The sequence below is a fragment of the Eumetopias jubatus genome, unplaced genomic scaffold, assembly GCF_037043125.1.
Source record: "Eumetopias jubatus isolate StellerSeaLion01/CBP00866 unplaced genomic scaffold, mEumJub1_p1.0 scaffold_2, whole genome shotgun sequence".
Taxonomy (NCBI): Eukaryota; Metazoa; Chordata; class Mammalia; order Carnivora; family Otariidae; genus Eumetopias; species Eumetopias jubatus.
The window spans coordinates 175,996,297-176,140,475 of record NW_028274808.1 but is presented as its reverse complement, the minus strand read 5'-3'; the positions used below and the strand labels follow the sequence as shown (position 1 = coordinate 176,140,475).

Sequence of the window (144,179 nt, the reverse complement as noted above, 5' to 3'; positions counted from 1 at the left end):
TGAAACAAGCCACAACATTCCCAAGCCAAAGCCCAATCCAGAGGAAGGCCCTGATTTTCTTCAATTCTATGAAGGATGAGAGAGATAAGGAAGCTGCAGAAGAAAAGTCTGAAGCCAGCAGAGGTTGGCTAATGAGGTTTAAGGAAAGGAGCTATCTCACATAAAAGTGCAAGGTGAAGCAACAGGTTATCCGGAAGATCTAGCTAAGATAATTAATGAAGGTGGCTACACTAAACAACAGATTTTCAATGCAGATAAAACAGCCTTGTACTGGAAGAAGATGCCATCTAAGATTTTCATAGCTACAGAAAAAAGAAGTTAATGCTAGGCTTCGAAGCTTCAAAAAAACAGGCTGCCTCTTGCTAGGGGCTAATGCAGCTGGTGACTTTCAGTTGAAGTCAATGCTCATTTACCATTCCAAAAATCTCAGGGTCCTTAAAAATGATGCTAAATCTACTCTGCCCGTGATGTTTAAGTAGAACAACAAAGCTTGGATGATAGCACATCTGTTTACAATGTAATTTACTGAATATTTTAAGCCAACTGTTGGGACCTACTGCTCAGGAAAAAAAAAAAAATCCCTTTCAAAATATGACTGCTCATTGACAATGCACCTGGTCACCTAAGAGCTCTGATAGAGGTGGACAACAGGATTAATAACAGGAATTTGGAAGAAGTTGATTCCAACCCACATGGATGACTTTAAGGGATTCAAGATTTTGGTAACTGCAGATGTGGTGGAAATAGCAAGAGAACTAGAGCCAGAAAATGGGACTGAATTGTTGCAATTTCATGATAAAACTTGAACGGATGAGGGTTGCTTTTTATGGATGAGCAAAGAAAGTGGTTTCTTGAGATGGAATCTACTCCTGGTGAAGATGCTGTGCAGACTGTTGAAATATCAACAAAGCATTTAGAATATTACATAAACTTAGGTGATAAAGCAGTGGCAGGATTTGAGAAAATTAACTCAGGTTTTGAAAGATGTTCTACTGTGGGTAAAATGCTATCAAACACATCACATACTACAGAAAAATCATTTGCAAAAGGAAGACTCAATCAATGAGACAAACTTCATTGTTTTCTTCTTTTGAGAAATAGCCCTAACCACCCCAGCCTTTAGCAACCACCACCCTAATCACTTAGCAACCATCAATGCAGAGGCAAGACCCTCCACTAACAAAAAATTGAGCCACTGAAAGCTCAGATGACAGCATTTTTTTAGCAAAAAAAAAAGTATTTTTTAATTAACATAGCTACATTTTTTAGACATAATATTATTTCACACTTAGTAGACTACTGTAGAGTGTAAATATAACTTTTATATGCACTGGAAAATTAAAAAAAAAATTGACTCACTTTTTTGTGATATTTCCTTTATTGCGGTGGTTTGAAACCAAACCTGCAATATCTCTGAGTGATGCTTGTAGGTGGAATCAGGAAAGAAGGAAGGAAGGAAGGAAGGAAGGAAGGAAGGAAGGAAGGAAGGAAGGAAGGAAGGAAGGAAGGAAGGAAACGAAGCCCAAGCTGTAGATAGAACAGATTGGTAGTTGTCAGGGGAGGAGAATAAAATAAAATAGAACCCAACTATAACTGAAAAGAAAAAAGAAAAGGGGAATTAAGGTCACCATTTGAATCAAGGTTACTAAACAAACAATTTTGAAATAAAGAGATCATTTGGCTTATCTGAATGGGCCTAAACCTGGGAAGAGAGGAGCTGAAGAGTGGGTAACAGAGCTGGCATCATAAGACCCCCACCGACCTTTGCTGGCTTCAAGTTTCAGGGAAGAGGCCACAAGCCCAGGGATGCTTTCTAGAGCTGGAAAAGATAAGAAAATGGATTTTCCCTTACAGGTTTCACAAATAAATGTAGCTGGTGATGCACTATGGCTTCTGATCTTCAGAACTGTAAGATAATAAATGTATGTTGTTTTAAGCCTTTAAGTTTGTGTTAACTTGCTACAGAGCTAATATGAAACCTTTAAAATATTTTATTGTCCTCAGCAAAATTATCTAAAATTATTCTAAAAATCAACTACACCGGGCGCCTGGGTGGCTCAGTTGGTTAAGCGACTGCCTTCGGCTCAGGTCATGGTCCTGGAGTCCCAGGGCTCCCTGCTCGGCGGGGAGTCTGCTTCTCCCTCTGACCCTCTTCCCTCTCGTGCTCTCTATCTCTCATTCTCTCTCTCTCAAATAAATAAATAAAATCTTTAAAAAAAAAAAAAAATAAAAAAAATAAAAAAAAATAAAAATAAAAATCAACTACACCGATGATTCAATTGCACTTTAATTTTCCAAATACAATTTGATATATTTTGTCAGTATATTATACATTTAGAAAGAAACTAATATTTTAAAATTCAAAAAGAAGCTACATAAACAACACTTCAGAAAGGTCAATGGTTAAATGTGTGAGGAGAGAGATACTTTATTAGTTAATTTATTCATTTTTTACTGGATGTGAATTTATTATATTTGATGCTCAAACACAGACTACAAGCATTCTGATTTAGTTTATTATGACATCTAAGTTAAAGGATTTATTTGTAAAATATGTACTAAATTTTGATATCATATAGCTTCCTAGCAACTTCTATTTTCCTGTTAAGATATATGTGATTTTATTCTCTTTGATGTTGAAGAAAATCTATAGTGAGAGCCAGTTTTCTTTAAAAAAATTTTTTTTAGAGATATAGCTTATTATTCATGGACTCTGGGCTTGAAACAAATTCAAATATGTTCAGCATTCAGATCAAATGCAGCATATTTATTTTTAGGTGATAACATTTTATTAAAAGTTTTCTGAAAGAGCCTTGAAAAAAATAGCACTTGAAGGATAAAACCAACCCATATGAATTAATAAAAAGAAAACCTAAAGTTGATAGGATATTTTTGTGACATGGAAATGGTTCATTTTTGGATATGCTTCTGAATTAATTCACTGTTCTTATGCTTGTTATTTAATCTTAATATATGTCAATATTTTTCCTGATGTCAGCATAAATTAAACAAATTATGTATTAATCACTGGTAGAAGTTGCATGTTTTTTCCAACTTATAAAACATGTTATTCTTCTGTCTTATTAAATACATACATTTACTTAATAATAAATCAATTTAGTCATTGACAGAACTTCCCTTTAAAGAACTAAAACGATGGTGTAGTGATGTCTAACAGGGTCTAGATTTGATCTTCTGGCTTCAATAATATTTTCAGCAGTTTTTACACTGAACACCCCATCAATTTCACTTTTTAAAAGTTCTGTTAGGAGAGAAAATGTATGTTTTATTTTTTTTGTTTGTTTCTTTGTTTATTACAGTTATAGCTCTGCTACCAGTAAGTTGCAATCTTTAAACATTGACTGATCAGAATGAAAAATCCAGGAACGAGGACATCATGTACAGAGGCTTAGTGAAGACACCCTTGAAGCAATTACAGTTGACCTTCGGACAATTTGGATATGAATGGGTCCTCTTACAGGTGGATTTTTTTAATAAATACAGTACTGCAAATGTATTTTTTCTTATGATTTATTAATAATATTTTTCTAGCTTATTTTATTATAAGAATACCATATATAACACATATAGAAAATATGCATTAATCCACTATGTTATTGGCAAAGCTTCTGGTCAGCAGTAGGCTATTAGTAGTAAAGTTTTGGTGGGAGTTAAAGCTGTACACAAATTTTCAACTGTATGGTGTATGGGCTCCTTTAACCCCCACATTGTTCAAGCATCAACTGTTTTTATATCTGGAAATTTAAATAACTTAGAAGTTTTAAGACGTGATGTATATGTCAGCACCAAAAGCACTGTGTCTTGGCTCTTGGTACCCACACAATAAAGAATTACAGGTCAGTGCTCAAAGTGAAAGCAGAAGACAACAGCACAGTCTCTAAGGGAGAACAAGAAGGTGTTCCATGAGTTGGAGCTGGCCCTTAGTTTGTTTTGGGATTGGATATTTCTTTGGTCTTTCTGGGCTGGGAGGAGCTTTGACATGCAGTGGGGTGGTCTCTAAAGGAGGCTGTTTCCAATCATTTGAGGGACTCCTCCCACAGGTTGGGAGGAGGAGTTTTTGACCTTAAAAGTTTGCACTGGAACCATCATGGCAGACTTCCCCCATGTGGGTGGGGCTATAAGAGTAATGCAAAAGCATAATGATGAATCCAGGAGTTACTCTGGGGCAGAGGTGGAAGAGGAGAGTACATGCTCAGTACCTGTGTCTCTTGGTTTGTTAGACCCAGGATCTTGGAAGCCACAAAGTCAAGATGTTGTGCCCTCAGGCTTTTAATGTGTAACCTATTTTTCACCATCCTTGCCTCTAGCTCATGTCTAACTGCCCACTCATTCATTTGTAGGAAAATATTTATCAAAAAAATATTAATTTCCAAATAATAGTAGTTGGAGAATAAGAAAAATGCAGACACCTGACATATAATATTATATAAATAAAATATGGTTTTATAAGTGCTATTGGAAGTAAATTCCTCTAATACTTCGATCACGCAGAATGACAGAATCCTAGATATGTTTTTTCTTATATTTACTTAGAAAATGATCATAGTTCAAGTATATTAAAATGGAATAGGGAAAATTAAAACTTTTCTTAAGTTGATTTGCACACGTGTGTGTGCGTGTGTGTATGTGTGTGTGTGTGGGGGAAGGCGAGAGAGGTTGTAGCAGTGAATTGATGAGTTGCAGGACAGATTTTAAAGTTTTGTCTCTTGCTTTTTACATTTCTTTTTCCTTAGGTTCAAGAGAACAATCAGTAATATCTCAGATGCCTGCTGGTAACATAAGCAGAAAGATTTAGAGGTCCCCAGAAAAGTAAAGATGAGACATAACTTTCATGACACAAGAAAAGTCATTTTTTGCCCCCAGCTATTTTCCATGATCTATGCCCCAGTGTACTTGCCCAAGCACAATTCTTGCAGAACTTCCTAGGAGGTTCTTACAAGGAAATGCAAAAACTTCAGTAGTTGAGGATTTTGAGGGAACAAGGGAATGCAAAAACTAACAGTCACTGCCAGGCCAGGAAATAACCTAACATATCAGAGACAATAAATCAGTGGTAAAACTCCTAATACTATTTCAAAAGTAAGCAAGTCCTTGCATTCCCTATCCCAGAAAAATGAGCTCAAGACCCCATCCAGTTTATACTGGCTCTGGAAGTGTGCAGCGTCCCTTTCCTTTGTCCAACAGTTACCTTTGCCTCTTTCTAATGTTAAAGTTTCTGCCCTAGGCGGAGCACAAGCTTCATTCGCAAAACATACGATGCATATATGGTCATGTGTACCTGAACAACCTTATGCCCACATTCACATGGGATGATAAAACTCTCCCTTCTGAGTATTCATCTTAAAACCTAAATCAAAAACTCACCCCTGTTCAGAGAGTCAGGGCTTTGGAAGTTATTCCCTGTGATCTCCTTATATGCTGCAAATAAAGATTCTTTTGTGGGACAACTCCACCTGTTTCTATCTGTGACTCATCAAGGAGCAACCTGACATTAGTTCAGTTACAGTAATGGCCTTCCCTACTCTAATTCTGCTTCTGCAAGTCTCCAGATTTGACTTGTTTTTTTCTCCCAATTCCACATCTCCCAAGCTTTAAAGTACAACCCTGAAGAAAGGATTTGCCTGATTTAAAAAAAAAAAAAAAAAATCAAGAAAAAGGGAGTAGTAGTGGATCTTGTTACTTGAAGTTTCCTGCCCTCGGGGCTCTCCCCTGCTGAACTCACTGGACTAATAAGGACTGAAATCTGGCAATACATCACTCTCCAATCCAGATTACTGACAGAGTAATTTATACCCTTAGAAAAATACTAGCTGAAAAGATCAAACAATTAAATACTTAAATATGTAGTGTGCTATTGTGGTTTGTAAAAAATATATTTTGGTCATCTGAATATTTGGTTGTCATCCATGGTTCCTGGATCACAGCTCCTAAGACTCTTGGAATTTCCTGTGATAAGGGTGATAGAGGTGTCTTTTGTTATGTTAATGACGGGACTTGGGGCTTCCACTCTTGGGCAAGGGCTGTTTGCCTGAAGGACTAGTCAGAAGATTTTGGCCCACTTCCCTAACCCCCTACCCAGGCATATCTGGGGAGGGAAGAAGAGCTGGAGGTTTAATCATCCAGTGACAATGATTTAGTCAATCATGATTATATAATGAAGCCTCGATAGAAAACCCAAAATGACTGGGTTCAGAGAGCTTCTAGGTTGGTGAATGTGTGAAAATTCAGGGGGAGTGGCAGTCTTGGAGAAGGCATAGAAGCTCTGTGCCCATTCTCTCTATACCTTGCCCTATGTATCTCTTTATCTAGCTGTTGATTTAAATCCTCTATTATATCATTTAATAAACTGATAAATATAAGTTAAGTATTTCTCTGAGTTTTTGTGAGTCCCTATAGCAAATTAAAAGTGATGAGGGAACAGAAGACAAGCTGAGGACAAAGCAGAAGCTGACAACCCACAACCCTCCACCCCCCATGGGATATATGTGACATTTCTCAGGCACTCCTGGCTGCCCTAAAGCTAAGGAAAGGAAAAACAGTTAACTTACAGAGGTCGCAATCCTGCAAGACATGAGTCTCCCTCAGTTTAAAAATGTCTTAGCAATCTACAAGAACAAAGCATTTCTATCAATAACCTAGCTTCCAGAATGAGATGTAGATACATTTATAACCCTATAACCTGAAGCCCATTGACAGATACTTGAAGTGGGCAGAGTATAATGTGCCTCCAGGAGGCTTTCAACTATCTTAATGTTAATGCCTTGCTAGAGGGAAAAACAACCTTACCTTGATGATGGCAAATCCTCCAGCATCCTGTGAGTCTTCTTTAACATAGGAAAATCCTTTTGAAACCTCCCTTTTCCTTACCTCTCCCCATCTCCCAAGTATATAATCAGCCACCCCTCACAACCCCGGTGCAGCAGCTCTTTCTGCCCATGGGTCCATTCCCCGTGCTTTAATAAACCACCATTTTGCACCAAGGGCATCTCAAGAATTCTTTCTTGGTCATCAGCTCCAGACCTCACCCACCAAACCTCACCTATATTCCAAAACCACATCAAAATGAACATACAGGACTTAACCTATAAAATTCGATGCTATGTCCAGGTAGATAGTGTCAGAATTGAGTTGAATTGTTGGACACCCTGCTGATGTCTGAAAATTATTTGGCATTGTATGTGTGATGTCCTGAAACCAAAAAAGATATAGCTACCTCAAAATATGAGTAAGGTTGACAGTTTATATATAAAAAGTACCAGGGATTTAAAATACACCCAATAAATATTCTAAGGAGATAAAGAAAGATATTGAAATAAAAACAAGAATAAGAACCTAGTGGTATTAATAGATTAAATATATGTAATCTAGCTGAATTAAGAGTACAGTGGATAGAATAAGTAATGAGGTCAATATAGGTAAGGAGTAACTTAAGGATATAGCCATCTGGATGACAGCAAAGCATTAAAGTTATCAATATAAAAGAGGTGTAAGATATATGCGATGTGGGAAGCAAAGGCAAAAATAAAAACTAGATTTCTTTAGTACTTACAGCCCATTGACAATTCCTTGAATTTCCTCTAGGAACTCAGCTGTTTTGATGTGGACATTTTGCTAAGGGCCAAAGGCAACCTTAGCCCAACCCCCCAGGATCCTGTAAAGCCTACTTTAACATACAAAAATTCCTTTGTAAACTTCATTTATCTCTATCCCCCAAGATATATGTTGGCCATCATCTCCCAAACATATGACCCACTGATATACATCTGGAGAGTTTCATGACGGAGTTTTTAATAAAGAGTAATAAATGACCTTTTCCTAACAATACTTAGCCCCCTCAAGGTCCTGGAAACCTTGTTTACAGAATACCCTGGAGGTTTGTGCTGTCCCTAATCCCCTCTCAACTTGAAAGTATATAGTCAGCCACCTTCCATGACACCAGTGCAGCTCCTCCTGCCCATTGGTCCTGTCCCCATGCACTTGCTCAAGTGGGAGTCTTCTTCTCCCTCTCCCTCTGACCCTCCCCCCATTCATGTTCTCTCTCTCTCTCCCCTAACAAACAAAAATTAAAAAAAATAAAATAAAAAACAAAATCAAAAATAAAAATTAAGGAAGAAAAAAGGGAGGAGATGTTTGAAAATTAATGCGCATCTATTTCTCAAATGTAAAATAAATTGCCAAGAGGTTGGACTAAAAATTGCATAGAAGAAAGAAAACATTCATGACTATAATGGACTCAATGATTACCAAACTAGGGCATAACAAAGACAAAAAAAAAAGATTATGATGTTAGAGAGAAAAAATAATTTGTTTACCCCAGAGGGTAAAAATATTTATTAAACTTGATTAATTAGTTTATATTAAAATTAAAGATTTCCTTGCAATTAAGTACAGTGTGGAAAAAAGTTAATAGACAACTGACATAGGAATGAATAATACTTAAAATATCTAAAACTGATGAGAGATCATTAAATTTAGACTCCATGATGATTCCTGGATATGTGTATATTAAACACCTTAAAATACTCCTTGGGAATGTGCTGCAGGAAATTAAACAGACAGGGAGATAAAAGGGGAAAAAGAAGTCAACTTTATATGACTAGTTAGTTGCCAGGCCCTGTTCCAGTGTGTTTAACTTACATTTTCCACCACTTTTCTGGTCAATGAAATTATTTTACACATATCTATTAACATCTTGTAGGAGATGTTGTATTATAGTCATTATTAATAAAGTTGAGAATAAGAATATGATATCCGGTTTCATCATTATTTTTCAAAGTGATCCCTGAAGCTGGTAAATGCAGGAAGCAAGAAACAGAAATAATAATTAGCACCTGTGCAAAAGCTTGTCCACCTGGAACACCTAAGAAAATCCAATTAGATTCTGAAAGTATTAGTGAGTTGAGGAAGCTGGACAGGTATATAGATTTCCAGTTGCTTTTTCCTTATAATGGCAATAGCAAGGTAGAAAATATTATGGAAGAAATACATTAATCAACAGTAGCAAAATTATTAAAAAATTATAAACCATAAGCCAATGAACTTGAAGAAACTTATGAAGAATCTTCATAAACATAAAAAAATAATTTGTATTTCCCAAGGCACATTCACATGTTTTTTTAAAGATTTTATTTATTTATTTGACAGAGAAAAAGAGAGAGAGCGAGAGAGGGAACACAAGCAGGGGGAGTGGGAGAGGGAGAAGCAGGCTTCCCGCCGAGCAGCGAGCCCGATGTGGGGCTTGATCCCAGGACCCTGGGATCATGACCTGAGCCGAAGGCAGATGCTTAATGACTGAGCCACCCAGGCACCCCAACACATTCACATTTTTAAAAATAAGTGAAAAGGTGAATGCTATGCCATAAAGCAAATATCAATGTTTTGCATAGTTAGAAGTTTAGTGTAAACAATAAACATTTCTAATAACTTATTTGGAAATTGAAATCATATATCTGAAAACTTGGAAGAAGAAATGTGTAACCATGACTAAACAAATGTAGGAGAAAAATGATTTACAATAATAGATACAGTAGAAGTTACCATTCAAAAATGCAGTGAATATTGGCCAAGGTTTAGAAAAATTGATGAAATATAAATGTAAAATGAATTCAAAAAGGACAAATAGAATCCCATTAAATCTTATTTGGGAAGAACTAATAATTTTTTGCCTGAATCTGCTCTGCTCTCATTGGGTCAGATACTGACCAAGCCCACTCAGCAACTCTGCCATATCCAGTAATAATGAAGTCAGGGACATTGATTACTTCTGGGATGAATTTTAAACACTGTGGATATGATTCAGGAGTCAGTGGGTTAAACAGATTGTTTCAGGAAAAAAATTTCTGAGATGTGTTCTGTACAGTAGGCTTGATGCTCAGTTGTCCCCAGTGATAATGAGCTCAATATGAACTCTTAGATGTGTTTCTCCTGAACCACTTAACTCTTCTCATTCTTTCCTCTTCCATGTGATCAAATCCCAATATAATTATTCAGGCTGTGTATGCAAGTGCTGATTTTGAAGGGAAACTCAGTTACAGAAAGAGATGAAAATAAATCAGAAAAAATGGGGCACCTGGGTGACTCTCAATTGGTTAAGCATCTGACTCTTAATTTCGGCTCAGGTCACTCTCTCAGGGTGGTGAGATCGAACGCCTCTATAGGCTCTGTGCTTGGCATGGAGGCTGCTTAAGATTCTCTCTCTCTTCCTGTCCCTCTGCTCCTGCCCCTCACCTCTTGCACTCTCTCTTTCTCTTAAATAATAAGCACTGCTAAACTATCTTAGGTTCTGCACCTTCTCTCCAGCCATGAACTTATCACTGACTGTCTTTAACTCTTGTAAACCCATTAGACAAATTAATGTGGAGAAGGAGGCAATGTGAGAAAGCCTATTAATCTTATGAGCATGGTACTGAACAGATCCTATTGATACTTTCCCTTTGACCTTAGCCTCTCAAGACCTACAGTGAGTCATATACACTTGAGATTATTGTTTTTTTGTATACTTCATATATTCATTGATTTTTGACTCTTCATCACTTTGTCAAAGTGCTAAAACTATGGTAATAAGCAAAATTTAATTAAGTTTTCCTCCACTGCCACAAATATATCTTGCACTTGAACATTAGCTAATTTTATGTTCTAAAATTGCCAAAACAAAATGATCAAGATTTCTAGAATTTTTACTATATTTTCTATTATATAATATTGTTCTGCCTCTTCTGTATAAAGAAAATGAATGCTTGATAGCCGAATGAAGAGATGCTTCATGAACAAATAAATTAAATATGGCAATAGCATTTTATTTTATCAGGCTTTATATATTAAACTATAATATTACATCACTGGTCTGCAAATTACCTATTCTGAAACCATCATACTCACATAGTCATTTGGGAGCTTTCAGCAAAAAGATTGTTCCTCCGGATTTTAGCATATAAGCCACAGAAATGTAAAAAAGACTCCTAGGAAAAAAAGTCAAATCCAATAATCCACAATGCCTTGAGTAGGGCATGTCCTATATATGTCCTGGGATGCACTAATGACTGTTATATATGATAGACTTATATTTTATACATATATAGTTTTATTTACTTCACAAATGAGATATGAATTTGAGAATAAAGGATTTGATAAGTCTATAAAGTCTGTTACTATTTGTAAACAATATGGTAGATTTAAGATGTTAATGTGAAAAGACTTTTCATTGAACACATGCACATATTCATAGTGTTTATATATGTATATAAAACAGCATTATTTATTTAAATAAATAAATACATTAAGTCAATTAGTAAAATCCCTTTACCTATCAATCATAGGGGTAATTTTAAGTACTAAGAACAGGAAATATGTGAAAAGAACGTAAGTGTTTAAGAGCGCAGTTTGTGGTAATTAATACAATATGATAGGCTTATAAAAAGATGTATTTCTTGAAATTCAAAGTTCCCATAATTAAGTGATGGCCACTTGAAATTTGTAATTAGCCTTGCTGCAGTTTTTCTTGCACTCACTGCCCTTCCTTAGAAGATCATTAAGAATTTCTGTGAAAGTCTTTATGTTCAATGTCATTCATGGATTCCACTGCTGCTCACAAAATAAAGCCAAAAAGAGAAGTGCAACTGTATGTGGAACTCCTTCCATAAACAGTACATTCATAAATAATTAAAAAGTCCTCTACTTCACGTGTTACCCTTTCAGCTGATAATTTAAATGAGTAACTGAGGTCATTTTATCTGCACTTTTAACAGAATGCAACTCAGAAACTTCACAGTGTTGGTATTTAAGAAGAAATGCTCCTGTGTTACTGTTTTTATTTTTTAAACCAACAAAATAAATTTCAAATCTTAAAAGCAAATGTTTCATTTGCCTCAAAGTTTCCTTGCTATGTTAAAATTATTTAAAAAATACACTACAACCATATTTTGAGTACTGGATAATAATAAATGTTTTGAAAATGTTTGTAGGTTGAGTGTCTGGGTTAACTTGTATAAATATCTGAACTCAATGTATTTATAATTCATTAGATTATTTTAAAATTCATGTTTAAATAAAGGTTTTACATTCTTTTTTTATTTTATTTTATTCATTTATTTGAGATAGAGAGAGCACTAGCAGGGGGAGCAACACAACAACGTAAGGCCATTGCCACCAAGTTTCCTCTAACAGCATTTACAAATTAGACAATCAAATAATGTAGTTCGTTACATGTTGCTACTGTATTTTGAAGTTTAAACACTTTCTGTGACACATTTTCTAACAATTAAAAAAATAATATTGAAACCTTATCCCTAAATGGAAATGTTTCTATTCTCTTTATAAGTTAATTTTTCCATTCTCTCTCTATAAGTAAAATAACAACAAAAGAAAGTAGCTATTATTTTAGAGGCAGCAACAATTTTCCTTCTCCTCATTTGTTACTATTCTAAAAATTCCTATTCTATTTTTTTTCTCTAGTCTCCCATGATAATTTCCTAAATCTCCTACCTTATTCTTCAATTTTTCCTTTTAGTGGAAATCTCTATTTCATATTTACTTTCTCTTCCTCTACTCCTTCTCTTATCATTCGATGTATTCTTAGATTTTCTGTTTTTTTTTTTCAGCCAGATATATCTTTTTTTTTTTTTAAGAATAATTTGATTTGCTGGTATTTTACATCAGTAGGTGCTTTCTTAGGGATGTTAGAAATGTCTGTGGAACTACTGGAAGTATAAACATTTTTACCTTTAAGAAGTTTACAGTCTAGGGTGCCTGGGTGGCTCAGTCAGTTCAATGTCTGCTTTCAGCTCAGATCATAATCCCAGCATCCTGGGATGGAATTCTGCATCAGCTCCCTGCTCAGCCAGGAGTCTGCTTCTCCCTCTTCCTCTGCCCCTCCTCCAGTCTCTCTCAAATAAATAAATAAAATCTTTAAAAAAAAACTTACTTAAATCTGAGACTGAATTATCAGATTCTAACAAAGTGACTTAACTCAGTTTTAATACATGACAACTAAACAAAGCAATGATCACAACTGGAAAATTTAGTCAGCCTATGGTGTAACCTTTTTGGTTGATGAAGGACATCTTTCAGTAACAACTTTCCCTAAATGTCAATTTCTATTTAAGGCAAAAATCTTTGACAAGAAATTCAGATCCTTCTCATCATTTTCACATCAATTTAATGTGATATCCTCAGAGTATGTAATCAAAGATGTGATTATTTCATTTGTATTATTTGTTGCCTTGTATATTGCCTGGATTTTTAAAGTATCTGATATATACAGGATTCTTAATAAGTGTTTGCAGAACATATGTATTTCAGAAGCCTTAAACATGCTTTGGTGATACTAGTATCCATATCAAACATTTTGTAGGTTTCAGTCATATAGATAACTACATTTCTCAGAGACAGAGAAACTGTACAAATGATCTGGGTCCAGTAGGATAATGCTAGCATGTGTTATAAATTCTCTTATATGACCTCATTCTTGCAAGAATCGGTTATGCAGCAGAAAAAGAGATCACTGTCTTATACTTTATTATTTAAAGAGATTTATGGAAGTTGTTAATTTCTTCTACTACTCCTTCCTCTCGGTGGGCCCAATTTCTGTGGTAATAGTGAGAGGACAGTGGGCAATTTAAGCAGCAGCCAAAATCTCCTACAAGGCACTAGAAAATAAGACTTTTTATAGATCATGGGTCTGTCCAAAGGGGAATGTTAAGGGGCAGGATGGATGATGGACATGTTGCGGATTTATAACTACAAGATTCATACACCAAGTCAGTAGGGAATGTCCCAGTCTGGTGATAAACAGAAGTGATGTAACTTGTACTGCACTTTTTTTTTTAACACAGAAGTTGTATTTTTCCCTGTCATGACATCATGCTTTATCTTCAGTTCTGTCTATTGTCTCTTAAAACTAATTAAACAAACTCAACAATTTTTTTAAAGATTTTATTTATTTATTTGAGAGCAAGAGCCAGAGAGAGAAAGAGAGGGAGAGAGAGAGAGAGAGAGAGAGAGCATGAGCAGGGGGGAGGGGCAGAGGGAGAAGCAGACTGCCTGCTGAGCAGGGAGCCCAATGTGGGGCTCAATCCCAGAAGCCCGAAATCATGACCTGAGCCGAAGGCAGACACTTAACTGACTGAGCCACCCAGGCGCTGCCCAAACTCAACAATTTTATAAAAGTTTTATTTGTTGGGGGGCCTGGTTGGCTCAGTCATAGACCATGTGACTCTTGATCTTGGGTTTTAAGTTCAAACCCCACGTTGGATGTAGAAGTTACTTAAAAATAAAATCTTTAGGGGCGCCTGGGTGGCTCAGTCATTAAGCATCTGCCTTCGGCTCAGGCCATGATCCTAGGGTCCTGGGATCGAGCCCCGCATCAGGCTCCCTGCTCAGCGGGAAGTCTGCTTCTCCATCTCCCACTCCCCCAGCTTGTGTTCCCTCTCTCCTTATGTCTCTCTCTGTCAAATAAAATCTTTAAAACTATTGTTTTATTTGTTGATTTAAGCCATTGTATGGAAGTGTTGAATCACTATATTGTACACCTGAAACTAATACTACACTGTATTTTAACTGGAATTTAAATAAAAACTTAAAAAATATTTAAAAATAATAAAAATAAAAAGGGGAAAATTTTATTTGGCAGGCAATTTTCCTCATTACATTATTATTATCATACTGTGCGGGGCGGGGGGAGTGGCTGGTGTTACAGTGAGTTCCATATCTGTATTGAGTCTTATAAAGACCTTTATTTCTTTTCCTATTCTGCTTTGGATACTCCTACATTAGAGGTTAAAATGTTGTAAAACTCTCCTGTCTCATCTGTTTTCTCTCTTTGCTTTCAGGATTTCTCGTGCTCTCCCTGCCAACCCCACGTGCCTTACAATCTCTGGATAATGACTAATTTCTCCTGAACTTGCTACCTGAGCTCCTTTATTCTACTCTGTCTGGCTGCCCTTTCCTCCTTCTGTACTCTGACTTCTATCCTCTGAATCTGTGCTTTAACAATACCTAACACTCAATCTTTGCTATTATTTTAGTATGTGTTACCCAGTTTTTTGTTGTTTACTTCCTTTTAAGAGGGAGTTCATTAGTGATTTTTTTTTCTCAACTAAAATAGACAATACCCATTATTTTGAAAACTTTTTGATCACCTTTAAGTCAGTGTATGAACCTTTTAGTTAGGCCCACAATGCCTTATCTATCCTTCCCCTTAACATGGCCAAATAGAAAAGCCCATTATCTGGGAAAGGATCATTCTCCTGCTGCTTTGTATAAGATTTTGGCTTCACCTTAGATTATCCTCTCTGTCCCTACTTTAAAAATTAGTTGTAAAATATCAGTAGCCCCAGTTTCTCTTCTAAATGATGACTGTTTCTTTACCAGGTCCAAAAACAACCCCTTTTGACCGTAATAAACAGCTTGGACCTACTTTTTGTCTCGCTGTTCAAGTGTTGTCATGTTCACTCCATTTCCAAATTTATTTGTAATTGGTAGGCCATCTCTTCTAAATTGAAGTATTGTCACCATTAAACTACCACCAGACTCCCTACAGTAAGAGAAGTAAATTCTTTATATTTACTATATGTGAAGTCATCATATAATATCAAAATAAAATTATGATGATGTGAAGAGTCTGTAATGTTAACAAGACAATTTTGAAATTATTGCTTGTCTAAACAAAATTTCCCATTTTATAATCTTATGTAAGCTTCCCTTTGCCGTATTTCCTATTTTAAATCTGTTAGGAGGCATTCTTATTTTCCCTCAAGTGGGAAGTCAAATGTGGAACAAATTCATCCTAAAGGAACTGATTCTGTATTCCACTGAAGACCAGGTGGCTTCAATGTGGCATTTTGCCTCTTGCGTATTGTTCCTCTCCTACAATAAATGGAGGTATGCTATTTATTTATTTATATTTTAAAGATTTTATTTATTTATTTGAGAGAGAGAGAATGAGAGATAGAGAGCACGAGAGGGAAGAGGGTCAGAGGGAGGAGCAGACTCCCTGCCGAGCAGGGAGCCTGATGTGGGACTCGATCCCGGGACTCCGGGATCATGACCTGAGCCGAAGGCAGTTGCTTAACCAACTGAGCCACCCAGGTGCCCTGGAGGCATGCTATTTAGTAGACTACTCCAACTCAATTAGAGACATACCCTTCAGGGGATAACCCCACAGAGAATAGAATCAGAATCATACATCTTGGATACTTAAGCTCAGGTTTTGATGGCTTCTTTCCTCAATCTTATATAACCTACCTGAATTTTACCAGATCCCAGAACTTCTTAAAAATATTTGGTCCCTTATAATCCTTAACCAGTCAGTATTCAATGCACCTGATCCATGTGATACCCTACAATGTTTTTGTCAAATGAGGAGTCTCAAAGTGTGTTTATCGGGAGACACTTTTCAATTGGTCTCATATTCCTGTACTTATTATTTGTTTTAGACTATCCTTTGAAGGATGGTTGTATATCGAATAGACTTGGAAGACAGAGGATAGTATCAGAGACAGAGATAGTATCTTCCTACAGTGCAAAGTGCAAGCATGGCTCCTTTTTTTTAACATAACCTGTTGTATTTGCAAATATTATCTGCCTCTCTTGCATCTTCATGTGGGAATTGAGGCTCAGAACTGATATATAACGCTCCCCCCCACACACAAATACTGTTAATATTCTGGACACAAGTAAAGTTGGAGCTTTTATGATAGAGAGCTTCTGTGGAAGGACTGTGTTTTCACTAGTGAACAAAAGTAGTTTCATCTATTTTTTTTTTCCCCTCCTGGACTCCATTTCCTATCTCACACTGTTGCTCATATTGGACGGAGACTAGGTCCTTATCATTCAGGAAACTTTGGTTAATGACTCAAAATAAAATAGGGAGTGTCTAAAGGGATAAAGACAATTCTAGACAAAAGGTATAAGATCATGCCAGAAAGGATGGATAATTTTATCCAGTATCTATCCATTCACTCATCTATTTGTTCATTAATTAATCCCAAAATTCCTGACTGAATCCCTTTTATGAGCCAGAATCTGGGCTAAAAACTGGGTATTTTTTAAAAGTTTTCATTTGAAATCCAGTTAGTTAACATTCACTGTTATATTAGTTTCATGTGTACAATATAGTGATTCAACACTTCCATAAAACACCCAGTGCTCATCGTGACAAGTGCCCTCCTTAATCCCCATTGTCTATTTAATCCATCACTCCTCTCAACTCCCCTCTGGTAACCATCAGTCTGTTCTCCATAATGAAATGTCTGTTTCTTGCTTTGTCTCTCTTTCTCTGTCTTATATTTTCCCCTTTGCTTGTTTGTTTCGCTTCTTATATTCCACACATGAGTGAAGTCATATGGTATTTGTCTTTCTTTGACTGACTTATTTCACTTAGCATTATACTGTCTAGTTCCATCCATGTCATTGCAAATGGGAAGATTTCAGTCTTTTTTTATGGCTAACATTGCATTATATATATATATATATATATATATATATATATATATATACCACTTCTTCATTCATTCATCAATTGATGGACACATGGGCTGCTTCCATATCTGGGCTATTGTAAATAAGCTGTTATAAACATAAGGGTACAGGTATCCCTTTGAATTAGTGTTCTTATATTCGTTGGGTAAATACCCAGTAATGGGATTGCTGTGTCATAAGGTACTTCTATTTTTAACTTTTTGTGGAAACTCCATACTGGTTGCCAGTGTGGCTGTATCAGTTTGCATTACCACCAACAGTTCACAAGTGTTCGTTTTTCTCCACAACCTCTCCAACACCTGTTGTTTCTTGTATTGTTGATTTTAGCCATTCTGACAGGTGTGAGGTGATATCTCATTGTAGTTTTGCTTTGCAATTCCCTGATGATAAGTGATGATGAGCATCTTTTCATGTGTCTGTTGGAATTCTGTATGTCTTCTTTGGAGAAATCTCTTTTCATGTCTTCTGCCCATGTTTTAATTGGATTATTTGTTTTTTGGGTGTTGAGTAAAAACTGGATATTAAGTAACAAACAAGACAGGTTTCCTTGAGTTTAAATTTTATTTGCATGGGTATCATTAACAGGAAAAAATATGCATATGTGCACATACAAGTGTGTATATGTATACATCTACCTATCTATCATCTATCATCTATCTATGAATTGTGATAAGTCCTGTGGGGGAGAAAATGGTACATTCTGAAGAAATATGTTGCTGGATATATTGGGTAAGCAAATTTAGTTGGGCTCAGATGCATTGGATATTAATGAATCACTCAGATGAATTATTTAAGATTATATAGAAGCAAATTAAGTTGCAATCTTTACATAATTGAAAATAATAGGTAGTTAAAGGAATTTTGGTGGTTGTTGCTTCGGTGTCTTATTCTGTTTATATATGCTATGGTGTGAATGTTTGTGTCTCCCCAAATCCATATTATGAAATCTAACTCTGGAAGTGATGGTATTAAAGCATAAGGGTCTTTGGGAGGTGATGAGGTCATGAGTGGGATTAGAGTCCTTTTAAAAGAGACCCTAGAGAATTCTTTCTTCTTTCCCCATATGAGTTACAGTGAAGAGACAGCCATCTATGAAGAAGTGGGCTCTCACTGGATCTGCCCATCCCTTGATCTTGGACTTCTCAGCTCCAGAACTGTGAGCAATATATTTCTGTTTTTTACAAACCACTCAGTCTATAGCATGTCTGTCATAGCACCTGCATGCAATAAGAAAGTATGATTGAAAATGAAAACAATAAGTTTTAAGTTTCGGTAAAGTCAGTTGGAAAAATGTTTTCTCTTAGAGAGGACATGCTGCTTCATCTCTTAAACCTTGTTGTTTATATGTTTCTTGAATGGCCACATCTTACTCCTCCTATGTTTTCCACAAAGTCCAGGATGATGCCTTACATAGAGATGGTACTTTATAAATACTGTAGGAAATATATACTTCTCTCGAATCTTATTTTACCTAAAAATTACTTGAATCCACTTTGGGCCTTGTGTAGAATATTTGAAATATATTAAGAACAGAATGTTCTCTCTAAATAACATTTAGAATCATCATTGTCTATGACTCCTGACTCATTTGTTTATGAAGTGGGACTTACTGTGAGAACACTAAAGCTAGTAATATAAATTTTGAATTAATCACCAAACTAATTTATTATAACTTATGAAAAAATAATTTTTTACGTTGGTTTAATGCTGCTCTTAGGTTATGGCCATGACATTTTCATTAAATAAAACAAAGCAGAAAATAAAACTCTTGTGAAATGTTAAACTTTTCTTCCTTATTTTGTTTTGGTCTTCCTCTACCATGCTGGCAAAGCTGTATTTTATAGGTAAATACAATTTCCTAGTTGCTAGGCTTTTAACTTTTGCTAAAATATTAAAAAATATAAGAAGTTGAATAGTGGCTGGCTGTTTACTAAACTCCCAATCTACACATGTAAAGATAAAATAATGACTGTGACCTTTGTATTTCTAAAATTGTATTCTGTTTTGCCATATTATGTTTGTAATGTAATTAGTAAAGATTCTGCATATATTAACACCCAACCACTTCTACCTCATCTGTATGTCCATCACAGACCCTGTATGATTTCTATTCGTTGCTATATTGTGACCAAAAATTGCCTGATATAGTCCTATATTTATTCAGGTAGATGCTTAAACTACAGTTGTCTTGTTTATTTGCTTGCTCATGATCAGTATGTCTGAAAGATGGTAACTATCGCATCAGATATGACTATTAAAAATATTATTAGTGCCTGATACACTGTGATGAAATAGCTAAATCAATTCATAATTGTTAATTAAATTAGAAAAGAAGAAATTCCTTTGGATTTGTCCTTTATTAGTTTTTAAAAAATAATTCCTTGGGATTGTTTTTGTGTAATATCTATCACATTCCTCAACTTTTAAATTTGGATGTAGAAAAGAATTATCAGAATGGGGTTAGAAAAAATTGTTACGAAATGTTTTTAGTCCTGTTATATTATGTTAACTTGAGAAATATGGGTTATTTTTATTAGCATTTCCCACTTTCTACATGCCTTACTGATGTCATGTTTTTCCCACTCTTTTTATAGTGGTTGTTATATCCTTCATGATCAATAATAATCAATGAAATTCATAATGTTAATTTTCTTTGGGAAAACAATATTTTAGAAAGAATCCATGATCAAAAATTTTAGCTATTGTTCATTAGTAGGTGAGAATATCAATGTTCCTGAAATTTCAAGAAATAGAGTTTATTAATTGTGTTAGATAATGTTGATTGTCTCTGAACTTAGAGGTGTATACTTCAATTTAAAATGTATTTTGAATTGAAAACAAGATTTTACTGAAGTCATCATCCCACTTTATATTAGGCCTCCAGTGCATTCTAATTTATTTATAGAAAATATCATAAACTTGAATGTCACTTTGCCTACTGCATTTATACTGAAACCTCAACTACTCAAAGGTGTCAGATCTGAAAAGCACTACCATTCTATAATTTCTGTTTCCTAGGAGGAATGGATATACCATTTTAGCATAATTATCCAACAGTATTAAAAACCATTGTGAATTTCAAAACACAGTTATTACACCCTAAAAATCAAGTATTAAAATGTACAACAACAAAATCTTTGTCAAGTTGTAAATGAAATGCACCCACATAGAAAGGTTTTAAAACTTTCTAAGTTGGGCGCTTGTGTGGCTCAGTTGGTTAGGCGACTACCTGCGGCTCAGGTCATGATACTGGAGTCCCGGGATCGAGTTGCTCAGCGGGGAGTCTCCTTCTCCCTCTGACCCTCTTCCCTCTCATGCTCTCTATCTCTCATTCTCTCTCTCAAATAAATAAATAAAATTAAAAAAAAACTTTCTAACTTAAGGAATTTCATAGCACAGCCTCAGGGTAGTAGATTCAGCGCCTACAATATACTTTGCGGGAGACCGTAAGGTGGGCTCTGTCATTTTTGCCGAGGGCTGACCTAATACTGCTTCCAGCATTGTTTGTTTGTTTTTGAAAATACTTCACTGGGCCTTATTCGGAAAGTGCAGTTTGTAAATCTATATAAATTAAGAATGATCTTTTTCTATGTTTGTCTTTTACTACATCAAATTAACATAGTTGGACAGAGTTTCACTGAATTAAGCATTGTTAGGAAACATGTAAATTAGTGCTGCTCAAAGTAGTTGCTCTTTGAACTATGTGTATTGGTCCAGGATTAGATAAGGAGCTTGAAAGAAAACTTCTTTGAGAGAGTCTTGGCATTTTTTTTTTTTTTTTTTTGTATAGCTGAAATAAACAACGTGTTTAGTCACAAAGTGATTTGCCTTTTTGCACAAACTCCCTATCTCTTTGTGAATTATAACAAATATTTCATGAACTTTCATTGATCTTCACCTTCTGTTACACTGCTATAAAGTACATTCAGAGTTGCCAGTTAAAAGTGCTACAGTAAAGATGAAATGTCATGTATTTACTTTGCAACCAGTTAGAATGAACATAGTAATTTCTTAAGACACAATGAAGAAAAAAATTTTTGACAATGAGTCCCAGTTTTTAAAAATCACATGCCATTCAATCCAAATTGTAGACTTTGATCAGTGACTGAACACTTCTTACGTGGGTAACTTGATGTAATGCACCCAGGGTAATTTTTTCTTATCAATGCTTGATTATTCTGCCTAGCAATGCAGAGAAAGCTAACTAATTTAAAATAAACTCATGTTAATTTTGGTTGTTACAAACTTAAAATTGATTAATTTCCATAGTTATATACATATATTTATATTTTGACTGTTTAAAATGTTCACAATTTACATTAAATATATTTACATTAAATATATATTCTGTGTATACCTTGGAAAAATTATACTGAAAATTAAAATGAAAATGACATTGTATATATCTGTTGGAAGCAGCCTGTCCCATTTCCCCTTACTATACAAGCTGTGTCAAGTAATTTATAAAGTCCCTACTGCATAATAAATCTATTCTTTGTTGGAATAGGTAGTAATGTTCTTATTTCTAAATAAGGGCTGGTCTATGAGTGCACTTGCAGCTATATTTTTTCTAAGTGGCTTCATCGCCTTGAACTGAAGAAGCTCAGAACATTACACATCAAAATAATATATTTTGACATAATTAGCCATCAGGGAAATGCAATTAAAACTACAATGAGACATCACTACACACTTATCAGAATGGCTAAAATAAAATATAATGACAAGACCAAAATATTGTGAGGATAGAGAAAAAAATATTCTGTTTGATGATACACTATAGCAAGTTGTACCATAACTTAACCAAAGGGTATTTGCAAACCCATCTCAGATGGGTGCAGCATCAAATTTGTTTTTCTAAGCAACGTTTGGGTCACTTAATCACTTTTCAAGGATATAAAGTGCTATCATCTTACTTAAAACTGTGAAATTTGGTCAGATTTAAATTTCAATTTGTGTTAAAACACATTCTGCAAACTGTTAAACTTTGACATTTGTTCCTTCTGTTCAGTGAATAAAACTATATTTTATTCTGAAAAATACAATTATTTTCATTCTGAAAAAATATCCCTTTTTCCTTTTATGATAGTTACTAATGTGAACTAATAGTAGAATTTGATATGGTTTCACATGGCCATACTTTACTGTATATAATCAAATTAAATAATAAATATAATGTATTTCTTTGTACAACTTTTAAAGACCTGTCTATTCTTTAAAAAAAAAAAACAGAGATACACTGCTTTTGTATATTGTGTATAACCTCAGACAAATTTTGACAAATCATAATTTATTAAAATTACGTCTACTTAAAAATCACATTTTTGATGTAAAACCATCAAAAATAAAAATTAACACAAACACACATACACACACAAAACCCATGTGTTGACAAATTACAATGGCTATAACAATAGGTTAGGCATTCCACAGTTAAGTGCTATCAAAATTTCCATTAGTGACAAAAACATTAACATCAAAATGGCCTGATATTCCAGAATCCAAGAAAAAGCCACTTAGGATTTATTTAAAGATAAAGATTTCAACAAATACTCCTTAAATTTAGGAAATTCAGAACATAAGGATTAAGGAAATATTTGCAGTGCTTATTATATTCAATCCTTCCTCCAAAATACGCCTTTGAAGATTCTGTTTTCTCTATTTAAATTGAGTTGTTCTCCAAAAAAGTTTTCTTAAATGTATTGCTCTGTGTGATAAATGTCCCAAGATCTAACATGCTTCATTGGATTTTTATTATGCTCTCAAATTTAATCAATAGTTTGGCTTGATGTATAATATCTAGTTTCAAATATCTTTTCCATCTATACATAAAAAAGCACACACACACACACTGCTGTCTTTTTTATATGCTCTTACTTTTGAGAATTCTGCTGTCAGTATTATTCTTGTACACTTTAGGTGATCTGTTCTTTCTCCGGGGCATCATTTATACGCTTCTCTGTCTTTGATATTCTTAAAATTCACCATAATATATACGAGTGTTTTTTTCTGATCTCTCATGTTTGACTTTCTTTCAGTCTGTTATCTTTCATCTTTCTTTAATTCTCCAAAATTTATCTCGGGACTTATTTAGATATTTTCTTCTTTATTTTGTTTTTCCTCATCTGCTACATTTTGGCAGAGGTCATTTATCTATTTGTTTGTTTGTTTGTTTTTCAACTCATTTATTCATTTTACAGCTATAGTCATCTTACTCTCCTTTTATTGCATTCTTTATTTCAATAATTTTCACCTAATTTATATTCACAGTATAGTATCTTTCTTTTCTCCCTGTATGTATAGCCTTGTTTTATCATATTACTTATAAGCTATTTTTCTGTCTGTTCCAGCAACACTTCAATTGGCATATAGAGTCCACCATATCATCTTTTTTAGGTAAGTGATTGTACTTTTCATGTGCATAGTTATTTTGGCCCATGAGTTCAGCTTCTCTTAGAATCATCAAGCCTCTGTAAAGTCAGAGTATGCTAGGATTTTCTAAGCAACAACAAAAAGCAATGAAACCTGGTAGCTTAATTATGTTTTCTTTCTCATTCACTCAAAATATTACATACTGAACAGCTTCCTTCTATCTTGTAGCTATAGTGTTTTGACAAACTTGACTTCTGATATCACTGTGATATGGTGAATTAGTCAGGGTTTTCCAGAGAATCAGGAAGAGAAAAAATGGAAGATATTCTCCAGGGCCAACTCTGAAAGTGGCTATTAAAACATCTGTCCAAATCCCATTGAACAAAACTCAACAATGTACCCCCAATGAAATACAAAGAAGACTGTATATTTCCAGGCACGCACATCTCACTTGATCTAATGATGTGCACCAATGAAAGACTGAAGGCCAATCACCACTCTATGGAAGAACTGGAGAATTTAACAATAAATTTACTAATGAAACCAAGAATTCAGAATCATAAATACTTTGGAACTAATAATGACCACCTTTAATTGATGCTACTCTATAAGGCAATTCCTATGATTAGGTTTCAATTTTAAATTCTTTCCATTTTAAATCCTTAAATCCTTATGAAGAAGCACCATTTGGAGGAAGCAGTTTTCATAATTTATCACCCATCAGCCCTAAGTGTTTAGAGGAAAAAGTATGGAGGAATAATGCCTTAGGAAGCTAGTCTCTCCGAAGAATTTTCAAGCCTTTACCCCTTCAAGGCTTTTGCAGTTTTGATAGCCTCTTAACATTCCAGCTGATTTCTGCAATGAAGGGTCTGTTAAAAACTGTCCCAAAACCAGGAAGAGAACTTGAAACATATCAGTCAAGAACAACTTTGTGTCTTTTCAGGAATTTATCATGATTTCTTTGTTTTTTGTTATATCTGAAGTAGTTCTATGTTGCACTTGCATGGTTTCTCCAGAACTGACTTTGGAGGACATATCCAGTTCCAGCTAATTCCATATTTTGGTGAGAACTATAATTCCAAAAAAAAACTTATTGTTATACCAGTTATCCATGTCTATTAACTGACATATCACAACACAAATAATACAAACAATTGCTCTTTATTAATACCTTTATTAATACAAAAATATATGTCATATTTTCTCTTATTTTTTCCAAAAATGTTATATTATGTGAATGGGTCAGATATGTATGAAATTACATTTAAAGTTTTTAAAATATCAGCAAATACTTTCATTTAAATGCAATTTTGAAAGAAATCTACTTTTCCAAACACCACTTTTTATCCTTTTTTTTTTAATTTTTAGCTAGATTATAAATGTTAGATCAAAAAATGATTAATAGATGTAGGTTCAAATTATTATGTTCCATTAAAAATGATTCAGTCTTTGATGAACATCTGTTTGGTAACATGTTGTATCCAGATATAGTAAATTAATGACATATATAAAATTATAGGGAAATGACACCTTCCGTTCCATTATGAGTAGAGCTTTTAAAATATTATTTGTCACAACCTGTCATCTTGTCATTATGTAGTATTATGTAGCATTTAAAAATGTACACCTTTCACTTTGAAGTCCTTTAGAAGTCTGAAATATGACTTTCTATGGTTTGTGGTTCCATATTCCTCTATTGCAAATATGAACAACTCCATATGCTTTGATTCAAAAGTAATAAACTCCTCTTATTTGGAAAAATGATGTTTATTTTTGTTCTCTCACCCTTAGCAGGTGGTTTCATTTTAGTACACTTCAGAGTTATAATTTCATGCTTATTAAAAACATTATGATCTACATAGATGAATGAAACTTTTATTAAATTATTTACCAAAAAAATCTGTTATTTTTAAAAATGTGTTTCCTTTGAGGCGTTATTTTAGAGTGTTCAGAGAATATCTAGGAGTGTGGTATTATGCAGTTTTTAAATAGGTACGAATTGGTTACTTACATGATTGTTTTTTTAAGCCTCATATATATTGTCCATTATATGCTATAAAATATTTCGAAAGTAAACTTAAGGTATGCTTTACATAGTTTATTTTTTGAAGAAATTTTTTTGTCAAAATGATTTATGAAATTCAGTATTCTTTCAACACTAATTTATTCCAAAGTTTACCAAATGTCTATTAAACCTATTATATGGCAGATATTACTTTAGGCTACACTGGTAAATGAAACGCTTAGCTTTGTAGAACTTTTATTTTAATGGGGGAGACAAACAAAAGCCACAAACCTTAATAAAAAAATTACATAGTGTATTCAAAATGGGGAAAAAGAAAAATTAGATCAGGGTGAGAAAAATCAAGATTGCGAGGCAGGGATGGGGAGTTAAAATTCTTAATAGGAATATCAGGGTAGTTACAATGACGATGACAATTGAACAAAGGTATGAAAAGGTGACAGATTTGCCCAGAACTATCAGCAATAAGGTCACTCCTGACAAAGGGATTGGCTATCTTAAAGGCCATAAGGTTAGATCATGCTTGGTATATCTGAGACATAGCAAGGAGACCACTGTGAGTGACTGAAGAGTAGCAGGGAAAGAGGTCACGGAGGTTAAATGAGTGGCTAGATTATGTAAAAGCTTAGATGTCATTGTAAAACTCTGGCTTTTATATTTGAAAACTTACTGTGTGATAGAATTTCTGCTAATAACTAAGAGTTCAAATGTCCATAATACTTCAAGGATACTTATTCCAGTAAGATAGAATAAGAAAGAGTTCATATTTCCACATGGTGTAACAAATGCTAGGAGATCCAAGTGTAGGAAGTTCTGGGAGCACAAAAGAAGGCAGCAAAATCAGACTAATATATTTGGTGGCTCTCTGTCACTGTACATCAGTTTGTATTTTCTAGATTTTTATAGTAATGGAATCACACAGTATATACTATTTATTGCCCGGCTTTTCTTTTCTCAGCATAAGTACTTTGAGAATCTCCAAATTGTAAATATCAATAGTTCATTTTTATGCTGAGTAGTATTCTCTTGTATGGATATATCATAATTTGTCTTTGCTCTGTTGATGGACATTTGCATTGTTTCCAATTCTTAACAATAAAGCTGCTATGAAATTCATATACAAGTTCTTCTATGAACATAGGGTTTGTTTCTCTTGGGTAAATGCCTAGGAGTAAAATGGCTATTCGTGTAACTGCAAAATGCTTTACATTTTAAAAGGTTTCAAACTATTTTCCAAAGTGGTTCTATCATGATATATGCCATCAACAGTTTAGATTTCCCATTGCTTCACAACCTAGCTCAGACAAGGTATAATTAGCTTTTATAATATCAGCTATTCTAATAGATATGTAAGCATATCTCGTTATGTTTTTAATTTGTATTTCTTTAATGTATAAATGTTGAGCAACTTTTCATGTGCTTATAAGCCATCCATATACCTTTAGTGAGATGTCTAATTATTTTCTTCACATAAAAAATTGGGTACTCTGTTTAGTTATTAGTAAGTTTTTTATTTTTATTTATTTTTTAATAATCTGAGTAGATGTCCATTATCAGATATATGATTTGCAAATCCCTTCTCCAAACTTATGGCTTCTTGATGGAGCTTCAGTAGCTGTGTCTTTCAAGAAATATGCTACTTCTCTCAATCCTGATACAGGGAGGTATGACTAGAATATTATCAATATTGACCTTCTCAAAGAAAGTCATGGATTAATATATTTGCAGTCTGTGGTTATTGGGAGTGTTCTATAATATCAATCATTTCTAGTTAGTTGATAATTTTGTTCAAGTCTTATATTTTTACTAATTTGATGACCATTTGTCTATATAATATTAAAATAAATGTGTTGAAATTTTTTGACATAATTGGCATTTTTCTCCACCTCTCTTCTAAGGTATGTTTTTTTTTCCATGTATCCCCAAATCTGTTATTAGGTATATAAAAGTCAAGAATTATTATATTCTCCTGATGAATTGACTCTTTTGCTCTTTTGTAATTTTGAATTGATCTTTTTTATGTCTGATAATGAAATTTGCTCTAAAATCCACTTTTCATTATCTTGATATAACCACCAAAGCTTTAGTGTGATTGGTGTTAATGTAGCATATATTTTTCTTTTACTTTATAAAGCACTCCCATATTTAATCCTGACAAATAAAGGAAGCAGCTTTTTGACTCTAGAAGCATCTTTCTAGATTATCTTTTTTTTTTTTAATGAAGGAGCAGCAATTTTTAATGTGGGACCTAAACTGAATATAGGTTTAGAACGTAATTTAAAAAAATAAATAACCCCTCTCTCTTTCTTCGTCTTCTGGGATCCTGATTATTCTAATATTGTTTTGTCTAAGGTATCACTTATCTCTTGAATTCTGCCCTCGTGATCCAGTAGTTGTTTATCTCTCTTTTTCTCAGCTTCTTTATTTTCCATCATTTGGTCTTTTATATCACTAATTCTCTCTTCTGTCTCATTTATCCTAGGAGTTAGAAGCTCCATTTTTAATTGCACCTCATTAATAGCCTTTTTGATTTTGACTTGGTTAGAATATTATGCAGCCATCAAAAGGAATGAAATCTTGCCATTTGCAACGACGTGGATGGAACTAGAGGGTATTATGCTAAGCAAAATAAGTCAATCAGAGAAAGACATGTATCATATGACCTCACTGATATGAGGAATTCTTAATCTCAGGAAACAAACTGAGGGTTGCTGGAGTGGGGGTGGGGTGGGAGGGATGGGGTGGCTGGGGGATAGACATTGGGGAGGGTATGTGCTATGGTGAGTGCTGTGAATTGTGTAAGACTGAGGAATCACAGACTTGTACCTCTGAAACAAATAATACATTATATGTTAAAAAAAAAGAAGAAAATAGTAGGAAGGGAAAAATGAAGAGGGAAATCGGAGGGGGAGACGAACCATGGGAAACTATGGACTCTGAGAAACAAACTGATGGTTCTGGGGGGGGGGATGGGTTAGCCTGGTGATGGGTATTAAAGAGGGCACGTATTGAATGGAACACTGGGTGTAACATGCAAACCATGAATCATGGAACACTACGTTAAAAACTAATGATGTAATGTATGGTGATTAACATAACATAATAAAATTAAAAATAAATAAATAGCAAAAGTAGCAAAAAATACGACCTTTTTAAAAACATTTTCTTTTTTCCAGGCTCATAAACAACAGAAATTTATTTCTCACACAGTTTGGAGACTGAAGTATGAGATCAGGGTGACAGAATGGTAGGGTTCTTGTTAGAGGTCTCTTCCAGGTGGCAGACTGCTGACTTACTGCATCCTCGCATGGTGGGAGGAGATGGGGAGTTCTGTGGGATCTTTTTCTTTAATTTTAATTTATTATGTTATGTTAATCACATATAGCAACTGATGCCTCCAAGCCACCAGGAGCATCTTACCCATTGGTAAAATCTCTGGTAAGGACCCCTTAAAAAGATACATAAATATATACTCAGATTTATACACTTTGTGTTTTCTTCATAGCTATGTACAAAGCTCCCGGTATGGGACTTTGCTTCCCCATCATCTGGTACCAGGTATTTTGCCAGCAAAGCAAATTAGTATCAGAATTAATAAGCCCCTGGCACCATCTATCTGGAGCAGAGGTTGCCCTCAGCGGAGGTCCGGAGCTCTTGACCTCCCCTCCTTATGGTTGTAGCCCTGAGGATGAGGCCCTGCCACCAGAACTCAGGCTTATGGATTCACGAAGCAGACAAAACCAACACAGGAAAGCTCGGTCAGCTCTCGGTGGCGTGCCTGCTCATGTCCCAGTCCCCAGCCCTCCAGGCAGTGCCAAGGGGCAGGGAGGGGTCTTGGTCCAACATGTGGGAAGGGACAAAGTGGCCATGAGCAAAGTCCCTGCCTCTCTGCTCCTCTCTCTCACAAGCAGGTTGTGAGGAGGAGGAAGAGGAAGAGAGGTGAACTCTGAGGGGTGAAGGCCTCAGGTAGGCAGCTGGCTCCTGCCATCAGGAAAGGGGCAAAGTGGAAGGCAGTGAATCCCACAGGAAGGGCTGGGGGGAGAGGGATACAGTTGATTACGGAGACTGGGCAGGGGGAACAGGCGTGCTAGTTGTTTGAGTCTGCCATTGGCAAGCTGGGCTGGGTGTCAGGGCAGACAGGGCTCCTCCAGTAATGGCTCATGAGAGAAGACAGAATTCTCCCCTGAGGAGCAGGTAGAGATTTAGGTGTTGGGAAAGCTCAGAGAGTATTGGTCCAGGGACACGGACAGGTCCAGGTTCTTCTGGTTGGAGGTCAAGGTTACAATAGGGTCCAGGTCTTCCACCATCAACTCAGAAGTCTCTGAGAGGGTACCACATGCCAGCAATCTTGCATCATCATGTATAGCTCTTTGGTGCCATTACTGAGCTTGTCCATCCTATGACCTTCCTTCAGCAGCTTGAAGAGCTCCTCCACAGGCATGCCAGGATATGGGGAGCCTCCCAGAATGAAGATTTCCCATAGGAGACCCCAAAAGACCAGACATCACTCTGGCAGGTTTAGATCCAGTTAAACAAGACCTCAAGGGCCATCCAATTCACAGGCAGCCGGCTGTTGGTTGTCTTTTTATAGTAGTCGATGTGGTGAATGTCCTGTGCAAGGCCTAAGTCTGAGAGCTTCATCACATTGTCCTCCATCACCAGCATGTTCCCGACGGCCAGGTCTTTGTGTATGCGCTTCTTGGAGGCAAATACTCCATGCCTCGGGCCAACTGAGAGGCACAGGATACCAGGTCCTTGGAGGAGAGCTGCTCCTCTGTGTTGTGTCTGAGGTTTTAACAGTACTCCAGCCCAGGAGGCCTCTGGGCCTGCAGGTACTCCTTTGGAGGCATATCCACAATGACGTACAAACTGCCATCCTGTATGCAGGCCCCCAGTAGGTTGATGATATTCTTGTGCTTCCTGATCATCTTCATCATCTCTATTTCTGAGATCAGGTCTGACAGGTCTTTCTCTGTTGTAACCGACTTCAACATTTTCACAGCCACTTTGGTCACACAGTTGGGTTTGTCTTTGTCCAGCCCAATGGCCTCTGCCAACACCACCTTCGCAAAGCAGCCCTCTCTTAGGGGTTTGCCTAAAACCAGCCTGTCTCGAGGCAGGTCCCAGCCCTAGATTATCCTTGGAAACATTAAACCACAAGATAAAAATTCTCTTCACTAGGTCTCTGTCACATGTGTAATTTTCTTAACTTTATTTTTTATCATTTATCTTTTTCTTAATTCTTACTTTCAGTATAATCTATTTTGCTTCCAGGACTTTCCCCTGTTTTCTGTATGCTCTGTTTCATAGGAAAGAATTATCCTGTCAGATAATTATTTCTTGAAAATTCATTACATCTCTTTGCCTTAGTTAAAGCTGGTTCTTCTATGATGTTGATTCATCTGAGTCTTCTCAAAGTGGGGAAGAATCTTCCAAATGCTGTTGTCCTCAAGGTCAAGAGTATGTCTTAGCTTCATCTTCACTCTTTTTGAAATTCACTTTTCAAATTCTTGCCCTTCTTTTTATTTTTTTAATTAAAATGTTTTATTTATTTATTTATTTTTTGAATATAGTTGACACTCAGTGTTACATTAGTTTCAGGGTTTCAATATCTCCATACATTATTCTATGGTCACCACAAGTGTAGCCACCATCTGTCACCATACAACACTATTATAATATCATTGACTATCTTTTCTATGCTGCCCTGCATCACTTTTTAAAATCTCTGCTTTTTTATGTTTTCTGTTATTACAATTTTCTACCATCATTGTACTTGGTTACTTTAATAAAATATGTCTGATTGCACACTCTTCACTGAAAACCATAACACTGGATTTATAGTAGTCTTCTTTACCCCTATCAGAACCCCAGGAGGCTTCATTCATTTATTTACCTACATAAAGAGAAGATCAAACACAATGCTCTTTGTTGAAATCAATTTCAAATGTATTATAATCTCTTACCTCTTAAGCACTATGCTTACTGTTCCCTTTCACTGTCTGACTAAATCCTAATCATCACTATGCTATTTAATCAGAAAGAACATCTCAACCCAGAGTTCTCTCTATATCAGGAAATGAAGACTCCACCCTTCTGTTTGTGCAGGTAAAATAAATGTGAATACTGCCTGTCCTGCACGTACCCCATCCCATTCATCAGAATATTCACCATCAAAATGTATACAAAACAAAAACCATAGCTCACCACTTCCATTACCAACCAGCTTGGTAAAAACACCATCATATGTTCTGGGATTATTGACCTGATTTTTGACTACCCCACTTCCACACTTGCTCCTCTCCTCCCTCCCCCCCAGATCTATTTTGGTACAGCAACTTAACCTAAAAATCAAGTCAGATGATTTTATTCTGTTGTTGAAAATGTTTTGGTATCTTTCCCTTTCATACTAAATAAAAACTGGAAGCATTTCAATGAACTAGAAGGTCATACATCAATACTTTCTTCTCTCCACCACTATGAACTCTTCACTGGCCTCCTTGCTTTCCCTCAAACTTAACAGAAAAGGCTGCTCACATTAGGTCAATGTACTTATTTGCTCTGCACAGAGCATCCTTTTTCTTTACATTTGCATAATACGCCTCCTTCACTTACTGCGGTTTTTGCGCAAATAACATCTCATAAATGAGATATAACCACCCAATATAAAATAAAATTAACCACCATCCCAGCATTCCCCAATGGATTTTACCTCTCTTGTATTTCTTTGTGACACATATCACCATCAACCATACATTCATTATTCTATTACCTCTTTTTTAGAGATTTTATTTATTTGAGAGAGAGAGAGAATGAATGGGGGGAGGGGCAGAGGGAGAAGAAGACTCCCCACTGAATATAGAGAGCCTGATGGGGGGGCTAGATCCCAGGACCCTGAGGTCATGACCCCAGCCAAAGGCAGCCACTCAATGGACTGAGCCACCCAAGTGCCCCTCTATTATTGGTTTATTTCGCTATTATATTTCAAAAGAATCTAAGTTCTTTGTGGTCAGCTATTTTATATGTTTTATTAATTGTAGCATTCTCAGAAAGGTAGCTGGCAGATTGTAAGGGCTCACTAAACCTATTTAAACTCTATTTTGTTGTTATTATTGGGCTCCTTTATGGGCTTTACATCTTACCCTAGAAGTCTACCCTTCAGATGTAAGCAATAGGAATACAATCCTGCTGTCTGTTTAAATGAGTAAAAAGCCTCTATTAAGTGGATATTTTAAAAGTTAAATTAATGGCCTAATACTTGTACATAGGGGGAAAGAGAGCATATTTTCTACAGTTTGGAAGTGGAGTTCTTTTATAGAGATTTTTTACAAGCCTACACTATTGTACTATAATGGGCAGTTGTACATTACAATTATACAAACACTTTGGTGATTTATATCGTTTTTTGTGATTCATGACTGGATCATTTCATTCCTTAGGAGCATTGTAGTATTTCAAATTTTCATGTTCAATAAGCCTTTTGGGGTTGCTACTCTTTTTATTCAAATGGAGAAATAGTCGTGATTTCATCTAAAAGTGTTGGTGGTGGTGGTGTTTTCTAGGAATAAGTTACATTATGCTAGTTTCAAAGTTTTGTTAAATTTCCAAGTCTGCCACTGATAAGAGCCTTTTTATAAAGTAGTAATTTTATACAAAGCAAAAAAGTTATGTAACACTCAATTGTTATACTATCTATGTTTCCATCTTGCATTGTGATAACACCCATCTTAACTCTATTTAAGACAAATCATTGCCAAATGACTTCTTAGCACTGATTGTATGATATGAAATCTAGCATACCTAAAAGTTTTTGATTTTACTAGTGTATAAATCAATTTAGAAACATATATATATGAATAAAAGATAATGCTTTAATTTATTTGGCAATTGTAAACTGTATGGGTTTTTTTTGGTAAATTTATATATTCTAAAATTTCATTGAGCCTTTTTACAATAAGAAACAAGTTACAAAAAATTAAGATTTATATACCCCAAATCAAAATTATTACAGGTTAAGAAGATAATCATAGAGGTTGAAGTATTTAAAATATTGAACCCAAAATATTTTCTTAGGTAAAATCATGAATGCTGACATTCACTGTTGAAATAATACTAATATTATTGATAGATTGGTATAAACCTAAAATTAAATATTTATATGCACTTTTCATTGCAGGTATCTGACTGATAGATTACATATACCAAGATTTTGAATGATGAGCCCCATCTGGCCATATTTGATCTTTACACCACTTTCTGCTTAAAATTCTTGAGTAAAAATATTTTCCTTCATATGTTAAAGCTTCGTTGGAGATTCTGCCTGGGAATAAGGACACAACACTAATTGCTGTCAATACTATTCTAAAATACTATTTTAAAAGTTTCTATTTACATATGAATCTCATGATTGGCTATTGTAGTTTTTATTCAGAACCTAAAATGTCACATAGACTCCTTGTTTTTCCCAGTCTTTTTTTTTCTCTTTTTTCTTTCTAAACATTCCATTCTCAATTGTCTGTACTAGATCTCCCCTCCACTCCTCTAGAGATTTTAGGTTTTGAATCAAGGACATAAAGAGATTCGCCATTTATTTTTCTGCTTAAACATTGCCTTCTTTGTCTTAGCCCATTCCTTAGGCAGTGAAGCCTGAGGCTAAAGTGTGTGTGCTAATATTTTATTTAGATGCATAATCCTTGGAAAGTAAAAAATGAGCAAACTGAGGTTTGAGTCAGGGAAAGAGAGGAGCAAATATGTGAGATCAGACCTTTCTTTATTTTAAAGAACTTTTTTATTTTTAAAAAATTTTAAAAAGATTTTATTTATTTATTTGAGAGAGAGTGAGAGACAGCACACACAGGGTGAAGGGCAGAGGGAGAAGTAGACTCCCAGTTGAGCAGGGAAACCAATGTAGGGCTCAATCCCAGGACTCTGGGATCATGACCTGAATTGAAGGCAGATGCTTAACTGACTGAGCCACCCAGGCACCCAGTGAACTTTATTTTTTAGAGCAGTTTTAAGCTAATAGCAAATCAAGAGGGAGATTTCCCATATACCACTTGCCCTCACACATGCATTGCCTCCCTGATCATGAACATCCCCCATTACAGTGAGCATTTATTACAATTGATGAACCTACATTGATACATCATAATTACTAAACGATCATAGTTTATATTATGGTTCATTCTAGGTGTTATATATTCTATTGGTTTGAACAAATGTATAATGACATGTATCCACCACTAGAGTATCATACAAAGTGGCTTCACTGCCTTAAAAATCTGTGCTCTTCCTATCCATCCCTCCCCTCTCACCCCCATCCACTTGGGGTCTTTTTCTGTCTTCACAGTTTTACCTTTTCCAGAATGTCGTATAGATGGAATCACACAGTATGTAGACTCTTCAGATTGAATTCTTTCACTTAGTACTTTGCAATTCTAGCTCTTCCATATCTTTTCATGGCTTGGTAATTCATTTCTTTAGCACTAGATAATATTCCATTGTTTGTATGGGCTACATTGTATTTGACCTTTCACCTATTGAAGGATATCTTGGTTGTTTCCAAGTTTTTGTCATTTATGAATAAAACTGCTGAAGACATTTGTATAGACATAACTTTTCATCTTCTTTGGATAAATACCAAGAAGTGCAACTGCTGGATCATCTGGTAAGAATTTGTTTAGTTTTGAAAGAAACTGCCAAATTGTTTTCCATTTTGTATTCTCAACAGAAATGAAAGAACATACCTGTTACTCCCCATCCACACCAGCATTTAGTGTTCTGTTGTCAGTGTTTTGGATGTTGAGTATGTACTGGTATCTCTTTTTTGTTTTAATTTGCATTTTCCTGATGACATATGATGTGAAGCATCTTTTCATATGCTTATTTGATCTGCATATTTTCTTTAATGAGGTATCTGCTAAGGTCTTTGGCCCATTTTTAATTAGGTTTTTTCCCATTGTTGAGTTTTAAGGGGTCTTGTGTATTTTTGATAATAATCCTTTGTTAGATGTGTCTTTTGCAAATATTGTCTCATAGTCTGTGGTTTATCTTTTCATTCTCTTGGCACTGTGTTTCACAGAGTAGACATTTTTAAATTCAATGAAATCTCACTTAACAATTTTTTCTTTCATGGATAGTGCCTGTGCTATTGTACCTAAAGATTTATTGCCAAACCCAAGGCCATCTAAGTTTTCTTCTATATTATCTTGTACATGTTTTATGTTTAGGTTTATAATCCAATTTGAGCTAATTTTTGTGAAGAGCATATGATATCTGCCTGGATTCATTTTATTTTATTTTATTTTTACATAAAGCTTTCCCATTACTCCAGAGCCATTTGTTGAAAAGATCATAATTGCTCATGTATTGCCTTTGCCACTTTATCAAAGATCTTTGAAATATATATGTGTGTGTACACACACACACACACAAATACATATATCTTCACTATGTTCATCAGTTAAAGGGAAAGTGCCCTATAATACTGAATTCAGACTACTTCATATTCATTGATTAACCAGTAACAAAGTAGTGGAAACAAGCCAAAAATGTCTTCAATGAATTAAAGAAATAAATTGATCCAATATACTTAATGTTTCTTAAAGGAATTGCAACATTTTTATAATAGATATCAGTTTAAATATTCATTATATAAGCATATTCTAAAAATAGACCTGAGAAAAGTACTTGACATATATGATGACAAAAACAAGTTTGACAAAAGTGAGTTTTGGTAAAATTTACAATAGTTACCACTTAAACTCTTGTTCTGCAATTCAGTCATTTTAATTTACAGAAGTACAAAAATAAGAGGATGAGCAAGATGGTAGAGGAATAGGAGATGTAAATTTCATCTGGTCCCAGGAATTAAACTAGATAGGTATCAAACCATTCTGAACACATACAAACTCAATAGAATAGATTGAAGAAAAGAATAGCAGCAACTCTATGAACAGAAAAGCAACCACTTTCTAGAAGGTAGGGTGTGCGGAGAAGTGAGTCCCAGGCAATGTTTGGGAAGATGGACCGCGGGAGGAGGGAGCCTCCCTCAGCCGGGTACCAGCAAGAGATAGAGCAGCAGAGCACAAAATCGAAATTTAGATGTCACTCCAGTGGCTAAGTGGGGGGTAAAACCCTTGCTGGGACTGTGTGGTCTCAGGACCCTTGGGGTCACAGAAAGACTGGGGTTGTCTAAGTGTGGCAGAGCTCCCAGGTATTGGAGCAGGGAAGCGGGTGCAAAGACAGAGACAGGAAGGGGGCTCTCAGCATGGGGTTGCCATAAACTGTGATCTGCAGCATAATTGCTGCAGTACTCTTATAGCAGGGACCCAACAAGGGGTAGATCCAGAGATACTGCCCTGCCTCCCCTGGGAAGAGTGACATGGGAGTGCACCACAGGAATCTGCTGGGTTTGGAGACTCCAAACGGAGTCATGTGTCAGAGATAGAAATGCTCAGTCATAAGCAGGTGAGCATGGAATGCAGCTGGAGACCAGGGAGGCAGGAGTAATTGACTGCTTTTCTCTGTAAGCTCACTGAGGATGGGGGCCCCTAGTTCTCTGCTCCTCCGGGGCAGAGATTGGGAGGCCACCATTTTCACTCCTGTCCTCTAAAGCTGTATGGAAATCTTTCAGGGAACAAAAGTTAACAAGAGCAAACCCAAGCAGATTACGTAGCCTGGTCCCTGACAAGGGCCGTGCAATTCTGCCTCGGGCAAAGATACTTGAAAATCACTACAACAGGCCCCTCCCCCAGAAGATCAGCAAGAACATCCAGCCAAGACCAAGTTTACCAATCAATGAGAGCTACAGAACCCAGTGCTAGGGGAATACAGCACATAGATCTCATGGCTTTGTTTCCCATGATTCTTTAGTCTTTCAAAGTTAATTTTTAAAAATTTTCTTTTTCTTTTTTCTTTTTTGATTTTTTCTTTTTCCCTTTTTCAACCCATATCTTATCAATTCCTTTTTTTTAATCTTTTTTTAATTTTCATTTTTAGAGTCATATTCTATCCCTTCATTGTAGGAACCTTATTTTTCGTATATATATAAGTTTTTCTCTCTTTAAAATTTTGGGATACAGTTTCTTCTAACAGACCAAGATATGCCCTAAATCTCTAGTATATGGCTTTGTTCTAGTCTCCTCCCCAATCACATTCTCTTCCTTTTTCTTGATTTTTTTTTTATTTTTCTTTTTTCTTTTTTCAACGAACTTCTTATCAATTCCTTTTTTAAAATCTATTATAATTTTAATCTTTACAGTCATATTCCATCCTTTCATCATATTTATCCTTATTTTTGTACATATATAAGTTACTCTTTCTTTAAAATTTTAAGAGGCAGTTTCTTCTAACAGACAAAAATATACCCAAAATCTAGTGTATGGCTCTGATCTATTCACCAGCCTGATCATATTCTTTTTTTTTTTTTAAAGATTTATTTATTTATTTGAGAGAGAGAATGAGATAGAGAGAGAGAACATGAGAGAGGGGAGGGTCAGAGGGAGAAGCAGACTCCCTGCTGAGCAGGGAGCCCGATGCGGGACTCGATCCTGGGACTCCAGGATCATGACCTGAGCTGAAGGCAGTGGCTTAACCGACTGAGCCACCCAGGCGCCCCTCTTTTTTTTTTTTTTTTAATTTCCCTTTCTTTCCCCCCTCACTTTTAGTCTCTTCTGATTTGTTTAGTGTATATTTTTCTGTGGTCGTTGTTACCCTTTTAGTATTTTGTTCTCTCATTCATCTATTCTTCTCTGGACAAAATGACAAAATGGAAAAATTTAACTCAAAAAAAAAAAAAGAACAAGAGGCTATACAGACTGCCAAGGACCTAATCAATACAGACATTAGTAAGAGTTCAGAATGATGATTATAAAAATACTAGCTGGTATTGAAAAAAGCATGGAAGATACTACAAAATCCTTTCCTGAAGAAATAAAAGAACTATAATCTAACCAAGTTGAAATCAAAAGAGTAAGTAATGAGGTACAGTAAAAAAATGGAGGCTCTAACTGCTAGGATAAATGAAGCAGAAGAGAGAATTAATGATATAGAAAACCATTTGGTCTTCTATAAAAAGAGAGATAAACAACCACTGCATCATGAGGGCAGAATTTGAGAGATAAGTGATATCATAAGATGAAACAATACTAGATAAATTGGGATCCCAGAAGAAGAAGAAAGAGAGAGAGGGGCAGAAAGTATACTGGAGCAAATTATAGTGGAGAACTTCCCTAGTTTGGGGAAAGGAACAGGCAGCAAAATCCTGGAGGCTCAGAGAACCCCCCTCAAAATCAATAAAAATAGGTCAACACTGTGACATCTAGCAGTAAAACTTACAAATCTCAGAGACAAAGAGGAAATCCTGAAAGCAGCTCAGGACAAGAGGTCTGTAAACTACAATGGTAAAAACATTAGATTGACAGCAGACCTATCCACAGAGACCTGGCAGGCCAGAAAGGACTGCATGATATATTCAGAGCACTAAATGAGAAAAATATGCAGCCAAGAATACTATATCCGTGTAGGCTGTCACTGAAAATAGAAGGAGATATAAAAAGCTTCCAGGACAAACACAAACTAAGAGAGTTTGCAAACAAACCAGTCCTACAAGAAATATTGAAAATGGTCCTCTAGGGTGCTTGGGTGGCTCAGATGGTTAAGCATCTGCCTTCGGCTCAGGTCATGATCCAGGGGTCCTGGGATAGAGTCCCGCATCGGACTCCCTGCTCTTTGGGAGCCTGCTTCTCCCTCTGCTTCTCTCTCTCTCTCTCTCATGAAGAAATAAATAAAGTATTTTACAAAATATTAAAAAAAGAAAGAAAATGGTCCTCTAAGCAAAGAGAGAGCCTAAAAGTAACATAGGAAAGGAACAGAGACAATACAGAGTAACAGTATTTACAGGCAATACAATGGCACAAAATTCATATCTTTCAATAGTTACCCTGAATGTAAAGGGGCTAAATGCCTGAATCAAAAAACACAGGGTAACAGATTAGATTAAAAAAAACAAGACCCATCGATACGCTGCCTGCAAAAGACTCATTTTAGCCAAAGAAACCTCCAGATTTAAAGTGAGGGGGTGGAAAACCATTTACTATGCTAATGGACATCTAAAAGAAAGCTGGGTTGGCAATCCTTATATCAGACAAATTAGACTTTAAACCAAAAACTATAATAGGAGATGAGGAAGGACAATATGTCCTACTTAAAGGGACTATCCAACAAGAAGATCTAACAATTTTAAATATCTATGCCCCTAACATGGGAGCATCCGATTGCATAAGGCAATTCATAACAAAATCAAAGAAACACATCAACAAAATACTATAATAGTAGGGGACTTTAACACCCCCCTCACTGAAATGGACAGATCATATAAGCAAAACATTAACAAGGAATTAAAGGCTTTAAATGACACACTGGACCAAATGGACTTCACAGATATATTCAGAATATTCCATCCCAAAGCAACAGAACACATATTCTTCTCTAGTGCCCATGGAACATTCTCCAGTATAGATCACATCCTAGGTCACAAATCAGGTCTCAACTGGTACCAAAAGATTGGGATCATTCCCTGCATATTTTCAGACCATGATGCTTTGAAACTAGAACTCAATCACAAGAGGAAAGTTGGAAAGAACTCAAATACATGGAGGCTAAAGAGCATCCTACTAAAGAATGAATGTGTCAACCAGGAAATTAAAGAATTTAAAAAAATCATGGAAACAAGTGAAAATGAAAACATAACTGTTCAAAATTTTGGGATGCAGCAAAGGCCATCCTAACTAGAAAGTATATAGCAATACAAGCCTTTCTCAAGAAACAAGAAAGTTCTCAAATACACAACCTAATGCTTCACCTAAGGAGCTGGAAAAAGAACAGCAAATAAAGCCTAAACCCATCCGGAGATGAGAAATAATAAAGATCAGAGCAGAAATCAATGAAATAGATACCAAAAGAACAGTAGAACAGATCAACAAAACTAGGAGCTGGTTCTTTGAAAGAATAATAAGATTGATAAACCCCTGGCCATTTTTATCAAAAAAAAGAGAGAGAGAGAGAGAGATAGAGAGAGAAACAACCCAAATAAATAAAATTATGAATGAAAGAGGTGAGATCACAAACAACAGCAAAGAAATATAAACAGGTATAACAACATATTATGAGCAATTATATGCCAGCAAATTAGATAATCTGGAAGAAATGGATGCATTCCTAGAGATGAATAAACTACCAAAACTGAACCAGGAAGAAATAGAAAACCTGAACAGACCCATAACCAGTACAGAAATTGAAGCAATAATCAAAAATCTCCCAACAAAAAAGAGCCCATGGCTAGATGGCTTCCCAGGGGAATCCTATCAAACATTTAAAGAAGAATTAATATCCCTATTCTTCTGAAACTGTTCCAAAAAAAATAGAAATGGAAGGAAAACTTCCAAACCCATTTTATGAGGCCAAAATTACCTTGATCCCAAAACCAGACAAAGACCCCATCAAAAAGGAAAATTACAGACCAATATGCCTGATGAACATGGCTGCAAAAATTCTCAGCAAAATACTAGCCAATAGGATCCAACAGTACATTAAAGGGATTATTCACCACAACCAAGTGGTATTTATTCCTGGGCTGCAAGGTTGGTTCAACATCAACAAATCAATCATTGTGATACAATACATTAATAAAAGAAAGAACAGGAACCATATGATACTCTCAATAGATACAGAAAAAGCATTTGACAAAGTACAGCATCCTTTCTTGATGAGACTCTTCACAGTGTAAGGATAGAGGGTACACACCTCAATATCATAAAAGCCATCTATGAAAAACCCACAGTGAATATCATTTTCAATGGGGAAACACTGAGAGCTTTCCCCCTAAGGTCAGGGACATGCAGGAATATCCACTATCACCACTGCTGTTTAACATAGTACTAGAGGTCCTAGCCACAGCAATCAGACAACAAAAAGAAATAAAAAGCATCCAAATATGCAAAGAAGAAGTGAAACTCTCACTTTTTTTGTAGATGATATGATACTTTATGTGGAAAATCCAAAAGATTCCACCCCAAAACTGCTAGAACTCATACAGTAATTCAGTAAAGTGGCAGGATATAAAAATCAATCCACAGAAATAAGTGGCATTTCTATACACCAACAACAAGACAGAAGAAAGAGAAATTAAGGAGTGGATCCCATTTACAATTGCACCCAAAGCCATAAGATACCTAGGAATAAATCTAACCTAAGAGGCAAAGAATCTGTACTCAGAAAGCTATAGAATATTCATGAAAGAAATTGAGGAAGTCACAAAGAAATGGAAAAATATTCCATGCTCATGGATTGGAAGAACAAATACGAAAATGTCTATGCTATCTAGAGCAATCTACACATTTAAGGCAATCCCTATCAAAACACCATCCACTTTTTTCAAAGAAATGAAACAAATAATCCTAAAATTTGTATGGAACCACAAAAGACACCGAATAGCCAGAGGAATGTTGAAAGAGAAAAGCAAAGCTGGTGGCATTACAATTCCGGACTTCAAGCTCTATGACAAATCTGTAATCATCAAGAGAGTATGGTACTGGCACAAAAACAGACACATAGATCAATAGAACAGAATAGAGAGCCCAGAAATGGACCCTTAACTCTGTGGTCAACTCAAAATGGATGAAAGACCTAAAAGTGAGACAGGAATCCATCAAAATGCTTGAGGAGAATACGAGCAGCAACCTCTCCGACCTTAGCCATAGCAACTCCTTCCTAGACACATCACTAAAGGCAAGGGAAGCAAAGGGATAAATGAACTATTGGGACTTTATCAAGATAAAAAGCTTTTGAACAGCAAAAGAAACAGTCAACAAAGCCAAAAGACAACTGACAGAATGGGAGAAGATATTTGCAAATGACATTTCAGATAAAGGGCTAGTATCCAAAATCTAAAAAGAACTTATCAAACTCAACATCCAAGGAGCAAATAATCCAATCAAGAAATGGGCAGAAGACACAAACAGACATTTCTGCAGAGAAGACATTCAAACGGCCAACAGACATGAAAAAGTGCTCAACATCACTCGGCATCAGGGAAATCCAAATCAAACCTCAATGAGATACCACTTCACACCAGTCAGAATGGCTAAAATTAACAAGTCAGGAAACAGCATATATTGGCAGGGATGCGGAGAAAGGGGACCCCTCTTACACTGTTGGTGGGAATGCAAGCTGATGCAGCCACTCTGGAAAATAGTAAGGAAGTTCCTCAGAAAGTTGAAAATAGAGCTACCCTATGACCCAGCAATTGCACTACTGGGTATTAACCCCCAAAGATACAAATGTAGGGATCTGAAGGGGTACATGCATCCCAATGTTTATAGCAGCAATGTCCACAATAGCCAAACTATGGAAAGAGCCAAGATGTCCATTAACAGATGAATGGATAAAGAAGTGGTATATATATATATATATATATATATATATATATATATATATATATATATATACAATGGATGTTATGCAGCCATCAAAAGGAATGAAATCTTGCCATTTGAAACAATGTGGATGGAACTGGAGGGTGTTATGCTGAGCGAAATAAGTCAATCAGAGAAAGACATGTATCATAAGACCTCACTGATATGAGGAATTTGAGAAACAAGACAGAGGATCATTGAGGAAGGGAGGGAAAAATGAAACAAGACGAAACCAGAGAGGGAGACAAACCATGAGAGTCTCTTAATCTCAGGAAACAAACTGAGGGTTGCTGGAGTGGTGGGGGGTGGGAGGGTTGGGGTGGCTGGGTGTTGGACATTTGGAGTGTATGTGCTATGGTGAGTGCTGTGAATTGCGTAAAACTGATGAATCACAGACCTGTACCTCTGAAACAAATAATTCATTATATGTTTAAAAAAAAATAAAGTAGGAAGCAAAAAACAAAGGGGGAAAATTGGAGGGGGAGACAAACCATGAGAGACTATGGACTCTGAGAAACAAACTGAGGGTTTTAGAGGGCAGGGGGTGGGGGGATGGGTTAGCTTGGTAGTGGGTATTAAGGAGAATACATATTGCATGGAACACTGGGTGTTATATGCAAACAATGAATCATGGAACATTACATCAAAAACTAATGATGCAATCTATGGTGACTAACATAACATTATAAAATAAAAGTAAAAAATAAAAAAATAATATATAAGAATACACAAAGTATAGCACTACACTTGGTCAGTATTTTAGTAAATAAATGTTTTGGTCAGATATAAATATGTTGTAATACAAAACATTTTTCTTCTTTCTTTTAGTCCTTTTAATTTGTAAAACTAGCCACAAACACCACCACCACCCCCCAAAAAGAAGATGATTTGCAATCCAAATTTATGTCTAAATGAATTTGTTGCACAGGACAAAAAAAAAAAAAAGAAAAAAGAAAAAATACATACACACACACACACACACACACACACATTTGCAATAGTCATGTTCAAAATAGCAACAAAACAGCAGGGTCCTAAATGTAAGCAGTATAATTTTTTTTTCTATCAAAAAAGCAAGGTTATGTGAAATATTGGAATTTTATTTCCAGGTCTAGTGTTTCAAGATAGTTAACTACACTTACAGTGTCAACTGCCCCTTGTTGGCAGTATGATTTTATTGGCTCTGTGGAATAACAGCAAGAATTTACTATTGCTTCTTTCTTTTATGACACACACAGAAAAAAAAAAATTGACACATTTACTCAAGACCAACCAGAATCATTTTAACCTATCAAAATTGATGGGAGGCCTTCACTGCCAAAGTCACTGCTGGGTTTTCACAATTCATTGCAGACAATCTGCTACTCCCATTATGATAAAGCAGAGATGATTCTTAATCAGGGAAGAAAGCTAGATTAATACTTGTAATTATCATTGAATTATTTAGCCTGCTATAGGATTATTATTATTAGTGTCATTTGACAATTTTCGCTCATTTTATTAAACACAACTGTGAGTAATTATCCTACCTAATATCTCTCTGTACTGGCTGACTAGCTAGCAAACATTCATGAAAATATCCATTAGCCACACATAAAATGCTGTATTATGGTGCTGTTGATTCAGTACATGCCACTACCTGATCCTTTAGCTCTTTGAGGATTTGCAAATCAATTAATTATATGTTTTTTGGATTCTCTCCATACAGTTTGAAAATTTATTATAGAGTCCATGAGCATTATTTATTTTACCATATTAAACGGGCAATCACACTTTGATTTTCATAACAAAAGAAATATAAACACATTAATTCAGATCATTTTTCTGTGAGTCTGTCCAACCTCTAAAATACTATTCCTTAGGATAATATACACCAAAATTGGATTAAACAAGAAATTAGATGGCACCTGAAAACTTGGTTTAATATTCTCAAAAGTACTATACAACTCATTTCTTAAATTGTGACATTGTCTTACACAGGTCCACACTTTTATAATCTTAACATTTTAAGATAATCAATAAATTAAATTAATCATGATTAAAAATCAAACATAAAAATTTCTACTTTTTGCTATTGCCCCCTCCATTTGGAGCTTATTCATAGCCTTCTGATAATTAAAAGGTCCCTTTGTTTGCGAAAATCTGGACAGAAATAGCTCTAAGAGCCCATTCAGAGCTTGATATTAATCTACATCTTTTGACTCCATTTCTCCTGACAACAAAGAGTCGGACAAGGATTTGAGTGGGGTTAGTTTATTTGGGAGATTATCCAAGGTATAAAAAGTGGAAGAGGGGCGCCTGGGTGGCTCAGTCATTAAGCATCTGTCTTCCGCTCAGGTCATGATCCCGGGGTCCTGGGATCGAGCCCTGCATCGGGCTCCCTGCTCAGCGGGGAACCTGCTTCTCCCCCTCCCACTCCCCCTGCTTGTGTTCCCTCTCTCGCTGTGTGTCTCTCTCTCTAATAAATAAATAAAATCTTTAAAAAAAAAGTGGGAGAATGGGAGAGTGAGATGGAGAAGAAGCAAATTTGTCATAAATGTACATTGTTGACATAATTGCTGTGGCTAGACAGTGAAGGCTTGCTTTTATTGGAAGCTCCTGAGAAACTTCTCAAAGTAGTCCTCATGAAGACCTGAAAACTGGCAATTTTATCTATGGTTCCTATTTCCCTTTCACTGAGGGCCATCCTCAGAGGACATTAACTCTCCTACACTTTTGGGCATTGCTTAGGTTCAACCTGAGGAAACTTTTGTGGGGTTGTGTTGGAGAAATTGTAAGATGAGAGATAGAACACAAGATGCTATCAGTGTTAAGTGAGTGTAATTTCCCATGCAACTATCCACCACAGGTGTGGCTAAAGTCAGGGGTTTGGGCTTGATATCAGAGGTATTTTAGGCAGTATCATTTTAGGTTAATCACTGTATCTGAAATTTCCAAAAACTTCAACAGATGAAATTTTGATTATAAATCTATAAATATAATAATAAATCTACTATATTCAAATATTTTTATAGAAATGTACAAAGCATCAATTGATTTAATATTTAAATGTTAGAAAATGTTGAACTGAAAGAATTTGGTCATTTAACAAAGTATAAGAAGCAGAACTTAGGTTTAGGTAAGAACAGAGTAGAACTCAAGTGCATTTAAGACTCAGTTAAGAAATTGAATATATGCTTAAATATCTTACAGGTTTGCTAAAGAATCAGTGACTCTGTGTTCACTTGTGGTTATGCAGGAATTTTAAACTTTCTGTAAGAAGCTATTAGATCTGATTATATAATGGCAGTAAAGGAAACAAAATACAAACCCATAAAGACAAAGACATGGAGTATGAGAGAAAAGAATAATAGATAAGAGGATCCAATGCATTTGAGGAAAATGGGAATTGAACTACACAATGATTGTTGATTTTTTAGATAGAGAAAAAAACAAAACTTTAGCTTGCAAGAAGGAAACAAACAGAAGACAAATCGTGATGTGATACAGAATCCTGGAAAAGGCAGTAACTTGGAATGGAGGAGGAGGAATTGTGTTAGGTAATTTGGAAAGGAGGGAGTCAGGAGATGATTGCTTGATAAATTTTATATGGTGCACTTAAATGCACAGATTTCTCTTCCTTAACTTATATGGAGAATAGAGTGTCCTTTCTCTTCCCTTTCAAAGGACCAGAGGTATACTCTTTCAGACTGAAAACCTGAAAAGCTCAGAACTGAGTTGCTCAAGCACAGTTGAGAGGACATATTTCAATTAAGATTTACATTTTGCTGCATGTGGTAGGCTACCCACAGTGGTCTAATTGTATTTTTTCACTTAACAAGAAGACTACAGAAAGTGTTTTCCGGCATTGTTTCAGAGTCTTAAGAAAGTCGAGTAAAATGTCTTAGAGGTTTTCATGGCCTTTTATTCATGGTTGCAAAAATGGCTGCTGGAGTTCTCACTATTAAGCCCACATTTCTGGCAGAAAGACAGAGCTAAAAGAGAATGATATCTTTTATGAATGATACTTTGTCATATGGCTACAACATAACCAGAAAAGAGAAAGGAAAATATTTGATGTTTTAAGTTTGCCTGTTGCCAATCCCCCAATGCATTCTGATATTAAAGAAAAAAGGAGATGGATATCTCAATAAATGATTATACCTCCATTTTAAACCATAAGAGACTTTTAACAATAGGAAACAAACTGAGGGTTGCTAGAGGGGAAGTGGAGGGAGGGATGGGGTAATTGGGTGATGGGCATTAAGGAGGGCACATGATGTACTGAGCACTGGGTGTTATATGCAACAGATGAATAACGGAAATCTACATCTAAAACTAATGATACACTTTATGTTAACTAATTGAATTAAAAGAAAAGTTAATACCAAATACCACCATTTTATAAAACAATATTCCCAGCAGGCTCTGTTGCTTTAAAATATTCACTTTATAACAAGAGTTGTTACTTTCGCCTAGCCAATACTTAACATCAATGTTCATCCCTTTCCTGCTTTATCCCTTCCTGTTATCAGTAAAGGTTCATCTGGTTTCCCTAGAAGCCATCCAAATAAGCTTGCAATAAATCTGGTTGGTTTTCACCACCCTGAGCACAGGGAATTCCATTGAAATAGGCTTTATCTCCATAAATTGCAAATACATGGATGATTTTGAATGACCTTTCTTGAGGTCTTGTTTCATGATAATAAATTTAGGGTGACTTATTGGAATGAATGTTATTATCATATTTTCATAGTTCCAAGTACATGGAATTGTAAAATAGATTACTGGATGTGGCATTACTGACAACTGTCCTCATTTTGGCATTAAATTACAGTGTACTGAGCTGAGGAGATTATGAGAGAAATAATTTAAAAAGTCTTAGGGGTATGATCAGACTGTTGGGCAATTCTGGGCCTAAGAAAGGAAAATGTCAACTGACTGAGATTCCTGGTACCCTGATTTCAGAGAGAAGTTAAGATAAATAAGTAACATGAGGAGACGTAGAAAGCCAAAGATAAGTGATAATTTTGAGTGCCAGAGGGTATATGCATCTCAGTTTATCTTCTTGCTTTACCACTAAGGTTGCTCCTGGTCCCATAGGAGGGGAAAATGAGGAAACAATTATGAAAGCCCTAGAGGAAAGTTTAGGTATGTGTTGGACCTAATCTCTGTGGGTGACATAAGAACCCACATCTTACAGCTCTCCCTGAAACACTCCTTACAATTTCAGTGTAATTTGGTGTATGCATCTTTAGAATGACAAAACACTTTGCAAGGTCATCTACTTTATTTTCTTATTTCTACAAGTTCCCAGCACAAGTGAGTCAACTGTCTCCACATTTTAACACGGTGACAGTTGCAGAGGAATGGAGGCGTACGAGTAGAGTCATCAACATGTGTGATGTTAAGAAGTATGACAGGGTAGCAGCTATTTCCAGGAACTGAAATATGGGTCAGGCAGCTGTGCAGGAAAAGTGCTGGAATAAACGACTCATCCCAGAGGAGTTCTATAACATATAGTTCTATAATGTATCTGTAGCACCCAATGCCCACTTGATCCAAAGATAAGGATTTACAGTTAAGACCCCATTTATGATTTGACTGGTAGAGTCTGAATCATATATTTACTATTGTTTTGACTATTATTTGAAGCCTATATTTGTACTTGGGATATGTGTACTCTGTGAACATGTGCTATTTTTAGATTATATATTTCCCCTTTCTAATCCTTGTTTGTTTGTTTGCTTTTATTTGTTAGTGATTTCAGTAAATGGATATATCTGAAAAACTAAGTCATTATTATAAGTCATTATTGTACCGTATTGTAAAATAGATTACTGAATGTGGCATTACTGACAACTGTCCTCATTTTGGAATAAGTCATCATTATTATATATAGCATTAAAATAAGTCATTATTATGTATAGCATGTCCTTGTGCATTCCTCCTTTGAATCCAGCTTAGTTTCACCATGTCCTTATCAATTTGGGAAAAATATGCTATTATTTCTCTATATAAAATTTCTCCTGATAGTCTATGATGGTTGTCATCAGCAGTAATTCCTCTGAAGGCTTTGTCAAAACAGTTGAAAAATTGGAAAGGTGTGAATGAAACTGTTTGCTGAATATAAAGAAAAGAGCATTGAAGTACAATTCACACTCTTACTTCCACTTCTAAGCCTTTAGATGTTTGACCTTTGAAAATTTTGCTTCTAGCAGAGATGCCCTATATAACTCTTACTTTAAGGAACAAGTTGCTTTAATTTTTTTTTTATTACTTTACCATTCAGGTATTTCCATTTAAATTAAATTTGGTATCATTTAAAAAAATAATCAAAAGTGCAGCCCATGTTCAATTCCTGAGCAACAATAATTTTAGAAAGTTTTGTATTATTGAACCAAAGGGTTTTTCTGTAGTTTTAACTCTTTGTTTCTATGATTTTTCTCATTAGTCACATGAGTGACTGTGATATAACAGGCATTGAGGATAAAGAAGGACTGAAAAGAAACAATCCTTGTCCTTGTGAAGTTGAGAATCTAGCAAGGGAGTCAAACAATTCAATCATTTGGAGACAATTTATTGAGCGCCTGGTCTAAGGTGAGCACAAACAAAAGCCCAGCCCAGAGAAATCATTTTAATGGGAGAGATAGATAATAAGGAATCCAACTTAAAAAAAAAAGTACTGGTTTTTCTTTAATAGTAATGCATATTTGCTATAAATAAGGCACATTTTAAAAAAGAGCAGGGATCGAAAAGAGGTTTTTTAACTGAGTGGTCCAAAAAAGGCTGCTCTGAGAAAGTCTGTTTTGAACAGATTTCTGAATAATATCAGCTATGAAGCTGCATAAAGATCTCAGGAATGGGTGATTATTCTGGTCAAAAAATTGTAAAGGCTCTAAAGTCACAATACAAGCTGTAAGTTTCTATAATAAGGTAAGTTGTAACAAAGAATTAGAAGAAATAACTAACCCAGGTCTGAAAGAAAAGGGACCTATGGGATTAATATTAATTTAAGCTCTAAAAGATAAGTAGGACTTAGTTACAGTCCCCAAATTCAAGAAACTCACATTCCACAATACAAACACATAAACAAATACATATGCCAAAAACATTGATAAAAATACAATAGAACAAAATTGTGATGATGCTGATATATATGGGGAATGAAAGATCATAAACAAAGTGCAGGTAACTGAGAGTGTGTGGGAATTTTGGTAAGAATAATGGGGAAGAGTAATCCCTGAACATGTCCTAAATGAAGCAATTCTTGTGTTGTGTTTTAAAGGGTAAATAAGAGTTTGCCTAACTAATTAAAGACGGATGCCTCAGCTTTAGGAGGTACAAAGCCATAGAGGTGTGAAAAACTACTGCAAATATTTTCATGTTTGTTGCTGCTTGCAGTAATGGTGATCTAAAAACTCCTACTAAGGACAACTAAAAATCCAGACAAAATATCTTTTAATGTTAAAAATATCACAATGTTTATAGAACTAAGTGAGGAATTACTGGGCCAAGATATAGAATATAATGAGAACCTAGAGATATATGCCTTGAAGCCATTTTTGCTATGAGAGCTTTTGAAACTGCTAAAACACACTGAGTTGTGCTTTTAATAGATTGTTGATACTAAAGAGGCAAAATTCAAAACCCAGCAGCAATCAAATTTGAGGACTTTGGCACAACCCAAAATTAAGTTGAGATCCCCAAAGCACAAGGAGGAGCAGAAATAAAAGAGTATAGTCTATCTTGCTTTCTGTGTAAACTGAGAAAGTCAAACACTGAATTTGGAGTATGATCGCCTTGTAGAGCCTCAGGTGCAAGAGAAAATCCTGTCAAGGAGGACAATACCATTATTATAGCTCATAATTATGCCCACCCAGAAAGAGTTTCGAATATAATGTCTTGGACACAGCAAAATGTAACAAAGCACACAAACAAAGGACCATTAGCAAGATCTGATAGACACAAGGAATTAAGATATTAAAATGATCAATAAAGATTGTAAAATAAGCTTGCTTACTCTGCTCAAAGAAATGAGAAGTGCAGTAAATTGAACAAAAAAAAAAAAAAAACTGAAACTAAAAATGATGATGAGAAAAATTTTATAAATAAACCAAATGGATACTCTAGAACTTTAAAGATATGGCAGCTAATTTAAGACACAACAGGGTTGCCTGTGTGGCTTGCTGGGTTAAGCCTCTGATTCTTCATTTTGGCTCAGGTTATGATCTCAGGGTTGTGAAATGGAGCCCCACTTTGGGCTGTGAGGAACCTAGAGCCTGCTTAAAATTCTCTTTGTCCCCTCTCTCTACCCCTCCCCGCTCTCCCTCTCAAATAAATAAATAAATAAATAAGACAAAACAAAAGCAAACTATGAAAATGAATATAAACATTTTGAAACGAAAACAAATTTGAAAATAAAACAGAGACCTACAAAGCTAAAAGTTCATTCAGAAAATAGAAGGATCTACTACAGTTAAAAAACTGCATATGACACAATGTTAAGATATCAAAAGATTTGAGCATGTACTTTACAGAAAAGATAATCCAAATAGCCCCTCATATATAAAAATTGTTCATCTTTATTATGACTCTGGAATACAAACTAAAACCTAGGATGACAGGGCGCCTGGGTGGCTCAGTTGGTTAAGCGACTGCCTTCGGCTCAGGTCATGATCCTGGAGTCCCGGGATCGAGTCCCACATCGGGCTCCCTGCTCGGCGGGGAGTCTGCTTCTCCCTCTGACCCTCTTCCCTCTCGTGCTCTCTGTCTCTCATTCTCTCTCTCTTTCAAATAAATAAATAAAATCTTAAAAAAAATAAAAAAAATAAAACCTAGGATGACATACTGTTACACATTCACCATATTGGGCAACAGTAAAAATGTCTTGCAAGAATGTGAAATAATGACAGTATCCATATTTTGCTGGTAGAGTATATATAATAAAAACATTTTAGGTAAGTTGGACAATACTTAGAGAACTTAAAGATAAATAAATCTTTGGTCCATTCCTAGAAATAGAGCGTGAAATATATTAAATCAATTTTTGCACCAGGATATGCATACAAATGATCTAGTCATTTCGTTCATAACAGCAAATAAATAGTGGCATATTTATACAATAGTATATTAAATAGCAGAGAATATTAACAAACTGGGAGGAGGGGGTAGGTTGTTAACAAAAAGAGGTCTTCTATGGTTCTGGCTATGTTCTATTTCTCAAAATGTTCCAGTTAAATGAGTTTTCCACTGGAACATTTTGAGAAATAGAACATATATATATATATGTTCTAGAATAGAATAGACCTATCTAACTATCTATCTATCTATCATCTATCTATCTATCTATCTATATCTATCTATCTATCTATCTATCTATCTATCTATCTATCTATCTATCCATCTATCTACACAGCCCAGAAGCTGTAAAGCTAGGCTAAGGAGACTTTATAGGGCTTTCTGTAGTCTGCCATCCATTATATCATACCTCAGTGTTCAAATCTCCATTTGTTTCCTCAGTTCCCTAATATTTATACTAAGGTGACCTGACCTAGACTTTTGGTTACCCTTGTCTAAATATTTCTATTTTAACAAAGTCCTTTTAACACTCAGAGCCTAAAACTTAGAAAAATACTCTGTCATATCACTAGAGTGGAAAATATATAGTTACCCATTAACTAATGCTATCCATGTCTACATTAGATGCATGACATTTTTAATTCTTGGGAGCTTTTGCTTAAATGAATTTTCTAAGCTTCCTTTAAATGAAGCTTTAAGCCATCACCACATGAGTAAAATTAAAGAACTAAATGAAAACAAGCCAAGTATTTACAGAGTAATAGTATGTGCAGTGGAAAGAGTACAATCCTGAAATCATAAAGCCTAAATTAGTGTGATGCATCTTTACTAGCCATGTAATCATAAACCAGTTATCTAAATGTGTTAGCCTCAGTTTTTTCACCCATGAAATGGTGATGATAATACTTATTATGCAGAGTTGTTGTGTGGATTTAATGAAGCATGGAGCATGAGTTTCATATTCCATGCTAAAATGATAGCTATTTTTTTACTTAAAATAATTCTAATAGTAGTAATTAAATCGTTCAAAATGATGATATTCATTTATATTATGAGGCACTGTCTTGACTATTCATAGACACATTTACCAAAATATATTTCATTTTACTTTACCCCCTCTAAGAATGTACATTCCATAATTCAATATGAATCTCATTATGAATAATAATTACTATAATAAATACACTGATTTTTCTTCTATTTATTTTTAGGGAAGTATCCTTTACTGTTGAACATAGAGAAACTTAAACAAGTCTGTCTTGTTCCAAATTTGTATGGTGCTTTCTTATGAAATTAGATGATAGAGTTGTATGAAATAAATTCATGCAGTTAAGACATTTATCTTTGAAAAACTGGATGGTCAATTTAGTATTTCAAAAGATTTTAAATTTAAATCTTAAAACTGAGTTCTTTCAGCCTTATTTATAGCCCATCCTCCATGCTTCCTAAGTATTGCTTCATTATAAACTAAGTAAAAGTTTTGGTCACAGTGTACATAACTAAAATGGATTTTATATTCTGTTATTTCAGAGTTAGTTGCAGTTTCTACTTCCTTATTTCCTTTTTTGAAAAATAGATTAATTCTATAAAAAGTTCCAGCTTTATTGAGAAATAATTGACATATTATAATTTTTTTAAAGATTTTATTTATTTATTTGAGAGAGAGAGAATGAGAGATAGAGAGCACGAGAGGGAAGAGGGTCAGAGGGAGAAACAGACTCCCTGCTGAGCACGGAGCCCAATGTGGGACTCGATCCCGGGACTCCAGGATCATGACCTGAGCTGAAGGTAGTCGCCCAACCAACTGAGCCAACCAGGCGCCTGACATATTATAATTTGTAAATTTAAGAAATAATTTCCTATAACATTGTAAATGTTTTAACATTGTGTAAATTTTGTACAATATGATAAATTGCTATACATCTGTATTGCAAAATAGCTAACATAAGAATGTTAATACATCTACCACCTCATATAGTTGCCATTATTATTTGTACATGTGTGGTAAGGAATTTTAAGACCCACTTTCTTAGCAATTTTCTTGTATATAGTACCATAGAGGTAAACTTCAGAGATATTGTGGGTTTGGCTCCAGACCACCTCAATAAAGTGATTATCTCAATAAACTAAGTCAAATTATTTTTTTTTTGGTTTTCCAGTGCATATAAAAATTATGTTTATACTAGAGTGTTCAAAAGCATTACATCTTAAAAAATGTACATACCTTCACTAAAAAAGTACTTTATTGTTAAAAAATGATAACCATTATCTGAGTTTTCAGTAAGTCATAATTACTGATTACAGATCACCATAACAAATACAATAATAATGAAAAAAGTTTGAAATTTTGCAAGAATTACCAACATGTGACACAGAGACAGAAAATGAGCAAATGCTGTTAGAAAAATTGTGGCAGCAGACCTATTTGATGCAAGATTGCCACAAACTTTCAATTTGTAAAAATGTGATATGTGCAAAGTGCAATAAAGTGAAGCACAATAAAACGAGGTATGCGTGTATTATTAACTGTGATCATCATGCTGTACATCAGATATCTAGAACTTATTCATATTAGTTGCAAGTTTGTACCCTTTGACCATCTTACTCCACCTTATCCTCACACGCTGTCAATCATTAATCTACTCTCAGTTTCTATTAGTTTGTCTTTTTTCAGCTTCCATATATAAGTGAAATCATTTAATAATATATCTTTCTTTGTATGATTTATTTCACTTAGCATAATGCCCTCAAGGTCCATCCATGTTGTTGCAACTGGCAGGATTTTTAAATTTTTCATGGTTGAGTAGTATTCTATAGTATATATATACCATACTTATTTTATTCATTCATCCATTGATGGACACTGAAGTTATTTCCATGTCTTGGCTAGAGTTACTAATTTTATAATGAACATAGGAGTGCAGATATGTCTTCGATATAGTGACTTCATTTTCTCCAGGTATATACCTAGAAGTAAGATTACTGAATCATATGATAATTTTACTTTTAATAATTTGAATAATCTCCATACTGTTTTCCATACAAATTTATATTCCTACCACAGTGCATGAGTTCCCCATTTCCCCAATATTTACCAAAATTTGTTATTTTCAATTTTTTGATAGCACCTAACAGGCAGTGAGTAATATCTTGCTGTTTTTTTTTAAAGGTAAAAAAAAAAAAAAAATTACCTTGACCTGATTGTTTATGTTGAGCACCTTTTCCTGTACCTGTTGGTCATTTATATATTTCTTTGGGAAAAAAAAATGTCTATTCAGGTCCTTTTGCTTTTTTTTAAATTAGATTTTTTGTGTGTGTGACTGAATTGTAAGAGTTCTTTATATATGTTGTTTAACCTCTTTTCAGATGTAAGATTTGTAAATATTTTCTCCCATTCTGTGGATTGTGTTTTCATTATCTTCTTTTTTCTTTTTTTGCTATGCAGAAACTTTAGTTTGATGTAATCGCATTTATTTATTTTTGGGGTTTTTTTGTGTTTTTTTTTTTTTTTTTTTGCTTTTGCTTTTGGTCTTATATCCACAAAATTATTGGCAAGACCAATGTCAAGGAGATTTTTCCCTATGTTTTCTTTTAGGAATTTTAAAGTTTCATGTGTTACATTTAAGTCTTTAATCTATTTCATGGCGGATGTAAGATAGAGGTTCAGTTTCATACTGTCATATGTGACTATTCAGGTTTTATTTTTAATGATTTTATTTATTAAAGAGAGAGAGAGAGACAGCAAGAGAGGGAACATAAGCAGGGGGAGTGGGAGAGGGAGAAGCAGGCTTCCTGCGGGGCAGGGAAGGCAATGCAGGGCTCGATCCCAGGACCCTGGGATTGTGACCTGAGCCAAAGACAGATGCTTATGACTGAGCCACCCAGGTGCACCTGTGACTAGTTTTAAAAATCATTTATTGAACGGATTATCTTTTCCCCATTACATATGCTGGCAAATAATTAGGTCAAATGTTAGGTGACTGTATGAAAGGATTTAATTCTGGGCTATCAATTCTGTTCCACTTGTTTATTGGTCTGTTTTAATGCCAGTACTTTATTGTTTTGAGTATGAGGACTTTGTAGTATAGTTTCAAAACAGGAAGTGTAATGCCTCTACTTCATTCTTTCTCAAAACTGCTTTGTTTATTTAGGGTCTTTTATGGCACCATATGAATTTTAGGATTTTTTGTTTATCTCTGTAAAAAATAACATAGGAAATTTTATAGGGTTTGAATTTACAGATGGCATTGTGTAGTAGGGACATTTTAACAATGTTAATTTTTACCACTCATAAATATGGAGTATCTTTCATTTGTGTCTCCTTCAATTTCTTTAGCAATGTCATAGTTTATAGTATACAAATCTTTCATCTCCTTAGTTAAATTTATTCCTAAGTATTTTATGATTTTTGATGCTATTGTGAATTAGATTGTTTTCTTTTTCAGATAGTTCATTGGTAGAGTGTTAAAATACTCATGTCTTGTGCTTACTTGGGCAGCACATATACTAAAATTGGAATGATATAGAGAAGATTAGAATGGTCACTGTACAAGGATGACATGCAAAATTGTGAAGCATTCCATATAGGAAAAAGCTCATGTCTTTAGTATATTGATTTTGTATTTTGCAACTTTACTAAATTTGCTTATTCTAAATTTTTTTTTGAAGAGTCTTTAGGATTTTTTACATGTAAAATCATGTCATCTATAAACAGAAAATTTTACTCCTTTTTTTATTTGGAAGACTTTTATTTCCTTTGCTTGCCTGGTTTCTCTGGGTAGGAGATCCAGTACTATGCCAAATGAGAGTGGTAAAAGTAAACACACTTGTCTTGTTTCTGATCTTTGAGGGGAAAACTTTCAAGCTTTTTCCATTGAGTATGTTGTTAACTATGAGCTTGCAATATATGGGTTTTATTATGTTGACGTGCATTCCTTCTGTACACAGTTGAGTGTTTTTATCATGAAGATGTTGAATTTTGTCAAATGCCTTTTCTGCATATATTGAGATGATCATATGATTTTTATCAGTCATTTTATTAATATGATGTATCACATTTACTGGTTAACATTTTTCAACCAACTTTAAATCCTAGGAATGAATCCCACTTGATCATTGTTTATGATATTTTAATGTGCTGATGAATTCAGCTTTGCAGTATTTTGTTGAGAATTTTTGCATTTTTATATATTAGGGATATTATCCAATACTTCTTTTTATTGCTGTTTTGTTTTTTCTTGTAGTGCCCTTTTCTGGTTTTGGTATCAAGATATTGCTGGCCTTGTAAAATGAGCTTGGGAGTATTCCATCCTCTTTAACTTTTTGGGAAGAGTTTAAAAAGGATTGGTATTATTTCTTCTTTAAATGTTTGGTAGAATTCACTGTAGAAACCATCTGATTCTGGACTTTTATTTGTTGGAAGGTTTTTATTACTGATTCAATCTCCTTACTCATTATGGGTCTTTTTTTAATATTTCATATTTTATATATAAAGATTTCATATTTCTTTATAATTCAGTCTTGATAGGTTGTATATACCTAGGGATTTGTCCATTTCCTCTAGGCTTTTTGATTTTTGGCATATATCTGCTAATAAAAGTCTCTTCTGATCCTTTGTATTTCTGTGGTTTCTGTTACAATGTCTCCTCTTTCATTTCTGATTTTGAGTCCTCTCTCTTTTTCTGAGTTAGTCTAGCTAAAGTCTTGTCAATTTTATTTACCATTTATTTATTTATTTTTTAAAGATTTTATTTATTCATCTGAGAGAGAGAATGAGAGATAGAGAGCACGAGAGGGAAGAGGGTCAGAGGGAGAAGCAGACTCCCCGCTGAGCAGGGAGCCCGATGTGGGACTCGATCCCGGGACTCCAGGATCATGACCTGAGCCGAAGGCAGTCGCTTAACCAACTGAGCCACCCAGGCGCCCCATTTAAAAAAACAACTGCTAGGATTTTTTTTAATTCTGTATTTCATTTATTTCTGCTCTAATTTTTATTTTTTCTTTCCTTTTGCTAATTTTGGGTTTACTTTGTTCTTTTTCTAGTTTTTTTGAGGTGTAATATTAGGTTGTTTATTTGAAATCTTTCTTTTTGATATATACATTTATGGGTATAAACTTTCCTTTTATAACTGCTTTGCTGTTTCCCATAAGATTTGGTATAATTTTTTATTTTTATTTGTCTCAAGATATATTTTTTCCCCATTTTGTCTTTTTTTTTTCTTTGTTGTTTAAAAATGTGTACATCTGTGTTTTTGTGAATTTTCCAGATTTCCTTCTGTTATTGATTTCTAGTTTATTATAATTTTGCCTGGAAAAGATACTTGATATACTTTCTATATTCTTGATTTTTTTGAGACTCTTGTTTTGTGGTCTAAAATGTGATCTATCCTAAAAAATGTTCCATGTGTGCTTGAGAAGAATATTTATTGTGATCCTGTTGAATGGAATGTCCTGTATATATCTGTTAGGTTCATTTGACATAGTGTTTTTTTTTTTTTTTTTTAAGATTTACTTATGAGAGACAGCATGAGAGAGTGGGAAGAGCAGGGACAGAGGGACAATCAGAGTCCTTGCTGAGCAGGGAGCCCTGTGTGGGCCTCGATCCCAGGACCCTGCAATCAAGACCTGAACTGAAGGCAGAGGATTAATTGATTGAGCCACCCACACACCTGGTATAGTGTTTATTTTTTTTTAAATTTTTTAAATTATTTTTAAATATTTTAATAATTTATTTGAGAGAGAAAGAGATAGTGAGAGAGAGCACACAAGCAGGAAGGAGGGGGAGAAGCAGATTCCCCCTGAGCAGGGAGTCCTACACGGGGCTCAATCCCAGGATCCTGGGATTATGACCTGATCCAAAGGCAGGTGCTTAACCAACTGAGACACCCAGGTGCCCCTGGCTTGGTGTTTAAATTCACTATTTCCTTACTGATTTTCTGTCTGGGTGATCTATCCATATATAAGAGTGGGGTATTACTGTTACTGTATTGTTGTTTATTTTTCCTTTTTGTTTTGTTAGTATTTGTTTTATATTTACATGCTTCAATGTTAAGTACATAAATACAATTATTATACTGATGAATTGGTGACACTTTTCTTTTTATATAATGACCTTCTTTGTCTCGTGATGATTTTTAGCTAAAAAACCTATTTTGTCTGATATAGTTATTGCTACCCTGTTTTCTTTTGTTATCATTAGCTTGGAATATCTTTTCCCATCACTTTACTCTCTGCCATGTGTGTTCTTAAAGCTAAAGTGATTCTTTTATATGTAACATATTGTTGGATCTTGTTTGTTTTTTGTTTCTGTTTGTTTGTTTTTTAATTTGTTCTAGCCTTTCTATGTCTTGCAACTGGGTGATTCCATTCATTTACATTTAAAGTAATTATTGATATGTAAGGACTTAACTATTGCCTTTCATTCTTTTTATATTTCAAGATTTTATTTAAATTTTAGTTAGTGTAGTGTAATATTAGTGTCAGGAGTAGAGTTTAGTGATTCATCACTTACATATAACATCCAGTGCTAATCACAGTGCCCTCCTAATACCCATCACCCATTTAGCCCAGCCCCCTGCCCACCTCCCCTCCAACAACACTCAGTTTGTTATCTGTACTTAAGAGTCTTTTATGATTTGCCTCCCTCTTTTTTTTTCTTTCCCCCATGTTTATCTGTTTTGATTCTCTATTAAATGTTTTCTGTTTTGTAGATACTTTGTTCCTTATTTCCTGTCTTGTTCTCTTCATTTGTAATTTGATGACTTTTTGTGGCAGTATACTTTAACTCCTTCATCAAAATCTTTTGTGTATCTACTACATATTTTTCTTTTGCATTTACCATGAAGCTTACATAAAATATGTTAGTTATAACATTCTATTTTAAATTGATAACAACTTAAGATCGATAATGTATGGAAAATTTATACTTCTAGTACAATAGGTTATTGATTTTTTTTACATTTTAGATCTTTTTGTTATGGCACATTCAATAATAATTATTGTAGTTATTTTTAGTAGGCTTGTTTTTTAACTTTTAAACTAGAGTTGTAAATGATTTATGTACCTCCATTACACTATTAGAGAATCTGGTTTTGACTATGCATTTACCTTTAACAATCAAAAAGGAACCATCCATTTTGCCATCTTGATGACATCACTGCCCCAAATATTTATTAAATTTTATTTTAGTTAATATATGACTATATTTTATTTCTAATAATAAACATGTCAATTTTACTGTTTTTAATATTATGATTTTCTCTTTAGCATCATTATCATTTATTTCCTTTTCAATTTTGTAAATGTTTACATTTCTGGTGTTAAGTACAAATATGAATTTTAAACTCTAGATCATATGCTCCATGGTGGCAGAAACTTGTCTTATTCATCACACACACACACACACAAAACTGGTACTAAGTGGATCTTTGTTGATTGGTGTTCTGACACTAGCAGAGCTGATGGAAGCAGAGTTAAAGCAGAAAACATAATGACTATCAAAAGGGTGAACCTGAAGATAAAAAGATATTTTAGCTTAGGTACTTTGATATACATTCTGGATAGAATTCCAATTTTCATGGATTTTTGGAAAGCAAACAACTCCCCTCCTAAATAATAAATTTATTAATTGCATTCCTTATGAGTCCTGACAGCAGTCAGCTTTGTGTGTTTCTGATTCCATTCCAAGTGGTTGAATGTCTGTGTGATTTATGTAATAGGCAGGAATGTCATGAAGAAACACTTGTAGGATAAAATTTCTTTTTTTTTAAAGATTTTATTTATTTATTTGAGAGAGAGAATGAGAGAGAGAGAGCACGAGAGGGAAGAGGGTCAGAGAGAGAGCAGGGAGCCCGATGTAGGACTCGATTCCGGGACTCCAGGATCATGACCTGAGCCGAAGGCAGTCGCTTAACCAACTGAGCCACCCAGGCACCCTATAGGATAAAATTTCTTAAAGACAGGAACACAGATGGCTGCCTATGGACTGTGTGGTGGGTGTTAATGAAAATGCATTGAGCATTGAGGGAAGGGCAGCAAACAACCATAGGAAAGGTGCTCTGAGTTTTTTGTTTTTGTTTTTGTTTTTGTCTTGTGTTAAAGATAGATAACATTTCTGCCCCATGGAAATATTCAAATTTATTTTGCTCTAACAACCACAAATACTTAGGACATTATGAACACAATATGGGCATTAAAGGATAAAAACAAACAAAAAGTTGAGTAAATGCTAAGTGTTCATCATTATTTCAGCCATGTTTTTCTATGCTTAACTCTCATAAAAATTACACGGGCAATTTCTGAATATTATACCAGACTGTTAAACCAATGCAAAGGGTTTTATGCAATTTTCCATAATACCATCTAGATTTTCTACATTGGTTGTCACTCCTGAAAATTCTCAGTTTATAAATATTCATGCCCTGAAACACCATATATTTAATATAATAATATTCATTGGATATTTACTTAGTTTATACTACTCTATTTTGACCCTATCTGTTCAATTTCTTCTGTTTTTCCCCCTCATTTTCTACAAATGTCAATTCATCACATGTTAGGTAAAGTGAAACAAAGAGGAAGCTGTTAGTAGAAAGTATTAATAGGTGATTTGATGTTACTTTGTGAGATATTATTAAGTAATAGGCAAGATATTTCCATATCATCATTCTAACACCTTTAAGTAATACAGCATAGTTGTTAAGCTTTAATTAAACCTTCATAAAGTCTTTATATGTATTTTTTTCTAATTCACAAGTCATCCCTTCATGTCCCATTCAAAGCCCACTCATTTTATATAATAATTATTTTATCTGTCCAGTACAATCTTCATTTAACTTATTGCTCTGGGAATACAAAAGGATAGGAAAAGAATATTTTATAATATGATATTTTGTCCTTTATACTCTACAGAATCTGTGTAGGCATTCTTTGATCAGAGATCTATGCAGGAGGTCCAAATTGAAGAAAAACAAACAAAAAAATATTTATCAGCCCTTTCTTGTAGTTTCATTTGGAGGAACCACAAAAGCAAAGCCATTAAAATGTTTTTTTTTTTTAATTATTAAAATTAATTTTAATTTTTTTATTGGATTATGCTCCCTTAAATTCATCTGGCACCATGAATAGAAAAACCAAAGCAATCTATATGACAGTAATTCAAGATGTTGCCTTTTAAAAACTTCACTGGAAGTAGTCTCATCTATAGAGCAGATGAGACTTGGACTCAAAAGTGTCATCATAGACTTTGCTGTCAAGGGAATCATCTCAAATAGATCTATTTCTATGTGGTATGTGGCTTGTCAGGTCCATCCAGCTCATGCAACTGGTTTTCTGTGTCCATAGCTTATATTCCATAAGGTCTGTAGTATAGGCATCCAGCTAATCTGCCTCTGGGCAGATTTTTAACTACCTATGTAGCCCCAAAAATCTTAGGGTCTAGAAATACAGCAATTCCCACAGCTCCTGCTGCCATATTATAATACATCTATTTCTTTGTTCACATCTAATAACCATGTGGCTATTGCTGATGAGTCAGTGCATTCTTTTTCAGACAATTCATGTGGCAGATCCTTAGCCACAACAGCCAGTGAGCTGTTTTACCATTGATAAGATGTTATGCAACAGCTTTCCAAAATTATTGTTTTCAGCTACTTTAGCACTTTTATCTATTAATCACAGTTTCTTCTTCTTTTATCTACCTTATGCTGTGTTGATTACACCAGTTTCGTTATGTGAGGGGCAAAGTGTCAGAAGAAGATAGGAATGACTCTCAGAACCTATAACCACCTATTCAAGTATTTTGTGGATGTTTTCTTTTTTATTGCATTTAGTATGCTCGTAGGTATGCAACCTCCACTTCATCAGAGTTTCCTTGGCAAATTCTATAGTTAAAACTGTATTATCAAACTTTTTTTTAAAGCAAAGAAAAAAAAAGATGGAAGTGTTTTATATGCAGTGTAATTCAAAACACTAGGGTTTACTACTCTACTGTGCAGTGAATTTTGATCAAGAAAACAATGATTTGGTAGTTAGAACCAATTAATATCTCTAAATATTGGATGTGGTCTCTTCAATATTCAAAAAAGGCGACCAAATATTGAGCTTTTTACTCAATTTCTGGTGAGCCCAAGGCAAGTAATACATTATTCACTGGAAGAAGTGATTTCATGGTGGTTGCAAGCCAAGAAATAGCCTGAATTCACTTTTGGCATTGCACCTTGCACTTTGAAACAACTATATTCTCTTTTATATTAAATGTTATAAATAGTTTTATACTGTTTTTATAGAAAGGAAACCAGTTAATTTCCATATCAATCCCAATACACTAGTTTTTTGCAACAAACTACCTTTCTCTAATGGGTTGAACTGTAGTGGCATTGCAAAACCAATAGAATCATTATTTTCAAATCTTAATAAGTTTCTGCCACTCTCAATGAGCCATCTGCTTTTTGAACCTGCCAAATGAGGACCTTTTAGAAAAAAAATTAGTTAATTATTAATTCAATTTTCTCTTTTCTAAAACCACTTCCGGTGTTCACCAAAATAGCCTGTTTTGCCTTCAGATGTACTTTATACTGATGGATCCTTAAGTGGTTGATCCTAGCTCTGTCATCATCTAGAATTCTAGAAAATAAAATTATTTTATAATATAATTACCATATAATAGTATTACATTTTCCATTTTCTTAATCATCTTATGCTCATTCATTAAAAAATGTGTTTTAAGAGTGAATTTTGTATACATATATACGTTATAATTCTGCAAACAGGTTAAAGTTTCTTTTGATAATTTAAGAAAGCAATTGAGATACACATTGGAATGTTGAAGTAGATACAGTTTCTAAGAACTGGGCTAGGAATTAATATCATACAATTTGTCCTGAATATCATAAAGGCTGATAAAATTGATAAATTCAGTTCATGGAGATAACTCACTTTTTAAAAAAAAAATAGGCCATTTAAACTTTTCATAACTTAAATTACAATTGGGGGTGAAATAATATCTATAACTACTTTAATTAACAAAAAATGTGAATTCAGGGCTAATCAAGTCACCACACCTTTATCTTTAAAATTTTCATAATTTAGTGAGGTAACTTTAGTAGTGTGTCAATTTTACAGATAAGGAGCTGAAGCTCAAAGATTGTTTTTCTAATATTTTCAAATACTTTATTATCTATAGCACTTTATTTTCCAAATTATGTGGTAAAACTTTCAAATATGTAATCACATTTTATAGAACCACTTTTACCTGGATTCCTAGAGTAGGATAATGAAAGAATTCAAAAACAAGATTTTTTCTCACACTCAAGGACACAAGCAGTGGGAGCTACTCAAAAGACTCCACAAGAGCAAGACAGCAAGGACCAGAGGTTTTACTATGCACTGAATCACCATGTGACTTGAGCCTACTAATAATGAGTTATTATTAATGTGATTAAATTGTGGAGCACCTGGGTGGCTCAGATAGTTAAGCATCTGACTCCTGATTTCAGCTCAGGTCATGGACTCAGGTCATGCTCTTAGGTCATGCTTTCTCAGGGTCATGAGATCAAGCTTGTGTTAGGCTCTGCACCCAATGGGGAGTCTCTTTGAGATTCTTTCCCTCCCCATCTCCCTCTGCCTATCCGCCTGCTTGCACACACACACACACTCTCTCTAAAATATATACATCTTTTTAAAAAATGTGATTGAACTGTGAGCAGAGTCTCACCCATCTGTTGTCCTCTTAATACCTGCAGATTTGTGTAGTATTTTCATAAACACTAGAATCAAAATATTATGGAAAGAGAAATTTAGTAAAAAGAGTTCTCTTTATCCCCCAGATTTTAAGCAAAAGCTGACATGTGGATTATTTCAACATGTAAGTTACATTGAGGTCAACAATTTTCATATTCTTTGTTCACTACTGTACCTTCAGTATTAGGCTTTTAATAGGAAGTTATAAAACACTTGTTAGTTGAACAAGTAATTTTACACTTAATCAAAATATGTTTTTTTTTTAATTCCTACTTACATGGCCAACACCACCACATACTCTGTGAAGTTAGCATAAAGCATAATATTTAGACCTCAACATCATAGAAATTAAGTTTTCAGGATCATTTTGGAAAAATAATTCTAAAAAAAAAAGTGGAAGAATGTTTATAACCTATGTGATACTTACTGACAATGCTGTGGAAATTCAGTAATCAGACTGATTGTTTTAAAGGCAAGTGAAATCATGCTGCTCTGCAAAACCTTGGTATCTCTGTTTCATTCAGTATAAGAACCAAAGTCCTTTAGTGGTATCAAGTGCCTATAGGATTTGAATTCCTTATTAAATTTTCAATCTCATCCACTCTCTCCCCCACTCCCCAAACTCCCATTCAAACTAACTGGCCTATTTTCTATTCCTTGAATGTGAGAGATGTTTTTGAGTCTCAGAGCCTTTGCATCCACCCTTCTCCCTTTCTAGAACACTGTTCTAGATATCCACATGGCTAACTGCTTCACTTCATCCAAACATTTGCCCAAATATTGAGTTCTCAATGAGACATATCCCAATTACTCAGTATTAAATTTCTTATCACTCTCCTGTAGACCAACTCTCACATGGTCATGTTCTTTCTTTTTCTGGTTTCTTTCTCTGTTCTTCTAATAATAAAATAACCATTTTCAAAAGTACTAAGAAATTTAATTACTAAGTAATTAAATTGCTTATCCTTTGTCTCTTCCACCAGAATGTAAGCTCCACAAATTTAGGGATCTTTCTTTTGTTCATGTTCTAAGTATTCTAGTATCTAGTATCTAAGTATTCTAAGTATCTAAAACAGAGTCTGACTTTAGATAGTACTTAAAAATATAAAATATCATATAAAATAAAAAATATAAAATTATTTTTAATTTGGTTATTATTTGGCAAAAAATTATGGCAAATGACAACAAATATTTGAAAGTACACTGCTTCTGAAGTTTGAAAATGTATGTTAAATACTCAAAATATTCAGAATATGTAATTCAGCTATAAGTACTTGCTTATTAGTGACCTTATATTTCTTTGGGAATATTTTACTATGTACATTACTAGCTGCCCAATAACTACTCACAAAATACATGTCAGATTCACTGAATAAATATGAGTGTTATGTTTCTAACAACTCCAGTAAAACAAGCATATTCTAAAATGTCTAATCAGATTGAACCAGTCTTTCCTCATACTCCCATCAAGTACACTGATAGTGCGTCAAAGCACTGGGTAATAGATGGTTTAAGTTTCTTAGATCTTAGCAGTATTGCTAATTATGCTTACTCAAATCTTCACACATTTTCAAATAATATTACAACTCAGTGATCTTGACCTAAGGCATCAGAACCAATTCACAAAATTCTAGTTGGAATTTTATTGTTTATGAGAGTTTTTCTGGGGACATCCTACTTTAAAAACATATTTGCTTATCATAAACCACAGAGAGTGAGAAAAGAATCTTCAATGACAGAGATAGCTGTGGGGTTTCCTGGTTCATCTTAATAGAGGGATAGTCTTTGACTTCAAAATACTGTGACTGAAGAAATCCTCAAAAAGGCACACACAATCGTGGTGCCTGGGTGGCTCAGTCAGTTAAGCGATGCACTCTTAGTTTCGTCTCAGGTCATGATCTCAGGTTCATAAGATCAAGCCCTATGTCTGGCTTCACGCTCGGTGGAGAATCTTCTTGTAGATTCTCCCTTCCTCTTCCTTTGCCCCTCCCCCCACTCATGCTTGCTCTCTCTCTCAAATCAATCTTTAAAAAAAAAGGCACACACATTAACAGTGGACACATAGACTATGAATTTAGACTTAGGGTTTATATGAGGTCAAATGTAGTATGAAAACTGAACAAGTAAATAAAATTAAGAGCACTATTCATATTAAGCAAGTAATTATAAACTTATATGCATTATTTACCAGGTACTATTCTCAGTAGTGGGCATACAGCAGTAACAAAATAGACAAAATCCCTGATCCAATGGGATATTTGTTCCAAGAATTTTCTATTCCTAAAAATTTTGACTTATACTTAATAATGAGTCCTTGAAAGTAGGAAACTATCGGAATTCTAGGTGCAAATGTTATGGCCAAAGGCAGCATGATATGGGAATTTCAAAACTTCAGTTGTAGCAACCAATCTACACAGGAAAAGACAGAATGTTTGTTCTGTGTTTTTGTAATCTATACCATGAAGGATAATTTCCCCACCTGCTGCAATTACATATAAAATTGTTATAAACACAAATACATTCATATTATGATATATTATATTTACATATATTTTCAAACTGGTGCCACACACACCATAGGCAATTTTATTTAAATAGAATGAACTTTCGTTTCTGTCAATTTTATTTATATGAAGATTAAAAAACTTGATTTTTCTATTTGGACAAAATAATAGACATTTGTCTTCTTAAAAGATTACTTAGAAAGCACAAAGACTTTTTAATTTTTGTATTTAAAAAAGACATTTTTTGAAGTAAAATTTCCAGTAGTTGAATACTATCTTTATCAGAAATAATCATTATCATCACCAACATTAGATCACATTAGGCATTTACTATTCCTTCACTCCCCCTCCTGCTGCTACTAATGATGTGTCAGGTGACAATAATTAACAAGGATGAAGCACTAACTGTGCTGAGAACTCAGAATATCCCAGTTAATGAGCACCAGTCACACAGATCAGTGTGATCACAGAATAGATCAGAATTTTAAAAATTCCAATTGCGTAGAGGTGGAAACTGAGTGCTAGAGGGATTAGGCTAGCTGTAGTCACTAAGTAAGTAGTCAGGTATGTAACGTGGACTTGTACCCTATCTTTCTGATTCCAGAACCCATGATTTTCAGTGGTCCACTAGACTGCTACACTTTGTGCCTCACACCATGCTAAGCCTTTACAAAATGCTATTTATTAAAAACCTCGCAACAACCCTATCAGGGAGTAAGTACAATTTGCCTTTTCAAATAGGGAAATTAAGATGAACTGAGGTTAAATATAGTCTTTGAAGACCACAGCATTTGGTCTGGCTCCAAAGTCTGTGCTATGAGCCATCAAACTACAGCTTTTCTCATAGAATAATGTTAGTTGTCCAAATCTCTTACATTTTTTTTTTGTAGTTCAAAGATGATGGTGGAATGGAAAAATCATTTTCTGAAAAGTAACTTTTTTCACCAGCCAACAGCCAAAAAAATAAATCTTAAGACTAAAAATATATTTATTTTGTTTTTCTAGATAGAGAAAAACTGACATACATGTTTGAGTATTATGTTTATTATACAATATTTTCCTTTTTATTTCAGAGAGTTGTTGCATAACTAGTAAAATTGATCATGCTGATAGATTTCTATAAAACTATCAAGATTTTATACTGCTTGTTATATGTAGTTTATCTCCTAGAAAGAAAGCTTAACTTTTTTCCTTTGTCCCTTCCAAATGATAACTAAATCTGGTCTTGGAAACAACAGAATCATATATTACAGGCTTGTTACAAATTACTGCACCAAAACCAAAGATACCTATTAATAAAAAATTTAAACATTTTTCAGTGTTTTTATACATTTGAACAAATAGTACAATATATTTAAGTGGAGACTATCCTAGAAATATTATCACATTATTTTTCCTTAAAAAGATATTTCTTTTGGTAAATTGCTTCTTATTTTACCACATTCCATTTTTTTTTTAATTTAATTGATGAAGATCTTTCCTGGGGTGCTGTGTGGCTCAGTTAGGTGTCTTCCTTCGACTCAGGTCATGATCCCAGAGTGCTGGGATTGAGCCCTGCATCAGTCTCCCTGCTCGGCAAGGATTCTGCTTCTCTGTCTCCCTCTACTGTTCCCTCTGCTTGTGCTTTCTTGCTCTCTGTCAAATAAATAAATAACATCTTTAAAATGTTATATGCAAACAATGAATCATGGAACACTACATCAAAAGCTAATGATGTAATGTATGGTGATTAACATAATATAATAAAATTTAAAAAATTAAAAAAAACATTTGCCAACAAAACAAAACAAAACAAAACAAAAAATCTTTCCTGTGGTAAGACAGTAAAGAAAGGAGTGTGGCTACTTTGATCAGATCACTGTCAAATCATGTATTAGAAATGGAACAAATATATGAATATTTTAAATTGTATGAGCCATTTAGTCTTCAAAAATTAAGAAAAAGTTTAGGAACAGAAAATTGTCTCTAATTTTTTCCTTACCCCCTTTATACTTGTATGTATATTAAGTCTTCCAGGATTTAGGATATGAACATGATACAGTTCATATCAGATTCTTCTCAAATCTCATCTTATTCTTTTCTGAACATCATATGTAAAATAGAATTCTTCATTGTCGTCTTTCCTCCTTACCATGCAACATTCTTTTTCTTTTTTTTTTATTATTTATTTATTTTGTATTTATTTGACAGAGAGAGAGACAGCGAGAGGGGGAACACAAGCAGGGGCAATGGGAGAGGGAGAAGCAGGCTTCCCACCTAGCAGGGAGCCCGATGTGGGACTCGATCCCAGGATCCTGGGATCATGACCTGAGCAGAAGGCAGAAGCTTAAGGACTGAGCCACCCAGGTGCCCAACATTCTTTTTCAAGGCACATATAACCACATGAAATATTGTTTTATCTATTTTTCAGTAATCTGTACTTTTCTCTCTCCCCACTCTAGCCCCATATATGTACCCCATGAGAATGGAAATTTTGTTTTGTTCAAGACTATATACTTGAGGGGCACCTGGGTGGCTCAGTCAGTTAAGTGGCCGACTCTTGATTTCAGCTTTGGTCATGATCTCAGGCTTGTGAGATAGAGCCCTGAGTTGGGCTCTGCACTGTGTGTGGAGCCTGCTTAAGATTCTTTCTCTCCTTCTGACCCTCCTGCTCAAGAACTTATCCCTCTCTAAAAAAAAAAAAAAAAAGGGTATATACTTGTCAAATAGAATTTTGTGAGACATGTAGAAGATAAATATCTGCTGAATAAAACAATTGTGTGAATAATTATACCAAATAATGTGGGATTAATATTAACTAAATTATTAACTAAAATATTAACAAAATATTGCTCATTTTTCTACAAGATTACTGAAGTATCTTTTTATAGTGATATTGTAATATAGTGAATGCACATTACAGGAAAAAATAGTAGTAGATATACCAGTATTGTTTAGAATTTTGTTGTAACAAATTTAAATAAATATTAAATGAGAATGTATGCAAATATCTGATAGTATATGAAAACTTTTTTTTTTGCACTTGAGTCATGTATAAAATGCAGGTTTAAGAAATTTCATTAGAAAGAAATTGCTTTCATGAATGAAAAATTTATTTCAAATATATAGATGTTTTTATTTTATAATATGTATATATTATAAAGAGAATAATATTTTTCACAGCAATTTTCTACTGTACACGTAACAAATTTTAAGAGGATGGAATTTCCTTCGTATACTGAGCACTTATGTAAACTTGCATCTGATCTCAGCCTATACTTTGAATTCTATATTGCACAGAAGTGTTCAAAAGTATTGGTTGAATAGTCAAACTTGAATTGAGTCCTTGCTTTGACATATGTTAGTTGGTCAGTTTGGGTAAATTATTTAAACTACCTAAATCATGGGCTCTCAATTTATAAGATTAAGCTGGTCTTTATTTATGGGATTGTAATAAGAATTAAAAATTATACATGCACTTAAATTAGCTTATGTATATATGGAAATCTGTGTAGATAAATAAGTTTTATTCTATAAGCCCTTTTTATGTTTGCACGTACACATAAAAGTATGTGTATGTATGTGCATGTGTGTATGTGAAATCATGACCTAATTAATGCATGCTTTATCTGTGTGTTATTATTTTCCTTAAATTTATTACATGGACATGACCATTACATTTCTTAGTTTTTTGTTTTGTTTTGTTTTGCTTTTTTTGTCTCAAAGAAGTTAAGAACAGTTTGTATTCTTGACAAAAGATTCTTCGTTTTCTACTTTTACTACAATACAGCTTAACCTGTTTCCAGCTCTTCATTCAAATAAGGAATCTTTTCTTCTATTTCAAAGACGTTTGGGATAAATGTGTTAGTTGTGCATGATTCATGTTGGATCAAGGCAGAGTCTTAATCTACATAGTTTATTTTATTCTTTGTTGGACAATGATAACCATTTCCTGTTGGTAAAAGCACAACATTTTGCTTTTCTTCCTTAATGCAATTATCTTACATTCATTGGAGACAAGAAGCATAACTATTTGAAAGCTCCACTATTTTCTCTTGCTTTGTGCCTAAAGCACATAATGTAGTGCATACAATGAAAAGGAATTTCAGCAGTGACTATTACATATACTTAACTGCAGATCAGAGAATGAGTAAAAATGAGGAGAAATTACATATCCGTATAAACAATAAAAACATTAAATGACTATATTCCTAAAAACAACTGATTAAACATCAAAAATTAAAATGACTATTACCATACCATGAACTGCTATTTAGATTGTGCACACCAAATTATGCAGTTATTATTGTGATGATTGGATACATATAAAATAGATATGATTAGCAGCCCTGTCACTCTTAAGTTATTATCCAAATATGCCTTGATTGTACTTTTTAAGAGCCTTGAAAAAAAGGGGTATTTACATCTGCTAAAAAATACGGTATTTTGTAACAACATCTATGCTGTATTGTTTTTGATTTAATTAGTGAAAAAAATATAAGCTAAAGAAAGAACTTAAGTATTTTCTTTTTATACAGCAATTGGATTTATTCTGTAGTGGTACTGGGTTTCATGATTGCTTTTAATTATGATATTTAATACTAGAAAGAAAGATGAGTCATGTAAATGCTTAATTATAATAAATATGTTTATTTATGATCCAGATGGTATGAGAAATTATGACTTGTGCATCTATCACCTCTGTTGTACCCCCATGACAAAACTTTAGCAATGATAGACAAAATAACTCTTCAAAGTTAGTATTAAAACATTGTCCCACACAAAACCATTTCCTAGAACAAACTATACATAGCAGTAAGTGGTGTTGAGGTTATGGTTTTTGATAAAATTAGATATGACCTAAAGATCCACTACACCTGGACAATGAGACTAAACATGTCCTAAGTTAATTAAAACAATGAAGCCTGAATCACCACACAATAAAAGACATGTGGAATGGAGTTGGAGGACCCACTGCCTATAAAAGACTTTATACATACCCACACATTTATAAAATATTATATGTATCCAAAATATATATTTGTGTTTATAAATATAAGGTCCCTGTACTATATATAATATGGACACTATTATATATACATATTGCCGAGGCCTTAGGATATGGTTTAAATAGATCCGCATATGCTTCACAATCAGATCCTGTACTAGGCCTTTGGACTTCTTAGTGATTATGTTTGCCATATCCCAAACGTTTCTGAAGGACATTTTTCATGGCACATAGAAGCAAACATTCCTCAAATCTTCCACAAAGAATGATTGAAAATTTGTATGTGTGAGTGTGTGTCGTACTGCTAAATACCTCCCACCAAGAACCTTCAAATTAAGTTACAAAACACATATACTAATTAGTTATCTTTTCTGCAATACAAAACTTTTGAAGTTTACATGGGATTATTCTGGTAGTCCTTACAATTTCAGCCATTGAAAAGTGGGAGGAAAATAAAACATGGTGGAACGGGTATAGAAAGTTTTTATGGAAATAGTGTCAATTACTTCCACTCATAATCCATTGCCTCTATAGAATTTAGCAAAAATGGCATAAAGACAGAGAAAGGTGATCTATCTGCATAAAGAAAAGAATGTAAGAAAAAAAAAACAAAGAAAGAATGTAGACTTCAGAGAGTCTCTGTAGAAGTCTCTGCAATAACTAGCTAAAAAGTTAACATTAATAAAAGCTGCCTAGAAAATCAGTTATCAACACATTCATTGAATTCAGATGAAATAAAAATGATAGAGTGTCCTGAAAAATGACCCTAAAATGACAGGCATCTCAAATCCTATCTGGAAAATCAGATGTTCCGCACAAAAATATGCACATGAAAGGATTTTTAATCTTAAATGAGAAAAAAATGTAATACATTATATGTCAACCTAAACACCTAACCAATTTTCTAAAACTTGACTGGAACACAGTAAAATACTTTATGTAAATGATGAACTATAATGATAGGAAGTTATCTTTAAATTGTTGTTCTTGACTACCAGATAATGAATAGAATTGTACTTTGCACACTTCTCAAAATATCTATCCAATATTATGTTATTTGAGTAGTTGTTATTTAAATGGTAACTTGATACTGTTTTTGTACAGTGGTTTGATAAAATTGTCTACATAATGAATGTTATTACTATTTCTTATGACATAAATTATCTTCTATGTAAAACTGATTATTAAGGTATTAAAGAAAAAATATTAGGTCTTTAAATTTAAAGATAAATAATCCTAGAATCACAGATTAGAATATTATGCTTTAACTATAGAATGTGACTAGTTAATATTAAAATTTGTTTCAAATGTATATGTTCCAATTGCACATATTACACCTAAAGTCTTAATCTTTCACCTGAGAAATGCCCCTAAAAAACAACAAAATGAGGATTATTGAATTGCAGTCATATTTAAAAAGGATGGGGGAAAAAGCCAAATAAATACTTTATAAAAGACTCACAATGAAGATTTGCATTATTTTTCACAAGGATGCTTTAGACCTAAAAATACTTAAAAAGGATAAGAGAAGTTTACAGTTCAGGAATATCATCTTTTAAAAGTAACTAAATCTTTGACATCAGTACAAGAAACAGCTTTCAAAACTCATCAAAGAGCTTTGAACCACAAGGTAACAAAATTGCAGGGTACCATAAAATATTTAAAATTCATTTCATTTGTCAGTTTTTTTTGTTGTTGTTGTTAATAATTAATCAGAGATTCACCCTTTAGGTTTTGTGGGATCTGCACTATAAAGACAAATCCATAAAGTACTTTAAATCTCTGTAATCTTCCCAGAAATGCATTTTAGATTTCAGAGGGTGTTTTTTTTAATTTATTTTTATTTTTTATTACAATTTTTAAAATAGGATAAAGTTAGGTACCAAAAATACATGTGCAATCAAATACTAAAATTTTAATATGTTGCCATTCTGCCTTAATTTTCAAAAAGAAATTAAAGACAGACTTTCATCCTCATTATATCCCTACCAGATTCCATTACCTAATTGCTCTACTTCCATCACTAGAAGTTAGCAGTTATTTTTGCTACCCAGGGTTTTAGAGAGTTATTATAGTTCCATATCTATAAATAATTTTTGTTTTCATTTTTTAATTTAAATGAATGTGTTATTATCCCTGTATCATTTATCTCCTTTTTTTATACAACATTGTATCTTAAGGTAATTTTGTGTAAATACACATAAGTGTGTTTAGTTTATTTTAATGCATCCTGTATAGGATCCTAATATTCTAGTACTCTAAATTTATATATCCATGTCTCTCTGCCTAGGTACTAAGTTTTTGCTACTTTTATACTCTTAATAAATCATTTTACAATGTATGACCTAATGTTTTAATACCCAAAAGCTACCTTGGTGTGCACCTTAAAATTTACTAAAGACTTTCTGATTTCTCTCTAAAAATTTTCCCTATATCACATACCCACCATTATTATAGAAGCTTTCTTGCTGTGGGTACTTTGTTTTAGAACTTTAGGTTTTTGCCAATATGATGACTGATAAATCATATGTTTTTAAAAATTTGTTATTTTTGACTACCTCAAAAAAATTCTTTTCCCATATGTGTATATATATATATATATATATATGCTTGTTATTCAGCTCTATGCCCTTCTACATAGAGCTTTTCTGGCTATTTTTACATAGGGTTGATTTTGGCCATCAATGCCTTGAGTATTGTTTCCTGGGCTGTCTTAACTTTTTACCTTATTGATGTTTTATTTATTACACAAGTTATTTTTAATATATTTTATTTTTTTAAAGATTTTATTTATTTATTTGAGAGAGAGTATGAGAGAGCAAGAGCTCTAACAGAGGTAGGGGGAGGATGCAGAGAGAGAAGCAGACTCCCTGCTGAGCAGGGAGCCCAATGTGGGACTCAATCCCAGGACCCTGGGATCATGACCTGAGCCGAAGAGAGATGCTTAGCTGACTGAGCCACCCAGGAAGTCTATACAGGTTATTTTTATCAAGTCAAATTAATAGGGGTACCTGGGTGACTGAGTTGGTTAAGCCTCCAACTCTTAATTTCAGCTCAGGTCATGATCTAAGGGTCATTGGATTAAGCCCCACATCAGGTCCTGCGCTCAGCCCAGAGTCTGCTTTTCCTCCCCCCACCACTTCTCTCTCTCCTCTCTCCCTCTCTGAAATAAATAAATAAATAAATAAAATCTTAGAAAAAATAAGTCAATTTAATAAAAAAATACTTCCATTAATGGTTTTTATGTGGTTAGCTCTAATTTTAATACATAATTAGGTTGAACTATTTCAGTTTAATTCCAATTTTTGAATGAGGTTTTTATTTATTTTTATTTGGTTTTAATATGTAGAATTTTAAAATTGGCAAAATTTTCATTTTAATTAATTTAAAAATTGAATCTCGGGCGCCTGGGTGGCTCAGTTGGTTAAGCGGCTGCCTTTGGCTCAGGTCATGATCCTGGAGTCCTGGGATCGAGTCCCACATCAGGCTCCCCGCTCTGACCCTCCCCCCTCTCATGTGCTCTCTCTCTCTCTCTCATTCTCGCTCTCTCAAATAAATAACAAAAATCTTAAAAAATAATAAAAAAATAAAAATTGAATCTCTGTGTAGCAAATTTTACAATCCTCTTATTATGAACATGATTGAATACTTTTTATCTGATGTCTATCTTTTTAATAAACTATGTAGTTTCATGCCATTTTTTGTTTGATGGTTTATTTTGAATCTTTGTTTTTTTCTTTTAATTTGAAAAGTTCTTCATATTTTAAGATTAGTGTTATTTCTTTGATATACATTAAAACTACTAATCTCAGTATCTAAATTTATTTTCTATTTTTTCAATGAAGATTTTATGATAAAAATATTTTTTTATTTTTAAAATTTTATTCTTGTCACGTGATAGGATGATTTATTAGAGCAAATTCCATGACAACTCACATAAATTGACCATTTTCTGAAAGACATCCATAAGATCACCTCTATTTCTTTAAATGTAGTTGAAATTATCAATTTTTTATTTCCTTTCCGTAGTGAGTTATACTTCTATTTTTTTCAGGTATTTTTGTTGTTATTTGTTTTTTTTTCAAGTTTTTATTTTATTGTCTATTTCTTTCCTATGTGTTGATTTTTTTCCTTCTTTCATCATCAATGGCTCACCCTTCATCTTTACATTTCTGTTTAAATTTCACTTCCTGAGAATGACATATTTACTGCCTTATCTAAAGTAGCTACTGACAAAACTGCCAATCAGTATTCTTTCTCAAAAAACTCATTATTCTTTAATATTTTTTCACATTCTATATTTTAAACATGTTTGTTGCTCCCCTTTTTTTTTGAAAAAAAATGTAAGCTCCAGTAAGTGTTCTGTATCCATCTTTATTTCATTTGTACACTCAGAAACTAGAAAACCTGCTTTGGCAATGTGAGCACAGTGTATATTTGTTAAATAAATAAATAGATAAGTAGATCGATATTGCACAGTGTGTGCATGTGAGCATATCAAGTTATAGACATGAAATTGGCTCTATTTGGACCTTTATCATTGGTTTTGTTATGATTTTTGTATTGTTTTGTTATGATTAAACATAATTGAAAAGAAAATATTGAGGCATAGGACATCTCTGAATGTGTTAACTAACTAGATTATGTTACTGGTTCTGTCACTGACTGAACAATCAATATTGTATAAGTTAGCATCCTTGGAACTATGAAACACTGATTTCAAATGTAGCTGATGCTTGAACAACACAGAAGTTGGGGGCACCAACCACTTGAACAATCAAAAATCCATGTATAACTTTTGACTCCCCATTTTGATTCCCTCTACTAATAGCTTACTGCTGACTGGAAACCTTACAGATAACATAAGTCAATTAACAACAATTTTGTATATATATTATATACTGTATTCTTACCATAAATTAACCTAGCGAAAAGAAAATGTGATTAAGAAAATCATAAGGAAGATAAATAACATTTACAGTACTGTATTGTATTTATCAAAAATTTTTGCATATAAGTGAACTCACACAGTTTATTTTATTTTTTTTAAGATTTTATTTATTTATTTGAGAGAGAGAATGAGAGATAGAGAGCATGAGAGGGAAGAGGGTCAGAGGGAGAAGCAGACTCCCTACCGAGCAGGGAGCCCGACATGGGACGCGATCCCAGGACTCCAGATCATGACCCGAGCCGAAGGCAGTGGCTTAACCAACTGAGCCACCCAGTCACCCGAACTCACACAGTTTAAACACATGTTATTCAAGGGTCAACTGTATATATATAACATGTATGTGTATAAATACAGAATAGAATATATAAAAATATGTCATAGAATACATAGAGAAATTATTTATATAAATTCTTTGAGGATGTAAGGACAAGCCATTTCTTTCTCAGCTTGGGAAAAGAAAGGAGAAGAACATGGAATTATAACAAAAGGGGGTAGAGTCAGTAAGTCAATCTGTCAACAAATTCTGAATGTGTTCTGTGTTATAGGCATTGCAGTAAGAATGGGATATAATAATCAAAGTAGAAAAGTCCTCTTGGTGATTGCATAAACTGAAAACATCAAAAGCAGTATATAACTTGCAAGTAAAACTATGAGGTTTTTATAAGATATCATTAAAATAGAACTCCTCACCGTCAGGATGTGAGAGAAAGGGATAATATTTTCTCAATACAGGATTTGCACTAGCAGATAAGGAGGACAAGGTGCTCACGAGGTTTTAAGTTCTTTATTGGAATTCATAGTGCATCTCTAGATGGAAATTAAAATTTACCATGTTATATAGATTATAGAATAAACAGGTCGATGTCTGTGTACTAATCTGTATACTCAGCACTTCACTACAAATTTTTTTATGAAAACAAATTCAATTTATCAACATATCAATGCATAGTTGTATGCAATCATGATTATATTTGTTCTGCCCCAAAGTTCAAGGTAAGAAAGGATGAATAAATTTATACTTACAAATTATTTCATATATACAATTATAATAATGATTAATATCATAAAGGACTTAGAAGACTGGATTTCAATGAAAGATATTAACAGAGTTGATCTATAATTTAGCCTAATTTAACAGCATATATCTGCAATCAGATTACTTACCTACTTTAGGACAGAATTTCCTCATCTACAAAATGGTAAATACTTCATGATTTTGTTGTGAAGTTTAAATAGATAATGTTAGTGATAAAAACATTGTCATAGTGCCTACTATATAAAAAAAATCTGTAACATCTCCTTGGTATTAGATTTTGTGCTTATGTTAGTATAGTTTTTGAAATTTAAAGCATGATAGAATCACAGAAGAGGAGCATACAATTTGTAAAACACATTAACAAATATATTCATAGAATTCTAGAAATAATAGAGACAAACCATGAGACTGCACACTGATGTCAGTGATCTGAAAAATCCAAAGTTTGATTGAAGCTAAATTATGGGCTGGTGCAATGATTCAAGTCAAAACAATTTCCAGAAAAGTTGTTTTAAGTTGTCCATTTTATGAATAGTTCAGGTCGTTGTCGATTAATCTGATTAAAGATGCCATGAAAACACTTACAAAAAGGTCCCTTATTGATTTATGCAAAGGGGAGCAAAAATACTCACCAGGAATTATTCTTCTCTCAAGTAAACATAAGAGCACAGACTCAAAAGAAATAAAAAGTTAACTGGTCACATATTCAAGCTAAGAGCATACTAGTGTTGAAGCATTTAGCACAATTTTATTCTGGTTTTGAATATACTAAACTGGACATGTTTTCAAATATTTATAATCTCTTATTTTTGACTAAATATCCTTAAGGTTTAATGTTCAGATCATTGAATCAAAGTAATCGGTTAGAGGATCTTAATTTACTTTGTAGAGAACTTTTTTTGCCTCTTTGCTTTATCTTTATGACTATAAAGAATAAAAAAGCAAAGACAACCCAAAACTTGAAATTGAGAGGATTGGCAGTGAGCATCTGGGATAAAATGGAAGGAAGAGTTCTCTTCTCTCTTAAAGACCAGTAGCAATTCTCCATTTCAATGTTTGAGTAATTCATTCTTTGAAACTTGTGTCCTTTTTGAATAAAGGATGCACTAACCTTTAAAATCCCCAACTTGTCACTTATGATACGTGGTCTGGTTTTGTTTACTTATCATACACAAACTCAGTTTTTTATTTAAAAGGGTTTAGATTCTAAATTCATTTTTCAAATCCAAAACTGTGTGATTATAAATCATTGACATTAAAAAATACTGTATATTTGCAACCAATGTGTTATATACAGAATCCCTCCCTCCCTCCTTCTCTCTCTCTTGCTCTCTCTCTCTGACACACACACACACACACACACACACACACACACACACACACACACTGCCCTACTTTAGAAATTTGTCCATTTTAGGAAAAGCAAATAATTTAGGCTATGTGATTGTTTTTAAAATTAGTAACATAATTCTCTTCTTCATTTAGAAAGGAAAATTGTTCCCACTTTTGGACAATCCCCCTATTTTGTAGAGTAGATACATTTGAAGAGTACCCATTTCACTTTAAATTGTTCCATAGAAAATATGATTTCCAAACTAAAAACAAAAGACCATTTATCAATGAATTTTACCCTATTATTTCATGTTTTGTAAGAAAAAAATGAATTAGGATATTGCCAGAAGTAGAAAAATGATTTATTCTCCTGAATAAAAATACTTCTGTGGAAGCTGAACATGCATTTTATAGTCATATCTTTGAAACTAAAGAGTTTTAAAATTCATGAACTACTGAAATCAATTCATTAAATGCAATTATTCACTGCCTTCCTCTGTTTTATCTCTAATATTGATCAATTAAACATTAGCACTATTATGGTATTTTATAATAAAAAGACATTATTGTCTAACTTCATGTCAGCTTACTACAGAACAGCGATATGGGAATGCATTCATCAACAATGAACTGAATTTTGTTTGATTGAATAGATGTATAAATTATGTCACTAAAAGGAATTTTAAAGGACATTTGGTATAATCATCTATTTTATATTTTAATATCATGAAAAATAATATATTAAAAACTCTCTTAAGCAATCATCAATTACATAAATAGTAAACAAATCTCAACTATTTTCTTAGGAAAATATTCTGAAAAAGACTGTGGCTTGCTTAGAATACTTAGAGCTAGTACTGGTTAATCTTCCATTTACTTAAGAAATGTCTGCTATCAACAGTTGTAAACTCACCAATATTGATCAGTATTTATCCCAAGAATATTTATAACAGTTGTAGCTCTTACTCTGTTATCGCTTTTATTTATCATCATCTAAATTGTTAAATGCTAATGTAAAATGGATGAGTTGACTATGGAAACTAAGTTGAATATTTGTAAAGAGCAATTAAAGATAAATTATTTACAATATTCTCTTAAATTACTTAGAGCAGAAATGTAACTATTGGGGAAAACATTAAAAACTAGAAGTATTTTGTGTCAGATTGCTTTGCAAATGTATTTCAAACAAAAGGAAACAAACTGAAATCCATGTATATATTATGGGTGTGGTTTTGCAAGAAAGATGAGTTAGAACTCAATCAGGTGACAGAAAGAAAGGAAAGAATCATATATATGATTATATTATTGTGATATATATTCATTGTAATCATATTATATTTTATTCATTATGTATTATTATTATTTAATAAAATTATATTTTAAATATATTAAATATTATACATTAATATATAATATAAATAATATTATATAATATATTTTATATGTATTCAAATTATCTACATGTACTAGTGCATCACTCTATTGTGTGTTTCAAAGTACATACACAAAAATAGAAGCTAAACGTGAATAAAATAAAAAAAATTCAAAATAGAAGTTGTAATGTTTCTTTCCTGGTTTCCCAATTAATCATCATAAGCTTATTCAACTCATGACTGCTATTAGAGTGCTCAGTGAGATGCTCACACTCAACTCCAGCACTTCCGTCTTTGGCTTTAGGATAAACCACAGTATATCTTCTAGTTACCTGGCACTCATTTAAACTCAGGCATAAGGTTTACAGTTCCTCTCTATGTTGAAGGAATTCACCTTATGAAATGTCCTCTTGAATTTCATTCTTCCATTTCTTATTTTGAGATTCATCCACGTCTTTCCTTTACATAGTTGCATAGCATTCCATTGTATGGGTATACCATCAATTGTTAATCTATTTACCCATTGGTGAATATTTGAGATTTTATTATTTTATTGCTCCCTGCCAGGCTTAGGTTGCAAGCTTAATTTCTCCCCTATCCTTTTGTGATCAAATGCCAGCACAATTTATCCATAACTCAGCTTTCAAATCTATGAATGAGATCATGACAGTGACAGGCAACTCTTCCAACTTAATCGAAGCAAAGCCAGTACTTCAAAACAATCACCTTTCGTTGTATTTACAGTCCCTGTGACAGTCAGGAACTCAAAAAGAACAGAGCAGAATGGTTTGTCTCTGTTCTCCAATATCTTGTGTTTCAGCTGCAAAGACTTGAATGGCTGCTGGTCGCTCAAATGGCTGGTGCTGGGATCATCCGGAGGCTCCTTTGCTTATATCATGCCAGGGATGGGAGGGTTTGGAGACTTAGCTCAGCTGAGACTGTGGATCTTTCTGTAGGCACTCCATGTTCCTTGGACTTTTCACAGAATGGCAACTGGCTTCTGAATGTGAACACCTCAAGAACAATCATTTATTCCAAGAGAACCAGGTAGAAGCTGCATGGCTTTTTATGACCCATTTTGGAAGCCACAAAAAGTTACTTGTGCTGTACTCTTGGTTGAAATAGTCATAAATGTGTTTAGAGCCAAGAGAAAAGGATATAGACAACACCTCTTGAAGGATGAAATGCCATACAAATTGTGATTTTTTTAAAAAACTGCTACACCAACTACAGGACATACAATGTATGGTTTGTTTTAACTTTTAAGACTTTTTGTGGTATAATTAAGGTATAATAAACTGCATATTTTCAACATATACAATTTGATAAGTTTTAACTAATATACATACCCATGAAACCAACAAAACACTCAAAATAATGAATACATCTAACACAATCAATAGTTTCTCTAAGGCACTTCTTGCTTGTCAATCACATCTACTTTCATTAAAAATTATATTGCATTTTCTAAAACTTAATAGTTTTGGGAAGCCTGGGTGGCTCAGTCAGTTAAGCGGCTGTCTTTGGCCTGGGTCATGATCCCAGGGTCCTGGGATCGAGTCCCACATTAGGCTCCTTGCTCAGCAGGGAGCCTGCTTCTCTCTCTCTCTTACTCTGCTTGTGCTCTCTCTGTCAAATAAATAAAATCTTAAAAAAAATAAATAAAATAAAATTTAATTGTTTTTTGACTTTTTCATTCAGTATAATTATTTTGAGATTCATTCATGCCTTTCCTTTTCAGAGTTGAGTAGCATTCATTGTGTGGCTGTACCATCATTAATTAATCTATTCACCAGTTGATGAATATTTGAATTTTTATCATTTGAGATATAACAAATAAAACTTTCATATACAAATTTTACTATGTCATATGCATTATTCTCTCCATTAAATCTAAGAAACATTGGCTGAGTCTTATAGTAGGTGTATGTTTAACCCTTTAAGAAATGGCCAAATTGCTTTCTAAAATGGTTGTACCATTCTGAAATTTTACCAACAGCATTTATTTTTTTACTTTGTTTTTTTAAAGATTGTATTTGTTTATTTATTTGAGAGAGACAGAGTGAGAGAGATTATGACCAGGGGGAACGGTAGAGGGAGAAGCAAACTCCCTGCTGAGCAGGAAGCCTGATATGTGACTCAATCCAGGACTCTGGGATCATGACCTGAGCTGCATTTAAGTGTCCAAGTTCCTCAATGGGTTCTCCATAACTCATTCAGTCATTTTAATATTAGTCCTTCTCAATTTGCATTTCTCTGATGACTTACAATGTTGAACATCTCTTCATGTGTTCTTTTTTTTTACCATCATCTTTTTGGTAAAGTATTAAAAACTTTTGCCTTTTTTACTTGGAATTTTTGTTTTGTTTTCTTATTATTAGATTGTGATATTTTATATATTCTAGATACACATTCCTTATGAGATGTATGGTTTGCAAAGATTTTCTCCCAGTCTGTGTGTTATCTTCCTATTTTCTAAACAGTGACTGTTCAGAGCACAGGAATTTTGTTTTGCTTTCAATTTTCATGAACTCTATAATTTTTTTTTAGAAACAGATCATGGCTTTGAGACTATATCAACAAAATGTTTGCTTATTTGAAGATCACAATGTTTTTTTTCTTCAGTAGGTTTTTCCTAGGTTCCTATTAGCAGATTGAAGAAGTTTTCTTTGTATCCTATTTTGCTGAGAGTTTTTATAAAGAAAGGACAATGAATTGTGTTAAAAGCATTTTTGAGTATATTAAAATGAATATATCAGGGTTTTTTGTTTGTTTTTTTGTTAATATTGTGAATTAAATTGATTTGTTTTCAAATATAAACCCCAATTTGCATTTCTGGATTAAAGCCTGCCTGCCCTTCATGTGTCATCCTTTTCATACATTTTTGGATTCAGTTTCTTTTGTTGTAATGTCATTATTTGGTTTTGGTATCAGGGTAATGCTGACTACATTAATAGGGAAGTAGTAATTCCTTTTCTATTCACTAGAAGAGTTTATGTTGAATTGATATTATAACATCCTTAAATATTTTGTAGCATTCACAATTTTAGTCATCTGGGTCTAGAGTTTTCTTTGTGAGATTTCTAAGTACAGTTTTTATTTTTATAATAGATGAGGATTATTGGATTTATTCTCGGGTGACTTTTGGTAATTTATGGCTTTTAGATAATTTGTTCATTTTATCTGAGTTGTTAAATTTATTGGCCTAAAATTGTCCATAATATCCCGCTATTATCCCTTTTATGTATTGCAATTTTTAGTGATATAACTCTTCTCATTCCTAATTGATAGTTTGTGCCTCCACATTTTTTCCCTGATTTATCTGGTTAGAGGTTAATCAATTTTATATATCCTCTCAAATTACCATGTTTTGTTTTCATTGATTTTCTCTAATATTTTTTAAATTTGATTGATTTTTTCCCCTGACCTTTATTATTTTTACTAGCCTACTTTGTTTTTTTATTTTCTCCTCTTTTTCTAGTTTTTTAAGGTGGAAATTAAGAAAATTGATTTGTAAAATTTCCTCTTTTATAACATGTGCTTAATATAAGTGCCCAAAATTTCCATCTAAATATTGCATTAGCTGCATTTCACAAATTTTGAAACACTGGGTTTTCATTTTCATTCACATCAAAATACTTATTTCCCAGATTTTCTTTTGAACTGTGCTGTCATCTATGTGTAATTTAGAAGTTTGTTACCTGGCTTTCAAATATTTGGGGATTTTCAAACTACATATCACATATTGATTTTAAATTTAGTTCCACTTTGTTCAGAGAAAATAGATTGCTTGGTTTAAATAATTTTGAAATGATTTGTAATTATTATATTGGACAGAGTACTCTATTAATATCAATTAGATATATCTGCCTGATAGTATTGTTCAAAGCATCTATATTCTTACTAATTTTCTTTCTATTTGTTCTATCAATTATTGAGAGGTTAGTTTTGAAATCTCAGACTGTTAGTTTGGATTTATCTATTTCCCACTTAATTTCTGTTGGGTTTTGCTTCACATATTTAAAGTGTTGGGATATAAAGACATAAATATTGTGTATTTGTATCATCTTCATCAATTTAAATTTTCATCAATATAAATGACTTTTTCTCTAGTAATATTATTTGTTCTCATATCTACTTTGACATTAATACAGCTCCTTTAGTTTTCTTTGATTAGTTTTACCATAACACATATTTATTCACCTATGTACTATAATCTATATGTTTATTTATGTTAAAACGAGTTTCCCATAGGCAGTATATAGTTATATCTTGATTTTCTTGTCAAATGTTACAACTCTTAATTATGATGTTTAGACAACTTATATTAACATGATATTTATGTGGTTAGTTTTAAGTTTACCATCTTATTGCTTGTTTTCTATTTTGCACTTTGTTCTTTTTCCCTTCATTTTTGTTGACTTTTGGTTGAGTATTTTTTAGGACTTAATTTTACCTCCTTTGTTGGCTTATTATGTATAACTTTTTAAAAAGTACTTGCTTCAGTTTAGAGCTTTAACTAATCACAATTTACCTTTAAATAACAATATATTGCGTTGTGTAAACTACAATCACTTTACAAAACAATTCCATTTGGCCCCCTGTCCTTTGTATTAATGTCTTATATGCTACCTCTAATATGTTAAAACCACACAATACATTGTTTTGTTTCTTTTTACCTCAATAAGCCATCTTTTTTCAAAAATTGAAGTGTTATATTAGTTTCAGGCATACAATACAATGATTCCATGATGCTATACATTACTTAGTGCTCATCAAGATAAATATACATTTGATCCCCTTTATATATTTCCCCATGCCCCACCTACCTCCCCTCTGGCAACCACCAGTTTGTTCTCTGTATTTAAGAATCTGGGTTTGTCTTTTTGTTTTGTATGTGTGTGGGTTGTTTTTTGTGTGTCTCTGTCTTTTGTTACTGTTTGCTCATTTGTTTTATTTCTTAAATATCACATATAAGAGAAATCATCTGGTATTTGTCTTTCTCTGATTGACTTATTTCACTTAGCATTATAACCTCTAATCCAACCATGTTATTGCAAATGGCAAAATCTCATCCTTTTTATGGCTGAGTAATATTCCATAATATACATATATTATGTATTACATAAATATATATGTATGTACAAATATTACATATTACATATTATATATGTAATTACATATTACATATATATTGGACATATTACATAGATATGTAATTTATTTATATTTTGTATGTATATTGTTATATATATATATATGTATATTACATCTTCTTTATCCATTCATTTATGGGTGGACACTTGGGTTGCTTCCCAATCTTGGCTATTGTAAACAATGCTGCAGTTAAACATGTAAGTCCATATATCTTTTTGAATTAGTGTTTTCATTTTCTTTGGGTAAATACCCAGTAGTGGAATTAATGCATCATATGGTAATTATATTTTTAATTTTTTGAGAAACCTCCATACTGTTTTCCATAGTGGCTGCACCAATTTGCATTCCTACCAACCATGTCCTCCCAAACACTCACTGTTCTCTATGTTTTTTATTTTAGCCATTCTGACAGATATAGTAAAGTGATATCTCATTGTGGTTTTGATTTGCATTTCCCTGATGATTAGTGATGTTGATCTTTTCTTATGTCTGTTGCCCTCTGTATGTCTTCTTTGAAAAGCTTCTTTCAGGGGTTCCTGGGTGGCTCAGTTGGTTAAGCATCTGCCTTTGGCTCAGGTAATGATCCTGGGGTGCTGGGATGGAGCCCTGCAGCAGGGCTCCCTGCTCAGAGTGGAGTCAACATCTTCTGCTCCCTCTGTTCCTCCCCACCTCACTCACACTCTCTCTCTCAAATAAATCTTTAAAAATTTTTTTTTAAAAATCTGTATTCAAGTACTCTGCCCATTTTTCAATCTAATTTTTGGGTTTTTTGGTGTTAAGTTGTAATAAACTACCTTTTTAAAAAAGGTTTTTGTATTTACCTAGTTTAATGCTTTTCATTTTCTGTAGGTCCAGATTTTTATCTGATATCATTTTTCCATTCCCTAAAACACTTATTTTAATATCTCTGTATTACATGGTTTATCAGTGATGATTCTTTTTACCTCTTTATGTTTGAAAAAGTTTACTTCACCATAATTTGGAAGAATTTTCCATGGGTATAGAATTCTAGGTTAACAGTTTTGGTTTCTTTTTGTTGTTGTTTTCAATTTTCCTTGAAAACTGTGCCTCTCCATTTTCTACCTCACACTGTTTCCAATGAGAAATTTGATACCAATCTTATCTTTTTTCCTGTTTTATAATATATCATTTTTTTTTTAAAGATTTTATTTATTTATTTGAGAGAGAGAGAGGGAATGAGAGATACAGAGCATGAGAAGGAAGAGGGTCAGAGGGAGAAGCAGACTCCCCGCTGAGCGGGGAGCCCGATGCGGGACTCGATCCAGGGACTCCAGGATCATGACCTGAGCCGAAGGCAGTCGCCCAACCAACTGAGCCACCCAGGCGCCCTATAATATATCATTTTTTGAAGAATTTTAAAACTTCTCTTTATCCCTTATTTTAAGAAATATCATTTTGATATGACTGCTGCACTTTTCTTCAGTTTATTATGTTTGGATCTTGAGCTTTTTGAAGTTCTGGGTTTATACCTTTTATTTGGACAAATGTTAGCCATTATTTCTTCCAATATGTTTTTATTCTTCCCTCTCTTCTCCTTCAGCTACTCCAATTATACAAACATTAAGTTTCCTAAAATTGTCCTACATCTCATTGCTGCTATGTTCATTTTTTATCAGTCTCTTTCTCTTTTCACTTTGAATAATTTTTATTGCTATGTGTTACGTTCACTAAACTTTTTGTCTACAGATCTAATCTGTTTTTGATTCTATTCTGTGCATTTTCATTTCTTTCACTATAGTTTCTATTTGTAGAAGTTTAATGGGGGTCTTCTTTGTATCTTCTATGTGTATACTTGCCAAGCTGTCCTTCCTCTTCCCTTTTGGATTTAATATGGCTATAATAAATAACATTTTGATGCTCCTGTCTTCTGATTTTATCATCTATGTAATTTCCATGTCCATTTCTGTTTTTTTTTCCTTTTATTATGTGTCATATTTTCCTGCTCCTTTGCATGCTTGCAATTGTTTACTGGATCCCAGACATTGTAGATTATCCCTAGTTAGCAGCTGGATGTTTTGTATTTTTTTAAAAACACACTTGACTTTCTAATTTACTTGGGAATAGTTTGACCCCTCAAAACTAACTTTTCAGTTTTATTAGGCAAGAACAGAACAGTCTTTAATTTAATATTTTACCACTGAAAAGATGCACATCTGATTTTCTAACTCAGCATACTTCAAGTTATGGGAATTTGTTTCCCACTGTTGATCAGCTGTCCTAATTTTCCTGGAATGGATGGTTTTCCATGGAGATTTCACTTCAGAAACCAAGACAATCCCAGCCAAAGTAATACTATTGGTCATATCATGGGGAACACAGATTATTGTTGTCCTGTATAAACTCAGATAATTATTTCCTGTAATCTGTTTTTTTTTTTTTCCCCTCTGCTCTCAGGTAGTTTCCTCTTACTAATGTGCCAAACAGTGCTGAACTAAAGACTCTAGGGGAACCTCCTGAAGATCTCTGAGCTCTGTATGTGCAGTTCTCCTTCTCTAGTAGTCTTCTTTCCAATCTCTAGCCTCTTTGGTCTTGCCAGATTCCCATACCATCTCTTCAACTTAGGCAGATTGGCAAGGTCTCTATAAGCTCCCCTCTTGCCATTCAGCCTGTAAATTGGGGCAATCTTAGGGTTCACCTTATTGGATTCCCCTGCCTTGTGTTTTCTGATATCCAGTGACTGAATGCCATTGTTTAATATATTTTACTCAGATTTGTAAAAGTTTCACAGAGTAGGGTAATTCTGGTCCCTGTTACTCCATCTTGCTTGCAATCAGAAGTCTTCAAGTGTTCTATACAACTGTCTAAATATTTGTGTTGTATTTGTTGAGGGTCAGCTAATAAATAATGTCATTTGAGTACATGTAAATTTATTTTTTAAGTAGAAAATAAAACTGACTTATTTAAATAGTTATGTACCTTATTTTAAAGAAGAAGTAAATATAAAATAACAAATTTAAAAGAAGATTATAAAATAAGTAACATAGGCTCATAAAAGGAAAATTCAATCATAAAGTTGTATATATATTTTTTAAAAAAATGAGATATGTGGATGATATAGAAATCAACAAATATAAATTGGTGTGAATATTACAAAATAAAATCTCTTTATTTGATACCTACTGATGTAACAATATGTGTAATGATGTGGTGTCTTAGATTTTTATTAAAATATTTCAGAAAATGAAAAGCACAAAAAACAAACCAAAAACCCACAGCCAGAAAATGAGTCACATATATGAAATAAGTAGACAAAATGTTACTTATTGAAGACTGTTGATGGACATAGAGTAACATATTCTACTATTCTGTTTTTATGTATTTTCTAATACTCATTTATAATTGATTTTTTAAAAACTGAAATAGGAAGTAAGAATTAAATCTATGAATTGAAATGGAGGATGATCAGGATATTGAATCTGACTGCCACTGTGTTAGAGATTAGGAGTAAGTTTGTGGTAACATTTGATCCGAAAAATAATCTTGTCAAATATAACTGTTAATTTCATCTTAGTACCCAAGAGATTCATGGTGAAATGAAAACTAATGATACAAACACAGGAAGATAAGTGGAGGTTAAGATAAAAACCCCATAAGATAGTATGCAAGGAACATTTAAAAGCCTTCAACTAGAAAATGAGAAGGAGATGTACAATGAGATTACCAAGGTCTTAAATTCTCAGATAGGGAATAGGAGAAGAGGTTCAGCAATTGAACAACATAAATAATACTTGTGGTATAAAAGATGTTTTATGATTGGGTAATAAAATATATTGAATTATTTCAAAACTACAGTCAATACCTGAGTTGAGGGAGAATTTTAAAGACTGAATCATACACTGGAAATTTGATTGGTGTGAAAAAAAATTAGGGAAATCCCATGAAGCAGAAGCCAAATATGGAAGTGAATGGGAGAGAGATATAAACCAAATGAAGTACAATTAATATGCATAATAAACACTTAGATGATGCCAGTGAACTTAAAAATTAAAAGATGATTCCTTGCTGTAAACATTTAATTTTATTGGTTTTCAAACCATCACATAGAGGGATTAAAAGGGAATAATTGTGGGGAAATGGAAATAGCATTTGTAATTTATTATTTTGAGACATTTAACTATGACAAGAAGGAATAAACATGATGGTTTAAAGAAGGATAAAATTTGATTGATTTCTGCCCCCTCTCCACTTGACAAAGGGATTCTGCAACAAATTTGAAAAAAAAAAAATTGAAACGTTTAATGAAATAGTTGCTGAGATTCTTGAAAAAAGAACAACGTGATATAATTAATGATGAAACATAAACACAGTTTAATATGGAAGATGAATAAATAGGAGAGGAAAAAAAAAAGGAAGTTTCCATTAGAAAAATTCTTAAGCCTATATAGTTCAGAGGTTTCACATAAGATACATTTTCTATAAGTAAATATGTTAAAATTCAGAAATAAGAAGTGAAAGTGTTATATTTAGTTTTAATGTTGGAGGTAGTGGATTTGCATTAAGATAGAAAATGAACATATTAGGGGGAGCCTAAAAGATGAAGATGATAGATAGATAGATAGACGGATAGACAGCAGAGGGATCTTCTGAGACTTGTCACGTAGAGCTGCCTGAAAGAATTGTATCTGGTGTGGAGATAGGGGACTATTTCTTTCTTTTTTTTTTTTTAAGATTTTATTTATTTATTTGACAGAGAGACACAGTGAGAGAGGGAACACAAGCAGGGGGAGTGGGAGAGAGAGAAGCAGGTTTCCTTCTGAGCAGGGAGCCCAACGCGGGACTCCATCCCGAGACTCCAGGATCATGACCTGAGCCAAAGGCAGTCTCTTAACCAACTGAGCCACCCAGGCGCCCAATAGGGGACTATTTCTATTGGCTAGTGTATTTAATTTGTAGAGAATATTGTTGCCCACACAATTTGTCATTATCATTTAACACATATGTGAGCATATTATCAAATTGATGGCTTATTCAAACTGATAGAAGAATGCAAACAATTTAATAATTTGACATAGTACAGTTACATGTCACATAATAATAGCCTTTACAAAGATCCATGTTTTCAAAATATCCCTGGAGGTCTTGATGGAATTTAAATTACTGACTAAATATTGTGAGCCAGAAGATATAAACTGCAGTTTGATAGCAAGACTCAGTGGCACTGGGAGGCCTAAAGGAGAAGAATTGGAGTTTAAGTTTAGTACATGCCCACGAGTGCTACTATTGATTTTATGATATGAGTTTTGTAACTAAGATAAAAGCAATGGTAAAGCCTTTAGGTTTCTCATTTTTCCCCCTCATTACATAATACAAGAAAGTAAACCATTTAAAAATATATATATTTTTTAAATAATATATTTATATTTAATAATAATCAAGTAATTTGCTAATGGTGGAGTTGGTAGTTGGCTTTATAATTGGCTTTGAACAAATATACAAAAAGAAGCATCCAGATTATCACTTTTCAGAAAGTCGGAAATAAGAAAGAGTACATGTATAATGTCATATTTAATAACACTGAATAAGTATTTACATGTCTAGGGTAGCTATATGATCATATGTTATACTTTAGATTTTTAAAATTATATATGTAATAAGTATCATATATTATATATATGTTATATATAGCTCCTTTTTCTACATTAGAATAATGCTAAATTTTATTTTTATTTTATTTATTTTATTTACTTTTGTTTGTTTATTAGAGAGAGAGAGAACATGAGCAGGGGGAGCAGCAGGCAGAGAGAGAGGGAGAAGCAGGCTCCCTGCTGAGCAAGGAGCCCAAAGCAGGGCTGGATCCCAGGACCCCAGGATCATGACCTGATCTAAAGTCAGCTGCTTAACCAACTGAGCCACCCAGGCACCCCAAATAATGCTAAATTTTCATTGTTGATTGAAATCAATTAGTTAAATACAATTCAATAAATGAAGGTGCTAAGCTAGTACACAACTTGAACTATCTTGAAAAACCTTCCTCAAATTTTTTGAAACTGCGTTCCAAAATACTTTGTAAAAATTAGTTTAAACTGCTATTTTAAAACTAGTTTGAAACCCAACCACCTTGATTGAGCAATTACAAAATAAACAAACAAAACAACACTTAGTTTTTCCTTAAGAGAGCAAGAATAGTTATGTATAATCAATAATTTACAACAACAGAGAAACGTTCAGGAAATCTTGCAGGAAAGAAAAATCCTGTAATTCAGTTTTTTGGTGTTTTCTTTGTGTGTGTGCAAAATGGTGGTTTATTAAAGCACGGGGATAGGACCCATGGGCAGAAAGAGCTGCTGCCCTGGGGTTGTGAAGGGGGTGCTGATTATATACTGTGGGGGTGGGGGTGGGGGAGGTAATGAAAAAGGGAGGTTTCAAAAGAACTTTCAGATGCTAAGGAGGACTACAAGATACCAGAGGCCTTGCCATTGTCAAGTTAATGTTGGTTTTCCCCTCTAGCAAGGTATTAACATTAAGAGAGTTGGAAAGTTCCTGGAAGAATGTCACACTTGTCTCCCCCCAGGAGTGGGGATGGGGGGGAGGTTGCAGAGTGTCAGCTTACGCTTTGTCTTCAGCCAGAATTCTGCTCCCTCATCATTTCCCCCTGAACAATTTTGACCCTTAAATCTTTAAGGTTGTTGAAGTTGGAAGGTCTCATCTTCTGTAATGTCTTCCTGCTGAACAGGGGCATAGAGATGTCCCTACCTATAGGTCAATATTGGTCAGTTGGGGCTTATATAAGTACAGAGTTACAAAAGGCAGAGGCCACTGAATCCAAGGAAGGCTGCGTGTGTAGATCTTCCCAAGTGGAAAGGATCATCTGTTGGCTTGAAGTCATGGCAATGAAGGTGTTGACACCAGGTGGAGAGACATGGAAGAAAACAGCAAATCATGATTAGTGTAAGGAAATCATTAGAGGAAATGATTTAATCAATCATTAAAGAAAAGAGAGGGATTGTTTAAAGTGCCAATTTGAGGGGCTCCTGGGTGGCTCAGTCGGTTAAGCAGCTGCCTTTGGCTCAGGTCATGATCCTGGGGCCCTGGGATGGAGCCCCACATCTGGCTCCCTGCTTGGCGGAGAGCCTGCTTCTCCCTCTCCCTCTGCGTGCCACTCTGCCTACTTGTGCTCTCTATCTCTCTGTCAAATAAAAAAATAAAATCTTTAAAAAAATAAAATAAAAAATAAAGTGCCAATTTGAGTATTTGTCGCATACCCAGAAATATTTTGTGGTCATCTGGAACATATGCATAGCATTTTGTTGTTATGACAGCACACATTCCACCTTGTGCAGCAGTTAAATGATCTAATGCCGTTCTATTTTGTAAAACTTCTTTAAGTATTTGTGTTACTTCAGTATTTAGTAGAGAAATGCTATTTGGAGTATGACTTAGGGCTTTGATCGTGTGCTTATTAAGAGCTTCCATGTGCCAAACAACACCCTCTAGTCCCAAAGAGGGAACAAAAGGGGATGTTAGTTGGTCATACGAATGAGACACAGAACATGTTCACCATTGTTTTAAATTTGGAAGGTTGGCTGGGTTGGTAATGATTTTAACAATGTGTCCATGCATCCAGGCAAAACCCAGAATACAGTGGCCTATCTAACCCGGGGGGAAGCCATGAACACAAGTTAGAGCCATATAGCCATTGGGTCCTGTTAGGAGACAGTCATCTAATTCTGGGCCTCCTTTAACTGCAACAAGGTATCAAGGGCTATTCAGTTTTGGAGGGCCATCTTTTGAATGTGTAATAAAAGACAGTCTTTTGTTACTTTGTAGGGACCAAGGGAATCTAAATCTAAGGATAATTTTTCTTAGCAAAGTTTTTGTCACCTCCATGGCCTTTTTACCCAAATCAGTAGCCTGGTGTAAACTGTATTACCTTCATTGGTTCCTAAGATCGTATCATTTGATGTTCTTTGAGGTGAATTACAGCTACCTCCTTCAGTAGGTGTACAGCCTGAAGAAGAGTAATAATTTCAGGCCCCTATTTGATTGTGGAGTTATGGCTTGATAATAATCCCCTTTTCTTCCAAATTGCTCCATGGACATGTAGGACTAGGAAAGTATATTTGGAGTCAGTATAAATATTAATTTTTAAGGCTTTGGCAATTGCAAAGCATGAGTGAGCACTATAGCATATCCAGCTTTTCTTACACCTTTTTCCATGAAACTATTGTCATCAGTAAATCAACTGTCATCTGTATTTTCAATAGGAGAATCTTTTAAATCTGGTCGACTAGAGTACACAAGGTCAATAATCTCTGAGCAGTAAGTCATGTTCTAATTTGGAAGTACGATGGTCAGGCCCAGGCATAAGGGTAGCCAGGTTTAAAGTTTGACAAGTTTTTAGTATTATTTCAGGAATATCTATAAGTGTAGCCTGGTATTTAATAAGTCGGCCTCCATCATCCACTGGTGGCCTTTGGTTTCTAAGACCAAAGTGATTTCATCATCCCAGCCACATAGAGTGGGTCAAGGTGCTAGTTGAATTATATACTTGTGGGGGAATCAATCCCATTTTCCAGTTGTTTAAATAATCATGTGCCCATGGGGTCCTGTTATTATCTCCAAAGAATAATGAGCAAGAAGATTGTCTATATGTGCTATTGTGCAATTTCTCTGAAGTTTACCTCAAGTTGTCTAGCTTAGGTAAACAACAAACATTTAAAGACAATCAGATCTAGAATTTAACCTCCACAAAGATGTATTATTGAAACATAACTTTTCTCTCTAAAATAACCCTCATTTTTAATCAGAAGTAACCAAATCAAGACTAATTTGTTCAAAAAACAAGTCCGGTTTTAACAAACTTGACCTAATTATTTACATAAGCTCAGCAAGAATAGTGAGTGATCACATAGATCTTTTAGAATTTGCTTTGCTGGAACTTTTATAAGGAATCTCTAGGTTGAGCTTTTAGTAGCCTCTCCAGGCCAGAAGCCAAGCCAAGTACTTGCCATCAGACATGCCTGCAATACCTGTAGATATGGGCAGAATTCCTCTTCACGAGATCCGTAATATATCTTGAGGTTCCTGCACCTGCCAGAAGTGACATTCTTTACTCACCTGATGAAGCTACTGGGACCTTGGTAAGCAAGGTATCAGGCCAACATTTCCTAGGGGCTTTATGGCTCCAGGTTTCATAAAGTCAACCTTAGTTCCTTAAAGTTGTTTGGTCATATCTGAGTCTATGCATGTCTTTCTCAACCATGACATTCCAGTCAAAGCCTTGGTAAAATAACCCATGTTTCTAATGATGTCTTTTTACAAGGAGAACACATTTTTATTGAACTTATGCAAATGACTATGATTGCCATGGAAGAAAGAATAATTACTGAGACCTTTTGAATTTTGTAGGGTTCAGGTAGACAGAAAAGTTAAATGCTTTGTTTACAAATAAATACTTTATGTTTCTGGAAGTCCTAGATATCTTAAGAGAAGGTTTCCTTAATCTAGAAGAGTAAACATTAGAGAACCAGCAGTGTTTCAACCAAGAGTTACAAAACTTTGTCTTTTTAGTTCATTTAGCCCCATGTTACTATTTCTTATTTAGTTTGAGTGGAGCTTTAGTTAGTTCTAGAAATTCTTACTCACTTCATTTTTTATCTTAAAGATATTGAATACCTGTTTTTGTCCTAACAGTCCTTTATATGAACCTCCTTGAAGATGAAACTCATTTTGCAAGACAATAAGAATAATTACAAATGACAAACACTCAGAAATGGACATTGAGAGTTCATTATAATACAACTGACAAGGAAACTCAGTTATTCTATGACACATTAACACATCAATAGCCAAAATATTGAGTGATGATGAACTTGTACGAGAATGTGACATACCAAACAAGCCTAATTAGTCAAGGAGACTTTGTTCATGATTTAAATCTTGAGGAACTTTGTTAAAACTTTGTTTGAAAGCACATAGAAATAAGATTAGGGATATTGATGACCTGGTAAAGGCAAAACATAGAAACTGGTTTTTCTGGGCAGGCAAAGAGAAAACAACTGTTTACCTTATCAAGAGCAGACCAACAATTCAAGAAAACTTGTCTTTTTGAACAGAGAGAAAGCAAACTTTCAATTTTATACCCATGTACTTTAAAATCCATTTATTTCAATCTTAGTCTTCCTGACCACACCTAAAATTCCATTTTCCCTTCATAAACCTTCTACAACTTTCCTTTGCATTCAGATTTGCCCCAAGCCATTTCTTTCCAAACAACCAGTCTCATATTGGACAAAATTACCTTCTTTCACCTTCAACAGCAATTCATTTCCATTCCTTATATCTTTCTTACATATCTCTCCTACTTTTCCACATACAGATTTGTTTCCCTTATTTCCATCAGTCTTAATTACATTTAGCAGAATTTTGCACTCTTAGAAACCTTAGTCTCCAGTGAAGACTAAGTAGTAACCAATTGTGAACTATTTCACCAGAAATCTTTAGATGGAAAGTTTATGAATTAATTAAGCACAAGTCATGTTTACCAACAGATTCAAATACCCTTCGTTTCTTTGCAGTAAGAAGTCAAAAGCACAAACCTATGTCCAGTTATCAATGACTTAGCACTTTATACTATTTGGAAAAGACCTAGATGTCCAATGAATTTCATTCCATTTACCATCCAAGCAAAACTTCAAAGTTTCAGGTTACCAAAGACTTTGAAAACTATTTTAGCAATTACCCATGAAACTTTGATGAGAGACAATTAACCATCATTTCAGTCATCTTTTTGCTAACAAATTTCAACAGAGATAACATGAGCTTATTTGACCTTTAATAAGCCTAGATAGAAGTTTCATGTTTACTGCTAATAACTTAAAGACAAGTCTATCTTAATTAAATCAACAAACTTAACTTAGTTCAAATACTGAATTATGTTTCACCTGGATCCTCCCCATTGTCAGTTTTTACCTGAGACACTGGTGTCTCATCTGGAGTGGGTAGTGGTAAGTCCAGAGGGTGATCTTCTTGCTCCTTGACAGTGAAGGGAGAAGAAGTCATGGTGCCTGAGGCATCAAGGATGGTCTAGAAGCCAGTTATGTGGGCTGCACCAAAGGTGGTTCGGAAACAGGAGAAGGGTGAGGGGGAGAAAAAAGAGGCAAAGTGCTGCCAGAAGGCAGGGAAAGGGTTTCCAGTTTTAGAGTTCATCAGCTTCAACAGAGGATAAGACACCATGTTTTCCCGCCAACAAGGGGAACTAGACAGTCCATATCAGGCCAGAGAAGGCAGGGAACTTCCCTGAAACAAAGGGAGTTTCGACAGCTGCTTGGGAATATTCCTTAAAGTCTCTGTCCTGAGGTAGACTAACCACAGTTGGCTCCAGCTATAGCCATTAACCTGGGAAATGAGTGACCCCACATCTGTTAGGAGAAACAGAGAGAAAGAGAGTGAGGGTCCCCTTTGCTAGGGAGGGCCTGTGTTTCCTCCAGCAACCTGGGTTTACTGAGAAGAAGCCTATTCAGGTAACTATCATCCAATATTTCATGAGGGGGTTTACTAGTGGCCACATTTGGGCAAACACATTCTGCTCTGTTTCCTACAGAAGAGATCCAATGGACAGATCCTACTGAGACTGTGTAGTATTACAGGAGCTCAGTCCTTTCCTAATTTTTTGCAATCTGAATTGTTTCCAGTGGGTTAAAAGGCAACCCAAGGGAAAGTCTTTGGGAACCAAAGGAGAAGCCTACTGAAGCCATGCTTCCAGAGAAGTAAAGAATGTCCATTACCCCATCCCCCCTGACTCCCGGGTGGCATCCCAGACAGGATATGTCAGAGGTTCCTGTGTGTCAAAAGTGACTGGAGGCGTCCCTCAAGCAAGACATCACTATTGATCACAATCCTGCCTTCCTATGAAGGCATTCCTGCTGTAACAGGCCTGTAGGAGGGATGCCGACAACCCTCCCCTACCTCATTGCATCCTAGGCTGCCCATGGGTGTCTGGTGAATGGGCCAAAACACCCGTGCTGTGCCATCATATGCCCTGAAGTTTGCATACTACCCTGCCATTTTAACCCATGGAAAATACAAGAAAAGTTTTACAAGGGGAAAATACTAAATTTTGTAGCTTTAATAATTAGTAGACGACATTGATAGAAAACAGTAAAGATGGAAATCTGTCATGATTCTAAGTGACATTCCAACACATGTGGTCTTCACAGCCAACTTCCCCAGGAAATGGTCCCAGGTTGGGTTTTAATTCAATCAGGTACTGGTTTCAGCCAGCTCTGAGTAGAGTTCCTGTAGCCAGAAGTGGCTGGCTAGACCAGGGATGTGGAGGGGATCACATTAGGTCAACTAGGAGGAAACCTCACACAGGAGTCAAGATTGGCAGCCGTCCTGGTGACTTAGGTGGCTGTCCCATGCCCAGGACAGACAACTTTGTATAAGGACAGGAGTAAAGAGAGGGCATCAAGGTTCTGGGTTTTATTACAATTCTGGCCAAGGTACTAATTTCCAGCCAAAAGGCTGACTTTCTCCTCCCCATAGAGTAGGCACAGGCTAGAGGATTGCAGCCTGAGCAATTGGCATGAAAGAGATCCGATAAGACCGTACTCCTTGTAGAGCCCCTGAAATAAGAGTAAAGGGAGAGGAGAGAAAGTACTTACCAATTTTGCACTGAAGCTCAGAGTCCAGATGTAAAGACTCAAATCCCCACATTCGGATGCCATATGATGGGGTTTTGGAATATAGGTTAGGTTCAGTGGCGTGGAGTCTGGAGCCGATGGCCAGTAAAGAATTCTTGAGATGTCTTTGGTGCAAAATGGTGGCTTATTAAAGCACAACGACAGGACCCGTAGGCAGAAAGAGCTGCTGCCTGTAATTCAGTTTTATAATACTCCTCCACTGTGACTTTATTTTAAAATGAAGTTCATAATCTGATGGTCATTTAGAAATCTATATCAATCCTTCCTGCATTATTTGACACTACTGTGTCTCTTCTGGTCTCCTATGTTTTTTTGACTATTTTCCTTTGGGCTTTACAAATTCCTTTTCTACTTTCTGGGCTCTATCTCTCAGATTGTGTAAGTCTCTGTATTTTGCTCAATTTTTTCTCCTTCACCTATTCTTTCTCCCAAAAAAGCATCTACTTCCATGGCTTTAATTATAAACTGGACATAAATAACTCCTAAGTTTTTGTGTCTCTCTTACTTTCCTGTTTTCTCCTTTTTTGTGGCTCTCCATTGCCACTTAGGATAACATCCCAATGTTAACAAAGTCCTACAAAATCTAGCCTTTAGACACAATTTACACTAGGCAGATGCTACTTCCTCTCCTGAAACTGTTCTTCTCCTGGTCTTTTGTTAAGCTAAATTCTATTGATCTTTCAAATTTTAACATAGTATCGTTACCTGGAGAGGCCTTCTCTGAAATCCACAGTATGAATTAACCCCCCCTGCCTTCCATTTCATAATATTCTGTTTTTTGTCCTCAGGGACTATCTCGGACTTTGCAGTTGTATATTTATTTATATGATTATGTGTAAGATATTTGTCATTGATTCTATGCTGTACCCATTTAGAGGACAGGGACCATATCAAATAAACTCATCCTTCTATATTGAGAAATACAGAATCAACAAAGATGTTAAGTGGATAGACCAATCAAATGCTTTGTTACTTATGAACTAAGTTATATTTCCATTTTTATATTTTTTGGTGGGGGGACATTGATTTAGATAAATTTCACCTCCCAAAATTCATCATGTTAAAAACTGTATTCATCTTTCCCTGAACAAAGCACCTCATCAACTCTACATTTTATAAAGTTTGCATCATGCTTAATTTTATTTTATTTGTTCTTCCCCATTATTTTATTTGTGAAATAATTCTACTCTTCATTCATAATTTCTCTTGGATTCTCATTTTTTTTCTCCTGCCTACAACCACAAAATACATTTCCATACAAACGTCTAACAAAAAATACAACTTTAATTTACATGCTTATTTTCTTCTCAGTTGCAGGATGTTTAGATTTAGATTTAGACTCTATTCCTGGAAATACAATTACACATGTTTCTTTGTGACAAACACATGGTAATCTTCAAGTCTCCACTTAAGTGTTGTGATTTCACAGGAAATACCTTGTTGACCACTGCCACAAGTTGTTTCTTGGAAGATTCAGACATTCAGATGGAGTTTATTGGCCTGAATGTTATTTAAGGGATTAGTTGGAATCAATACTTTAGAAGAAGGGAAGGAAGCATGACGGGCCCAAGGAAAACGATGATCTACGATGCTGGCTTGATGACTGCCTCAGCTGCAAGGCAGGAAACTCTGGAGCTAAAATGGTCCATCAGAGTTGTGTTGTGTTGGTTCAAAATGTTTCAGCCTTATAAGTCCACTTCCATCAGTCACTGGATATGAGCCACCCTAAGAGGAGACTGACCCTTGATAAAATCTGTCCAAAGGTAAGGCAATCCCTGAAGCAAGTGACAATGGTAGGCAATCACATTGGCAACTGATATCCTTACCTGTAGAGCTAGATGACCCTTCGTGGTTTTCACCATAGCCATTAAAGCAGAATTAGTGGAAGTGTTTTGTATAAGCCTATCTAATTCAAAGGGGACTTTTGGTTTTTCCACACATTTTAATTTATTTTATAAAAAAGAAAATGTCTAAAGAAATTTGAAAAAAATATTATATAAATCTAGGATTCTTTAATTAGGATTCTGGATAATGTTTGTTATTCAGTGTATTCTTTCTGTACTTTAAAATATTTTTAACAAAAAACAAACACAATATATTAGTTGCTTTTTTTTATTAGTTGCTTTTTTATGCCTCCAATATCATGCTATGTTTATCCAGATCATGGTATTTGCCAACCTTATTGTAATTTTCTATTTAGTTATGTATTAGTCATTATTCTCCAAATTTCCATAAGGATAAGTTCTCCCTCAATTAAATCTTTGGACCTAGCAAAATGCCAGGAACATAGCACCAAATCCAAATCTGCTTTTGAATGAATGAAAATTGCTGTATGTCAGGCTCCAAACAAGTAATGGAAACTTGCCACTTGAGGCCTCCACGTGCTTTGCCTATAAATCATGAGCCTTACACATTTAGGAGGTACAAGATTGCTCATGAATGGACCTGATGCACAAAAATCTATTAGAATTATCAAACTGTACTCTTGTTTCCAAGGAGAATCACTTTCATCTGAGTTTCTCTCTCTCTCTTCAACACTTCTTTTTGATCCTATAATTAACTTGGTATTTGCATATTGATATATTTAACTTCTGAATTTATAAGTCTCTCTTCAAGAATTTTTACTAACTTTAAAACTGGGCTATCTCAGGGCACATATTCCATGCAAACCAGTCTGGGGGAACCTACTCCAACAGCTAGACTACTCCACCCACACACCATCTTAATGTCAGAGTTTAATTATTACAAAATCACTGATGAGCAAGGACCAAGGGTGACCTGAGGAAGAGGGGAATGTGTTGACATCTGATAGTGGGTACTGAAGGGATTCACTTCACACTCTGACTTAGATCTTGTTTTGAAAGAATTTAGGATTAATTTAATGGAACCAACCTATTTTTTTCCTGGAGTTCTATGGTTCCATATTTGGGTAAGCACGTCATTAAATGTTCAAAGAAAAACTTCTGCACTCTAATAGCTAAGTCTTAAAGCTGTATTTGTGAACTCAAGTTTTTTTATGTTCCGTATTCACATACAACTGTTCCAATTATCATTCAATATTTTATATAAGTTAATTCACTTTGTAACCTATTAACTCTCATTCTCACCAGTAAAAATCGGCCAATACTTTATTATTATTATATATTAAAAGAGATTTCATGAAAAATTGCTTTCTGTATTATCAACAGAATGTGCTCTATATATTGGAAAGTACTCTTCTAAAGATTAGTTTAGTTATTCTTCTTTCCTTGGCCATTTACATCGTGAATAGCTTAAAACTAGGGATTTTCAAACACAATTTGAAAAGCATAGCCCTAAAATTCTCACATTTTGTGAATTCATGAAGTTCTTGAACCTTAAATATAAGAACTACAGAATAATAATAATAATATTTGATTATTATCTTACATAACTTTAATGAGCAAAATTTCTATTTCCTGCTGAGAATCATTAGTGAAAATATTAAAGTGTTGGGACTTACAGTTAACCATGAGAATCTTTTATCATCCTGGATAACATTCAAATCTGTCAGTTTGGTTTGAATAAGATTTATAGTGGGGAAGCTGGAAAGCTGAAAACCCTTATTTTCTCATGAAATCATAGGGTTAGCAGAAACTGAGAGGTCATATAACCCTATCATCTAACTTTAAAGTTGGATTCATTCAAACTATCCCAAACAGATGACATTCTGTTCTATTTTAAGACACCCTTATCAAAGGAAATTTTAGCACTATTTTCATAGATATGTTTTCAGTACTAATAACTTTAACACAGTTGGAAATCTGAGCATTTAAGGCAGTGCTATAGCTGAGGGTAACTCAAAATGTGTTGAGTGACAATGTTTTATTCAATCTGATATGGAGAAAGAAACAAATTGTAAAACATCTTACAAAGGTAATGCTTAAATCATCTTTACCTTCTATTTTTCTAAACTAAAAATCTCAAGTAACAGCAAATTCTGAAAGTTTGTAAAGACTTTATAGTCTTTAACAGGTGAAATTTTGAAATAGAAATAATTTTCACATATTGAAATAATTTGCAATTAGGGCGGGAAGCTCTCAAGTATCCAATTTTTTACATTCTAATTCTCATTCTATTATTTTCATTTGTACTACTCCATTTCATGAGCTATCATAAGAAAAGAAATGGCCATGATGTATTCCTTAAGTTTATGGCTTTGCATTATTTATCAGGTATCCTAAGTATAAATATTCCCATTCAGAGTAGAAATGTATAGTTTTTTGTTAGTATTTCCTTTTGTCTTTTTACTATGCCACTTTTGTTGACCTTTTGAATACATTGCATTAGCAAATAAAAAGGTTTATGGGGAAAATGGTTAATGACATTATGGTATTAAGACAATCTGAAATATTTTGACATGAAATATTGGTAATAGTTAAAGAGCCTCACAAACCAGTTTTTCAAATCAGTTTTTTATTTACTTCATTTTACAGTAATGGATATTTCCAATATCTGCATTGTTCATGCAGTTAATTTTTTTTTTAAGGGGTAAAATCAGTGTAGAGACTAAAGCTTTTCAATCAGTGAAAGTATGTGGAATGGCCAGTTTCTAAATGCCCTTAACAATTTCCTTTCTCTTGGTATCAGTTTCAGCCCCCTTTCAAACTGAATCAGAATCATTTTTGTATCAAATAGGATCCTGTAGAAATGATGGACTGTTCCTTCCAAGGCTAGATGGCAAAAGGCATCGTTTCCACCTTGCTCTCTCTTGGTTCACTAGCTCTGGGGGAAACAAAACGTCATGCGATAAGCACACTCTAGCACCCTATGGAAAAGGTCACATGTCAAAGAACTATTGGCCTCCTGCCAAACAACCAGCACTAACTTGCCAAGCGTTTGAGTGAACATCTTTGGAAGCAGATTCTAGCCCTAGGTAAGCCTTAAGAAGATAGCAGTTCTGGTCCACATATTAACTGTAATCTCAGGAACTGTGAGCCAAAGACACTAAGATCCACAGGAATTGTGTGAGATAATAAATGCATTGTTTTAGGATACTAGGTTCCTAGGGAATCTGTTAAGCAGCAATAGATAACTAATACATTTTCTTAACCACTCTTAAGGAATAAGAGGAATGGATTGCTTCATCTTTTCTGATCACAAAAGGAAATCATCATTACCTTGTTCTTTTTTTCCTATTGTTCTCAAATGTCAGTTTATGATTGGAACATTACAAATCAGATAATATATGAAATAAAAAAATGAAATTGACAAACTCAGCTAGGCATGGAAGATGCCTTTGGTATAAACCACTATCTATAATTTTCTAGGGACATGAACACACGTAGATAGGGTTACTTAACATATATAGATAGGAATTTGGAAAGATGAAGAAGATTAAACAAAAACCCCAAATCTGTGATTTGTAGAAGACTCCGATTTGGAGAGTTGTTTGGTAAACTTTGCACAGATTCATAGACACAAGATAGGTACCTATACAGACTCACATAACATTTTTTTTTCCTATAAGAGGTAAGTTTTGGTATGCAAGTAATGTGGGGAGAATAATTAACATAATCACTCAGCAGACATCATAGATTACCTGGAACTCACATGAATGAATCTAAGAGCTAAAATGTAGTCTATTTACTAGTGTGCACTCACTTCAACTCCATATAACTTGTAAGGTTATATGCTATACTTTGAAGATACCAGAGTAAGGATTTTTAAATTAACCTGATATGACTTTATCTAATCAATGTATGGTTGTATTATTATTAGTTTTTCTTATTTTTGCGTCTTTCAAATCATAGACTTTACTTGAATATTTCTTGCTGGTACTTTTCTTGGCTTGAGGTTCCCTCTTTTTTTTAAGTTCCTACTCCATTTTCCAAGATGGGGTGAACATGGAGAATTTGCTCCAACAAATGTTCTCAGTACTTTTATGATTTTACTTAACAAAAATAAATCTTTATTCTGTAAACTAATTGGTGTTTACTTTACCGTAATTTATACAGTAGGCAAAGGCACCTTGGACATTGCATACCCAGTGGAAAAACTGTTCACATAGGTAATAATGGAATGGTAACTCTGGAGGTACACAGCAAGTAATTGGTGCAAGTTTATACATGGCAGCCCTTGTGAAACTCTTTTTCTTAAAATACAGTTAGTCACTTATAACAAACCAATGTCTTGAACATAACATTCCTTCCCATGGAGATAAAATGACACTTTAAAATTTTTTACTTCTATAGTCCTGTTTCTAGATTTTCTTCTCAGTACATTGATTTGTCTATTTTTGTAATTTCTGTGTTCAAAGGTTTTTAACTTGGAATTCCCTTATTGTCTCTCCTTCTGATGACTTTTTGGAGAATTTTATTAAGTACAAGAGAAATCATGGGGTTTCTATTAGACTTGAATAAAATATATGTATTTTGGTGAGGAAAGGAAACCATATAACAATATTGAGTTTATCACATATAGAAAAGAAAGTTTTTGTACTCCACTTTCAATAACCTACTGGTTTTCTTCAAGCAGGTCACACTTTTCTTGTTGTTACTTTTTATAACTGTTTTTGTAGTTTAATGAATAGCCTCCCATGTTTGTGTATGTGCGTGCTCATGTGCACACACTTTTTGGCAATTTACTGGTTGAGTTAATTTTCCTAGATTCTGATTTTGAATTCTAGTTTTATTTAGAAAACTTATTCTCTACATGTGAAACAGTTAACATATCATAGGGCCTTACTTGAAAGAGATTCAATCACAAGCAACATTGGAGATTTTTGGGAGCTCAACAAAATGCAAACTCGCAGACCCCACCCAAGCTATATTCATTTAGCAACTACATTTTGCAAGATGACCAGGGAAATATGGACATACATTAAAGTCTAAGAAACAGGATCATAGAAGGTATTGCTTATCTAAAAATGAATCATCAGTAAAGTATTTAGGGGAAGCTTTCCTTTGACAATTTGTATTTTATCTATTATTATTAGTTTATTCATATTTTATTTTTCCTGCCTCCATCTTTGATAGTATGTAATATTGTTGTAATGTTACACAAATATACACACACACAAAAACATCCACACATACTTTTGACAACATATTTTAAGGAATTTTCATATATATGTGATTCACGTTAAAAAAGCAATTTCAGGGGTGCCTGGGTGGCTCAGTTGGTTAAGCGACTGCCTTCGGCCCAGGTCATGATCCCAGGATCCTGGGATCGAGCCCCACATCAGGCTCCCTGCTCCGCGAGAAGCCTGCTTCTCCCTCTCCCACTTCCCCTACTTGTGTTTCCTCTCTTGGTGTGTCTCTCTCTCTGTCAATTAAATAAATAAATAAAATCTTTTTAAAAAAATCAATTTCATATATATTTATTGATTATTATTTTCATATATATGAATTCCCCTTCTTTAATACTTACTAGGCATGACAGATATTTATTAATTTTAATCTTATCACTAAAATTCTGCTCTATTTTATTTTTCCATGTTTAAGGAATAATTTAGATATCACAAAATGAGTTTTATTTAGATACACGATTTGATGAATTATTGCAGACATATATAGTCCATAACTATCACACAATCAAGATATAGAAGATTTCCATCACTATAAAAAGTTATGAAGTGTGTCTTTGTAGTCAGTCTCCTATGTAGTCAATCTATCTCACTCCCACCTGAATCATCTGGCAACCACTGATATGTTTTCTGCCCAATTGTCTTGCTTTTTAAGAATATTGCATAAATAGGATAATATAGGGAGTATAACAACCCACAAGCTTTGGATCAACACAGTTTAATAGTAATTTTAGCTCTAGAGCTCCCCATGGGTTGGACCAAAGGAACATTGAAACTCAGTTTCTCTCTCTGGCCAATCTTGTTTCCTTCTCCTGCCTTCCACAAGTTTTGTTTCCCTAATAAACATCCTTTCCACCAAACCATCTTTCTCTCCCTCCACAAGGTAGAGACCTAAAACAGTAATCAATAGTTTTCCTTCTGGAGATGATACCTAAGTAAAACCTTGAAGGATGACTATGTTCCGAAAAAGAGAAGCCTCTGTGATAATGTTTCTAGAATGGTAAAAGTCCTTGTAAATAACCTGCATCAAATAATAGAATGGAAATTTAAGCTAAATTCATATTTTAGATAAATTCTTCCATGAGAATGTATATTTTGTTTGTAGAGAGGAAATAAAAAATGAGAATATGGAAAAAATTACAGATAAAAATACAATTATTTTTGCTTAAATGTAATCCTGATGGGAAAAGTGTGAAATAAAATTAAATGGAATCTAAATTCATTCCATTGAGAGTTGAAGTTATTATAAGATAATAAGAGGTATAATGTTGTTTAGGTGGGGTGGGCAAGGTTATTTCTTTAGTGTCTCCCTATTTGGGGAGGAAAGAATTCAGTCTTTCACTACTAAGTAAGATGTTGGTTGTAGGTTATTTGATGAATTTTTTTTGGTTTAATGAGAGATTTTATTTAATTTGATGTTGAATTCTGTTAAACTCTTTTATGTAACTAATGAAATGATATAGTATTCTTCTTTAGTCTCTTAATATGGCCAATTAATGGTTGGTTTTTGAATGCTGAACCAATCTTGTAATCCTAGGATAAACCTATCTGGTCATGATGTATTGACAGATAGGCTTAAAAAATGTGGGAAAAAAAATATAACACACTAACCCGAATCAAGAGAAAGTGAAATTAACTATATAAACAAACCTTAGGAAAAACAGACTTCAGAAAAAGGAATATTACTAAAGATATGGAATGTTATTACATATTAATAAATAAAGCAAAAAAAAAAAGTAAAGCATTCACAAGGGAGCATAAAAATCTAAATTAATACAGAGCCCCAGAACAAAAGTATAAGAACAGGAAATAACTGAAAGGAAATGTAGACAAATCTATAATCATGGTAGATAATTCACTAGACCTCTCATTATTTGTAGGGAAAAGAAAAGTAGGCAGAGAATTAGTAAGAACACTGAAGCATTGAATAACACTAACAACTAACAAGCTAAATGACATTGATAGACTACACTGACTTAAACAACAGAAAATGTATTCTTTCAAGTTCACATGGAACATCACTAAAATAGACCATATCCAGTACTGTGATGCAAATGGTGTTAGTTTCAACCAATATTGAAGAATTACAATCTTATGAAGTGTTTCCCATATCACAATAGAGTTCAGTTAAACATCAATAACAGAAAGAGGTCTAGAACATCTTACCCTATCTCAAAATAATTGGACACTACATACTATACTTCTAAATATCAAATGGGCAAAAGAAGAAGTGACAATAGATATTAGAAAAAAATAAAAATAAATGACAAACAAAACATATTCAGGCTTGTGGGATGCACCTAAATAAATATTTAGAAGGAAATTTAGAGCATTAAATACTTAGTGAATCTGTGATTTTGCCTAAAGTATATGTAAGATTTTCAGGTTCAAGAAATAAATATATATATTAATATTTTTATTAATGAAGGTATTATACATAATATGTAACAAATCATATATTAATTATATATAATTTTATTTTATAATAAATACAATATCAATTGATAAATTATATATACACAACTTAATTAAGTTATAAAATTAATGTCATTTGTGTAGACAGATTACTGTTGTGGTTTATGTCACTAATATTTTAAAATGTGGCTAATGTTCCCTAAAAATATACCAAAATTAAACAAAGACAGAGCTTATGCCATTAATAAATTGTGCAATGTCTTTTTTCCTCCCCCTTCCATTTACACATCCTGATCAAGGGCTCCTCTGCTTTTCATTATTATGAGACCTTTGTGTGCAATTTCAATAAATTGGCAAGGTATGATTTTTGTCCATCATCTCCCTGGACCTGAATTTTCTTCTTCCACTGGCAGGCTCTTCTCTATTTCAGAAATCCATGTCACACAAAAGTGTAAAAAACTCCCCAGAATTGAAGTACTTAATAAATAATGTACAACTATTCATATGAGTTACTTCCCCATGAATATGTGCTTTTAAAACATGGCACCTTAACTGTTTATTAGAAAGCAAGTGATACAATCCCTTAATGTAAAAATTAAGTAATCTTGGCCAAAATTTAAGAAATATGCCAAGAAAACTGGATTTTTTCCCCATGGGTAGCTTATCTTTTAAATGTAAGGTCAGACAAAACCTTTTCTCTGCCTTCTTTCAGAAAAAGTCCATGTTCTAATGTTTCAACTAGACATCCTTTCTGTATAACTGAGAGGACTATGACCTCTTGAGAATGACACATGATATGATGCCATTTGAGTTATTTTATTTCTGCTGTCATTGATCCAGTAGCCCCTCTTACTACGCTCAGAATATGTATTTTCAGAAACTAGAGTTTTTATAAAGTATATCGATAATGCCATAAATTAGAGTACTTTTGTCATTGATATGTAACATTGTTTTCTCAAGGTTTTTGGTTCTAGAATTTCAGTTTTCCAAATTAATTGCAGTATGGTAATGTTATTGCATATTTTGTCACACACCTTAGAAAGTATGAGTCATTTTATCAATTATAAAGTCATGCATTTTATGTACACAACACTAAGGATAAAAAAAGCACTGCTGAAAAAAGCATAAAATATGATAAGTTTCTATTGTTCTATTTCTTATCATCAGTCCCCAGTGTAAAGACTAGTAAAACATTGCAAACTTAGTCTCTGTTCATTGACATTTTTAATCTAAGTTAAGGGACTAATAATAGTAGTACACACATAAACAAGGTATCTCTAAAATGTTGACTTAGTATCCATAGCTTAGCAAAGATTGCAGGGGAGAAAAGGTGAAGGTAATCAGAGTACAAAAAAACTAGGAAACTTATAAATTGTGTATTAATTATGTTCCTTGAACTTAGAATATTTAAGAAATATTCAAGGACTTAGAATATTCAAGAAATATTTAAATGAATAATTGAATGACATGATTGAGCAATCTTTAAAGGTAATACATGGGGATAATATTTGTGCATTGTATTAGCAAGGCAAACAACCTTTCTTGATTCATAAATACTGTCTTTGGTAACAGATGTTCTCTAATTAGTATGTATGTATATAAACATATGACAATGTTTAGTAAATTATTTCTTACCTTCCTATATTATTTCAAAAGTTGCTGATTACTTAAAATAGATATCATTTTCTAGATTATATGCCATTTTTAGAAGACTTAATTTTTTTTTTATTTTGATGATAATTGTTAGTAAATCTAGATTTTAGGACTTACTTCCTATAGTTCAATCTAACCCCTGGATAGTGGACAAATTAAGCAAAGAATTCAGAATATGATTTAAAATATCTTTATTCCAATAAAAAGGCTGTTTCAAGGTTGTATCTTCAGGTGACTCCAATATTTGTTCATTTTGTGAAGACATTTAAAAATTTTTAAAACTGTAGGTGTTGAGGAAGTATACTCTTCCGGCACACTTTTTGATTCATTTCATGCCCATTTTGTTCTTTCTTTTACTTCCCTATCTCACATAGAGAAAAGACATCTAGCCTTAAAAGAATTTAAGAAAACCAAGAGTAGTTTGATAAACTGTTAAATGGGAAATAGTTAACCTCATCAGTTGTTGTGCTAGATACTGCTACTTCATCTTATTTGCCTCAGGCTCTAGCCATTCTCTTTTCAATGTCAATTTACCTTGTCCTATGGTCAAATACAGATCAAGCTTGCTTTCTACTTTCTGAAAATAAATAGAATTTGTTAAACTAATCAGTTAATCAATGTAAGTTAACTCATTCAATAGTTAATGAAATATCAACCAAGAAAAAAAACAAGCAAGCCCTACCACTATCAAGTTAAATACAGGTTTACTCAAGACATTGGTCTTTAAAAAGGTAGGCATACCCCTGGGGCTACACAAATTTTCCAAAGATAAGAGTGTACAAACCATCTTAAAGAAATCACTCCAGATAATCGACATCTATATTGTATACTAGCACTCCTTTCCTCCTTCCACTTTTGCAAAATTTCTCTCGCTTTACAAAACAAAAACATTCTTCTCACCTGGCATCAATCTTATGGTGGCACATTACTCCATATATAAAAACTTCCAGGAAATCAAACAAAAGGGCAATAGGAAATATTATTTTCAAAGAAGACTCCTTTTATGGTTAATCAAGGCACAGTAAACCACTCTGAGGCTTTTCTATATAAGCATGGTTTTAGAAATGGAACTTCACTTTGTATACTGTTAAATTCAATCTGGTACAGAATATGGACAGTGGGAGATTTTACATCTTCCATTTCCTAAATATTGTCAAGGAATATATTGCCCTTATGGAAAAATTTAAGAGCAAAGCAAAGAAAGCACTGATTTTTTTAAAGTGTATTTTTTTCCATAAATTTAAACGTAAGAAATTCTCTCCTCAGCTGTAAGTGCAAAATAGAAAGTACCTTCAAAAAGCAAAAGAAATTCAAGTTTGTGACACTGACACAATTAAATGTAACTGAATGTTTTCAAAACTATCTTTTTTAGTTATATTGGATAGGAGTCAAAGATTTTATACATTTTCTTTCATATGTAATATGTTCAATATTTACAAATGTACTTACAATCTATTTACGCAAACCAAATTATGAAATATTTATTCCAATTACAATATAATCCCATTTTATTTCTAAATGTTTACTATATTCTAAGTTCTAATAACAAAACTATAAATCAAATGTTATGTGCTAAAGCTATTCATTTCAAATAGTATATAGGCCTTGGGGCACCCAGGAGCTCAGTCCGTTAAGCATCCAACTCTTGATTTCAGCTCAGGGTCATGAGATCAAGCCCTGTGTCTGGCTACAAGCTCATAGTCTGCTTGAGAGAGTCTCTCTCTCTTTCCCTGTCCTTCTGCTCCTCCCCTTGCTCATCTCTCTTTCTCTCTCTCTAAAATAAATACAAAAATAAAATAGTATTGACCATCTTTCTTTAATTAATATATAGAATTTGATCATGATTTTCATGAAATTAATGGAGTTCTAACTGAATTTTTATCACTGATCCTTAAACATTTTTAAAGCAGAATACCAGACATCAACACACTCATGTCTAAAGTAATTACTACTAAAGTAATAACATGCCTTATATCCTAATTATTATTTCATAGATACCTTATAAACTTAGATATATATTATAATTTTTTTGGAAATTTAGTATTAAGGAACAATACTTATGTTAATAAAACTTATTACTATGTTAGATTTGTTAATCATGATTTAATTCCTATCAGTAATATTTTCATTATTTTCAATGTATTTATGTTATTTCATGCTATAATATAAATAGCTTTATCTGCTTCATAAACGATGTTCTTTTTTGTTTGACAGGAAGTATATAAGATTTGGCTGATTTATACAAGATTGAGCATTGACAGGGAGAGGCAAGATGGTGGAGGAGTAAGGGACCCTATTTCAAGTGGTCCCCTGAATTTAGTTGATATCTACAAAACCATTCTGAACATCCATGAAATCAGACTGAGATGTAAGAATATATATCTGTATCTCTACAAGCAGAAAATCTCTAATGGTCACGAGGTATGAAAGTTGGAGTCGTGATTCTGCAGGCAGATATCAGAAGATAAACAAGGGGGAGGGAGCCGCCATAAGCTGGTGCTGGGGAGGTGATATAACACCAGAGCAAAAAAATGTCCTGCGCTGGTGACCAGGCACAGACTTGCAGACTGGTAGTGGAAGGTAAAGGACTTAGTGCAGCCCCCAGACAGGATCCAGGAGCTGCGGGTGCATGCACATGAACCTAGGGCGGCTCATGGTTTTAGAAGCACAAAGGGCAGAGACACGCCCCAGCCCTGGGATCAACTTCTGAGAGAGTTGCTATGGGGCGCACCACCATGGGAGGCTGTGGTTTTTAGGAGTGCAGAAAGAAAAGGAGACCCTCTGTCCTGGAGAGCTCAGTGAAGAGCAGACTATGATTTCTTTGCTCTGAGTCAGAGGTTTGGGTGGGGTCATTTCTGATCTGACTCTCAGAAGAGACAGAAGAGATGCGGGAAGACAACAGAGAAAAAAAGCTCAAAAAACCAGTTTCTACTGAACCCATCACATCCCCCCACAGAGGGCAGGGCAACTCTGCTGAAGCAGGGTTGCCTGAGTAACAGTGTGGCAGGCCCCTCCCCCAGAAGACAGGCTGGAAGAACAAGATGACAACATCCATAGGGTCCCTATAAAATGGGTGCTCTTGCTTGGACTGTGGTTAATACTTCGGACTCTGTACATTCCCCTAACCACCCCTCAAGAGAAGGACTAAGAGGAAGAACTCCCAACAAAGAACAGAATTGGAGACTATGGCCTCTGCTACAGACCTAATGGATATGGATATAACAAGTCGTCAAAGATGGACTTCCGAGTAGCAATTATGAAGTAAATATCTAGGCTTGAGAAAAATATTAGTGACAATATAGAATCTGTAAGGGCAGAAATGAGAGCTAATCAAGCCGAACTTAAAAATGCTATGAATGAGATGCAGTCTAAACTGGATACCCTGACAGCCGGTGTAAATGAGGCAAAAGAAAGAATTAGTGAGCTAGAAGATAAGATGATGGAAAAGAAGGAAGCCACAGAGGTCTGGAATAAACACCTAAAAGTCCAAGAGACCAGACTGAGAGAGATTAATGACTCCATGAAAAATTCCAATGTCAGAATTACTGGGATCCCTGAGGGGGTGGGGAGAGAGAGAAGACTAGAAGATATATTTGAGCAAACTGTAGCTGAGAACATCCCTAATCTGGGAAAGGAAACAAGCATTGGTGTCCAAGAGGCAGAGAGGACCCCTCCCAAGAATGATGAGATCAATGCCCTAACATATAATAGTAAAACTCACAAATCTTAGAACCAAGGAAGCAATCCTAAAAGCAGCTAGGGGGGAGAGATTTCTTACGTAAAGAGAGAGGAGCATCAGAATAACGTCAGACCTAACCACAGAGACCTGGCAAGCCAGAAAGGGCTGGCAAGAAATATTCAGGGTCCTAAATGAGAAGACTATGCAACCAAGGATACTTTGTCCAGCAAGGCTGTCATTCAGAATGAATGGAGAGACAAGGAGCTTCCAGGACCAACAGAAACTGAAATACTATGTGACCACCAAGGCAGCCCTGCAAGAAATATTAAAGAGGGTTCTATAAAAGAAGAAAGACCCCAAGAGTAATATAGACCAGAAATTTACAGAGACAATCTATAGAAACAGGGCTTCACAGGCAACATGGTGGCACTAAAATCTTATCTTTCAATAGTCACTCTCAACATGAACAACCTAAATTCTCCCATGAAATGGCACAGGGTTGCAGATTGGATAAAAAGATAGGACCCATCCATATACTGTCTACAAAAGACTCATTCTGAAGCTAAAGATACATCCAGGCAGAAAGTGAGGGGATAGAAGACCATTTTTCATGCCAACAGACCTCAAAAGAGAGCTGGGGTAGCAATTCTCATATCAGACAAATTAGATTTTAAGCTAAAAACTGTATAGTATGAGATACAGAGGGACACTATATCATTCTTAAAGGGTCTATCCAAAAAGAAGATCTAACAGTTGTAAATATCTATGCCCCCAACATAGGAGCAGCCAACTACATAAACCAACTGTTAACCAAAATAAGGAGACATATTGATAATAATACACTAATTGTAGGAGACTTTAACACTCCACTCTCAGCAATAGACAGATCATCTAAACAGAAGACCAACAAAGAAACAAGAGCTTTGAAGGACACATTGGACCAGATGGACTTCACAGAACATTCCACTGTAAAACAACAGAATACTCATTCTTCTCAAATGCACACAGAACTTTCTCCAGAATAGACCACATACTGGGTCACAAATCAGGTCTCAATTGGTACCAAAAGACTGAGATTATTCCCTGCATATTTTCAGACCACAGTGAAAAATTGTGGAAGGAATTGAAACACTTGGAAGCTAAAGACCATCCTGCTAAATAATGTTTGGGTCAACCAGGAAATTAAAGAACTTACATGGAAACCAATGAGAACAGAAACACATTGGTCCAAAACATATGGGATACTGCAAAGGCGGTCCCAAGGGGGAAATACATAGCCATCCAAGCCTCACTCAAAAAGTAGAAAAATCCTGAATGCACAAGCTAAGCTCACACCTAAAGGAACTGGAGAAAGAACAGCAAATAAAACCTAACCTAAGCAGGAGAAGAGAAATAATAAAGATTAGAGTGGAGATCAATGAAATAGAACCCAGAAAAACAGTAGAGCAGATAAATGAAACTAGAAGCCTGTTCTTTGAAAGAATTAATAAGATCAATAAGCCTGTGGCTAAACTTGCCCAAAAGAAAAGAGAAAGGACCCAAATCAATAAAATTATGAATGAAAGGGAAGAGATCATGACTAACACCAAGAAAATAGAAACAGTTATTAGAAATTAATATCAGCAACTATATGCCAATAAATTAAACAACCTGAAAGAAATGGATGTTGTCCTGGGAACTTATAAACTACCAAGACTGAAACAGGAAGAAATTGACAATCTGAATAGACCAATAACCAGTAATGAAATTGAAGCAGTAATCAAAAACCTCCCAAAACACAAGAGTCCAGGGCCAGATGGATTCCCAGGGGAATTCTACCAAACATTTAAAGAAGAAATAATACCTATTCTGAAGCTATTCAAAAAATAGAAATAGAAAGAAAACTTCCAAACTCATTCTATGAGGCCAGCATTACCTTGATCCCAAAACCAAGCAAAGACCCCATCAAAAAGAATTACAAAATATATCCCTGATGAATATGGATGCCAAAAACTCAACAAGATCCTAGCCAATAGGATCCAACAGTACATTAAAAGGATTACCTCAATGTGAGACAGGAATCCATCAAAATCCTAGAGGAGAACAGAGGCAGTAACCTCTTTGACCTAGGCCATAGCAACTTCTCTCATGACACATCTCCAAAGGCAAGGGAAACAAAAGCAAAAATGAACTTTTGGGACTTCATCAAGATAAAAAGCTTCTGTACAGCAAATGAAACCATCAACAAAACTAAGAGGCAACTGACAGAATGGAGAAGATACTTGCAAATGACAAAGCAGATAAAGGGCTGGTATTCAAAATCTATAAAGAACTTCTCAAACTCAACACCCAAAAAACAAACAATCAAGTCAAAAAATGGGCAGAAGATATGAAAAGACACTTCTCTGAAGAAGACATACAAATGGCTAACAGACACATGAAAAAATGTTCATCATCATTAGCCATCAGGGAAATTCAAATCAAAACCACATTGAGATACCACCTTACATCAGTTAGAATGGCAAAAATTGATAAGGCAAGAAACAACAAATGTTGGAGAGGATGTGGAGAAAGGGGAACCCTCTTACACTGTTGGTGGGAATGCAAGTTGGTACAACAATGTTGGAAAACAGTATGGAGGTCCCTCAAGACATTAAAAATAGAGCTACCCTATGACCCAGCAATTGCACTACTGAGTATTTACCCCAAAGATACAGATGTAGTGAAAAGAAGGGGCACATGCACCCCAATGTTCATAGCAGCAATGTCCACAATAGCCAAACTGTGGAAGGAGCCGAGATGCCCTTCAACAGCTGAATGGATAAAGAAGATGTGGTTCATATATACAATGGAATGTTACTCAGCCATCAGAAAGGATGAATACCCACCATTTGTTTGACATGGATGGAACTGGAGGGAATTATGCTAAGTGAAATAAGTTGAGCAGAGAATGAAGAATTCAGGGGCTTTTCTTAACAACGCCCACCTCTTTATAAAAGTGAAAATAAGTAACAAAACTGATTACAAACTTTATCTCTGTTTTTAAAAATTCCAATTTAATTAATGTACAGTGTTATATTAGTTTCAGGTGTATAATAGAGTGATACCATAAGTCTATATATTAGTCAGCGCTACTCATGATAAGTGTACTCAATCCCTTTTACCTATTTCCCCCATCCCCCACCAACCTCCCCTCTAGTAACCCTGATTTTGTTCTCTATACTTAAGAGTCTGTTTTTTTGTTTATCTCTTTTCTCCTTTGTTTTTGGGGGAGGGGTTTGTTGTTCATTTTATTTTAATTTTTTTTTTTAATTTTAATTCTAGTATTGTTAAAATATAGGACTGCATTAGTTCAGGTGTACAATATAGTGATTCAACAATTCTATACATTACTCTGGGCTCATCATGGCAAGCATACTCTTTAATTCCCACCACCTATTTCCCTCATCTTCACACCCACTTCACCTCTGGTAACTATTTGTCCTCTGTAGTTGAGTCTGTTTTTCGGGCTGTCTCTCTTTTTTTTTTCTTTGTTCATTTGTTTTGTTTCTCAGATTCAACATATGAGTGAAATCATAGGGTATTTATCTTTCTCTGACTAACTTATTTCACTTAACATTATACCCTGTAGATCCATCCATGTTGCTGCAAATGGCAGGATTTCATTCCTTTTTATGGCTGAGTAATATCCCATTATATATTTATTAGGTATTTATACACATATGTATGTATGTATAACATACATATAATATATATACATATGTACATATGCCACATTTTCTTTTTCCATTCACTTATTGATGGACACTTGGTTTGCTTCTATAATTTGGCTATCATAAATAATGCTACAATAAACATAAAGGTGCATATATCTTTTCAAATTAGTGCTTCCACATTCATTGAAGTCCTATCTTATTTTAATAACATATCATTAATCCATGGACTTTTAAATATTTTCTCACTGATCTCATTAAGACATTAGGTTATAATAAATTGTACTTACTGTTTAATAATTATTAGTATTTATAGCATACTTTTCATTTCATTAAATTATTTATAATATTAATAATTCAATATAGTTGATTTTTTTTACTATGTATAACTTTAAACTCACAAGCTTGTTGAAAACACCAATATATTAATTTGCCTATTTTCGCTGTAAAACTATGGTTGCCATTAATTAGTCTTCTTACACTAAGATACATGAAACTAGGAAAAATTCTGTGGCATGAAAGAAATGGCAATATTTTGAATTTCTTGTGTGTTTATTTTCACCAACCTGACATACTGTAGCAGTTCATTTTTCATAAAAAAGATTCATGAAAATAAAACATTTATTATGAAAATAAGAATTTTAAGTCTGAGGGGTGTTTTCTTGCTGGTACTTCAACATCAATGTAACATCCACCATAGTGATATACTATCCTGATAAATCATTTCAGAGATACCATTGTGATGATATATTTTGACTCACACATACATCATCATGGTCATCATGATGCTTTATTAGTATCATATATCACAAAATGATGGGGCATTGATGATGCAGAATTTCTCAGTAAAATAGTGATGACAAAAGTCATCTTTCCTGGAGAAATGTTCTGTAACTTCATTCCTGCAAAGTTTATAAATATGCCATCTACCTTTCCTACCCTGCCTTAATAATATACTTTCAAAAATAGAAACAATATGTGGTTTTTTTTGAGGCACAAAGCTGAATTTTACTATAAAACATGAATGGGGTTTTCTTATTATGACATTCTCCCACATGGATTAATCGGAACTTTTCCCATTCATTCTAAATTGAAATACTTTTATGACCTTTCACCCATCAACAGACTTGTCTCCTTATATCAATACATTGAAAAGAATCTGTCATAGGGTATGTTGTTGTAAAGAAGAAATGCAGTGGTTCAAACAATATAGAGATTTCTTTCTTCTGTGTACAGTGTAGGATACCTGAGTATTCCAGGATGGGTATGTGTGTTCTACTGTATAATGTAATTTTGCATCTAGATTACTTCTAACTTGCTCTGTTATCCTGTAGGGCATATTCTTCATTTACATGATTAAAACTGTCTCAATCCCCTACATGTACACTTCGCAGCTCCAGGGAAGGGGAAGAGAGAGAATGGAAAGCAAGGAACTTCCTTTGAAAAAAGTGATACAGTATTTCACACCACTGAGGAATAGCCTACATGAAATGATATAAATATATGGAACATAATTTTCCTGCAACTTTGATATATTTCTATCACTTATATTAAATAGTTTGTATAATATTCCTTAGATAAGCATCAATTAAGTAAATTTATCCACAACACCTAGAATAATATATAAAAGTATCAACAGACTTCAAGAAATGTATTTGTTACCGAGTTAGGAAATATCATGTCAATCTCAAAGTTTTTCAAAACTGTCTCACTATATTCATCATTACATAACATGCTATAAAAAATAAAATACCTTGTATGAATATCATTAACTGGTTCACTATAGCAGTAATATTGCTATAATCTTTATGGCAATATTATTTCTTCCCTCCTCTTGGTTGTCAAAGCACCTTTATATAATTTATTAATATACTTAATCCATAGTCTTATAAATATTCACCCTACCTCCAACTAGAATATAACATAAGCTTTCAGAGTAAGAATTTTGTTTTGAGTGTTGTTATGACTTTTTCACAGTCTAGTGCCTGGTGTAGGGGTTTTAAAGGATGTAATAAACTCTTAAGTCATTCTTTTACCATAGTGATTTGACATACAACATTAAACATTTAAAATATATGCAAACAGATTCTTTAACAGTTGGCAATTTTACATTATTCTTTTTGAACATAATATTGCCATTTCTTTCATGCCACAGAATTTTTCCTAGTTTCATGTATCTTAGTGTAAGAAGACTAATTAATGGCAACCATAGTTTTACAGCGAAAATAGGCAAATTAATATATTGGTGTTTTCAACAAGCTTGTGAGTTTAAAGTTATACATAGTAAAAAAAATCAACTATATTGAATTATTAATATTATAAATAATTTAATGAAATGAAAAGTATGCTATAAATACTAATAATTATTAAACAGTAAGTACAATTTATTATAACCTAATGTCTTAATGAGATCAGTGAGAAAATATTTAAAAGTCCATGGATTAATGATATGTTATTAAAATAAGATAGGACTTCAATGAATGTGGAAGCACTAATTTGAAAAGATATATGCACCTTTATGTTTATTGTAGCATTATTTATGATAGCCAAATTATAGAAGCAAACCAAGTGTCCATCAATAAGTGAATGGAAAAAGAAAATGTGGCATATGTACATATGTATATATATTATATGTATGTTATACATACATACATATGTGTATAAATACCTAATAAATATATAATGGGATATTACTCAGCCATAAAAAGGAATGAAATCCTGCCATTTGCAGCAACATGGATGGATCTACAGGGTATAATGTTAAGTGAAATAAGTTAGTCAGAGAAAGATAAATACCCTATGATTTCACTCATATGTTGAATCTGAGAAACAAAACAAATGAACAAAGAAATATTAAATCTGTGTTTTTACTAGCATGGAAAAGATACTATTATATAAAGAAAGATTTAAGTACAGAAGTCACATGAACTGGTCAATTATTTCCGGAAATATTTTACTCCCATAATCCAATTAGATACAGTTAAAATTTGTTCCCAGACTTCCAATTCCTTTTTTTTCTTTTTGTTAACACATGTAGTAGATTACACTTATATTACTTCACAATGGTATTGTAAACAGAAGCTTTATTTTCACATTTGTTCTTGATAACCATTAAAAGTTATATCTGAATATCAAAACACAGGTGTCCTAATGAAATTATCAGCCCTAGGTGATAAGTGATGTATGTGTTCTCCTGATTCTCTGAAAGCTTAAAAACAAATGAGCAAAAACAAACACAACACAGAAATTCATGTTTTTATTAATGTATGGCAGAGCAATTACCTAGACTTAAACAATAGAATTTACATTTACCAAATTGCTGAAACAATTTAATTTGTAACACAGTGTTCTAGATTTTAGGAAGGTATATCAGGATAAAGGTCTATCTCCTTGTAAGGTTTCTGGAAATACTGGATCAAGTGTTCCAGTTGTATGTCAAGAGAGAGTTTTTATATAGGCTTCTTATTGAAATGAATAAGCCACAGGAAGAAAAGTTACAGTATAGAGAATATAGTCAATGATATTGTAATAGTGTTGCACGGTGACAGATGGTACTTACACTTGTGGTGAGCATAGCATATTGTATAAAGTTATTGAGTCATTATGCTGTATATGAAATTACATACCTGAAATTAATGTAACATTGTGTATCAACTACACTTAAATCTTAAAAAAGAGAGAGGTGGGGGGAGAATTTGAAGTAACTATGAATATATTCAAAATTAATTTTGGTATGCCTGTCCTCTATTAGGAAGATAAACTTTGTAGGGAACACATACAGATAGATAATTGGGAATGGGAAACTTTTCATGATAGCAAGAGTTGAAGTTACAAAATCAAAGAAAATATCTGGCTGAGAATTTTGTCTTCAAACTGGAATCTATAAGAATCCTGGGATACTCTTGAACATTATATGGTTTCTCCTGTACTCAAATAAATATTTGAAAAGCTTGCTTTTAGTTAAGCAGTTTTAACTAAAGCAGCTAAAAGCAGAGGAATTGAAAAGGAACATGTCTAAAAAATACTGCTTTTGACAGGGTGCAACGTGTATCCAGGCAACCACTGGTCGATTAATGATCCCTCTTTTTTTTTTTTAAGATTTTATTTATTTATTTGTCAGAGAGAGAGACAGAGCACAAGCAGGAGAGTGGCAGGCAGAGGGAGAAGCAGGGTCCCCGTTGAGCAGGGAGCCCGATGTGGGACTCAATCCCAGGATACTGGGATCATGACCTGAGCTGAAGGCAGCCATTTAACTGACTGAGCTACCCAGGCATCCCTTAATGATCCCTCTTAATACCTACTAGTCAGAGCAGCCTGAGTATAAAAGGCAAAGAACCTCAGCTTAAATATATTTTGTATGAGCAGGTCATAGTAAATAGTTACTTAGTGTTCAGTCATTCACGAGTCAATCATTAAATATGCAAGTGTGACTAAGACTGGAATTTTGTCCTCAAGGAACTTTTAGACCGCAATGTTATGTAAGCAAACAGATGTGAATGAAGAAGATAGATCAGGAAAGGAATTTATTGGGATTGTTCTTGTTGAACTAAGATTAAATTTAAACAAATTGATAAATAAATATATATATATCATATATATATATATATATATATATATATGTACCAGTAAATTAAATAAATTGAAGTAAACAGAGAAAACGTGTGATCCCATTAGGAAATAAGATGAATTCATAGTTGAACAATTTTTTGAGCTTTTTCCTAAAGTTAAAAAACATAAAAACTGATTTAGTTTATCTAAAAAAGCATAATTGACCATTTTTTTACATCACTGCATATTTTGTTTTGTTTTTTTTATTTTGGGAGATTGGCTATTTGGGGAAGAAAATACCACCAAAATCAATGATTAAGCACTTAGGTAAAGAGGCTTTTCAAATTTATCAAATTCCTATTTTTTCTTTTTAGAATGTGTTTTTTGAACATATTCATCCTCATATAAATTTCTTATCTTAGACTAATTTACAAACAATTGACACTTCATTGCTAGGAATTAACTAAGAAACATAACTCGTTTAACATATTATTTTAATGGCTTACATTATTTCAGTGTTAGCAATCTTGGAAGCATGTGATTTAATTTTTAAGAGACTAATTTTCTGATATTATTTTTATTAGGATATTTCAAAGACAGTATTATATTAGAAATGTACTCTGGATATGTTACAGAATTCATATAAAGAGAACAGATGAGAACCTCAAGGTCAAAAATCAGGTGTTAATAAGAACAGAGTTTTTCAAAGCTTTCCCAGCTCTTCAGTTGAATCCCCAGATGTTCCAAACTTGTAAAGGCAAGGAAAAGGGCAAAAAGAGGTTATTGCATTCAGGGTTTATATATATTGAGGATCATTTTATTGTTGATGCTATTTTTAGATATTTTATATGTCAAAGATAATGGATGATTTTTTAACCTTTATTTTCATATTTTATAAATATATATAACTATATAATATATTTGTAACTATATAAACAGTTATATGCATATATGGTTATGCTTTTTGTGAGTAGAATTTTGAATTACATGAATTATTCATTTAAAACTAAATAATGGAGAATTAAATCTTATGTACAAGAATATGAAGTCACATCCAAAAATGGCTGATGGGAAAATATAAAAATAGTATTTCAAGTTGAGCATAGCATCACATTTGAATATCAAACAAATAAATTGACATTGCTATACAAATTACAGTGAATCTAAATTGCTTTACCAAGTATAGATGACACTGTCACCTGGGTAACAAGCTTGTAAGTTATACATAAGGCATTTGCATTAGATTTTAGAATCCTTATTTCTCCATATTCCCAGCTGCACACACACAAAATAATAATCAGCTTTATTATTTATAAGAAACTATTGTGGCATGTTGTTTATATATGTGTCTGTGTGTCTCTGTGTGCAAGTATGGCAATTCCTGCATTTCTAAACCAAGAAAACAATTACAGCTATTTAAAAATTGTTTTAAAAAATTCTCAGCCTCCATAAGTTACCTCCTTGGAAAAGACAATCAGTTATTATTACTCTAGACACTAACTGAAACCTAGCAAACTGTGCTTTTGTGATTCAAGTTTTATATTCCTGTTTCCTTGTAGGAAGTAGAAAACATGCAAAGTGGGGTAATGTTTTAAACTTTTTTGTTTCAGAAATACCTTTTTCTATTGTACTTATTACTTCTGTTATAATAACAGATGTTATATTTTCACTGACAGAGACTATAATATCAAGAATTAAGTTCCTAATCCTATATAATTAAGGTTTTGAAGATTCAAAGTTGTCATTTTATTTTAAGAATCAAGAGCAGAGAAGGAATACTAATCTCCTGGTAACAAAATGCAGTTGAAAGAGAATGAAAGAATGGAAGACACAGAAAGAGGGAGAGAATTAAAAACTAAAATGAAATTAGGGTTGGGCGCTTGGGTGGCTCAGTTGGTTAAGCCACTGCCTTTGGCTCAGGTCATGATCCTGGAGTCCCGGGATTGAGTCCCATATCGGGCTCCCTGCTCAGCAGGGAGTCTGCTTCTCCCTCTGACCCTCTTCCCTCTTGTGCTCTCTGTCTCTCATTCTCTCTCTCTCTCAAATAAATAAATAAAATCTTTTTTAAAAAATAAATAAATAAAATGAAATTAGGGTTAATGCAGTAGAAATGTACTATATTTGAAATAAATTTCTAATTATTCATTAAAGATTCTAGGTTTGTTTTGTACTGAGGTAAAAGAAATTTGATCAATATAATTTCTCTCATAGTTTTTAGAACACGGGAAAGTAATAATAAAAAAACCTACATGGAATATAACATGGAAAACCAAAACCACTATTATTTGCATAGAATATTACATTAAGTGATAAACATTTATATTTTCCTTCATACTAAGATCAGTGATAATTTGGGTTCTTTGAATATTTAGATATTTATTATTAGCACTAGAAATATTTAATTTGAGTGAGTGTCCCCCATGGAGAAAAAGTGTGAGGTGTGCTCAGTATAAGATATTTTTTTTGTTTGTTTCTAAATTCAGATCCACTAACTCTCAAATGTGTTCTCCTAGGAAAAGTAATACTAAGAGTTTGGGGAATAATATTTTGGGAATTGTGAAAAGATTATTTTGGGGGGTTGCTTACATGTTAACAATGAAAATTATTCTGTAATTTTTATATAGTACAAGATAACAAATGTTAAAGTGATAAATGCCTGTAAGTCACAAAGTGAGCATCCCGGTGCTGAATATAACAATGATGCTTCTTCAAGTTTTCCATTACACATTATGCAATAGCAAATATCCCATGCTTGTTATATTGGCAGAATCAAATATAAATAGAAAATTCTATTTAACCTTATTAATTTGCCCCAAAATATACTTGTTTTAGAGGAATATTCTTTAAGAAAACATGCTAGTTTTGGAACTTAATTGCAAATAACGGTCATGTAGCCTAAAATTTCTTCCTAAAGTAACTCATTTTTAAGAGTTAGATGCTCCATTGTTGAAACATGTTTAAATCACAGTTTGATTTAAAATGAATTATAGTAACAGTTTTCAGAAAATATATGTTGCCACTTTTGGCACAGTGTTTCTGTTTTAATCCTTGGCCTTAATTTTTTTGTCCTTGATTTCTGTGTCACAAAGTTGAGAGGATGTAGACAGTGATTAATATAATCTGGAATCTAATTCCTCCTGGATAGTACTGCTTCTGCCTCATTGTATTAACTCTTCTCAGAAACATGCAGTTGATTATCTTCTTCTTCAAAAAAAAAATGAAGTCAAGGTCAACGAAAGTCTGGTATATGTACGGATTTCATTTCTGAAATACTATGCACTTTCAGAGCATAAAACTTGTATTGCATATAGAATAAATATAATGCAACTTATCCACAGCTAGTCATGGAATTTCATATAAAGAATAAATAGCCATAGAGGAGACTTCCTAAATCTTTTTCTTTAGAAACATTTTATAGTAAATTATAGCATCAAGCAAAGACAATGACACCAGGTTTATTGTTTTACCTTAAATGCTTATTCCCTGATATTACATTTCAGAAGAGTTATGAAGTAGAATATGTTATCTTTATGATACAAGTGGGCAGTAAGTATATCGATGGTAAAGATTGTTGTTTTTATAATCTAAGAGCTTAATTTAGCATGCATCTTTAAAATCATTATGCAAAATAATATAATATAGTTATATTTACAAAGTAAGTTTACTCTGAGCTATGTTAAAATCAAATTCAGGTTGCATATTAAAAGGCTCATTAAGAAAAAGACTTCATTTAAAAGTTGATTATTTCTCAATGCAAGGCCTATAATTAATGGAAAGTTATCAAACATAGTTCATAGAATCATGATTCCTTGTCACCAGAAATAATATGTAGCATGCATTAACTGTCAGGTACGGTTCTGAGTATTTTTTTAGATATATTAATTAAGTCTTCCAAACAACTCCTTAGGTAAGAACTTATTTTCCCCAATTTGTCTATGAGGAAGAAGAAAGATTGAGTAACTTGTTCAAGTTCACTACTGTGTGATAAAGCAGGCTTAAATATTGGAGTCCTTGTACTTGACCATCACTCTGTGTGGCCTATGCTAGAACGTTCCACTCTTTGTGCTAGTCTAATCAATTCTTGGCCGGCAGTGGCCACGCCGTGTAAGTACTTAATGAATTTTATTCTCTTACTTCAGCTTGAGACCTACTTAGCATAATCTCTCAATGTCCTCTATTTTCGTGGCAATAGAAGCGCTATTTGTATATGTCCAATGTTAGGTAGAGCTCATATTCGTCTGTACCCACTGGATAGCCCACAATGTTGCTTAGAGAGGTATTGCTGATTTTTCTAGTGTCCATAGTTGACCAATATTTTGAATATTTTTCTTAGTGACTTCCATCAGATATAGAATCTCCTTCATCTTACTTTATGGAGTCAGAAAGTAAGAAAAATTATAAGAGAAAAATCTGCCTTCAAACGATAACCTAAAATTTAATTCAGTATATCCTTCTACACATCTGTTTTAAAGAAAAGCCTTATAATTTATGATTAGTCATTTGTTATTATGAATATGTCTGTTATGAATATCGATGATATGAAATATTTTTAATTGACGAGATATAAATATTTATTTATTAATATAATTAACTTACATAGCAATATCAACTACCAGTGTGTGTGCATAAATGTATATAAATGATTGCATAAAACCTGGCAATATAGCTAGACGTAAGTGACTTTTAGTCTTTGTTATTGTGACTGATTCAAATTTGGTATTTAAGGATTAGTATTAGTATTTAAAATAACAGTATATTTTAAATACTGGAAGATTTAGAGGATAATTCATTTATTTGATAGCACTTGGGGCAGACATGCCTTCTTTTTCTCAGCTGTTTGCCTTTTGCATTTCTGTCCTCTGTCCACAACTCAGGGCCTTGGTGAATTGTTTGAACCCCAGGGAAGGTTTACATTCTGAAACAATTTTTTAAACTATTAGATTAATTTTTTCCTGAGAATTTAGAGAGATCTTTTGTTATAGTTTATCTAAAATGAATAGACATTTAAACTGTTTGTTAGAACAAAATTTATTTATTTTTTGTTAAAATGATGCTGTGATAAAAGATATTTGAAACATCCCACAGCAAAAAATATAACTGGGACATGTTTGGAAACATATTTTTTAAAATTGGAACTGTGTCAGAAAATTCAGGATATGTAGTCAACAAATTAAGGATGACAGAGACAGGAGAGTGAATCTAATATAGAGCAGAGATGCTCACGAACACACACACACGCACACACGCACACACACACAGATTACTATATTCTTTTGTTTCAGTGTTATATCTTTAAACATTTCTATTATGGTAATTTATTTCAAGAGTTGATTTTCTAATCAGTGTTAATTTTCTGACTCGGGTGTTTATATATCCGCTCAAGTTTCAAACACCATGAGGAACACTTTTGTGACATATATTTAGAGTATATGTTATTTGGCCACAATTTTATTCAATATTTATAAGTTTCCAATACCTCTTTTTCTGCCTTCTTTTAAGTACAAATATTGACCTAAGATTCATCATGGTTAACAAATGTTAGAAGTAGCAATGTTTCTCAAGGTTCATGGGCACCTAGAAGTCCACAGAAGTTGTCCTGCAGCACAGGGATTTTTGAATAATTATTTTTAATTTCCTAAAATTTTAATCAAAAGCATATGTGCTTCTCACAGTTATCTATCATCTATCATCTCTATCTCTTTTTTAAGATTTTATTTATTTATTTGAGAGAGAAAGATTGTGTGATCACGAGGGAGCATGATGTGCAGGAAGGGGCAGAGGGAGAGGGAGAAGCAGGCTCCCCGCTGAGGAGGTTGTCTGAGCAATGCGGACCTAGATCCCAGGACACTGGGATCATGAACTGAGCCAAAGGCAGATACTTAACTCACTGAGCCACCCAGTCGCCCTTATCATCTGTATCTTTGTTGAACATTTTCTTCCTTGTGTGTATGTTCTTTTTGTTTTTAATCACTAGCCAAGGAATACCACTTAAATTATCAAGAAGTAATGTGGAAAAGTTATCAACTTTATACTGCACAGAGGAATTCCTGCTGGTGAAGGCTGAACATTATCTTGGCACTTTGGAAAAATTGAGTGTTTTTTTTTTTCATAGTATAAACAAAAAAGATTGAGCAATAATTGATCCAGCATCTTACACACAGAAATATAAGCATGAGCAGGTTAAATGAACCTATGTCATAGAGGTCACTACCATATGTATATTTTTAGTAGTGTTCATTTTGGCACATCAATAAAATAGTTTATAAATTTGTTGGTTTTATAGTATTGCTCACTTTTATTTTGAGAACTACACTGGTTTTGTTGTTCAGTAAATGGTATAAGCATTAAAAGTTTATTTCTACTTTTATGTGTATATATTTAAATAATAATACAATAAAGGGTTCCTACCTGAACGTCCAAGAAATGTATTTTGCTTTAGAATTTAGTAAATAATAAGCAAATGTAGAAAAATATTTTACATATCAAAAAAGGGGGAAATTATAGTATTTTAATGTAATATGAACTTTTGCTATGACATGTACTTATATTTTGAATGTTAGGTAATACATTAGGTTTACATAAACTATAGAAATTACTGTTTAAAATTTTATTGTAGGCTTAATTTTCTACCTATTAAAATATAAACTATTTATTCTATAACTACCTTTCTTAAAAAAATTAATCACTTTGTTGTACTTGGCATTCCTCTAAAGTTATTGGCAAGTGTACAGAATATAACATGTAAAGGGTAAGGCTTAATATAAAAGAATGGAAATATTTTTAAAATAGTCACCTTTGATTTAACCCTATGTTAAACTTGCCAAATATGGTGTTAAAATTGAAGTCCTTATAAATCCCGAACAATAGTGTTCATCTTGGAGTTCACAGTTTCTTTATATATTACATTCAATTTCAGTAGCCTATTAAAAACTCAGAGGTAGAGAAGATGAAAAGGTATTGAGATTCAGCTAAAAATTTTCCTGACTTTAGGCAAGTAGAGTTAATTTTAATGAAATTAATTCAATGAAAATAGAGTAGATATTACAGTTTTCCAGGAAGAGCTACAGAATTAATATGGTTTCTTAAGCCTGATAAATGACTTATGGATGGAATAGGCCACTAAAAATCACACCACCACTCTATTCAACATTATTGGAAAGTTAAAAGTGAAAGGAAGCCACCTAGTTTAAATTAATGTATATATTCTTGTGCTTCTCTATAATTCCAGAATGAATGCATTAATTAAACAATGGGAGAAGTAAGAGTGAAAAATAATTTAAAACAAATCTAAAGAATTATAGAAAGTAATAATGAGGGAGGTTGAAAAATATTTCCAATGTAAATAATTTCATTTATTTACTTATTTCCTTATATTTCAGATTTTTTTCTTGAAATTTATTTATCAGGAGTGACTGAAATAAAAAAATATAATTGTTTTCCATCATGATGGAAACGGCTTTAAGAGAAAACTGGTCAGATGAATATTACTGCTTCCCATTTTCAGCCAGTGAATAGTTGCCATTGATGAAAACAGCCAACAGTCTGTCAAGAATGCTCAAGGTATGTTACAAAATACAATGTGCCTGTTCACAGGGGGATAAATAACTAGGAAATAACTTAATGTGAACTTCTTGATTTCATCATGCAACACAAGCATAAAAGCACCACCCATGCCTCTGAGAACACTGGACCATGCACCTTGAAAAACTTTTGCTTCTTCATCACAAGCAGGCTTCCTTCAGCGGTCAAGCGTGTCTGTGTACATGATGTCAGTTCCTTTGCTGACAGACTGCATCATCATAGGGCAACAAACAGCGTCAAATGAATAGGAAGTCAACCCAGCAACCACTGTGATGGGTTGTGCAGTCATCCAGCTGATGAAGATGTGAGCATTCTTGGGATTGAAAGCATTCTCTTTGTAGTGTCATAGATACCGAAGTGGGCAGCTCAGTAGATGATAGTACCCTGCACACATTAAAGCCTTGGTACAGGCCCCTTAATGCCATCAGGTTTGTAGATCTTAACCAGTCACCAGGGCCTCTGAATTCCCTTTCAGCTCCAGCTTTGTCCGTATCAGCTGCAAAATCAAGAGGATTCACAAAACAGAAGGATGTGGCTCCACAGGCATCACCTGATGTCAGATTCCCTGCAAAACCCAGTGCCAAAACTGGGTTCTCTTGTCCACACCTCCCAGGAAGATCTACTTGTATTTATCTTTTGAAGGCAAAGTTGTGAGCTTGGGTGGGGAAGGATCTGACGACATTGGCCACCTTGCCACCCCAGAAGGACAGGCCCCCTTGCCCCTTGGATATACAAACCAGTCCATAATGCCCTTGTGATTTGCTTGATGGCATGCTGCACCTGCAGCAGCAGCAGCTTGACCCACTCTCTGGGCACTACTGCCACCACTCCACCCACCAGGAAGTCCTTGGTGAAGGACATAGCGGCCTCTGCCATGTTGAAAGGAAAGAGCAGGTGGGCAACTGAGGGACTGCGGTGGGAAACGTTGGGACTCTGGGCCTCTGAACTCCAATGTAAATAATTTTATTTAGTTAGTTAGTTTTATTTATTTATTTATTTTGAGAGAGAGAGCCAACCTGAGCAAGTGTGGGAGAGACAGAGGGAAAGGGAGAGGGAGAAGGAGAGAAGCTGACTTCTGTCCAGCGGGAGCCCGATGTGGAGCTGGATCTCACCACCCTGAGATCATGACCTGAACCAAAATCAAAAGTGGGAGGCTTAACCGACTGAGCCACCCAGGCACTCCACAAATGTGAATAATTTTAAATGGTGTAAAGATATATTGGGATTTTTCCCCCAATATGTAAGAAAGAAAGAATAAATAAATCTTTCAATCCAAGAAAGAGCAAGGAATCTCACATTTATTTAATAACTGGTATGTACCAGGCAGGGTCCATATATTAAAACATTCAAATAGAGCTCTTGATGGATAAAAAATCTAAAACACATAAAACCATGGAACACCTGTGCATAGCACCTGGTTTTCAGTAAGTTTTAGCCCCTTTTTCTTTCCTTTTTCTCCTTTTCCAGCCCAAGATTATTATGAAGATTTCAGATAAAAGATGTTTTTGCAATGCACATAGCAAATTATGTTATTTAGCATCATTATACACAAACAATACAGACACTTTATGCAAAGCTTTATTTTCCAAATGCATGGGTTCTGAAACTTATGAATATTGGATTACCTGAAAGCCTGTGCAAAAATATAAGGCAAAATAGGGAAAAGAAAATAGTATGCAGTGGTTTATCCTAAAAGAAAGAATGAAGTTATCATCATGAAGATAATTATGTGATCACATTTCTCTTGATGGTGTTTTTCAAAGAATTTGGAGTGGTTTATTAAAACTGAGAATTCCTGGGGCGCCAGGGTGGCTCAGTCCTAAGCATCTGGCTTGACCCTGGTCATGATCCCAGGGTCCTGGGATCGAGTCCTGCATCGGGCTCCCTGCTCGGCGGGAAGCTTGTTCTCCCTCTCCCACTCCCCCTGCTTGTGTTCCTGCTCTCGCTATCTCTGTCTCTGTCAAATAAATAAATAAAACCTTTAAAAAATAAATAAATTCAAATAAAATTGAGAATTCCTGCCAACATGCAAAATTATACAGATCTGATAGTACACTTGCAAATGGTGAAAAAACAGTAAAAATATTAATGATTTTGAAAAAAAATAGTGTTTTGACAAAAAGACATTGTAATATAGAAATAAGGTCATAAACATAATGTTAGTAAACTAGCAGACCCTGTGGGTATATGAAAGAAGTCCCTGATTATATGTCAGTACTTTGTAATGTAAGGTAAACCTAAAGATGTAAGTAATAGATATTATACAGAAGATTGTGTCTTGGTGATCTGATCTGGCTTCATTATACTTTCTGGCCTCCTTTCCTTTCTCCAAAAGCATTTTCTTTCCTCACCTATTTAACTGATAGACCACCTATTATTAAGTTTCAGATTTCATGGGAAATACAATATACTACAAAATAGGATATATTTTACAGAGTAAATACATAGTTAGAAGGAAATATGATATCTACATGTGAGAACAAAATGCCGTAAGTGCCCAGGTGTTGCAGCTGGTTGATTTTGAAGAAAAAAACATTATGAAAGGAGACAAAAAAGTGCCAAGAAAAGTTTAAAAAATGAAACATGAACAGATGGAGTAGTGGGGGCAAGATAGGGAATCACACTAAATTAGCACAAGAAGGTCAGAGCTACTTATAGGTAGGCAGTTGTTATCATATATATATTTAAAAAGGTGTTCTGCTTTTGTTAGATCTACTTTATGTTTAGCCCCAAGTCCTTTCTTTCACATGGAATATCTTAACTGTGTGTGTGTGTGTGTGTGTGTGTGTGTGTGTGTGTGTAAATACAGCATAGGACAGAGCACATGAATGTGCAAATGCATACACATGTTTGATAAAACATGGGCATGAGGCAGTTATTTGTAATTTTTGGTCTGCCACAGGGTAAGTGTCCAATAATATGTGTTGCTTATATGAGCACTGTTAATAAAAAATGTGATTTGCCTTCACATATTCCAAATTAAATAATAAGGTAAAATTCCAAGTTGGAAATATTTCATCAGCCCAGCCGTTCCTCCAATGCAATAACTTTAGAATGCTGTATATCCTTTGTTTTAAGTTGAAATTAGAAAGAAAGATGATGAGGTAGACATAAAAGGCAAAAGGTCACATAGCACCCTCTGAGATGTGTACAGGGCTTTCCTGAGCTAGGAGAAAAGCAGTCTCTAGTCATGCTACAAATGTCTTTTTAAAAGGTGGCTGACACTGTCAGGTGTAGTAGGTGAGAAATCTATGTATTCTCATTTGATGTCGAATCCAAGGACAAAGTACAGACTTCATTGCTCAGAGCAGGACTGTTATATGAATAGGACACTTCTATTTCTAGGTCTATCTCTCAGGAAATTTTTAAAAGAAGGCTAAAATATGAAAAAAAACTACTTAAATTGTTTAAGATTTTTTTTGAGTAGTTCTTGATATGGGAAATTTAAATTAATTAGAAGAAAATACTTTGCATTATAATCTCTGTTAGCATTTAGAAAATTTAAAGAGTTGGGGAATGAAAAGTTATTGTAGAAGTCTAGTATGTAACTAAAAGCAAAATCTTAAGAGATTGACACACCAAGTCCTTATATATTTTATTGAAGCTTCTTAGGAAAATGAGTTGTAAGAATTTACCACAGATCGAGCAGAAAGATGATGTTGATCAAAATCTAATAAGCAAAACTAAATAAGTTTATGAGAAGAAATCACTGGTACTTTTAAGTATATGACTATATGGTTTCATGAAATACATTTTTATAAGATACGGAATTTGTAAAATGTGAAATAAATATATGGACTTTATCAAATTATGAGGGCACTTCCAGAGCTACAAAAAAAATGCATATTTTTTCTACAATGCTTCTGGCTGCTACCACATAACTCAAATTGTTTTCTTTTTCTCATTCCTTAGTGTCTTGTTTATGGGAAGATATCAATGTCTAAAATATCTGCAAAATTTTTAGAAATGCAACAAATTGAGGGTATCATCTAACAGCAAAGGCAAATGGCCAATGTAGACAAACATGGAAAAGCAGCAAGGTTAAGGAAAGATTACTGTATATTTCACAGTGTCAAACAGTCAGTTCAATACATAATACAACAAATGTGAAATCTACAATGTCAACTAGAGATGGAGGCTGGGGATATTACAGACTGACATTCCTGTAATTAAGGAATGAAAAAATAGCAACATTTCAGGACATAACAAAGTACACCATCTGGGCCTGCCAACTATAAATATTAAATATGGAAAAAGAAAGGACAAAGCTAATATAAGCATCAAGTCATTTTGCAAATTCATAAAGAATCAAAGAAAATCAAAGAATCATTATAGCCTCTAAATGCTTCTAAGGGTAATTTGTTGATAAAAGGAGTTGGCATCACTTCATAATTTACAAAGGAAGATAGAAGACAGATGTCAGAAGCAGATGTACACTTCCCAGAAAGGGGAAGAAGGAACGCTGAAGCAAATCAGGATCATTTGCAAAATAGAGATCAGATAAACTGGAAAAAAATAAGGACTGAAAAAGCACTACTTCTACAGAGTTGGCTTAGTCTTCCTATCAAACTGATGCAAATCTCCAGGTCATAACCTCTCAAATTTGGAAGCGCATTGGTTGAGTAGACAAGTTATTGCTTTTCCACTCAATACATAGCATTATGCCAGGACAGAAAGACATATTGAGATAAAGAGGACAACCAGCTGCAGAGACTTCAAAAGAAGACCATTTATAAAGTGTACAAGTGTTCATACAGGTCAAAGTGTGTTGATAAATTCTTCACAAGATGGTGGAACAAGAGTGATTCTTGTATCTATCAATCATCCATTAACTCAACTACTCATTCACCATCTATCCATCTGCAAATAATGGAGAGCCTATTCTAATTATAGCCTCAGACCCAATATATTGAGAGTATTTTAGAGGTCAAACAGATATAATAAAAGGATAATTAATTTCAAATAGATTTCATTCTTTATTTAAATGCATAAATGCAAACTCTACTTGTCTAATTATCTTCTGAGTACTTCAAGTTGAGAGTAAAATGAGAGCAACTGTACTTTCTATTTCCTTAAATCAGCTGTTTTATGGATGTGTGCAGATATGTGTATATATAAATATGTGTATATATTAATATGGATATATATGAACCAAAATATGCTTCTGTATGTGTAATATATGTTGTATTGTGTGTGCATATGTATGAAATATAGGTGAAAAATCTTTATTCTTAGATTCAGCAATAGAATTGGCCGTACACACATGCATATTTAGATGATTTTCAGCTGACAAAGTATTTGAGACTCGGCAGAACTGATCCTAACTTTAACCTGTAAAGTAATATACATCTCTATACTCAGAATTTTTTTGCTTGTGCACCTCTTATCTTCTATCACTTACTCAAAGAAGGTAAACAATATGACTAACAAAGATTTTAACAACTGGTACTATCGATCACACCTGCCCTCTTTTCTTCTTCTTAATGACCCTAATGATCTTCATCTTTTAGGACCAGCTGCTCAGGTCCAATCTATTCCACTTAGTCCTTCCTAGAAAGACAGGTTCAAACACATCCTCTCACCCCTTTGAACTCGCAAAATATTTAATGCCAATTTATCCCTTAGTAAACTAACATTATGAAAAAGCAAAGTGGCTTAAAAGAAAATATTGCATCAAAAAAAAAAAAAACCCAAACCCACAGTTGATTCTATTTAGTAAATGTGTTTTTAGTTTACTGCCAGAGGTTTCACAGGCAGAGGTTTATTTGAAGCATATATCAAACCATACTTAATAAAAGCCCAAACAACCATGTAATATTCATCTACATAATCTATAGATATAAACACTTTCAAATCTCTGGCTTTATTGAACTATTACTATTTGATGTATATTGAATTAGGTAGTGTAACTGCCAAGTTTATAACACCATGAGTTCAGCTATGGCTAGTATGAGCTGTACTTTTGTGGGCTGTCAGTATAAACACTAAATGGGAACCTCAGTATGTACATATTCTTGATCTCAAAAGAGCCAACTGAAAATAGAAAGGCTTAGCACAAACCCACATTAATATGCACAATTTGTGATGTGTGTGTGTATGCACATGTATCATATTTTGACCGGGGACAACATTGGTTTACGCCTACTGTCTTGTATGATTATTAATAGTGCCTCCTTTCTTATACATATAGCTGCATATATATAAATATCTGTATGTAATATTGAAATGAACAAATGAAAGTTCACGTGTTATATCTCTTTCTTCTGAGACCACTTCTTTCAAGTGTATCAACATGTTTACTTACAAATATGTACATTCCCACTCATACAGGAACACACACAAGTATATATTTACATAAATATATGTACTCTCACACACACTAATAGACAGTTCTTCACATCATAATAGGTCATGGGTATAGTTTTTGGCACATAGATTTCTCCCTCTAATTCTATATGCAACATTAGCCACTATGTTAAGATAGTTTTTCTGTCTTGAACTGAAAATGCTGATTTAAAAAGGAAGATAGTGACATGCATAAGATGGAGATGTCTAGAAGTAATAAATCTATTTTTGTTTGGTGAAGTCATGGAGCTGATTAATAATAAGAGCTATGAGTTGCAACCCTTCAATGAAAATACTTCTTAGGCTGCTAAATGAAGCTGGAAGTCCATCTCCCTAAAGGAAGGAGAGGTAAGTTGTTTATAAATGTATTCCCCCCGTATACCTGACATAGAATTTAACTTAAGCAAGAGCCTTCAAGTGATCCATTAAACAAATGGTGTTGGAGAATCAACTATATCACTTCTAAGACAAAATCATTTTTTTCAGACATTTAAATGTGTTAACTGTCACTGGATGCTCCATCAGTAAACTAGGAGAATAAAAGGCAATAACAATTTGTGAAACATCTTAGGGACCATTTCCTCCCCATTTTGAATCAAAGGTGGTAACTGAACAACAAAAAAATGTAAAGATCTAGGAAACTAGCTACTGTGGATAGAATAGTAACAATAAGTTTCTTATAAGCTTTTACCGATCGTCCAAAAATATTTGGCCTGGATAAATAGCTAACATTTTTTTTCTTCTTCTACAACATTTAAAAGAAAAACACACACACACACAAACAAAATCAAACAAACAAACAAACAAACAAACAAAAAACTACTTGTCTCCACTACCACACGTGAAGCAGTTCAAGGTTCCTATTGCTCCCCTTTGCTGCTACCAGTCTTACCAGCATTCCTCCAGTACCCTCATCTGCAAGTCTACTACCAGTTTCCTCTCAAGAAACAAAGTCTAGAAAACAGAAAGTTGCTACTCCCATTGCCTGACAGGCAAAGTTGTGAGATAAAGGGACAAATCACCCAATTCCTTACCCATAATATGATGTGAGGGAGTGGGGGAGAGTAATGGTGAAAAGGTTTGGGCATCAGATTCCAACAGGTATATAATGATTTAAAATGTGTTTGCTAGCAGGAACAGGTATCTGAACATCATAAAAAGTTGGCTTGGAGGAGGGCGCCTGGGTGGCTCAGTCATTAAGCGTCTGCCATCAGCTCAGGTCATGATCCCAGGGTCCTGGGATCGAGCCCCACATCGGGCTCCCTGCTCAACAGGAGCCTGCTTCTCCCTCTCCCACTTCCCCTGCTTGTGTTCCCTCTCTCACTGTGTCTGTCAAACAAATAATATCTTTTTTTATTTTTTTAAAGATTTTATTTATTTATTTGAGAGGGAGAGAATGAGAGATAGAGAGCATGAGAGGGAAGAGGGTCAGAGGGAGAAGCAGACTCCCTGCTGAGCAGAGAGCCCGATGCGGGACTCGATCCCGGGACTCCAGGATCATGACCTGAGCTGAAGGCAGTCGCTTAACCAACTGAGCCACCCAGGCGCCCACAAATAATATCTTAAAAAAAAAAAAATTTGTATTGGAGGGCTGTCAACTTAGGAAATTGCAAGGAGCACATCTCTCCAGAAAAGTAACAGTCGAAGGACAAGAATTGACAGCTAAGAGACTTCCTAAGGAGACAAAAGGATTCTGCGTGTGTCTGTTTGTATGCATGCATTGTTTCTTTCTTTTTCTGAATGATATAATCAATTTGGAGAGCTCTCTACCACCCTTCCCTTACAACATGCTCTCTCTCTCTGGACCATGATGTGAAGAGTGCCCCAAGAGGTAAGCAGTATATATCCATATTTGAAATTGAAGATCTTGTATCTTACTTAGCTCTGATCCTGTGGCAAGATATGTTCTAAAGCTATAACAATCTGCCGACAAGTTCTTAACTTGGCCTTTGCCTGAACTTCCAAACCTATTTACAGTTACTGCTTCAATAATGTAGTTCCAAAGCAACAACTTATGAATGATAAAACGACTGCTCAGATACATAATTATTTAATGTGATTTAGTTGACATAAACACAGTGTAACCACAGGAATGACAAAATAATTGACAAGTTATTTTCAAAATGAGAATTATTATGTTGAGTTGGATGTCCATTAAAAGTTGATTCTAAATTCAAATGCTTGGTATTGAAAATTACTTCAAGGATTTAAAAAGTCATTTCATTTCTGCATGTATTTGCAAATATAAGTATTTTATATAACTGTATATTTTAATGGAAATTTTTGTATCTTGTATTTTCTAAATGATCAACAGATTTTGTTGTTTGCTTCACTGGAAGTTGAAAGAATTAAAGTTAACAGTAAATTTATAATTTGTCTTTTTTTAAAAAAAGCAAGTACCTGGCAAATAGTAAGCTCTCATAAATATTAGGTTACTGAAGGAATTAATTTTACATATCTAAACCTACTTTTTGTTCACTTCTTCATGCTACTTAATCATGATATCAATTAATCAAAATATCAATAAAATATTTTGGTGATCTTAAAATAGTATGCATAACAATACAATGATTACAATCCCAGTTTATGCTCTGTTTCTTTCAAAAAATTAAAATTTCATCCACCACCCCTCACCCCATTAAGAAAACCAGTGTTTTTCATTTTATCAAATACAAGTCAGAATACATTTTTTTATTCCTAAAATCCAAACATTTCAAAGGATATACTCAATATAACAGATATATCTATATATGTCAGTAGATATATGTCATATATATATATATGTTCAGTCAAAAAGGTAGAAACCTGGAGGGTCTGGTTAACATATATATATATTTTAAAAGCCTCACCATCACTGCATATGATCAAGAGACTATGCCAGAATTCTGAAGACAGTCTCAAGTGAGAGTTCCCAAGTGTCCTGAATATTGCATAATCAAAATTATCATTATCATTTCATCTTTGAAAGAGACTACATCACATATTTGGATGTGTGTGATTCACTCCCTGGGAGCTGAAGGAAGGGTTGGCCTAAACAAACGCTATTTGAGGGACTCATGGAGGTATCGAGTGCTGAAGAGTAGAGGTTCAGATTGAGAGCCTGACCAAGACTATGAGGCACACCAGTAACCAGGAACCTGAGCCAAGAAAATATCTGTACCAGAAAACTGAATTCTAAAAAAACTATGAAAAGGATTAGTAAACAAATCCTTAGAAAATAAGGCTGGTGACTTATTTTAGAATAATAAAACACAGAATTTGAAGAGAACTGGGGGTAGAATCATGGTTTAAACTGCTTAGGAATTAATACTCTTCAATTACTCATGTCTATAAATTGAACAGAAAACTCAGTAAGGCCTTTCTGTCTCCCTCTTGTAAATCACAACCACTGCTCTTCCAGTCCTATCCACTCATATTCTGTTTTCTCCTTTTTTGTTTAAATTTTTCTCTCCACAGGACTTATCAGCTTTTGTATATTCTATAATTTACATATTTATATTTTTAGGGAAGCATACTACAGGAAATGTTCAGTCAAAAAGGTAGAAAACTGGAGGGTCTGGTTAACTTTGAAAAGTAGGTGTAAAGGAGCAGACTGTGCTGCATGATATAGAAAATAAGTTCAGAGATCCAGAATTATCTGCAAGGAGAAAAGGAAGAAGAGGGAAGAGAGAGGTTCTGTTGGAGTGGTGGAAGCTTCCATACTGCATTATATACTCCATGTAATCCCCCAAACAAGCTCCACAACAATAAAAACAACAAATTTCATAGAATTTAAGAAGTCCACTCATGGTTGGTATAGATGACTTTATTCTGTGACTCCTGAAGAGCTGATTTCACATTGTTGGACAGGGGTAACACTCAAGGACTGAAGGACACAAACATAGATAGAGCCTCAAGAATAGAAATCATGTAAAAATCCACACAGGTGTCTTCTGAAAGCTTTAGATAAGAAAGACACCTTCTCCTTAATATTTTCAGTGAAATAGCCAATATTTTAAGTTCTAATCCACAACACATGTTTTCTCTTACCTTATGAGCAGAGAATAGGCCTTTAATTCCTGAGTTGGTAACATATTACTTCTTCTTCAAGATTTTTTAAAAAGGAATATAATGTTTTTGAAACCTTTAAATTGGCTTTCTCAAACATAATTACCAGTTGTCTACTCAAATGAAGTACTTGGGAGTGAATTTACTTGTTTTATTTATTTTTTATTTCAATTTTTTTTGTTTTATTAAATACACTTACTGAAATTAAATGCTGTGGGTGAGCAACAGCAGTTGAACAAATACAATTTGGAATGAGGTATTATTTTGATAGTTTTATTTTTTTTTTTGTATTTTCCCTCATGTATAATCACTGTAATTACCTACGAAGGAGTAAAAACAATTAAAGATGACAACATCAAAATCTTTTTATTTTAAATTATGAAGTATTCCTAAAAGAGAGGAAAGTACAAAGTTTCAACCTTGAAATTTCAGACAAACTGTTTTAAAATTTTTATTTATTGTACATATTCTATTTTTTACTCCTTTTCTTTCTTAATTTTATTGATCTACTCTGTTATTCACTTTTTGAAAGATGTATATTCCTATAATACTCATTTAGCAGCAACCTCTTAGTTTTTAACATGTGTACTTAATTTCACAAAGTCCTAATGTAATTAGTATCTCTTATCTCCCTGTGAAAAAATAAAGGAATTTTAAAATGATTCAACAATTTCCTCCCTTCTCGTTGCTATCTGGAATTTGAGGTCCATTTTGTTTTCAACTTTAAATACAGTCAGTCAATGATTAATTATATTCACCAAAAATTTACCTTTGTTTCCCCCTAAATTTGCTATGTGCATTTTAATATTTCCTACTGGATTTATATACTTTAGTAATTTACTTGGTGAGACCCATGAGTGATACTCAGTCTTTAGTTTAAAATATCTGTATAGCACCTTCATTTTGAAAGATAACTGATCTGGGTATAGAATTCTAGTTTAATGAATATTTTCTTCAATTTTTTGATGAAAATTCTTTTGTCAATCTAATTAGCATGTTTTATACATAATCCATTTTATTATCTCTAGTCACTGATAATATTATCTCTTTGAGAATATGAATTTTATTTTTTAATATCTTACTTTAGACTCAGTATGCATTTCTGTATGAGGACTCATGTCTTTCTTCATATCTAGAAAATTACAAAGCTTTATAACAACTTCCAGTAATGTCTTTTCTCTATGCTACCCTTCTGGCACTCAGTAAATGCATTCCTTTTAGGCTCTCAACTTTATGCAAGAAGTTCAGGGGGGATTCTGCTTTGATTATGTATATGGTAACTCCTTTTGTCCTTGGCACTACAAAATTTCAGCTCTCAATTCAGATATCAAAGCTCCAATATGCAGGTGTCATTTGAGATTTTTCTGATAGTGCTCTATTTTAAAAATTAAAAATATTTTGTTCTCCACAGGGCTTCTATGTATTTTTTTAGTGAGAATAAGACCAAATCCAGTCAAGTTCTTTTGCCATATATTTATTAATGTGCTTCTCTAACATATAAATATCCAAAATTTAGGAAATACTTAGATTTCTTTGAAATGAAAAAGACAGGGTGCCTGGGTGGTTCAATCAGTTTAGCGTACAACTCTTGGTTTTGGCTCAGCTCATGCTCTCAGGGTCCATGCTCAGTGGAGAGTCTGCTAGAGGAATCTCTTCTTCTCCCTCCGGCCCTTACCCTGCTCCCATACTCTCTATATATAATAAATAAATAAATCTTAAAAAAAAAAACAAATGAATCAAACATAAAATCTGTGCATTTATTACTTCTTGCCATACAGCTTCTCAGCTCAGTTAAGTTTAAAGGTTTGCCGGCTTTTTTCTTTTGTCTCGCCAGCAGGTTGACTGTGTCTTTCCTTTTCTTTCTTTCTTTCTTTTTTTTTTTTTTTAAATACCCTTTAACCCAACTATTTAGGAAGGACAAGGCAACTTCTTAAAATTCTGCCTATGTTCTCAGGAAATGTCATTCATTTGGCAGAGCTCCCAATGTGTAGCACAGCTTGATTCTCCTTCATAGTCCCCAGAACAGCCAGGCCTGACACTAGGAAGCTCTTTCAATGACAGGCATTCATATATCTGAACTTATTCTGAACTTAGAGAATACGGGGTGTGTGTGTGTGTGTGTTTAATGTACTCTGAGAGGCACATTCAATGTCTTTGTGACCAGTCAGTGTTTCTTCTCTAAAAGTTGTTTTATGTAATAGAATAGTTTTAAGGGGATTCCTTTTCTTTATATTTTGGTGAAATCCCTGAAATGTCTGAATGAAAAAGGTTTTAAAAAACGTTTGGTAGCATCCTTGTTTTAAGGTTGGTATTTGTCTTTGTTTAGCCAGAAGGTAGACATTAAAGTTAACTCTTATTTTATTTCAATTTAGAAAAAAAGAACAAAAGTAAAAATGACGTGGTGTAAATTTTAATGATAGGATTTTACATAGAAACATTTTGAGACCTTTAAAATTTTTACATTAGGACTTTTTCAAATCAAACCAAAATTCCATAATTATAGATATTAAAAAGATGTGTTGCACTATGTTAATCAAAATATTATAAACTTTATTTTTTCATACATTTTTATTTATTACAAAATCTTACTTTGTATAGAAAAATATTATTTAAGAAGTTCTAGATCAAATCTTGGATCTACCATTTACTACTTGTGAAAATATGAACAAATTACTTAAGTTTTCTGGGCCTTTTTCTCCTCTATATTATAATAAGGATTAAGATCATACATAGCTCAGGGTAATTTTGAAGAATGACTTCATCAATCCATGTAGAATGCTTGGTATTGTGATTGGTGCTCTGGGAGGACTCACTAATTGTTAGCTCTTAGTTGGTACTAGTGTTTCTAGGTTACTTTGATCCACAAAGTCTATCAGTTGCAAAGAATGTTGCTTTCATGGGGCGCCTGGGTGGCTAAGTCCTTAAGCGTCTGCCTTCAGCTCAGGTCATGATCCCATGATCCCTTCCTGCTCCGCGGGGAGTGTGCTTCTCTCTCTCTCATCCCCCCTGCTTCTGTTCCCTCTCTTGCTGTGTCTCTCCGTCAAAAAATTAATAAAATCTCAAAAAAAAAAAGAATGTTGCTTTCTTTAATTAATCTCTCTTTGTAAAGTCAAATTTCTGTTATGGAAAGGTTATTATATAGGAAGTTTCATATTTCTTTTTAATTTAAATTTTATTATTTATTATTTGTACTTTTTGGGTATCATTGACATATTTCTTGTATATAAAAAACTGAGAAGTCTTATTTAATGATTACAAAGGATGTTTTCTATTTTATAATTCTACAGTTCTGTATAATCTGTATCATATCTGGGCTTAGTCATGTTACTGGGAAATTTTACTTCAATGAATAAGCTAAAAGTAATCCTTAGGCAAAGTCAACTCTGTGTCTCCCTTGCCCTTGTCATAGTTAAAACAATGTTCATTTGACATATAATTTTCCATCACATAAATCTTTTCTTATTGCAAATATAATACCTTTTCAGTAAAATCTGAATTTCTATGTATATACTATCTAACTTCTAGGGTCATGATGTGGACAACCATTGCATTTGGCAATTTTACTGATTGGCTTAACTAAATCTCTTTGGTTACTGTTCAATTATCTTGTCATAAATTTTTTTATACAATGGTGAAAAATTAAATCTGTAAACTGATTGTAACATTATATTGAACGTAATCATCATCTGTATTCTTATAACAGAGAGCTAGTAACAAAATTGGTAGATTTCTAACTATATAAAACATACATACACATAAAATATATTTTTTAAGTATCCCATATTATTTTTTTGTTTTTTCAAAAAACACCATAATAGCAACACATCCCCAGATCATTAAATATTTTAATACCATTATTTGCAATGGATTCTTAGTATTCTATCTTATTTAAACATTTATAATTACCTAAATGAAAATTATCTCATACTGTTTTGAAATATTTACCTTATAAATAGTGGCCTATAAAAGAAACTTAAGATTGTATGTAAATAAATCTTTATATACA

General features: G+C 33.9%; 1 non-coding gene and 2 pseudogenes across 1 annotated transcript; 1 reads left to right on the top strand and 2 right to left on the bottom strand.

The window, feature by feature from the left end:
- Window positions 1–29,853: 29,853 nt before the first annotated feature.
- LOC114196628 (fibroblast growth factor receptor 1 pseudogene) lies at window positions 29,854–97,525 on the bottom strand (annotated as a pseudogene).
- LOC114198782 (U6 spliceosomal RNA) lies at window positions 56,908–57,014 on the top strand. The gene has a single exon (XR_003607180.2). It is a non-coding gene; the product is annotated as a U6 spliceosomal RNA (small nuclear RNA).
- A 32,230-nt stretch (window positions 97,526–129,755) lies between the features above and the next one.
- LOC114196639 (ADP/ATP translocase 2 pseudogene) lies at window positions 129,756–130,657 on the bottom strand (annotated as a pseudogene).
- Window positions 130,658–144,179: the final 13,522 nt, after the last annotated feature.